This window comes from Carassius auratus, unplaced genomic scaffold (genome assembly GCF_003368295.1).
Source record: "Carassius auratus strain Wakin unplaced genomic scaffold, ASM336829v1 scaf_tig00214714_1_2670353, whole genome shotgun sequence".
NCBI lineage: Eukaryota > Metazoa > Chordata > Actinopteri > Cypriniformes > Cyprinidae > Carassius > Carassius auratus.
In genome coordinates, this window is record NW_020527778.1 from 1,462,270 (window position 1) to 1,594,415 (window position 132,146).

A 132,146-nucleotide genomic window follows, 5' to 3' on the forward strand; every position below is an offset into this window, starting at 1 on the left:
TCACTAATGGGATCTCACCTTAAAGGGATTATTTATCTGAAAAGTCATTATTTACTCGCCCTCAATTTGTTACAAACCTGTGTGAGTCTCTTCTTTTCAAAAACAGATATTCAGAAGAATGCTGGTAACCAAACATTTGCTGCTAGCCATTGAGTTTCAAAGCGTTATTTTCCATTTTATAGACGTCAGTGTCTACCGGCAGCTGTCTGGTTACCAACATTTTTCAAAAAAATCATCTTTTGTAATCAAAAGAAGAAAGAAACCATTACAGGTTTGGAACAAATTGAGGGGGGAGTAAATAATGACAGATTTTTACATTTTTGTTTCTACCTTTTTCAATCTCAAGCAGCAAAATGAGCGGTTCTGTACAGCTATGAATGGGCTGAAATTAATTTATTAATATCTGTTCTCAAAACAGCTGTTACAGAGCCCTGAAGCCAAAGGTAAAAGAGTGAGTCTAGAAGAAAACGGCTCCACAAAAGAAGTAAAAAAAAAAAAATAATAAGTGCAATAAACAGTTTTATTGACATCATTGGTGGTCTTCTGTTATTTACTTTTCCTGTCTTGCATTTCATACAGTGTAGTGATTTACACTGCAGTTTTTGTTTACCATGAGTGCTTTGCCAAGTAGGTAAGAAAAAAAAACGTTTAATTCCAGCTTAATGGAAGAGAAAATACTCAATTTTTTATGTTTAATTGTCTTGTTGTTTTATTTGTTTATGTAAAGCAATTTGAGATGTAACATTCAATGGCGCTTTAGCAAATAAAGATTATTTTAAATCTGAAAAACCTGCATTCTCGCCTGCACATGTAGACTTTTATTTTGAAAATCGACAGTGTCGTGTTTCAGGAAGTTAAGACGCTTTATCTTTTTTTTTTTTTCTCAAGCAACCAACACGTCTTTTTGTTTTATTTGAGAGTTAAACAAACGTGCAGATATGGCTGTTGACTGGCTTGGTTATGGTTATGCAGCTCTAATAACGATAGGAGGGATTGTTGGTTATGTTAAAGCAGGTAAAGATCTCATGCAAACAACAAACAAACAGCTATGTTTAGTATTCTGGTTTAGTTTTTGAGTAACCAGTGTATGCTAAACACGTTTGAAATATTTCAGTTTAAATTCAAAAGAATGAAAATATAATTTTCTTTAGAATATTTTAACCGTCTAGATGTAGCGAGGGTGCAACTTTAATGTTTTTATTAAAATTTAAATTAAACGGCAATGCACTCAGAAGCTCATATTTTTTTGTCAACTCACCTTTACCTGAACTTTACCGGAACTTCCTAATATGGCCAGATGTCTCATGTTCCCGCTTCCGGTTGCAGGTAGTTTTATCTCTCTGGTTGCTGGACTGATGTTTGGCATTGCAGCATTTGTTGGTGCTTATCAAATGTCAAAGAATGACAAGGATATCTGGGTTTCACTGGGTAAGTTATACTGTTTCTGTTTCTAGAAGTATTATACACACACACACACACACAATTTGTTAAAATGAATAAGGATTATATGACATTAATGGGATTTGATTGTATATTTGAAGGCACCTCTGGATCTCTGACTGCTCTAATGGGAGTGAGATTTTTGAGTTCATGGAAGATTATGCCGGCTGGACTCATGGCTGGAGCGAGGCAAGGATATTTGATTTTAACTGTTTGTTATTCATTTTATATATTATGTATGATTTTTTATTCATTCCAAAATTTTAATTAAAAAAAGACTTCCCAGATATCCATAATAAGACAAAAAATACAATATTGACATATGCTTTCTAGATATAATTGACATTAACATGGATAAATGCGTAGTTTTGTTTGATGGATTATGTTTTGCTCTTTGTCTGTGCAGTTTGTTGATGTTCCTGAGGATTGGTGTGAAAGTGTTACAGAACTCCCAAAAGAAGAAACGATGACCCCATTCAGAAACTGTACTTGAAGCTGTATGAAGAAGACAACTAAATTCAGTTCAGGGTCATATGGAAGAGCTTACAGATTACTGTGGATGAACAAATTAAAGCAAATAAAATGTATTACTATATTGAGATTCAAATAGTTGTTGATTTATGCAGGCTACATTTACACATACAGATCATGTTCACATTCCCCTCCGTCTTGGATCATTTGTAATTCCTCAAAAATATTTAGTAATATCAAGTACAGATCTGTAACTCTCTTATCTGAATGTTTTATAACAAAAGACATCAATACAGCATACTGTTAGTCACAGACTCTATTTACTTCGACCTATAGAGGGCCCCAAAATCTTGAAAAAACCCCCCCAGTATTTTTAGATCACGCAAAAGGCTGTTTTTTTTAAAGCATATAAAGATCAATCTATAATATTTGACACGTTTTTAATAAAACATATTAAAACCATCGTCATTATTGCAACCATCGTCATTATTGCCAAATTGGCGATTAAAAATGTCACAATACAATGTAAAAATTATTGTTTAAACAACTAGTACATTTAACTTTATTAATTAACAGTCTTTTACTTAAACAAATTTTAAATCAATGTGTTCCTTCTCGTTTGTTTGTCAGTAGTCCTATCTGGGAAATTTACTTGTTATGTCTTAGTGAAAATTATTTCTCCATAAAATAATTATTTATTTTTTTCATTGAAGAATGATTAAATTTAAAATACCTTCTGTTACACTTTCATCTATTTACCCTCATTAGTAAGTCACTTTGGATAAAAGCTACTGCTAAATGATTAAATATATTTTTTCTTTACAGTTATGAAAATGCTACTGTAGATGCATACTGAAAACGGTTTTGAAACATTTAAACACAGAAATAGCTCAATTTCACTAAAAATAACAAATAAACGACAAGTAACATTTATTAAAAGGTGGCATATTTAAGTAGAGAGGCTGTAGTAGTATTATTTTCTTAACGAGAATGAGGTTTTCTATTCTTTTTTCTTCATTTTTATTATTACGTGTAATAGACAATGAAACGTGTCACTTATTACAGTCACACTGTTAGAGATTCACTTTTGTTATTGTACTGTTCCACACTCGGAATACATCAGTGCGCTCATTAAATGTCCCATTAGTGACTCTGTAGGGTCTCTGAGGTATAAGCCAGTCTCCGTGCTCAAATAGTCTAGACTACGATCCATCTAGAAGCCCAAATCACCCGATACATCAAGAGAAACGCCCCTAGATGACCCCATGTGTGTCCACTGGTTTTGTGTGGTTGGGCTTTTGGTGTCTTTACGGTAAGGTGGACCCGCGCTGTCAGCATAGACAGATGTCAGGTGATCACTGACTAGTGCGCGTAGGTTGGACTGTAAGAAAACACAAAATGACATTTTGTAAATACAAGAGCATCATTTTGGGATTATGCATGGCTGGGAAATGCACTGTGTGCTATCAGCTCATGTGATGATGCGCTAAATCACTGGGAATAGAGCGTTTGTTGTGTGTTTATGCTCAAACATCAGCAGTGAGCGCCTGGCCACATCATGGGGCTGTGTTACAGTCTGCGTCCCCGCTTGTTTGGGGACCTCAGTGGATCCATTTCCAACGCCAACTCGGAGTCAGATCACCAGCCTCCGGATCCCGGGATGATGATGTTGCCCTCGTGCGTCCGGGGCTCCAGGCAGCGCGACGAGGACTCTGGGGGGAATAGAGCTAAGACATCATCCACCTCCCCTTTACACGCAGGGGACTCCGGCAAGATCCCGACCGGGGAGCTCCGGCGTGGAGACGCGGACAGAGCGCTCATCCAGAACGGAGGAGGAGGAAAGAGGAGGCTGCAGCTGCTCCAGACTCCCAGCAGCGTCCAGAAACACAAGAACTGGGACAAACTGGTGGTGGTTGAGGAGAAGGAGGCCGAGAAAGAGGCCAAGAAAGTCAGTAAGAACATTGACAGGGCCTTGAAGGAACTCAAACGGGAATACAAACAGACGCATCGGCTGCTGCTCTTAGGTGGGTGATGCTGCCCTTCCTACTGTATGATGGCTTTTTTCTTATTATTATCATAGAAGTATTATTGAAAATTTGTTGTGACTGACGTTATATAGCTGTTCTCAAATGTATGCTAGCATATACTTGAAAGGTGAATATTTATATATTCTCAGTAACGTTACATTCATAACGCATCATAGCTACTCCACATTAGAGATTAATCAATTATTATTTTAATGATTACATTTTTGCATGTACCTATATGTTTGTATTTATTTCTGCTTTCGACACATAACTAAATAATCATTAGACTACAAGAAAAACATTATGAATTATGGATATTTGCATATCAGTAGAATATAATAATACTTTTCTTTTGACAAAATAAATTATGATAGAGTGGAAGAGTATCCAAACAATGAGATTTAAGTAGTAAAACTGAATGTGTGAAAATATAAAGTCAAATTTACAATTTAAAACATAGTGCACATTATGAATATTTGATTAGTATTTTAGTATTATTATTATTTATTCGATGTGCATTTCCCTTTTGTTTAAGTGCATTGCATTAAAAGTTTTATAGGTAAATAGGCCTATGATAACGTATAATAATTAGGGATGTGACAAGATCTCGTGCCACTAACCTGATGATATCCTTACAAAACATTTTACAGTGTTTACATTAGAGCTTAACAATTAATAATTTAAAGATCTCGATCTCAATTCAAACACCCACATGATCTTGTTCCTGAAAATGACAACTATCATGACTTTCACATGGCAAGTGTAAGTGCAGTTCCCATGTTAATGCATCATTCACGCTGCTGCTGATCCAGAAAGAGCAACAGTCAAACACATGATTATTTCTTTGTTACAGATATTTAAGCAACAAGTACCGGGATAAAACTTTACAGTTTGGGTATAAACACCTGAATCGTTCACTGAAAGACGTCTTTATGAATTGGGACATGAAAAGAATTAAGCAATGAACATTTTGTCGGAACCACTAGTAAATTAGGTTATTTTGTTTAGTTTTCTAATACCTTTTTTTCAGAATCGTTTTTCATTATTGAGGATTTCTTTAAAAATGTCAAAAAACTCTTGTCTCGTTCTCTTGAACCCAGTCTCATCTCCTGGGATAAGTTTCTCATCACACCCCTAATAATAATCATGGTTACAATTATTTATTACAAAATATAAAAGATATAATGCATTGTTACATATGGAATGATATTGCGGACTTTATTCAAAAGGAATTGCAAATTGTATTTGCAATTGCGTTTTCAATTTGTGGACGCATAAAATGTGACATAATCCAAACGCAAATGCAAATCGCGCATTACCGTTTTCATTTTTGTTTAAGCAAACGCACAGTGTCTGCCAAATTTAAAATGGAAATGCAAAGTCCGTTTGCAATTGTGTTTCCCATATCTTACGACCTATGAGCCTGTCATATTTAAATAGCAATATTAATTACCACATTGCCTTTGCACTCCCAATGTGGAAATTGCGCCCTTATTGCGTGGAAATTGCGTGTTTGCAATTTGCAATTCCTTTTGAATAAAGTCCGCAATATCATTCCATAGTTACATGTCTTTCATTACAAGGCATTAAGAATACTTCTATAATAATACGTCCATATGTTCAGGCTTCAAGAAAAATTATTTTAGCATGCAATATTTTATGTCTTTTTAATTTAGGTTATCTGTTTATACATATTATTTGCAGTCTTGGGCCATTTAAAAAAAATATATATATATGTGTGTGTGTGTGTGTGTGTGTGTGTGTGTGTGTGTGTCTATATATATATATATATATATATATATATATATATATATATATATATATATATATATACAAATATGTGTATATGTATGTGTGTGTGTGTGTGTGTGTGTAAAATAAATGTTAAAAAGTATATTATTCTCTTTCCATAGACAATGAATGGATCTGGTGATGATGTAAGTGAGTGACATATCAGAAAATAAAACTGAGCTCATATAGTTTTTCAGCCAGGACATGATGCTTTGATAAGATACTAAGTCATAGTAAAAGAGTCTATTACTTTGACCCCTGGGACACTGAGATCTCACGCAAACATTCTGATAGTTTTTCAGTTTAATGCTGGAAACCAGCTAGACATCCTACTGAACTACACACTTGCACATTTGATTTTAAATAACACTTTACAGAAAATTACTGAATAGTATCAAATTAAATATGAGGACCAAATCTGACTCTGTACAGCTGTTTTAAATGCTGTAAAGCATTTTCCTTTATCTAAAGCAGTTTTCCAGATATGTCTTTAGTACTGGACTGTAAAGTGTGGTATGTTGCTAAGTGATGTCTCTGTGCTGATTGTATACTGAAATAATTTGTGTGGATACCTGTTTCCAAAGGCATGAGTCATTAAGACTAAAGGTATTAGACTTCCTGTCATTTGATTTCATTCATTTATTGTCCTTTGCTACTGATAACATGATGAACTGCTGACTTCTTAATCCACACTGGGAATTTAAAATTTTTACGTAATCTTTTATGCTTTTATGCTGGTAAATCAAAATGCACTTGATATAAAGAAAGTCAGAGGCCTTGTTAAAGGAATGGTTTACCCCAAAATATATGAACATTTGCTGAAAAATAATTTACTTTTCGGCCAACCAAGATGTAGATGAGTTTGCTTCTTCATGGAAATAGATTTGGAGAAATTTGCATCCCATGCTCACCAATGGATGCTCTGCAGTGAATGGGTGCCGTCAGGATGAGAGCCCAAACAGCTGATAAGCACATCACAATAATCCACAAGTAATCCGCACCTCTCCAGTCCATCAGTTAACATCCTGTGAAGCAGAAAAAAACTGTGTGTTGATAAGAAATAAATGCATCAAGACGTTTTAATTTTAAACCATTGCTTCTGGTGAAAATACCAGTCCATAATCCATAATAATGCTTTCTCCAGTGAGCAAGTCCATCCCCTGTGGTCCTCTCGCATCAAAAAAGTTCACCCACTTATTTGTTTAGAATTGTTTTAGAGCAGTACTTGATCTGTGCATATTTCTCTCCTGATTCAGACCATAACTTTTTTCACTTGAGAAAGCAATATTATGGATAGAAGACTTGGACACATCTTTTCGCTTCACAAGATGTTAACTGATGGACTGGAGTGGTGTGGATTACTTGTGTATTATTGTGATGGTTTTATCAGCTGTTTGGATTTTCATTCTGACGGCACCCATTCACTGCTGAGGATCCGTAGGAGGATACATGTTCATCTAATTTTGGGTGAACTGTTCCTCTAGTCTGATATATCAAATTCAGTATCCAGCAGTGGTTTTGGAGCTATGGTTTCCTGGCACATGACTCAGTTGAACTGTCCGGAGACAAACACAGAGTGGCATTTCAGACATTATTTTTCTACATTAATTTATTTTCTTGTATTAATCTAAGGATGTCTGGTTTTACTTCAGTGTTATGAAACTGAAATTACATAAAGGCAGATTAAGCAACCTTGGCTGCAGATGTTGTCGGTTTTTAGAAATTGATAATATAATTATAAAGAGAGAGAAGTCATCCAAGATGTGGCTTATGAATTAACTTTAATTGAGGATCTTGCCGAGTTATCTTGAAGCTTTATGGTGCAGTTATTTTTAGTTCAGGAGAATGACACATCCTTGGGAATGTCTTTGTACAAGTTGTACTGTAACTACTTAAATATGTGGCATATCAAGTAGTAGATAACACAGACCTAAAGTGAATATAATTTTCTTTTAATAGAGATAACAAGTATTTTTGCCCATGGGCTATAATTAAAATAACATGACTTGTAGCTTATATTTAATGAAAGCGCAAAAATAGCCTATTTTAACTTACATATATTAAAATATAGCACGTTTTGTCTGTTGTAATGGATGCTTCACCTATGAATAGCCAAAAGAAGACAACCGTTTGTTTAGCTCCTTCTATAAGTGTTGAATAGTTTGATTATGGTTGTACCATGAAGGGAATCCTTTCAGGGAAAAACAAGAGGATGTCATGCTTTCACACAAGTTGGTATTTCTCCTTTCTGTAGCATTGCAATGTGAATTGTATGTGGTCTGTAAACTGAACTTTGTCACCCTGTTAATAGGTTTTATCATTTACTGAATGTGTACTTTGGCTCTAGCGTGGCTCTAACTGCATATGGCTAGCTAATTGCAATGATAGCATTATGCAATATGGTCTGTTGTTTTTTGAAAGATTTGAGCTTTAGGCCAGAAACATGCATGTAGATTTTGTGTTGGATTAAATATGTGCATCAACACTTTTGCCAAAAACTCTTCCATCTATTTTAGTTCAGGGAAACAAATTGGTATAGTTTTGCAATACTTCTAGATTATGAGAGGAGTTTGATTAAAATTGGTTTAATGAAAAAAAAAAAGGTGAGCACAACTATCACACATAAATTATTATGAGATATTATAGAATTTCTACAGAGTGGGTTCTGTATGAACAATACTTTACATGATGATTCTGCAATGTTTAAATATTGTCATCTTATTTAGTCAATTTCCTAACCTAAAGGGCCTAAAGTTTTTTTTTTTTGCCTACATTTATATAATTTTGCACATTTGCATAAATATATTGTTATATTAATTTAAAACAACACTACATTTCTAAATATTAACGTCATTTAAAATACTTAAACCACAAATGATTTTTCTATACTGTCATACCCATTTGAGCCACTAGGAGACATTTTCTTATATATTTTGACCTTGCATACAGTATCTCAATGCAAGAGTTGATGTGCTTGGAAAAATGCTTTTACATTTTTCTTCATAATTTGAAACCATGTTAAAATGTATATGCAAGGATGGTGCATATTTCATGGTTTACCAAAGTTATTAAAGGGACAGTTCACCCAAAAATGAAAATTCTGTCATTCTTTACTCACCCTCATTTCGTTCCAAACCTGTATGAATTGCTTTCTTATGTTGAACGTAAAGAAGATATTTTGAAGATTGCTGTTAATCAAACAGTTCCCATAGTAGGAAAATAAATATTATGGAAGTCAATGGGAACAACCATCTGTTTGATTACCAGCAATCTTCAAAATATCTTATTTTATGTTTAACATAAGAAAGCAACTCATACATGTTTTGAACAAAATGAGGGTGAGTAAATAATGACAGAATTTCATTTTTGGGTGAACTATCCCTTTAAAGGTTTAACAAAACACCCGTCAGTTTACATGAATTTAAAAGCTATTTATAGACGTTTTATGAGAAGTGAAAGTCATGTGTTCTTAAGTATAAAATAGGAGAACTTTAGTATGCTAAATAGTGTGCTAAAATAGTCGGTATAATAACAGAACAAAGCTCCCAGTCAGTAGTCAGGTCGGCTGGATTTAGAGGGACAACTTTCAGTTTGTCAGGCTGAGAGACCTTAAACCATTTAAGACCTGCAAAACCAGCTTAGACCGGTTTAAGATGTTTTTTTCCCCTCAGTATAAACCTGACAGACTTTTAGACCTAGTCATTCAGCTGATACAATGTCACATTCGCTACACTTTACAGTGTAACATTCTTTTCCTCAAGTTGTTACGTCGAAACGTTCGATCTCGTCCGTCAGCGCTACTTTGTAACAGTTTTCCTGGTTCTTAACGGCCATTGCCAGGTGTGACCGACAGAGGCAGTGCTGAGTTACAGACTACAGCAGAGATACAGGCAGAGAATATCACACAGAAAAATACAGAGAGGGCGAGAGAACAGAAGAGAAGGGAAGAGCGCCTGGCAGGGGCTCACAGAGACCCCCAGATCCAGACGCAAGTTCTTATCCCACCTTACTGACCGAAATGTGATCGGTTTCATCAATCCCATCGCCTGAATGACGCCCGGGCTGCTTGAGACGTTGTAGCAGGGAGGAGAAACAAAACCCTTTCCCCCTGTCTATTGTGGATAATTTTCTCTCTTTGGAATCGGAATTGGATTGATCGTTCATAAGATCAGCGCGCAGATTGGCTTCGAGGGAGTAAGATGGGGTGTTTGGGGGGCAGTAAAACCGAAGACCAGCGCATCGACGAGAAAACACAGCGAGAGGCCAACAAGAAAATAGAGAAACAGTTGCAAAAAGAGCGACAGGCTTATAAAGCCACACATCGACTGTTGTTGTTGGGTAAGAGGAGACTCGAGGCGTTATTTCCGACATACGAGGTTGTTTTCAAACGCACCGTGTTTGACAGCTCAGTCTGGCATGTCGGATTGTACATATGAAGAACACACACCATGCTATCTGAAGTACTATCTGGGAGACTTTGCATGTTTTCACACGGCTGTGTTTGCTTCCTAGGTGCTGGGGAATCGGGGAAAAGCACTATCGTGAAGCAGATGAGAATTCTTCACGTCAACGGGTTTAATGCGGAGTGAGTATCTGTTTACTGTACTGATGTCACATATGTGCATGTGAGGGCTGGGCCCTGTCTTCAGCCTCGGCATGGCGAAGGAAACCCTCATACATGCTGAAGCAGATTGTGATGTAGCACTACATGCTATCAGCTAGTGCTTCACTGCAACATCACCGTTATGTGCTCATACAGATTCTGTACGCAAGTAAAGCATGAGTGAGAAGTGCGTAAGATCACAGAGTCACAGACTGAATGTTCAGCAGGCCTCTCAAAGTTTTTGCATCCTGATATAACACATCTAGATATTCTGTGCAACTGTGTCTAGCTCCAAACTACTTTTATGTTGATAACAGAGCACCGTAAAAGTAGTTCATATGACTCGTGCATTACATTTTTCAAGTCTTCTGAAGTCATATGATAGGTTTGTGCCAGGAAGAGGCTGACATTCAAATCGTTAGTTACTTAAGGCCTTTCCGTTCACTCTAGCTCTCAAATTTCATTCTCGGTTTCATGACACGTCAAGTTTTGGCTTTGGCGAGGCTTGGAATATGGTTCGCAAATTATATAGTTTGTGTCATTTTGAGAGCTTGACAGTTGTGGTCGTTTTGAGCTGTCACTGTGTGGAAGAGAGCTGAGTGAAGATTCTCTGAAATATCTCATTTTGTGTTCCACAGAAGAAAAAAAAAATTGGAATGACATGAGGGTGATTAAATAGGCCTAATGGCAAAAATGATATACATACCAGTAGTAGGAAATTTGAAATTCTGTCTTGCAGTTTATTTATTTTATAAAATATTTTCTGTCTTTTAATCAGTTTTAAATGTTTTCACATACAGGGAAAAGAAACAGAAAATTCAAGACATTCGCAAAAACGTGAAGGACGCCATCGTGGTGAGTGAGCCGCTCTCATTCCTGATTTAGTTTCTACAAGTTGTTTTCTAGATCTAATCTCGGTCTCATGGCTCATAACTCTTTGGTTTTTACTTCTAGACCATAGTGTCTGCAATGAGCACTTTAATACCACCCGTCCCGCTCGCCAATCCAGAGGACCAGTTTAGGATCGACTATATCAAAAGCATAGCGCCGCTCTCTGACTTTGATTACACACAGGTAAGGAACCTCGTTTTCAGAATTTACCCAAGATGCTTTGAATGACATTTGAATCTGTGTAAGCGTTTTTGAACCGCTTACCGAGAAGTTTTTATATGAGTCTTTTGATTTCTGAAAATACCAATTGTTGCAGGATCTTTTGAAATCATGTACTTGAGGAGAAGTACCTGCTACTAACTGAAAGTTTGAGTATGTTACTGATGAAAGTTACTTTGTGGGAATGCAGATACTGACTGCTTTGTTGTTGTTTGACTGCAGTTTAATGGGTGGTAGATTTTACAATTTTTTACAGTGAGAATAAAAATTAGTCTTCTATGGAGTTCTAGCATTTCTAGCAAACACCTAAAATATAAAAGACATTACAGACATGCTTGATTATTCTGTAGATGTGTTTTCATTTTTAGTGTTTAGTGTATATTTATACATTTTTGACAGTAGTTAAAATATTGTAATTATATAAAAAAGTAGTTAAATACTGTATTTTTTTACATTTTGCTTATTGTAATATGTTTAGCATGTTGGTATATGATATCTTATGTTCTGTTTGTACTTTTTCATATATTGTTGTTGCATCTGTGGTTTGCCAGCACATTAGGTTATGTTAAATTATAGGTTTTTGTGGGATATTTTGGGTTTGTGTAGTATTTAATCTCCAGATTGACTAATCCAGGAGACCTTGACTAATCCACGGACAGAGAAGGTTTTCACATTAAATTAATTTGTATCAATTGCTTTAGTTGTCAGTTGACTGAGTGTAATTCAGGACAAAGATACAAATATGTGACCTGGTTTCTTTTACACCAAAAATCATTAGGATATTAAGTAAAGATCATGTTCCACGAAGGTATTTTGTACATTTCTTACCGTAAATGTGTAACAACAAAATTTTTGATTAGTAATATGCATTGCTAAGAATTAATTTAGACAACTTTAAAGGTGATTTTTTTTTGCATTTTTCAAAAAGTTGTATCTCTGCCAAATATTGTCTGATCTTAATAAACCATACATCAATGGAAAGATTATTTATTCATCTGTCAGGTGATTTAAAAAATCTCAATTTATGACTGGTTTTGTGGTCCAGGGTCACATATAGTTGCATTTTAAAGAGAATGAAACTTGTAATTTAGACATTTTGTGTTTCTTAAAGTAGCTCCTCAGGTTGACATAGGCTCACTGAAACTGATATTTGTGCCAGTCACTAGAAGACACTGAAGTCATGGATAAATTGTCACTGTCCTTTTCTCAGCTTTGCTTGTTTCAGAGTATCAAGTGAAAACTTTGGAATTGGGTTGTCCAGGGGAATTTTCAGTGGAATAAGTAGAATTCCATCCGATCTGGCGGAATCAAACTGAAACTGACACTAATTCTAAACTGTAGAAGTTCTCCGTCGTGCTGATTCTGTTTGTTTCTACTGTGCTTACATTTTGTTTGGTTGGCATTAAACCGTGTGCAGCGGGGTCACTTATGTTATTATTATTTTGTTGTGGTATTCTAGCACATTTAAGGTCTTTTTGGAAAATTTGGACAGTGATATGGCAGATGTCTTGACTTTTGGTTGCACAAATGTTGGCTCTGTGTTTTCAGACTATTTTCAGACGGTGTGGTTTCCGCTGAAATGGAGATCTGTAATTAGACAGTTTTAGACCACAGATCTTCTTTCAGCTCCTGGATTTCTCTTTAATTAATTAATGGCAGATCTTTTCTCACACATGAATTCATCAATTTGAGAATGTTGGTACGGTTGGATTGTAAATACTGGAAAATCAAGAACGTTCACTTCTTATTTAGTGAGTAATTTGTGGTTTACTCTTAGGTTCAACAGGTGATAGATGAAATAATGATTGCTGACATGTATTATTGGTTGATCTTAAAGGAATATTTCACCCAACAATAACAATTTGTATTTAAAATGTATTCACCTCTCAGGCCATCCAGGATGTAGATGAAGTTGTTTCTTTATCACTTAGCATTACATCACTTGCTGACCAATGGATCCTCTGCAGTGAATGGGTGCCGTCAGAATGAGAGTCCAAACTGATGGACTGGAGTGATGTGGATTGATTGTGGATTATCTGTGATGTTTTTATCAGCTGTTTGGACTCTCATTCTGACGGCACCCATTCTGACGCCACAGAGGATTCATTGATGATCCAGTGATGTAATGCTACATTTCTGAAGAAACAAGCTCATCCGTAAAAGTGACAGCTTTGTACCTTTTTTTCTAAAATAGCAGTTCAGGAAATAGATTGCATTTTTTAAATGATATTTGGCTTTAACTTTTGAGAAGTCATTGACTGTAAATGTTAATAAAGCTAATAAAAAGGTATATTTAAGTAAATTATGTAAAGTTGCAAACAAGTGGAAAAAGAGACTTGCATGATGAGATGTGCTCGGAGCAGCGACGGGCCGGTGTGATTCGTCAGTCCGTTTCAAGAACAGCCTAAAGGCTTTTAACCAAAACACATTTTCTGAATGTAGCTGCAATTATCTAGTGGTATCAGTTCAAGAAATATATTTTAAATGAAGAAAAGAGGCAATAGTTCTAAAAATGATTGCTAGTGCTATTAAAATTCAGTCACTTTGGCATGCAAGTGCTCTACATTTGTGAGAAATTGTTGTTTTAAAGATGTTTGTATTCTCCACAGGAGTTTTTCGATCATGCGAAGAAGCTCTGGGATGATGAAGGCGTTAAGGCATGTTATGAGCGCTCCAACGAATATCAACTAATCGACTGTGCGCATTAGTAAGTATAAGTTTGATTGGACTTTACCTGGTATCTGTGTCATGATGGCGACTTTTGGTTTGGTTTTGTGAACTGCCATTATTCGAATTGTATCAGGTTTTTTAAGAGTTGCTTCTTGCTTGAGTTGCAGCTACCAAAAAAAAAAATAATTTAAGAATTAAACAAAAGCGTATTGTATTCCCCTGCTGATAGTTATTAAAATAGGTTGCATAATTGTTTGCACTGTTTAGTGGTTCTGTTTATTTGTATGGTGGTCAGTCATTTGAGTTTACTGATGTTTCCAACAGAATAGCTTAACTGTGCAGCTGTTATAGTGTGAATCTATGTTCAGTGAACACAGCTGGACCTGCATGGGCATGTATATTTTTAATGTTTTTTTACATAAGTCTCTTGTGCTCATCAAGGCTGCATTCTTTGATCAAAAAAAAGAGTAAATGCAGCGATACTTGTGAAATATTATTACTATGAAAAATAACTAGTCTCTGTTTTAATATATTTTAAGAGTGTATATTTTTCCTGTGATGCACAGCTGTATTTTCTGCATCATTACTCCAGTGTCACATGATCCTTCAGAATTCATTCAAATTTGCTGATCTGCCGTTCAAGAAACATTTATTATTTTCAAATTTCAAAAGAACAGCATTTCTTTGAAATATAAATCTTTTGTAACATTACTGTCAGTTTTTATTCATTTAATGCATCCTTGTTGAATAAAAGATGTACTAAAAATATACTAACCTCAAATTTTTGAACAGGTGCTTATTGTGCCACTGATTTGGATTAGTTACCCATCAACCGTCTAGTTGATTAGTAAGGCAAACTAGTTTTTAAAAAGAACTTGGTTTGAAGTCACTGCGCTTTAGATGTTAGATGCATCTGTAAATCAGGGTCAGGTAAACCTGAAACCAGTTCAGGCAACTAAACAACTAGTCTGTTTTGGAAATATGTAGTTTTGCACATCCTTTGAAGGAACGTGTCTGATCAGGCTCAGATGAACTGGAAACCAGCCGGTTTATTCAGCGCTTCCTTAAGACATTCAGGCAACCCACTAAAAACAGGTTAAATATATATAGAAGGTTCTTTGCATCTGGAGATTGTAGGTACACAAACAGTCAGTTGTCGTCCACTGGTGGCTTTTTTAGACCAGTGCTGGCGTTTCTCCTGTGTAACAGTGGCCATGTGTCAGGTATGAAAGCAGGAGGAGGATGGTCAGGTCATGGGAGTTGGTCAGCCGCTTGGTAAGACACAGATAGCATCACCAGCTAGTGCAGTGCCTGACAAATAATGGCGACTGTTGTCTCTCAGTCAGAAACGGCCCGGAGATACTCCGAGGATCATACAGACACCCGGCTGCTCTCAATACAGGCTTGTTCTTTGTGGAAGACTTTTACAATACTGAGAATTCCTCTGTTATACAATTTCAAATCCGTGTCTGCTCAAATGTGTTTGCTGTGATCCAGGAGTGGATGGTATTTGAGAAAGTTTTCAGATAAATCTACTTGCATTCAGGTTCTTTATTTTTTTGAAATTTATAGTTAGTGGTGTTCGATCTCCCACACAAGATTTTGTGCTAGGGCTGCACAATTAACTGGAATTTGAAACCGAAATTGCAATATGACTTAAAAGGGTTAAAGGTTATGATACTTAAGAATCTCAGAGATGATTTGCTGGAAATAGTGTTCCACGTACTCCATCTTTACATCTGCTCTGAGTTTAAGTTGCTTTAATGTGCACTGGGGAACACAACACATGCCTCTTCACTATTTATAAGCTCTTATCAACAAAAGAGAAGCTTTAATGGCTTCCTGTCCTTTCCCATCAAAATAAGTATTAGTTCAACTGTTGAAAAAAAAAAAACTTAAGACACAAATATTAGTATTGTAATAAATGTTCGAATAAATTTACAATTTTTATTATTATTGCATACAGTTGCATTTAAACAGCGAAATCAGGCATCAAAACATAACATAAAAAAGATGGGAAACTGTTTATTTGTTTTATTTTATGAAAACATTCCTCATAATTGATATACAGTACACTTGGTTAAAAAAAATATTAAATGATTCACTACTGAGACTAAAAATATATATATATATATATATATATATATATATATATATATATATATATATATATATATATATATATATACACACACACACAGATATGTATAATTGTCAAAATTATTTTACAAAGGATTTTTTATTGTTTGTAAATTACATTTCGTAACTCAACCAGGAAGTAACTCTTCATAAGTGTCATAAAACTTTTATATTGTAGCTATTTATAATACCTTCAATACTCTACTTCTGTGCAGTATGTGATCAAGGGGCAAGGAACTCGACCGGAAGTTGAAGTCGGGTGGGGGCTGCCATCTTTTAGCAGAACTTCACTTGCGTTAGCATTCCCATTGACTCCCATTCATTTTGGCGTCACTTTGACAGCGAATAACTTTACATCTGAGGCGTTTAAAGACTCTGTTTGTCCATTATGTATTTCTAAAGATACACGACAATGTATAAAGGGCTCCATTACCTTCTATGTTACATTATGGCCCCGTATAAACAGTTTTTGTAAAAAATAGGCTAACGATTGCGTCATAACCACTCGGCTCTCTGTCGCATTACCGTACAGACAGGTGGAGAAGCTCGCAGGCAATTAACTTAACATGGCGTACTGGCGTTACATTTTAAAATACTATACAAAATAATTAATCAGAATACTTACTCCTGCTCACTCACAACAAAGAACTCCCCGCTCAAGCTCGCCGTCTCCGCAAGATTAACGATGGCAGTTTGCACGCACAGCTACTAGAAGATTTACATCTGTCAGACAGGTTGCTGACGTCGTCAAGCTTCGTTTGAGTCTGCGCGTCAGAAACGGAAGTGCTAAAAAACGCTAAAACTGGGCTTCATTTGTCTCAATTGAGTTCCAATGGGGTCGCTGTGTCCATTTCTTTTACTGTCTATGTATGTGATGTGAGGGTTTGATCGAGCGACTGCCCTTTGACCTGTGAGATCATTACACGATTGCGTGATCTGTCTGGGCTCGTTTCTGTTACCTATTCCATGCCTGTTATGGGCCTCAAAGAAAACGGATTACATATTAATGTCACACAATTACGTGTTTGTACGGAAGTGGGTCGGTGAGCCCGAGACCGTGCTGTTGTGATAGAGGACACTTCTACAGAAACAGTGAAAACAGCAGTCCGAGTGAGAGACCGAGAGAGAGAGAGAGAGAGAGAGATCCCAGTTGTGTGTGGCGCTGGTTCTGCAGGCCCGGCTGTATGGAGGTTGTGGTTGGGCTGTCTGTCCCCCTCCTCCCTCCGCCAGCGCTTATGTAAAGGAACAGCACAGCCGGGGCAAGCAGGAGCTATTAATAGCACAGACTGCAGCGCACTCACTGGTGGAGGGCGTCACGTGTGTGTGCGCGCGCTGCCGAATCAAAGGGAGTATCCCGGCAATGCGCGTAAACAAAGGAAGGTCAGAAAGAGAAGGTGAGGCGCAGAAAGGGCCTGTGTGTGTGTGTGGTTATACATATCAGAACTCAGAAGAGCTTGAAGTGAAAAAACATTCACAGATATACAGTGGTGCGCTCGCTCTCTCTTCCTTCCTCTCGCTCTTCTTTTTTCTTACATAGATACACAAACAAACACGCACACGTGCAGTTGATAAAAATAGCAACAGATTATGAATTACATTTTTAGCATTTCGGGTTTCTGTTTTGTGAGTTTGCCAGCATTTCGCTAAAAATAGCACCGCACAACCGCTCAAACCTCCGAAAACCAAAAGTGATTATTAAACCATCATGGCATCATATTAAATACAGCTTTTTAATATGATTTACAACAGACAGATGTCTTGTGGCGAGTATGTAACTTCAATGTAAAGTATTTTTCAAAGTTGTAAATAAAACAAAGAAATACCTTTAAGTATAACTTATTGAAGTATGTTTTACAAGAAATACCTTGTACTTAGGCCTTTCATCTTAGAATTTCACATTTAATTGAGTGTTGCTTGTTTATTCTTTGTAATTATTTATGTAATTTACTAGCAATTTATGTTCGAAAATTATTTCTATGCATAATTCTGTATTGAGGTTAAGGTTTACAATAAGGTTTATTATTATTATTATTATTAATATGTATTTTTTTCCCCTCTTGTCTCACTGATTATTTTAGCAACTCTCTTTTTTTTTTAAAGGAATATTCCCCCCCCCCCCCCCCCCCGGGGTCTAATTTACAGAATAATTATTCAAGCAACATTTTTATTTTGTGATAATATATTTTTAAAAGTTTTTTGCTGAAAAACAATGAAAATATGTGACTCATTTTCAATTAATTCAAACTAAGGACAACATTAATTAACACTACAAAGAATATAAAACTAATTATCATTTGCATTCTTAAATTATATTTTAATTTGCATGTATGCATTTGACACATGCAAAACTTTGCTTTTTATTTTTTAGGTCGTGCATTTTCATGATCATGCATTGCTAGCACCTACAGGAATTTATGCCTTTCATTTATAGTTTGGGCTTTCCATTTAAAGTGCAATTAAATCTTTGCAACAAGTGAAAAGCAATACTCTGATATATGTACGTATGCATGCATGAGCATTAAACTGAAACCTGATCCTGGGCCTAAGCGAGACCCTGTGATCAGTACTGTCAAATTTGATTTTTTTAGTTTCATTTCATGCCTGCAAACCCAGATGCAGGGATTTTCACAGCTCAGACTCAAAAATGCAGAGTGTGTGGGTGTATGCAGAATGAGTTGCATTAAAGTTAAAGCAAACATCAAGATTTTTTTTTTAAGATTTACAAGTCCAAACCTAATGCAGACTAGAAAATTGAAAATGTCTTAGACAAAATTCAAAAGTTTTTCCATTCTTGTCAGACTCTGTCCTCTGTCAACATTTTCAACATTGCACTCAATAGGGCATGTGAAACATGTTCAAACATTCCCATATTGTTCCGTGTGTGAACTGGATTTACTGGTTTTGGAATGACTCCAGGGACAACTTCCCTGCTTTCTGGTCTAGAATTTAACTCGTGTTCCTAAACAGCGAACAAAGCACCCACTGAGCACAATCTGGGCATGATTATCTTATCTTATCTTATATCTCATCTGTGGTACTGAACATTCTCCAGACTCGGAAAAACCAGGATGATAAATCGGATTAACAGCGTGAGAGATGTTATTTTCAGCATAAGAGCAACCAAGGGAGATGAAATAAAAACATGTAAATAAACACACACAAATTAAAAGAACTATTGTAAATTGGATAATTGATAATAATTTCTGAAATCTGATTGGTTAAGCCAGTATATTATTGTGTAAAAACTTTTACAATATATGTGACCCTGGACTCTGGAGCACAAATCCAGTCTTGTAGGGGTCAAAATTTATCGATTTTTCTTTTATGCCAAAAATCATTAGGATTTTAAGTAAAGATCATGTTCCATGAAGATAATTTCTACTGTAAATGTATCCAAAACCTTATTTATGATTAGTAATATGCATTGCTAAGAATTCATTTGGACAACCTCAAAGGCAATTTTCTCTATATTGAGTTTTTTATTTTTTAGCACCCTCAGATTCCAGATTTTCAAATAGTTGTATTTCAACCAAATATTGTCTGATGCGTATAAACCATACATCAATGTAAATGTTATTATGACTGGTTTTGTGGTCCAGGGTCACATGTATGCTATATAAAATTACTATATAATATATAACAAATTTTATACTTTTGTTTAAACAAATAAAAAGGGTTTCAGTTTAGCTTTACTGTGATGAAGTTCAATGTATCTTGATTAGTTCTTAGTCATGGAATGTTTTAGTTGCCGTGCCGTTTTTGTTCTGTCTAAATCAACCAGTGGAATTTGTTTGGATTGTTCTTCTTCAACCTTTGTGTCAACACTGATCCTATACGTACAACATTTAATACTTTTAATACTACATTTAAAACGGCACAAGACGGAGGTGGGGGCTTGCTGCACACATCTTGTCAATACTGTACGTATTCTTGATGACAGATAGACAGCCTGTCACACAAACACCTCCTCAGCCGCCCGATGCTGGTAAAGAGCTATTTATATACTCCTGAGATGTATAGCCAGTGTTTTTGAGTGCTCTGCTCACATTGAGAGAAAGGTAGTTTTGGTTGTTCTCAGAGAGATCACTGTATTGTAGTTCGTTAGGGAGGTTTAATACAGCCGAGACATCTAGAGGGCAACATTGGAAATGCATTAACATGCTCAGTGAAATGTAGGTATAGTATGTAGAGATGCATCAGTTTTATGAATGCTTTATGAATCGGCTCATGCCAAAGATGTGTTTGATACAGAAGAAGGCCTAGGGGTGTAAGAAATTATCGATACACGTGAGTATCGCGGTATTTTGTTTGGCGATACTGTATCGATTCTCAGAAATGTAATATCGATATATATATAAATCATACAAGATTCATGGCAATTGTTAAGTTTCAAATTTCCTGACCACTAGAAGACAGTCTTCATCTCTGTACAAATCCTGAGTGACAGGAAATACTAGTATTGCTATTAGAGCACGCCACTAATATTAGCGTTAAAGTTGTTCGCTGCTAGTAATGGAGGGTGAAAGATTTTTTTTACAAAGCTGAAGTGTGCCGTCATTTTGTGATAACGTCCACTGTTGCACTGATGCCACCCGAGGCTGCAGTTTCTCTCATTTTAGGGGCGTTTTATGGAGTGGTTGCGTCGCGGTTTTCATTTAGTTTGACGTTTGACATTCATTAGACATTTGTCTTGTTTTTGGCCAATTAAACTCTTTGTGGCTGTTATGTTTTGAGCCCAAACTAACTCAGATAGTCATAAATCTATGCCCCTTACGTTGCACAAGTCTTAATTTCTATGGGGAAAAAATTAAACAATTAACCATTTAAATTAATTAAACAATTGAACTACGTGACATAGTAATATAAAACCATTAGTAAAATGTTCAGAAAAACATCCCTGTTATTGCACAGAGTTCCATTTTTTGAATTACCGTTTTATAATAATTGTACAACTTTTAATGTATGTAATAATATAGATCCTTTAAATGACAACACCATTTGATCTAAAGATATCAAACCAACTGTAAAATATACAGAATATCATTCAGTATAATGCACTGTTTTATATACTGTACCCAATTAAATTAATTAAACTGACACCGTTTGAGATAAAGCTATCAAACCAACTGTATTATATTATATAATGCACAAGGCTTGGTTTTTCAGATTATGCTTTTATTGTTTGTATATTGTTTTATTTTATTAAAGGATCCTGCAAGCACTTTAATTTATCCCCCTTTACTGATACTGCACAAAAAGTTGTTTAATAACATTGAATGTTACAGGGACTGATTATTACAAATGCAGATCCCACTGAGTTCTGGTTAAACAATTTTAATGTATTTATTAATGCTAAGATTTGCATATGGTGGCATTTTTAATGACAGCTTTCCTTACAATATATACTATTCCTAAAATAAGAAATATCCCAATATAGCGCCTTGCTTACAGTATCGCAGTGTATCGGAATATATCGTATTGCAACCCATGTATCGTGATACATATCATATCGCCAGATTCTTGGCCATACACAGCCCTAAGCATCTGCAGCTGACAAGCAGGAGTTGTTGTCATTCAGTGTGTTTATTATGAGTGAGATCGAGTGCTGGATTTTGTGCTTTGTAATGTTTTGCTGACTGGTTGTTATCAGTTTTTAAATACAACGATGTTCAAATGAAGACAGTGAGTTCGCAGACAGTGTTCTTGTTCCCAGTCTGTTGTTTTTTACTCCATGCATCGCTGTCTGTTCTAATGAAACCACAAAACAAAATGTGAAGAAATGGGTCTCTGCTCCTGATATAAAATATACAATGTTCTGTAAGGTCAGATTAGAACCTGGACTCATCGCTCCTCACCACATAAAAAAAATAAATAAAGTATAGAAAACATTGACCCAAAATTTGATTTAAGATAATATAATCAGGTTCATTTGAAATCAATAATTGGAATGTATTATTTAATGTCAAGAATGTAATATATTGATTTATTTTAAATATATTTTTAAATTAACTCTCTTATGTGCACCGAAGATTTAAAAAGTGATATTGTGAAATATTATTGAAATTTAAAATAATATAAAATATTTTAAAATAATATTATTTTAAATTATAATTTATTGTTTATTTACTCTTTTAATCAATTTTAACATTTAATTTATTCCTGTGATCAAAGCTGTATTTTCAGCATCATTCCTCCAGTCTTCAGTGTCACGTGATCTTCAGAAATCATTTTAATGTGCTGATTTGCTGCTAAATTAAAACTTAAAAAAAAAAAATATAATTTTATTATTAATGCTGAAAACAGTTATGCCGTGATACATTTCCACGATTCTTTGATGAACGGAAAGTTCAGAACAACAGCATTTCTTTGAAATCTAAATCTTTTGTAACATTATAAATGTCTTTACTGTCACTTTTGGTCAGTTTAATGCATCCTTGATGAATAAAAGTATTCTTTCATATATATTATGACTTGACTTCAATGTGTTAGAAAGTAATGTCCTGATCATTAATTCATAATCATACTATGTTATACTTCACATCTGAAAGAAATGCTTCGATATCACATATCAATTAAAAGCAAGAGATCTCCACCTAAACCTAGTTTCCCTTTATTATTTAATCTTTTTTCTGGGGGTAAATGTCGTTACAGATTGTCACAAGCTTGTGGGATGAGTCTATATTAGTCTCTGTTAGTGCTGATAGCACTAATATCACATGATTGTCACAGAGTGTTGGGCTCATATTCTGCCTTTCTGCAGGGAAGTAAGAGAAAGACATGGGCTTGTTATCTAACATACTTGCTGTAGGGATGCTTTCAGGGGTTCTTTCAGGTTCTGTGAATATATCTGATACAGCAACAGGTATCTAGACCTTCAAAAGAGCATTGTTGGAATAAGAGCGGTGGCTGTTTATTGATAGTTGTTGCCATTTTTAATAAAAAAGTCTGATATGATGAAAGTAAAAGTCACATTTGAGAGACAATGAAGCAGATTTGAAGGTGCTTTTTAGTTTAAGATTCTTGGTGTTTGTATGTTGTGTTTGGGGTCACAAAGATATTATTTTATTTATTTATTTTATTAGTTTATTGTCTGTGTGTGTGTGAAAGAAATGCAGTAAGGATGCATTCAATTGATCAAAGTTGTCAGTAAATATAAAATAAGATATTTAAAATAATTGTGAAATGTATAAGGTTTCTAAAAAAAGAAAAAGTAAATTATAAAAAAAGAGAGATTGTATATTGACATTTTATATTATATTTGCTTTTTCTTCATGCTCTTCTTCATTTTTGTCTTTACAGCTTTCTTGACCGGATTGATGCAGTGAGACAAAGCGACTATACTCCAACAGACCAGGTACTGTTTCAGCTTTCTCTAGATGAGAGACTGCATGCGTTGAGACGTTTATTTTCATAAACTGTTTTCCTCTTACACACTTTCACTCAATCGTTCTTCTTTCAGGACTTGCTTCGCTGCAGAGTGTTAACATCAGGGATTTTTGAGACACGATTTCAAGTTGACAAAGTCAACTTTCAGTGAGTCCTGTATTTACTGCAGTTGTGTTTCTGTTTGTAATGTCTTCACATGTCCACTAGAGGGACACATTTCACATCTTTCTACAGCCTCATGTCTCTGTTCTTCTCTTTCAGTATGTTTGATGTGGGAGGTCAGAGAGACGAAAGGAAAAAATGGATTCAGTGTTTTAATGGTAAACTGAGTTGAATGTTAAACACGTTTTGATGTGTGACCTTTAACAATCTCATCTCCTACTTAAAAGTGATAAATTAGTGTTATCATTTACTCAGCCTCATGTCATTCCAAACCTGTATGAGTTTCTTCTGCTGAACACAAAAGAAGATATTTCGAAGAATGTGAGTAACTCAACAGTTACCGGTAGCCATAGACTTCAATTGTATTTTTTTCCATACTGTGGAAGTCAGAGGTTACCGTCAACTGTTTGGCTACAAACATTCTTCAGAATATCTTCGTTTGTGAAGAAGAAAGAAACAACATTAGGATGAATAGATTTTAAGTAACATATCAGAAAATAAGAAGACACACTGATTCCACCAATGTGGTGCTGATTTGCAGACGTCACAGCGATCATCTTTGTGGTAGCGAGCAGCAGCTATAACATGGTCTTAAGGGAAGACAACAACACAAACAGGCTACGGGAAGCACTTGCTCTTTTTCGCAGTATCTGGAACAACAGGTAATGCCTTTATTTTCTTCTTCCTAGCATATTACTTGTTTTTGAGTGTAAGCACAAGCTTTACTGATCCCTGTCTCTGTCGGGTCTTTATTTCTTCTTTTCACAGATGGTTGCGGACGATTTCTGTCATATTGTTTCTAAACAAACAAGACATGCTGGCAGAGAAAGTATTAGCTGGGAAATCCAAAATTGAAGATTATTTCCCTGAATATGCTTCATACACCTTGCCTGATAAAGGTTAGGCTTTTCACCCAGACACACACCAATAAAGTCCCAGTAGTACTCAAATAGTGTAGTCCTAAAGTTTTAGTAGTTAGTTGATGAAAAGATGACTTGTGCAGTGTATCTGTGTGAGTTATTGAGTTGAACCGGAGATTCAGATTGGTCAAAACCAAGATCATGTAGTTTTGTGAACTGGATTCATGTGCAGGTCAGTGTATGTTAATCTGTCGAGCTTGTGCTCTCTTTCAGTAACTCCTGAAACCGGTGAAGACCCCAAAGTGACAAGAGCCAAGTATTTCATTCGGGACGAGTTTTTGGTAAGTATTGTCTTTTTGAAACACACAGATTAAACACAGGGTTTAGGTCGCTTCATTTAGTTGTGATTTTTCCTTCTTTCTTATAAGATGATGGAGGAAAACCCTGTTGAGTGGTAATTTGTAGACTAGCTATTGACCAATAATTGATTTTGCCAACATTTTTGACCAATATTTACTTTAAATAAGTAAACCAATATTTAGCGCCATACTGTGCCTCTCTAAACAATTCATATTTACCATGTGCTCATTTTTCAGCATTAAAGGGATAGTCTTATGGCGTTATTTCCCTGTCAAATATCTAGAGCGCATTATTGTAGCACGAAAGTACATTAATATAATGCGCGAGCACGAATCTCTCTCCTCGCTCGTGGAATATAATGTGAGGAGCGCGAATCTCGCTCGAGGAGAGAGATTTGCGCTCGCACATTATATTAATGTACTTTCACGCTACAATAATGCGCTCTTGACATTTGACAGGGAAATAATGCCATATAGTCTTTAATTAATCACCTTCATGTCGTTCCAAACCCGTAAGACCTTCGTTCATCTTCAGAACACATATTAAGATATTTTTGATGAAATCCGAGAGCTTTCTGACCCTGCATAGACAGCAAGGGAACTACTATGTTCAAAGGTCCAGGAAAACACACATATATACATATATATCTATGTGTGTGTGTGTTAAAACATCAGAGTTAAATTGTTCAATATTATTTAGGATTTATCAATCACAATTTTAACTCTAGTCACTGTATATGTTTTGTTTTAAGTAAAATCAGCCAAAACTGATAAAGAATGTGTGCTGTGGCGTTATTTCATGTACCTTTAAAAAAAAACCTCTACACTCAATTCAGACTTTGAAGATGGCAGAATATTGGCTGCATAGACACTGTCATTTAAACCTTGTTTAGCCTTAAAAAAGAATCTGGAAAAAGAAGATATTTGTTTCTTAAATGAATTTTACCTACAAAAAGTATGTGATTAATCATCAAAAAATGGTTGTAATCATTTGAAATCCCTTCTGAATTCTTTTCCCAGAGGATCAGTACAGAAAGCGGAGACGGCCGTCACTACTGTTACCCCCATTTCACATGTGCAGTGGACACGGAAAACATCCGCCGGGTCTTCAATGACTGCAGAGACATCATCCAGAGAATGCACCTGCGGCAGTACGAACTCTTGTGATCGCACTTTGACTCTTTATGAACGTGTCTCCAAACTCCCCCTGCCCTCACGAGGCCAAAACCGCAGACGAATACTACTGACGTTTGGCGCACCACCCTTCGGTTTTTAGATGTTTTATTTTAACTCATGATTCGGGGACGTAGAGGCTCGCTGGGTTCCCCTCCCCCCCACTCGTTTTTATTTGGATTGCCTTTATTTTTGCCATTCCATGAAGCCTCTGGCTACCTCCTTATTTTTTATTCAAATAAAAAAATGATTTCATCTTGTATATATGTATACGTGCTGGCGCCTGCCAGATTATGAAGATCACATCACCTTGTGACCTCCAGGAATCCTAGTCTCACACCTCGAACCTTGATCTTCTGGCCTACAGGGCTCTCTGCTGCTCTTTTTTTTTCCGAACACTGAAGATCGCCTGTGGACAGGAGCGGGGATGGGGAGGCGGGCCGGGGGTTGTCGAACACTGGGAAAGCGAAGTGAATTAATGCACTTTTCCATCAGGTTTTGACTGACGTTTTTCTTTACAAAGATGGACACACAATGTAGCATCACATCATGAATTTCTGTCCCAATTAAGGCTGTGGACAGATCAGAGGATGGTGGGAGTGACCACGCCCTTTTTACGTGAAAGAGGCGGAGCCTTTGAAATGAGGAGGAGGGGCTCTGTGAAGAGGTGAGGAGGAGGAGGAGGGGCTACAGGAACATTGCTGAAGACTCGGTTTGGTTTTGGGAACATGATGGCGAAACATCTGCGAAAAGAAACGCCCCATTTTTTAACTTGTACAGACTGTGCAAGGGTGAATTTTTTTTTTTTTTGCTTTCCTGTACAGACTATAAAATGTTATATTATTTTATACAACTTTATTGAAAGAGAGTAAAAAAATCTACTTGTAGATCTTTGTGCCTTGATTATGGCTGTACCTGTAAATGAAGCTGATACATTTGTTTTTGACTGCGCTGTACAGCTTGATGTCACCCCCGTCAGCAGAAGGGACTGTGGATGGGGACCTACTCTGTAGAGTTTAGTTTCTTTTTTCGGTTATTTGTTTGTTTTTCTGCTTTGTTTATAGAAAAAGAGAAAAAGTTCTTTATATAAAAAAAAAAATATAGGAAAGAAAAATCTTAACCTGTATACATTATGCAAATCGACCCCCTTACCTGCGGTTATGATCAGACGAAACAGCACCATGCCTTTCTTCTTGTTTTCATTTTCCATTTAATTTCAATTCTCAGCTTTAAAAACAGAAAGAGAGAAAAAGAAAGTTGAAGTGTCCAAAATCACAACCTGGTGTTGTTTTCAGAGACTCTTTTGGATATGAAGTATGTCTGAGAAAGATATTCACGTTTGTGTCTGTGAGTGCGTGCGTGTTCACGTACAGGAGACAAACATTGAGCCACAGACGCATGACATTGTTGTTGTGTGTGCGCGCGCGCGTGTGTGAGAGTGTGTGTGCAAGAGTGCATTGTGTGCACTCTTTTATAAATGTGCGTACATGTAAATTTATAGGTCTATATAAATATATATGTACAATTCTACATGTTTAATTATGTGTGTGTTGGTGTATACATACATTCGTATGTATACAGTGAAGATGTGTACTTACACACATAGGTAAGCATGTCTAGAGTGAAATGAATAAATGAGAGTGCAATATTGAAAGCAACTGTACGTGTCCAACGATTTTCGCCATACACCATACAGACTGAAAGTTGTTTTTTATTATCATTTCTTTACTTGTCAATGTTATGTGATATCAGTTTATAATTGGACAGAAGTTTGATTTATAATACACACATCCAAATATACTCTTATTTTGTAAAGCAGAACTTTTTTTTATTTATATTTATTCAAGTTTTCTTTTATCTGCTGAACACCCTTGGCAGTCCTAATTTATTTTGCTTTTACCAAAACATTTCAAACCATGTGATCCACCAAAACAATACAAATTATGTTACACATGCAAATTTTGGTTGACACAAAATTTGTATTTGTATTTAAAGTTCAAACACATATATATATTAGTATTACTCCAGTAAATCGCAAAACTTTTTAAATCTGTAAATACTATGTGCTTAAAGTCATGTTGCACAAGAAATACTTTTTAAAATAAATCTTCTAAAGTCATTAAATAGATTTTGTGTTATGGTTCTTAAGTCTTAAAATCTCCCACAACTATTGCTTTGTCAGTCTACAAATCCCTATACATTCACATTGCAACACTTCTTCACACTTCTAGTCTTCAGTGCAGGATGACATATTCAAGATTTCAGATACCTCAACTTAGACCTCAAATTCAACGACCCACAGTGCATTACACCAAAGAACAGCACATGCAATCAACTTGAAAAACAGTTAAATATATGTATTGCTGAGGTACATTAATTCCAAACAGCATATAAATTACATTCAGATAAAATCATATTTTTTGAGTCATAATTTGGATTTCTTGACACACAAACACCCTGTTATTTCTTAGGACAGAGATTCTCAGAAGATCCAACCCTAATCAAACACACCTGAACAAGCTAATCAAGGTCTTCAGGATTACTAGAAAGTTAAAGAAAATTGTGATCAAGGTTGGAGCTAAAAGTGGACCTCGAGGGCCAGAGAGGAGAACCTCTGCTTTAGACCAAGGGAATAAATAGACCAAAGGCATCCAAACCTGTTCCCGAAGGGCCACTGTCCTACAGAGTTTACATACAACACTATTTAAACACATCAGAACCAGCTAATTAAGGTCTTCAGACTTACTAGGAACTTCAAGAAAACTGTGTTGGAGCTGGTTGAAGATAAACTCTGAAGGACGATGGTTCTCCAGGACCAGGATTCATGTTGTGTCAGACTTGGCACAGCTACACATAAGCTCACAGGAACTCAAGTAATTAGAAAGTCTTCATTAGGTACTGCGGGATATAAAGGAGTTTGTGAATCATTTGCCTCAACATGGAATGATCTGCTTGTTAGCAGAAGCTTTACGATTGAATTACACTCCCAGATTGCAAGATTTTACAGAAGTGTTCCCATTTAAGACTAGGCCTAGTTGTATGTCCTGATTTTGCATGCTGGAAAAGAGCATCGGGGAATCTATCCTGAGTGGTTTCATCCCGATTACTGATTTTCAAATGGCTTCTTCTTGCTGATCTGAAGAGTGACCTGTCCGGTGGGTGTGTAGTTGCGGGTTTGTGTGGAAACCTGTGTTTTGAAGCTCTGCAGACCTCCCTCCTTTTCTCTCTGGAGCACGGAGCAGTACGTCGACTGGACTTCAAGCTTTGCAAAGCTACTGGTATGGTGTGAATAGTTGGATGAAGGTTCTCCCGTCACATGAATAGGTATAATCTTCTCTCGCCTTGCCTGCGAGCTGACACCCACCGATAAACCTGGACTAAACATGCTGGAAATGTGTTCCTTGAAGGAGCCAAATAATCCCTTGCGAGGTTTTGCCGGTGGCACCGGACGTACCACGTTCAGCACAATGGGTTTGCCAATAACAGACTCGTTAATTTCTCTCTGCAACACCGAGATCTCACTTGGCTTCTCGACGGAGATGTGATGGTCTGTACCGCTGCCGAACGTTTCACCTGCCTGAGGGACGTAGTCCTCAAGATCTTCAAGAGTAAGGACTCGATTCCCGTCAGTCAGCATTTTGCAATCTCGAGCATCAAGTTCGTCGTCTTCAGGCTCCACGATAATAGTTTCTTCATCATCTTCATCAGAGACACACGGGTCACTCATTTCGAATGTTGTCATATTGTCGATCCCTGAAGGTACTTCGAACACGTTCTGTGCAGTTTCCTCTTCATGTGTATCAGAAGAAGCTTGCAGAGCCATTGCGGCACCCATTGCCTCTTCTACTAACTTGTTGTTGGAGTTATTAGTGTTTGGATTGCCAGGTGGTGAGAACTTGCTGGGGGAGATGCCTCTTCTTCTTGGAAGCTTGGGTGATTTGTTCACTTTATACTCGATTGTCTCCTCAACTTCAACCCATCTTGGGTTCCTGGCCGTGGCACCCTCCTGCTCTGGAACGTACAGCGTCGGTACAGTCTTCCTGGCCAGGGTTCGTCTCTGTCTGGGCGGTTCGGGTGTGGACGTCTCGGAGCAGTGAGCTCCCCTGGGCGATGGACGCGGGGATGGGTGTCGTTTCGTACGGGTGTTCTTCATCACTGTGGTGATCGTCTCCTCACTAGAAGAGGAAAAGCCCATTAAAAGCACATCAGCTTCAGGATGGTAAGATTTTTATAGTGTTTCTGAAAGAAGTCTTTTGTGTTCACCAAGGCTGCATTTATTTGATCAAAAATACAGTAAAAACAATAATACTGAGAAACATTAGTGTTAATTTATTTTACTATTTAATGTATTCGTATAATAAAAGTAAAAATTATTCCAGTCTTCAGTGTCACATGATCCTTTAGAAAGCATTCTTCTATGCTGATTTGCTTAAGTATTTCATCATTATTTTTAGGATTCTGTGATGAATAGAACATTTCAAAACAACAGCATTTAATTAAAATATTGTGTAACAATGTGTGACTTACTGACACTTTTGATCAATATAATGTGTCCTTATTGAATAAAATTATTTATTAACTTTTGAACAGTAGTGTATTTAATTTGTGCTTCTATGTGTGTGTGCACGAGACTTACATAATTATGGTTTTCTTCGGCATTTTTGTCTCTTGTTCTGTTACTAGTTGGGGAAAAAAATAACAATAAAAGTTGTAAATCATCTTTTAAAAACATACAATTTATTTTCAGTTATCAACTTAATTCATCACGTCAATGAATTTGAGGTACAAACATGAAGCTGAAATAAAAGAAATCTCATTTCTAAATTCTTAAATAAGTGAATTTGTGTATGTATATATATATATATATTTCTGCACCTGATAATTTCTTTAACCAACTCTCATAGTGTATTGTAGACCCTTTTCTAAAACCAATACATATTGTCTCAGGATGTGAACCTTTTTTTTTTTTTTTAATCTGTTTTGAGTTTTCAAGAACAGATGGGGATGTTTTATTTTTTATTTGATGGCATATGTGTGTCTCTCTTACCTTCTATACTGATGGCCTGATCTGCTCTACGTTCTCGCGCCATTGCCACAGCAGGAGTGATCAGCTGCGTGGCACACCTGGCACTGCCCAGACGGTTCGACAGCTGCAAATCAATAATACAAGGCTTATTTCCTCAGGGTTGGAGTAAAGTAAGAACTGAAAGGACTAAATAAAGAATCCCCATACCTCACACTCATAGTGTCCAAGATCTCGTTCTCCAGGGTTCTTGATAACTAGAACCAACACCCCACTGCGCGCTTCACTGTATGTCTGAAACTTCTCCTGGTCTGTCAGCAGTTTACCATCCTTAAACCATCTGTCCAGGGAAATGGCATAGTTTAATACTAGCTCGAGTCATTTTGTCAGTGAAACCGAGAACACAAGAAAGCGGTGTTGGGTTTTTGGACGTTATTTATGGAACGACTTGATTTGAATATTATTATATGAATCAATCAGATATTCTGGGTCATTTTGACTCAATATTTAAACATGGAAATAACGTAAATGAAGTAACTACCTTATCTTGGGACTTGGTGCGCTCTGGATGGTGCAGGTGAACTGAGCATCTTCTCCTGGATAAAGTGTGGCATTCCGGATCTTATTCACAAAACGTGGAGGTACTGCAAAAGGAATAAAACTTAAACTTAACAGTATTAAAAGTATCAAACATCAGTCTATTCTAACTATGTAAACTTTAAGAAATTTAATTATATTAAAATGTTTAAATTAGTTCTTATTAAATGAAATAATTCACAATGGAGTGAAACCAGCTTTACTAGGTTGGAAACATGAATTTGCTCATGTCCATCACTCACCCTGCACAGTGATTTTGCCTAGTGTGCTGGCGTTGCCCGCAGAGCTGGTGGCAAAGCACATGTATTGTCCCGAGTCGTCTGCCGTCATGTTGTCCAAAATGAGTGTGCAAGAGCCGTCTGGGTCCTCAATGATGATGTGGTGAGGATCTGCTTCCACGGCATGTCCGTCTGTTTGTGAATCAGATGGATGAATTACTTAACTTCTAAGAAGTCATAAAGGGCGGAAACACCCAAGATTTGATTCTTTACCTTTGTACCAGGTGACCTGTGGTTTGGGGGCACCAGTCACCTTGCAGGCGAGCTTTACGGTCTGTCCGAGCTCCGCTGTGTAGTCTGTCAAAACTGAGTCAAAATCTGGAGAGCCTGTAATAACAAATATGCTAAATATTAGGACTAGGGCGTGTTTTTTATTGTAGTATAAGATAATAGGACAGATAGGTGTTTTCTCTTTTTGCCACTTGCTTGCAGGGATGATATATTTTTGAATGCTAAAATGCATAAACAAAAATCTGTTTTTGGCTAAACACCTGAAATAAGGTCTAGTGTTTTATTCTACAACATAAAACGTCAAACTGAACCGGTAAACTCATCTACTCAGCAGTCCGCTTTTACAGCTTCATCGTGTTTATACTTATTGCAATCGATTCGAACTCAAACTTTTCAACATGCAGATTTTAAATAAAGTTTAAAGAGTTGTTAGAAGCTTAGTGTTGTTGGTGTGATGTTAGCATAACTGTAGTTTTTTTTACATTTGGCGACTTTATTAGGCTTCAAAATGTTAAAAAGATTATCAAAGCATGTACGAATCAAAAACTTTCACTTAAGCTTATTTTCTGTAGCTAATAATCCAAAAAGCCAATGACAAAATCTTTTGGGGTTTTTGTGGCAGGAAGCAGGCTAACTTCCGAGTTGTGAGCAATGTGTATATCAATGTTGGCGACTTACTCCAGGCTGGCATGCTGTAGCGCAGCTGGAGGTCACGGAGGTCACGGAGCCAGGAGTTCTTGATGATAACAGTCCGTGCCTGCAATGTGTATTTTCTCACAGAGTCCTCGCGCTCATGCCAGATCTCAAACACTCTCTCGTCACCCTCAACGGTCTCGTTCACATCAATGTTTGTGAGCTAAAGACAAAAAATAAACATGCATTATATTTTTATAAACAATAACGATAAGTGAAATTATGCGGCAGAACCAGTGATCCATGTCAACATATTTGGACAGTAAAAACACTGTGTTAAATATGTGCATCACTTAATTTCTGTATTTTAAAAGCTTCTGCAAAGCTCCAACCTTCATCATATTCTTGAACACATATGCCTGAGTGTCTGTATTAGTGTCTCTCTTCTGTTTGCAGATGACCACATGGTTTTTGAAGAGGAAGACGTGGCGGTGGTGACCTCTGGAAGATGTTCGAATTCCAGGAGCTCCTTCCCAAACAATAAAAGGCCCCTGTAGAAGAATCCAGAACCTCATTTTACACTTTGATTTGAAAAGTTTTTACATTTACTACAAGTAGGTGAAACATGCAAGAACACTTAAATCACAAAGCAATTATCCAGTACCTTAAATGGCGACATTTGAGTTTAGGGACTGTACCTGTCTTATAGGTTCTCCCAGCGCCTCCAGATTGGCGGGGTAGCTCTCTATGAGAGATACATGGTGTGTGTTTTCTGAGCGCTGGGAGAGGGACGACACCATGGCATAGGCTTGCTCCAACAAACAGCAGTTCTGACCGTTCCTCGCTTTATTCCGGATCAATTCCTACAGTAAGATCACAGGAAATATGGAAATGTGTTGGTCACTATCAAATATTAGTGAAGAGTTATATCACATAATGCATAACACGATTTCTATATATAAATATTTAGCATTTTGAAAGTGGAGATTGCCAGAATTAGTATTATTGTATTTAAGTATTTTTTTACCTTCAGTAAAGCCCTGTACTTCTGAATTCTCTCTGGTGGTCTCTGAAGGTAAGCATTGATGCTTAGCACTGGACCTTCTGAGGGGTCAACATTTGCCAACTCTGAGGCTGTATAATCCTAATGAAAATACATAAAAATACATAAATCATGCATCACTTTTTTTACAGACAAAGGAAAAAAAGTCACAAAGATTAAAAGTCACAATTTTTATGCCCCAGAAATCCATCACTATACTGTCAATAATTTGTAAACCCACCTTGAAATACTGGTGCACTTCTTTCTCACTGATGGCTGACTCGGCTTGCAGTTGTCCAATGAAGTACTGCAGATATTTCTCAAACCCTTCAGAGTTTCTCAGGAAATGCATGGCAATGTCATCATCTGTGTCACAATCTTGCAGGCCAGGTAGCAAAGAGCTGGAAAACAGGCACCTTCATTACGCATCTCCCTGTTTTCACATCTGTATGCCAAGACTAGCATATAAATGAAAACAATTCTTAAAAATAAAAATTATAGATACAAATTTATAGACTTAACCATCATATTTGACTGTCTGAACTCTGTACCTGCTGTGGAAGGATTTCAAATCATTGATATTACGGAAGATGGTTTCCTTCTGGCTGGTGATTTCAGGTGGTGTGCTCTGCTCCTCCACATGCTTCAGATGGTGTGAAGTGAAGAACTCCATCTGCTTCAGAAACTCAGTTTCTGTGTTGATCAGCTCTTGGACAAGTTGACTAGATACATATGAAGCCGGGGTAGAATTACTAAAGTGGATATGATATAAACTGCACCCTGAACTGTAGTTAATGTGTCCAAATTTACCAGAGTTTCTTCTTGTACTCCGTCTCTGAGACTTCTTCTCTGGAGGTCTCTGGGAGGTCTGCTACATCTGCAGACAGCTACAACACAACCATTCCATCATTAGTATGCATTTTAACCCTAATGTCAAATTTTAAAATCAATATTTCACCACTAGGTGACTAGTTATCATTTTGAAGTAACTTAATCTGACCTTCAGTCTTTTGTCGAGGTATGCAGGCGAGACCCATCCCTGGCGAGATGGGTGGGATTTTGTGGGCTTGGTGCGGACCAGCCATTTAAGTGGATGGGCAGAGTCCAGAACCTCCACATACTGGCCCTCCTTCAGAGCGATGGCATCTTTACTGACCCCCATGGGGTTGTAGTCAGCGGTCACCACGTAGATTTCAAACATCTGCACAGATGCATTGAGATAACAGAGCATTTGGAAAATGTGACTTGTCATGTTCACGCTCTGCTTTCAAATATTCTGTGAACTGAATATTAACCAGATACTTAACTCAAATAAAACATAATATGAACTACAGAATTATGATACCAACATTACACATCCATTTTTACTTCCTCTTTTTCAATAAATGGTAATGCTTCTAAATTCTTATGTGAACCGAATAGCAACAGATCTGACACAGTTATGTTAGTTATAATAATAATAATACAATTCGTTTGTTGATGACACTGAGAGTGTGTTATTTGTAATACCTCTCCCCTGGCATCTCCTTCATCAGACTCAGATGATGAGTCTGCGATCAGAGATGGAGGGCGTGATCGGCCATGATGTGGAGATGGGGATGGGGTTTTTGATTCATCATCGTCATCATCAGCTCCTGGGACACGCAATGAAGCTAGATGCAGACAGAGACAAAAGGATAGAGGAAGAAAGAGATATTGTGTCGAACAATTATGGTCACAACATGTTTAAGTATCATGTTTGACACAGGATGGGTTTCAGTGTCACATTTTCATAGAACTACAACACATTTGCTCAGATTATGATCATGAAAAAACCAGCAGACACATATTTTGAATGCAGTCTGAAAATATAAATCTGGACATGAAATTTGAATAATAAATAGAAATCGCAAGGTACCCCACATTTTATATTGTAAGCAAACATTTCAGAGTAAAAAAAAAAAGAAAAAAAAAGAACACTGTACACATCTTTAACATGTACTTTTGTGTGATATATTTATATATATATATATATATATATATATATATATATATATATATATATATATATATATATATATATAGATTGTATTTCTTTATAAATATACATATTCGACATATGCTAGTCGATGCGAATCGTCTACTCCCGTTTAAGCAACTGCGTAGATTTAATCTCGCGACAACAAATGCTTGCCGCTGTGAAATTTAAATTTTACCGCCTTTATTTAAAAGAAACCGCGACCTGACAGAACTTGCGGTTATTAAGGCTACGGTAACCTCTGTACTGAAACTCTCTCAAAAACGACCATTTACACAATTGTCAGACAGCCCAAAGAGATTATATGGATATGGAAATCATCTCTCCCAAATGGATGCTGAGCATGATTTATGAGGGAAATACGATGACCTAAAGAGAAGGTAAGCAGCAATAATCGCTTTTTATTTAGCCTACGATTCAAGTGTGTAAGCATTTTCGCTTCCAGTAAGCGTAAATTGCTTTATTTGGTTAATTACCTGTAGAATGTGATTGTGTCACAAGCTATTACAATGTTTGGTCGAGACAGGCTGGCGGGGATCCATGGTAATTTCATATTAACACGATATAAAGAATTAGGGCGGTTTGAACACTTTGGGATCCACTGGATTTAAAATACTGTTTCTAAATAAGTGGTAACAGAATTGTGTTTTATTCTACAAACAAAGTTTTCTCAGTCATTCATTCATCCATTGATCATAAGAATATTTTACCATAATATTCACCAGGCAAACTCTTTCCATTGCTTTTGTAGAAAAAGAAATTAATGCAAATAACATCAGTGACAAAAAATAAATAAATAATAAAACATTTGGACAATCACCTGAGCTCAACATGTAACATTCATTAATATCAGATTTTTTAATAATCTATGACTAAAATACTGTACTGTATCATGTTTTCCTACGATTTAATGTGCACTATATCATGCTTGTTTTAAAATAAAATTGTGCCCACACAAACACTAATGTAATGCTCATGCAACTCAATAAGTCTAAATGAATGTCAGTGAGCCCATTCATCAATTTTCTTAGTGTATAATGAAACAGAGACACCTTGAAAGTAAAAAAAAAATAAGAGTCTGCTTCCACTGAATTTAAGAATGTCCAGTTTTTTATAATTGTGACAAATTGCTCTGATTTTAAAGAACTGTGACTTTATTACTACTACTAGCCAATACTTGCAGCATTTTTAACACTACTGAAGAGCTTAAATTCATTCCTTTTTAAAAAAAATGTTGAGAGCCAAAGAAACAGACAAGCAAAGTGATTAACAACAGCATAGCCTCGTGGAGAAAAAAGGTTCTGGTATGTTAAACTGGAGGTTCTGCGTATACATACTGGTTACTTTAGGCCAAGATTTCATCCACTGGAGCACTTGATGGTCTGTAAGCTGTCTTAACAAATCAATGTTTCAATGAGAAAGTGAGTGAATAGAGGGATGAGAGGATGGATGGATAGTTTGATGGACAGACAAAAGAATGTAGCCAGTGAGCTGTGTATTAACTGAGAGATTCAGAGAAATTATTTTTTTTAATAAAAGGGAGGCTCAGGATAACACACAGAATGTGTTCATTAAAAATTTCCAGAGTATAATTATTTAAAACAGTGAATTTGCAACAGGTGTACTCCATTTCAGTACCCAGTACATCCCGAGACATAAATTCAAAGCATTTGAGCACATGCTAAACTCAAACAGTGCACACCGATTTCAGTGAATATTAGGATGCATCTGTAAAGACTACAGTAGCAAGATAAATAGTTATTAATAGTGCAAAATGACATATATTAACAGTATTATTGACAAAAGTTTTTTCTCTTACCTTGAGTAATCCTGGCAGATACCATTTCAGTGATTTGGGTTGTGAGTTTTTGTAAGAATTCATCAGTACCCACTTCTCCCATGGAAGGTAGTTTGATCTCTCCTGAAATGTGATCATAGTAATTACTTTGTATTTTGTTGCAGATTATTGGACAAATATTTGATGGCAGTCACTCTGACCTAATCTGACATTGCATTGATAGTAAACAAAAGTAGTAAAAAAAAAACAAAAAAAAAACAGAAAATCAATATCAAATATTCACCTTTGCCCTGTTCCTCTGGTGGGCTGATAGTAATTCCCAGAACCCTGGAGAAAATAAAAAAACATCTTAATCGCTAAAATGTTAACATTTTTAAATGTTTAGATTAATAAAATTATCTAAATTGACAGCTGAATGCTTTTATATTTAAACTTACTCTGGAGCCACTTTCTTTTGCTCTGGTGCTGTTGGACAGAAAAGCAAGCATGATAAAAGGGTACTCATATCAGCCATAATCTTGGTATAAAAAAATGATATTAAAATAAGTCACGATTCTGACATTACTAGTGTTAATAACTGAACCATGAGTTTCTGACCTGTCTCCACGTCCAGTCGGGCTGTGTTGACTGACTGTCCAGCGAGGTTGGTGGCAATGCAAGTGTACATACCGCCATGTTTTTTTCCCACTTCCATGAGGATGAGACTATGTTGACGGCCAGAGCTGGCCACCTTGTAACCTGGTGTGTCTGCTTTGATCCAAAGAACATCCTTATCTGACACTTCCTTTAACCAGTTTACAGATGGGGTTGGGGAGCCTGTGGAAACAGTACCTTGGCTAATATATCTCATCTTTTGTAATGTGCAGCTGAACCAATGTTACGCTTAATGCTTTGGTCTATTTCTCAAAATTGCATTTTAAGTCATTTTTCTTGGTATTTTACTTATTGTGGTAACACACCATACCTTCCACTTTGACTGACAGCGTTATACTTGCTCCCTGTTTCACCTTCTTGTTGCTGAATCTCTCTAGGAAGCGTGGTGGCACAAGTGGCACCTTTGAATCTATTTGTGGAAAAAAAGTGGCGAAGCAAATAAAATGCATGCATAATCTTTCATATCAATACTTAATTTCAAAATGCTTTTGCATTTTACATCATGTGGAACAAGGATTCATATTCACATGTGCTGTATGCAAGATGTTTACCTCTCATTCGTCTCTGTACAGGTGCTGGGCGCTCTCCAGGAGCTAATTAGTGAAAGTAAACAAAGAAACAAACATGAAGAATTTATGTAGCAAATTTAATTTGGAAAACAGTTTTACTGTAATTTTGTGATTAATAATTTCTAATTGCAAAGACCCAATGCAGGTGACATATAGAGTTTAAATATAAAAGGAACATTTACCTTGTACATTCAATCTTGCTGAAGAGTAGGCAGAGCCAGCTATATTGCTAATATATGCTGAGTATTCTCCGGTGTCCTCACGCTTAACATCCAAAATCTCAAGACTGTGTTGATCGCGTTTGGTCGACAATACAATTCTGCTGGAGCCTTGGAGTGGGGTGCCGTCTTTGAACCAGTAAACCCTTGGTGTTGGAAATCCTGCAGAAAGGCATTGAACATGAAACTGTATTTTCCACCCATATTACTTCTGCAAATGCAACAGCTAAAAAAATTACAGTAGTCTTGGATACAAAACAATGTGAATATTTATTAGGAATATAAACATGTTCATGAAAAGGATTTAGGACATTAACGCCATTATGGTTAGAGCGACTAGAATCTATTAAAAGTAGAATCTGAAATGAGACAGAATTTGCATCCATGGGAAAAACAGCTGACCTTTGACCCTGACACTCATTTTGGCAATGGGTGCTCCAGGACTGAGGAATAAATCATGTAACTCATCCAAAATCTGAGGAAGCTGCTCGTCCTCTGCCACTGACTCAAAAGCCTCTGTGTCCCTGTGCTCCGAGCTAAAAGAGCAACCCAAACACAAGAAGAAGTCCATTTAAAACTAGCATGAAATTTAAATCAGAGGTTTGTTCTGGACAGGATTTGAGGAAAATCTATTTTATCCCTTTAGTACTGATATAAAACATCATAAAGATCATTTAAAATTAAATGGTTGAATCTTACCTAGACACATAACCTTTAGCACTGACATAGGAAGACGTCTCTGTGGCATCAGCTGCTGTGTCATAGTCTGAACTGCAAGACACTTTAAAGATACACAAGACTGAATCAATAACCAAACAACATGAGTTTTCAAATCTTTAAGAATAGTATAAATTAAAACAACAAAAATTCAAACAACAAATCAACAAAAATGCAGTAAACAGATGAAATTAGCTCTAATTAGTTCTGCATAACAAAATACATATAAATATTAATAGCATTCATCTTAAGCATGAATGTAGGTCTAGAGCATTTTTAGTCCATCTAGAGACAAACGACAACAATGAAAACACATGCAGTCACATTCTTACACTTCACAGATGCACCAGTAAAAGAAAGTGCCATCTTTGTTAAAATGTTTTAATCTGGGATGACATTTTGTTTTCTTGTCTACATTTGTGAGTTTTTGGTTTTGATTAACACTTTCTTTTAACAGTGTACTCACTGTCCACCCTCAGCTCAGCCTTGCTGGAGGCGATGGCACTGTCATTTTCAGCCATGCATCGGTACACGCCCATGTCTGTGGGCAGCACAGCTGTGATGATCAGCTGGTGATGGCCTTCCTGGTCTTCGTTGATCATGTAATGGTCATTTTCCTCCAACATCTTTCCATCCTTGAACCATCTCACAGTGGGAGGGGGGTTGCCGACAATTACACAGTCAAAACTGACTGGAAACCCATCAGGAACATCTTGGCTACGGAGCTCCGTCAGGATGATGGGGGCCGCTGGGAGGTTGGTAGGTGATTAAGATAACAGGAAAGAGCAAACAAAACCGAAAAGAACAGAACATAGCAATACTTGAGCAGAAATGCTGAACCAGGCAAAAACATGACATGCCATCACTTCCAAAACAAGCAAGTCGCAACATTTTTTGTGTAACATTTCAAAAGTGCCTCCCTATAATGACAAACAATCCAACACTGAATCATGCAACTTTATAAAGAAACAAATCGGAGCAAAAACATTTATAGTAAAACCACATGGAAGAAGTGTCATACCAGGGGCTCCTGTCATGAAAGCAGGCATTGGTTGGTCCTGAGTTGGGGTTTTGGAGCCATCTTGGGAGAGACCCATCTTTGTGATACGCAACTCTACCTTAGCACCTGCTGCTGCAATGATGGCCGTTTCGATGGGAACTCCTTGATAAGTAAACATTTCCTGGAAGCGCTGGGAAGCTACTTGAGCTTCTGCACGGTTATCAAAGCGGATGTAGATATACTGATCATCCTCCCTATAAGTCTGTAGAGCTGGTGGCGGTAAATCTCCTTCATCCGCACTAACAAAAGATTCCTCTTCCACATCTGGAGGGAGGTGAGTACGTAGAAGTCGCCTTAATCGTTTACTCGCTTGGCGTAAAGTCTCATCCATCTCACTCCCTGAGGAGCTCTCAGCTTCACTATCTGCACTGTAGCCCAGAGTGAGGGGGCGTCGCCCAGAAGATTCCCGCAGTGTCCCTACAGTGACTTTTCCACTATGGGTGGAAACACCAAACTTATTGGTTACTTCACAAGTATATACACCAGTGTCTTTGGTTGTGGCAGCAGTCACTACCAGAGAGCAGGTGCCATCATTATAGATGTCAATGTGATGGTGCTTGCCATCTGTTAAGGGTTCACCATCTTTCAGCCAGCGAACCTTATCTGGCTTACCCTCCACAATGCACTCGAGATGAATTGTCCCATTGGGCTCCTTAGACTGATCCTTAAATACTTCTTTGAAGACTGGTCTCATGTCCTTCCTGGCTTTATAACCTTTGAAGGCTGCCTGAATCTTGACAGCAGCCTCTAGCAACTCATCCCCTTTCGGAGCTTCCATGAGGGGCTCTACAGATGTCTTTGTAACAGATTGCTCAGTCATCTGGAAGTGCTCATACAGTTTCGTGGAGGCAGTAGTCTCAGTCACAGAGGACTTGCTGCTTTTCTTAAGGTAAGACATCAAGCTAGTTGTCCCACTGAGAGATTCCTCATCAGAACTTGTATAGAGATTAGGCTCTGCTGTGATCTTGGGAGGTGGCTCAACAGGTCTCACTTCCTTTTCCTTTTTTACTTTTCCTTCTTTGCTCTGGGCCTTTTCCTTTCCATCTTCTTCTGGCAACTCTGAAATTGAATCTAATGTGGGCTCTCGACTCATTCTCCTCTTCTTGGCCACTGCATCCCATAGAGCATGTAAATCTCCCTCGGAAGCAGCCTCAGGGGGCAATTTGGGCTGGCTGCCCTCATCCTGAGAAAGTGTTGTGTCATCTCCTGTAATCAGGTAGCCATCATTAATCAGTCTCACCCATGGTGAAAGTTTTATGTCGGAAAAAAGTTTATATTAAATATATCAACAATTTGCCTCTGCAACAGCAATTTGACTGTAATAAAGACGGGGGTAAATTGTGAATAATACGAAAGAGTAAATGTAGATTAACACCAAAATAATAAAGAGAAATAAAGCTAAGTAAAAACAGCTTGAAATGTTAAATTCACTTCTGCACATGAAAAGAAAAGACACTGAAATATAATTTAATGGTTTTAGTAGGGGTGTTCCGATCACGATCGGCCGATCGTTATGCGCATCTCGTCAGTAAAGCCGGTTTTCTAATCAGCGGTTAATTCCATCAGGTGCGTGATTTCACATAGAGCAGCTGTTACTACACAGAGCCGTTGTTAATAGAGAAGATGCGCAAATCACGTTAATTTTCAGTTAACAACGGCTCTGTGTAGTAACAGTTGCTCTATGTGAAATCACGCACCTGATGGAATTAACCGCTGATTAGAAACCGGCTTTACTGACGAGATGCGCATTAACGATCGGCCGATCGTGATCGGAGCACCCCTAGGTTTTAGTAACATTTACAAATAGTTAGTACTTGTTGGCGATAACACTATTTTGACATACAGTAACTTAATCTTATTGACATGTACATGACAGTAACTTGAAGAAGTTGCAAAGAGACAGGAAAAAGATATATGGATACTGTAATCTCGTAACAAAGAAAATCATAAAGTAGGAAAGTTCCAAACACTTTGACCAAGACACACAAATAAACAACACTAGTAAGTTAGATGTGAGGTTAAGCGATGTAAAGTACCTTCGAGGTTAAGGTTGATTGAAGTCTTTGCCTCTTCTGAGGCTACACAAGAATAGACACCCTGGTCTGTAGACTGGAAATCCTTTATGAGCAAAACTTGGCTCTTTCCTTCTGCTACCATTTGGTACTTGACTCCAAACTCTATCTCTCTGTTGTCCTTGAACCATGTGACTGATTTGGTCTCTGTAGAAAGCTCACACTCTAAACGAACCATCTTTCCTTTTTGGATCTTAGAGCTGCTTAACATTTTGGTCATGGTCACTGGTGCATCTGAAGACCAAAAGTCCATTCAAAGAACAGTTGAAGAAATGCAGCAAGAATTCAACAAGAACAAATACAAAATACACTTGTTTAGAGTATAGTTTTTAGTGTTCTACTACTACTATAGCAGGGCAGAGTTCTTCACTCCTGGCCCTAGAGAGCCACTTTCCTTCAGTTCTAGTTCTAGTTATGATCAAGATTGTTGGGCTTGATTTAAAGTTATTGCTAGGTGTTGTTGGAACATGATTGAAACTAACTGCAAGAAAGTAGCTCTCCAGGACCAGGAGTGATGAACGCTGATCTTGGGCAGACTGCTGATAGCAAGCCTTCTATATGGACTCTATGGAGGCAGTTTGTCTTCACCCACAATTTACTCTATAAGGTTGCTTTCAGTAAGTTAGTTATTTCTGCAAGTAACCACTTACCAAGTGTCACGGTTTGAGGCAGCTGTACAGGCTCTCCAATACCAGCACGGTTAATGGCTGCCACTCTGAACCTGTAACCTGCCCCCGGTATGAGGTTTTCAACCAGAAATTCAGTGTTGCACACTGGTTCTGTGTGGCAGGGCAGCCAGAGGATACTGTCAACTAGACGCATTTCCAAACGGTATCCAATGATTGGGCTTCCTCCATCACTGAGGGGTGTGAACCAAGACAAGGTGACGAATGTTGGGCCTTTACTAACCAACTCTGGGTCTTCAGGGGGATCAGGCACAGCTATAAATATCCAGATAAAATGAAAAAAAAAAAAAATCTCAGACAATAAGCATAATAGCAGAAATTATAATTAATGAGACACAAATGAGGACACTTACATATTGTGATGAGTTTGGCCATCGATAAGGCATTCCGAGCTGCAAATGTGATTTCCTGTGTGAGCTGAGCCTGGGCTTTCTTCAAAATTAGGCTGTAGGAAGAGCCACTGGCTTTCATGGCCCATTGGTCATTACATTGAAGCTCAACACCATTTGCATACCAAGTCACTTCAGTCTCAGGCACAGCTTCATTCAATACACAAGTGAACTCAACTTGCTCTCCTGCAATGGCGGTCTTATCTTCCAAAGGCTTGACCACCTCCAGTTGCCAAGCTGTACAGAAAAAAATCCACAACTACATTTACATTTTATATTTAATGTATCATTAAAATGCAGTATGAAATTATAACAAAATAGTAAATAAATAAAGCTATACAATTTAAAGTAGAAAATGAACTGCATCTTTATTCAAAATATAGTCATGACCTATAAATCTAGAGCTGTCATTTTCTTTGATAAAATATGACATAACACTTTCATCTAAATGTAATGCTAATACATCAGAAATGATGTACCTTTGACAGACAGAAGAGCAGTAGTTGATGAAGCACCAGCTTGGAATGTAACCCTTGTGTTTTCACAGGGATGCAAGTCCTTTAAAAGCAGAAGATGGCGTCTGCCACTCTCAAAGGAAACAATCTCCACTTTTGCAGACTCCTTCACAGGCTTGCCATCAATTAACCACCGGCAGTCTTTGGTTTCAGGACGAGACAAGGAGCATTCAAAAAGTGCCTCCCCACCATTAATGGTCTCCACATTACTCAGTTCTTGGAGAATATCAATTGGTTTAGCTGCAAGAGAGAGAGAATACCTGAAAAAAACGCTGGCTTTATACACGCTAAGTCACTGTAGTACACAATGACTTTCACTGACCTTGAGTACAAAACAGTTCTTAAACTTAAAACAGTAACTGATTCAAACACAATCACACTCAATTACCAATTATTCCAGCATTTCACTAACATATAGCATCCAGCATTGAGTAGCATAGAAGCAAAGGTAGGTGTGATAAAAAGCACATGATGGTTATGATGCATAGCCACATGATGCATAGCCAGCAAGATGATGAAGATGTTGTGAAAAACAGCAATTTTTGGCTCAAGTAAAAAAAAGAAAAAAAAAAAAAACGAATCCCAGTATCCTACAAAAACTCTTTGTGGTAAACCATAACTTGTGCAACCTATTCCTTTATGTTTCTCAAACTCTTTGCAAGTCTTATACTGAGTCTTTGTGTATGAATTACACATAGATTCTCTTTGTCTACAGGTGTGCTCACCTTGCACCCTGAGATGTGCCACAACAAAGGTTCCTTCTGCCTCACAGGAGTACATCCCCCCAATCCTGGGGCTCCACACAGCTAATGTACAACCGCACAACAGTCCAGTCCTGTTCAACTATCACCCTGCGACCGTCTGCTTGCACAGGTATGCTGTTTCGCTTCCATACAGCTTTGACTGGCCGGGAGTACTGACAGATAAACTCTGCAGGCTGGTTTTCTGCTACACGTTGGTCCTCCATGGCACTGACCACCTCCACATTAGGATCTAATGAGGATTGGTGGTTGGGATAAGTAATATAAGACCCCAATGCAATTGGAAGTAGAGTTCTTCACCTCAAGCCTCTGTCTGGTTTTGGGTAATTTGTAATTTTTTTGTAATTTTAAACTAAAATATGAGTGCTTTATTCAGTTTAAAACAGCAGGCTTTAATACTTCACAATCTAAGTCAGTGAGCTGTAGCTTCTGCTTTTTTTTCACTTAAAGGTACTGAAGTGTACATGTAAGTGTAAAATCTTTTGCTTCTCTACTCCAAACTGACCAAAGTCATGGTCAAAATAAGGCCAATTTATATATATATATATATATATATATATATATATATATATATATATATATATATATATATATATAAATAAAAGTACATGCAGCACAAACGAACAGTGGAGTCAGTGCATGCAAGACCATTATTGTTTGTTCTTTGAATTTTGGGGCAAAAGGTTGCTTGTATAATTTCACTTAGATGCTTTAGTGCATTCACTAGGGATTCAGTTTTACATACTGTATACATCTATACCTCAGCCCAAAATCAGTTTTCTAATTTAAAAATTAGTATGCCAACTTTGTAAGTAATTTGCAAGCCGTGATATTGCAGCCAAATCTACTGTTTGAGGTTAGAAATGGACACATGGACTACATGCATCCATGAATTTTCATTAAAAATGATTATTATTATTTTTTGTTAACACATTTTAATGTATACTTTAGTCGAACAATAAAGGATCTAACAAAAAGACTAAATTCTAGGCATGGGTAACCCACTTAACCGAAGGATTCTCCAGGGTAGTCTGTGCAAAGACACTTTGGATTAAGAATATAATTAATATGGATAAGTAATTCAGTAATGTTAGTCTATAGCATGTCTGCAGCATGTATTAAAGAAGACAAACAGTACTCAAATACTTCAAGGACAGATTAAAACACAATTCTAGGTCTATGATCGAACTATTACTGTTATAAAAATTAAAAAAAGCTCAAGGCCACCCAAATGCTTCACAGAATTAATAAAAGACTTTTAGATTTCGAAAATTCATGGACACAACACTAGTCCCGTGCTATTCATAATTTTCAGTTTTTAGATCTCTGTACTGCCAAGCAGCCCTGCATTTGGTACCTTTCACTAACAGCTTGGCGGAAGACGTCAGACCACCTGTTTTGAACAGGACTGTACCCGAATAATTGGGAGAAAGGTTCCTTAGAGTGAGAGTGTAGACATGGTCTTCACCCACACTTATTTCACTGAAGGTACTGTTCTCCAAACGAGTGCCATTTAGCCACCACTGAACTCTGCCTTTGGCACGGCGAGAGAGCTGGCAGGAGAAAATTGCCTGTTCGCCCACATACACATCTATATTCTTTATACCCGATACTATGAGAACCTCAGCCTCTGCAGAGACCAGACACAGAATCCCTTAGATCACCAGCGTCTAAAAATACTCATATATTGAGGATGCGTTAAAAACATAATGTGAAACTTATGACGACATACTGGCATAATTCAAAAAGCTACAGATTTGAAATAACCTTCAACCAGTTTGCTCTACTTCAGAAAGTTTTATAACTTAAATACAGACCGCAAACCATTTAAGATTGTTATTTGATACCTTGCACAGTGAGTGATGCTGTGGTTAACTGGGCTCCAGCATCACAAGTGTAGTAGCCATTGTCCTCTGGTTCCAGATTATGGACATGGAGCTCCAGCACACAACCTTCCTGTTTCATCTCAAATTTCTTACTGGGTTGGAGCACCACTCCACCCTTTCTCCACTCTATACTTTTAACCGGCTTAGAGAGTTCACAAAGCAAGGTGATACTATCTCCCTCTATTGCATTCTGGTTCTCTAACTCCTTCCGGAAGTATGCAGGTTGACCTGATGAAGGGTAAGAAAAGAAGTTCAAAGAAAGTAAATGTGAAATTTTAAACGTCTGCGGATAGCTATGAGGGAATCAAAATCTTCTTTGTTCCACAAGAGAGGCAGTTATAAAGAAAAGAAAACCAGAATGGGTCTTCCTGAAACCCATATGCATTCACTTTATCTTCAGGCATGTTGATAAAATTAAAACAAAAAAGTCACAGGCCTACAAACCAGTTTACCTTTAACAGTAAGGGTGGCGCAGCTTTCTGCATCTTTGGTTTTGCATGTATACAGCCCTGCATCTCCTTCCTCCACCCTAAGGATGCGAAGCTGATGGACAGCTCTATCCTTGTAGAGCAGATAGCGTCCACCTGCCTTTATCATCACTTCATCTTTGTACCAGGTAACAGAGGCCTCAGGGTCAGAGGTCATGCAGGACAGTGTGACTGTTTGACCCTCTTTGGCAGTTAAGTCCAGAGGCTTCTCTAAGAATATGACTATGGACAGGAGAAACCCAAACCCAAGTGATGTCACATCATAATGTCTGCCTGAAGACTCTGAAAATTAGACACTTGAACATATACTGTGATACATTAAAGAGCTTTACTGATTGAGGAAATCCTGTTTAAACAATTATGGGCAGGAATTAGAAAGACTATTTCTGAACCAAAAATGTATGAAAACTTTATGAAATCTCCTTTTGGTGTGTAGCTATAGAATGGCCAAAGCAAATGGAAAAGCACCTAGGAAGTCTTTTGTTATAATTGCGCAAAATGAGTGCAGCTACTACCTAATGACTTAGATTGCTTGCCAACAATGAGTGCTGTTAGCCATAATGTGTCTTTTACCTTTGGGTTTCTCCTGCACCAACAAGTAGGCGATGCTCTTCTGAGGGCCAACCACAAACGCTACATCACCTGAATCATCGGGTGTGACCATTTTCAGCACTAGGCTGTGTTCCCTCCCTCTGCAGCTGATTTGATTTAAGTCATTGTTTTGAAGGTGGTTGGAGCCGAGCCACCATTCAACATTCGTAACCCCTGTATGGGATACCTCACACTGGAAGATAGCATCCTCGCCCGTTATCACAGTCACATCCTTTAATTCTCTTGTGATTTTTACACATTCTGGGAATGGATGGAAGGAACGTGATGAAAAGGGACTATTGAGGATCTTCCGAAAAGTCAAAGAGGTAAATATCCAACTACTGACTATCTACTAAAAGTGACTTAGATTGTAAGAGGATGTATTAATCCTACAAACATTATAGTTTATTATTAAAAACTTGGGATTTTGTTGTGACATTCCAGTTAAATCCCAAAAAGGAGGAGAACATCTTAGTTCTTAGTTCACTGATGTTTGATTTACATACTACTTGGGGTCATGCCTTAGAGACAATATAAAAGGTAAAATCTACTCCATGTTATTCATGATTGAAATGCTAATACTATTAAGTACTCTTGCTTCTGCAGGGGAACAGTGTAAAATGGAGTCCATCTTTAAAGAAGAATCAAGAATTACCTTTGACGGTCAATGTAGCTTTGCTTTGTTTGTCTCCCACTTCACATATGTACTCGCCACCATCGTCCACTGATAGCTTATAGATTTCTAAAGTTTGGAATGTGCCATTCTTCTTTATGGAATACTTCTTTCCATCAGATAGGACCTGAGTGTCCTTCTTCCAGGTCACACTGGCATCAGGGATTGAAGTTTCACAACATAATGAAGCACTGCCTCCCTCTGTGACTTCCTGGCTTGTTAACTCCTTCACAAACGATAGCACAGGGATTGCTGGCGAAAAAAAGTGATACACAGAACACATTCTAAGATATGTGCAACACCCCAAACCTGCATACTGAAGATCATAAGATGGTAATACATTTTTTTCGTAGTTTCTAAACAAAGCCAGGGTCAGGGACAAGATAAGCCTAACCTAACCTTGGAATGCTTGATTCAGAAACTATTAAACTTTTTGAAGCACTTCTACTATAGATAAAATTAATTAAAATTAAAATTAAAAGGAAGGAAGAATAGTCAACCTTCTAAATGTAATATCCGATCATTATACTACCAAACAATGGTCAAGATAAGACAAATATTTGACAAGTGAAGATTGAACAGATAACATACATGCATGAAATATAGATAAAGTGGCTGGTCACCAGACTTTTTTTTTTTTTTTTTGCAATATGATGCATTAAATGACCCACTTGTGAAATAAAAGAACGTGTGAAATAAAACTACTATTTAGAAAATCCAAATAATTCTTTAGTTTTACCTTTAACTGTGAGACAAGCAAAAGAAGTGTGTGCACCAACATGGAAGGACACCGTGCCCGAGTCTTTCTGTGTGACACTTCTTAGTGTAAGTGTGTGCCTTTTGCCTTCCATTCGGATTTCATTCCTCTCATTGTTCTGTAGTGGAACATCTTGCAGCGTCCACTGAACAATGAGTGCATTATCATGAGAGACAAGGCATTCGAAATGAACGTCCTCGCCTTCATTGACTATGCAGCTCTTCAAGCCAGTTAAGATTATGATATCAGGTTCTGAAAGCAAAATCAGGTTTCATTTTATCATAAGTACTCAACAAGTCAAAACATGAATACATTTCCAAAATATCATATAAAATCCGTAATAATCTAAATCTTTTCAATTAAATTTACAAGTCATGACTAAAATAGCTATCCTTTATATAAAAATAAAAGCTGAACTGCTAAGGGAAAAGTGTAGGCTATAATGTTATGAATATTGCAAAAAAAAACTAAACTTAATTAATCTAGTTAAATGAAATGGGAGTTCATTTGAGAAAGGTTGTGCAAGTTGTAAAGAAACTGAATGTGCAAAACCACGTGCAGAGAGAAGGTGGTACAAGCATATAAGAAAGGATGGATGGCATAGTACTTAGGATGGTATGGAGTAGATGCGAGAGCATCAAAAGAGAATGATCAGGTAAAGTTAGGAGGGATGAGGACTTTTACAAGGTGATTCATACCCTTTACAGCAAGTTTGGCAGATGTCCGATCATGTTCTGTTTCACAGCAGTAGTCTCCAGCATCTCCTCCTTGCAGCTTGTAAATGATAAGCTCAGCAACAGCCCCATCTTGCTTCAGCTGATATTTTTTGCTTGCTTCTATTACACTCTTGTCTTTCCTCCAGATGACTTTGGCTCCAGCTTTGTCAAGTTCACATCGAAAAACTGCATTTTCCCCAGCTACACTCTCCAAATTTTTCAGAGATGATTTGAAAAGAACTGGCAGTGCTGCAAAAGGTGAGTTAACAAGTGTTTCAAGGTCATCATGAAGAAACGGCTTCAAATGATACAGGAAATAAAGACGGTTCAATCCAAGCCTACCCTTAACTTCCAGATATGCAAAGCTTTGGCGTTCTCCAGTGTCACAGATATAGTCACCTGAGTCCTCAGGTTCAAGGTCATGTATGATCAGTTGGGCATGGTTTCCATCTTGCTTGAATTCATATTTAGCACAGGGGTATAGGCCAATTTCCCCCCTGCGCCACTCAACTAGAATGTCTGCTTTGGAGAGTTCACACTGGAAGCTGATGGTCTCTCCCTCAACAGCTGTCTGGTTCTTCAGTGCTTGTGTGAAGATGACTGGAAGTGCTGCCAATGTAAAGAGTGGTATAAGATGCAAGAGATTAATTCTGTAGAGTAACAAGTAACAAGTAAAACCCTAAGCCAACAGTTCAAACAAACACCAACAGCAACACCAACAGCATACATTTAAATTTCTTTTTTTAGCTTTATCTTCATCTTCATAATAAGCTGTGGAAGCATTCATACTGCACAAACATGGGTAGTGACAATGCAGTTCAAAGATGGATTAGAATGCTGGAAGAATTCATGAAGCAGTTGGTCCTCTCCTACCATTAACCTTGACATTGGCTGTAGTAATGCTGTCTCCGCAATCACAAGCATAGTCTCCAGCATCTTCAGGTTTAACATCAGTGATCTTCATCTCGACAGTACAGCCAACTTGTTTGATGAGGTACTTTCCTCCAGAACTGATCACCTGTGTTCCTTTCCTCCAAACCACAGGAACGCCAGGTTTTGAAAGTTCACATCGCAAAGTAACACTGTCCCCTTCCTGAATCTCTTGGTTCTGTAGCTCACGTTTGAAGACCACTGGTAATGCTGAGGAATCAAGCAAAGTTGTTGAACCAGGAACAGGATCTTGTGAGATTAAGTTTACACTTTGCATCAAAAATATTCTTTCCACTGATAGATGCAAAACATTCTTCTACAATGGTTTACCTTATATTTTGACCACCTTCTAAGATGTTTAAAAAAAAACAACCACCATGATGTAAATGGGAACGCTATAAACTAGACAAACAACTTAGTACATTAGAATAGCCAAATACACAGCACTTTACACTGCCATACATTAAATGAAGACATTATTAATGGACAGCTGTTTAAATCAGAAAACAAGAAGTTTCTTCATTGTTGAAGACGGCTCAAATAAAAGGAGAGTCCTACCATTGACTTTGATGTTAGCAGTGGTGATGTTGTCTCCACAATCACAAACATAATCTCCAGCGTCTTCAGGTTTGACATCAGAGATCTTCAGCTCAACCTTAGAGCCAACTTGTTTGATGAGGTACTTTCCTCCAGAATTAATCACCTGTGTCCCTTTCCTCCAAACCACAGGAACTCCAGGTTTGGAGAGCTCACAATGGAAGATGATACTTTCTCCTTCAATAGCTGTCTGGTTTTTCAGCTCTTGTGTGAAGGTGGCTGGAAGAGCTGCCAATTCAAAAGTGGTATGAGATTCCAGAGATTTAGTTCTATACATACATATACAATACAAATGCAATGGTCCAAACAATGGTTACAATTAAATCCTTTTTTTGGCCTTAACTTCATATTAAATCAGGGAATCATTTGCACTTTACAACCAAGAAATGCATCTGACAATGCATTTCAAAGATTGATTAGAATGATGGAAAAATTCATGTAACAGTTGGTCTTCTCCTACCATTAACTTTGACATTGGCAGTAGTAATGCTGTCTCCGCAATCACAAACATAGGCCCCAGCATCTTCAGGTTTGACATCAGTGATCTTCAGCTCAACGGTAGAGTTAATTTGCTTGATGATGTACTTTCCTCCAGAACTGATCACCTGTGTTCCTTTCTTCCAAACCACAGGAACGCCAGGTTTTGAGAGTTCACATCGCAAAGTAACACTGTCCCCTTCCTGAATCTCTTGGTTCTGTAGCTCACGTTTGAAGACCACTGGTAATGCTGTGGAATCAGGCAAAGTTGTTGAACCAGGAACAGGATCTTGTGAGATTAAGTTTACACTTTACATTAAAAATATTCTTTCAACTGATAGATGTAGAACTTCTACAACTTATATTTTGACCACCTTCTAAGATTTTTAACCAAAACAACCACCATCATGTAAATAGGAAAGCTATAAAATAGATAAACAACTTAGTACATTAGAATAGCCAAATACACAGCACTCTACACTACCATACATTAAATGAAGACATTATTAATGGACAGCTGTTTAGATCAGAAAGCAGGAAGTTTCTTTACTGTTGAAGATGGCTCAAATAAAAGATAAACCCTACAGTACCATTGACTTTGATGTCAGCAGTGGTGATGTTGTCTCCACAATCACAAACATAATCTCCAGCGTCTTCAGGTTTAACATCAGTGATCTTCAGGTCAACCGTAGAGCCAACTTGTTTGATGAGGTACTTTCCTCCAGAATTAATCACTTGAGTCCCTTTCCTCCAAACTACTGGAACTCCAGGTTTGGAGAGCTCACATCGCAAAGTAACACTTTCCCCTTCCTGAATCTCTTGGTTCTGTAGCTCACGTTTGAAGACCACTGGTAATGCTGAGGAATCAGGCAAAGTTGTTGAACCAGGAACAGGATCTTGTGAGATTAAGTTTACACTTTGCATCAAAAATATTCTTTCCACTGATAGATGCAAAACATTCTTCTACAATGGTTTAACTTATATTTTGACCACCTTCTAAGATGTTTAAAAAAAACAACCACCATGATGTAAATGGGAACGCTATAAACTAGATAAACAACTTAGTACATTAGAATAGCCAAATACACAGCACTCTACACTACCATACATTAAATGAAGACATTATTAATGGACAGCTGTTTAGATCAGAAAGCAGGAAGTTTCTTTACTGTTGAAGATGGCTCAAATAAAAGATAAACCCTACAGTACCATTGACTTTGATGTCAGCAGTGGTGATGTTGTCTCCACAATCACAAACATAATCTCCAGCGTCTTCAGGTTTAACATCAGTGATCTTCAGGTCAACCGTAGAGCCAACTTGTTTGATGAGGTACTTTCCTCCAGAATTAATCACTTGAGTCCCTTTCCTCCAAACTACTGGAACTCCAGGTTTGGAGAGCTCACATCGCAAAGTAACACTTTCCCCTTCCTGAATCTCTTGGTTCTGTAGCTCACGTTTGAAGACCACTGGTAATGCTGAGGAATCAGGCAAAGTTGTTGAACCAGGAACAGGATCTTGTGAGATTAAGTTTACACTTTGCATCAAAAATATTCTTTCCACTGATAGATGCAAAACATTCTTCTACAATGGTTTAACTTATATTTTGACCACCTTCTAAGATGTTTAAAAAAAACAACCACCATGATGTAAATGGGAACGCTATAAACTAGATAAACAACTTAGTACATTAGAATAGCCAAATACACAGCACTATGCACTACCCTACATTAAATGAAGACATTATTAATGGACAGCTGTTTAAATCAGAAAACAAGAAGTTTCTTCATTGTTGAAGACGGCTCAAATAAAAGGAGAGTCCTACCATTGACTTTGATGTTAGCAGTGGTGATGTTGTCTCCACAATCACAAACATAATCTCCAGCGTCTTCAGGTTTAACATCAGAGATCTTCAGCTCAACCTTAGAGCCAACTTGTTTGATGAGGTACTTTCCTCCAGAATTAATCACCTGTGTCCCTTTCCTCCAAACCACAGGAACTCCATGTTTGGAGAGCTCACAATGGAAGATGATACTTTCTCCTTCAATAGCTGTCTGGTTTTTCAGCTCTTGTGTGAAGGTGGCTGGAAGAGCTGCCAATTCAAAAGTGGTATGAGATTCCAGAGATTTAGTTCTATACATACATATACAATACAAATGCAATGGTCCAAACAATGGTTACAATTAAATCCTTTTTTTGGCCTTAACTTCATATTAAATCAGGGAATCATTTGCACTTTACAACCAAGAAATGCATCTGACAATGCATTTCAAAGATTGATTAGAATGATGGAAAAATTCATGTAACAGTTGGTCTTCTCCTACCGTTAACTTTGACATTGGCAGTAGTAATGCTGTCTCCGCAATCACAAACATAGGCCCCAGCATCTTCAGGTTTGACATCAGTGATCTTCAGCTCAACGGTAGAGTTAATTTGCTTGATGATGTACTTTCCTCCAGAACTGATCACCTGTGTTCCTTTCTTCCAAACCACAGAAACGCCAGGTTTTGAGAGTTCACATCGCAAAGTAACACTGTCCCCTTCCTGAATCTCTTGGTTCTGTAGCTCACGTTTGAAGACCACTGGTAATGCTGTGGAATCAGGCAAAGTTGTTGAACCAGGAACAGGATCTTGTGAGATTAAGTTTACACTTTGCATCAAAAATATTCTTTCCACTGATAGATGCAAAACATTCTTCTACAATGGTTTAACTTATATTTTGACCACCTTCTAAGATGTTTAAAAAAAAAACAACCACCATGATGTAAATGGGAACGCTATAAACTAGACAAACAACTTAGTACATTAGAATAGCCAAATACACAGCACTATGCACTACCCTACATTAAATGAAGACATTATTAATGGACAGCTGTTTAAATCAGAAAACAAGAAGTTTCTTCATTGTTGAAGACGGCTCAAATAAAAGGAGAGTCCTACCATTGACTCTGATGTTAGCAGTGGTGATGTTATCTCCACAATCACAAACATAATCTCCAGCGTCTTCAGGTTTGACATCAGAGATCTTCAGCTCAACCTTAGAGCCAACTTGTTTGATGAGGTACTTTCCTCCAGAATTAATCACCTGTGTCCCTTTCCTCCAAACCACAGGAACTCCAGGTTTGGAGAGCTCACAATGGAAGATGATACTTTCTCCTTCAATAGCTGTCTGGTTTTTCAGCTCTTGTGTGAAGGTGGCTGGAAGAGCTGCCAATTCAAAAGTGGTATGAGATTCCAGAGATTTAGTTCTATACATACATATACAATACAAATGCAATGGTCCAAACAATGGTTACAATTAAATCCTTTGTTTGGCCTTAACTTCATATTAAATCAGGGAATCATTTGCACTTTACAACCAAGAAATGCATCTGACAATGCATTTCAAAGATTGATTAGAATGATGGAAAAATTCATGAAACGGTTGGTCTTCTCCTACCATTAACTTTGACATTGGCAGTTGTCATGCTGTCTCCGCAATCACAAACATAGGCCCCAGCATCTTCGGGTTTAACATCAATGATCTTCAGCTCAACCGTAGAGCCAACTTGTTTGATGAGGCACTTTCCTCCAGAAAGGATCACCTGTGTTCCTTTCCTCCAAACCACAGGAACTCCAGGCTTTGAGAGTTCACATCGCAGAGTAACACTGCCACCTTCATCACACGCTTGGTTTAGCAGTACTTCCGTAAACTGAATTGGGTGAGCTGTTGAGGTAGGCACTTATTGAGTATTCTATTTGTCAAGTCAATTTGTATTACAGACTATTCTATTCTACAGACTTGTATTACAGAGTATTCTGTAATAACAGAATGTTTACAGGCAAAACATATAAGCTTTATAATATTCCTTTCTAAATATTAAACCTAAATAAAAAAAGTTAAGCAATACACTATCAAACTACTTATGTATGTTGTTATATAAGAACCACCTAAAGACAACTAAAGAGAAACACTCCTCAGGTTCACATGGTCATTTAAAGCAGTCCAGTTGGTATGTTTAAAAAAAAAAATCAACATCAAGACATCAAGAAATCTGCAGAGCAGAGTGAATAGTTCCTGACCGAAAAATTGCAGAAAAATCAAAGCAAGAGGACACAACTAATGATCCCAAAGCAGCTTCTTTAACTAAACCAAGTACACTAATATATCATGCGAGACAAACTAATCTCTTCCGTACAACCATCATCAACCCCTGCGCTCTTCACCTCTGACTCTGCAAGTACAATGTGGGAAACAGAAATCACTCCAACTAGAGTCAGCCATTTAAAATACGTATTCACCACGTATGGCACTGACAAGCAATGGTGCAGATTAAGTTGGCCATTGATTTTCAAGTGAAAGAATATAAGTTAAAAAATCAGATTATCAACATGTGCTTCACTTATACTTATACCAATACTTTTTTAAGACATTAAAAATGAGCAGCTATTTTGAAAACTGCCAAAAAAAAAGGATGCTTAAAGAGAATATCCAAAGGATTTTTGATGCATGGGTGAGAAGTTTAAATTAATCAACAAAATAAAGACATACCACAACAAAGAGAGCACAAAAACACTACAGTAATGCAAAAGCGAATTTGTGGCCATGCTGTTCCATTCAAAATAATACATTACTGAACATTTTGACTGGGATTTACATTTCCATTGGCGCATAAACGTGCTTCATGACAGGCAGGAAAAAGACATCAGTTTCATACCACTGAGCTCTGCCTGTTTCTCTTTCTTCTGCTTCTGGAAGTCTGATTCAAGGGCAGCAGAAGGACGGAGGAACTTTAGAGCTGTGATAAAAGACACATTCATGTAAAATACAACCCTTGGCCAAAACAGTAAGGATCTTAAAACACAAAAAGCAACTCCTGTGTCAGCCATGTTGGACAATAGAGGCATATACAGAACAAGCAGACCTCCTATATTAAAATGTATTTTACAGAAGCATTCATGCATGTTGACTATACGAAAGCCCCCAAAGCCTGACTGATTTCGCACTGACAGATAGCATGGCCAACAAGAAATCAAGCTGCTGACTAAGAAAACAAAGCACGGACAGTCATTCCGCACATTCGCTCCGTACCATCAATTGATGGCCCCTGCTCAGTAGTCTGCTTTTGAAATCCTGGTTGGTATGAGGGTGTTTGGGCCTTCAGAACTGTGACAAAGAACATTTTGCAGATGGAATCACAGACAATGAAATCTCAAAGAAGATATGTCCAAAGCTTGAAGCACATGCAAGTTCTTTGTCAAGTAGTGTAATATGTGTCGAGTTACTCTACTTTGAACCGAGACTCAAGTAAGACTAGCGCTGAAGCCTTAAACCCTTATCTGTGTTCCTCATAAGAACCACACTAAACTGAAGAGGCTGCAAGCTGGAAGAAACCGAAAGACATCAATAAAGAAAAGTTTAAGACAGTTGCCAAAAAGATGTCTGACAGACTGAAATTACAGCACAGCAGGCAGAGCCACAGCAAGACACAACAAATTATCTAAAAGTTATATTTAACCATATACAGAATTATCTTAACTTCTTCAGTTTTTTCTTCTCATCTGCAATGTCATCTGCAAGAGTTAAGTTTGTGCTACACACTTGAAACGAACAGTAACATTTAGTTCATTACTGTAGCATTTAAGTGGAATCTTAAAAAATGCTAAACAACAATATTCATTAAAACCAAACAAGCAATAACATTAAATTGTGTAACATTGTTTTTTGAAAACAGTTACTTGTTAGAATAGTGCAGCTTGGGTGGGGAGTAATTAATGGTTAAAAAATCCCAGAAGAATAAGAATGATTCATACCCTTTATCTTCATATTGGCAGTGGTTGCCTTGTCTCCACATACACATGTGTAGTCTCCTTCATCTTCAGGTTTGAGATCTGTAATCTTCAGCTCCACCTTTGAGGCAGTCTGTCTGATGACGTACTTTCCTTCAGATCGGATAACATGGCTTCCTTTTTTCCACTGCACAGGGACACCAGGTTTGGAAAGCTCGCAGGACAGAGTAGCACTGCCTCCTTCATCACACTCCAGGTTTTGCAGCTCATGTTTGAAGACCACTGGTAGTGCTGAGGAACCGTGAAAAGATGTTGGAACCATGTTACACAAACGATTCGGGACAACATCCAAGAACTGGATTGAACAGAAGTCTTTCCAGTCTTCTAGTCTAGTTTTAAAGTCACCAATCAAGCAATTTTTTTCAAAAACAAAGCCATTGGTGTAATAATAAAAAATCCTGATCAGTGAGCACAGAGATGGTAGGATGGTGTTGCATGTAATACCCTACATTTAATCACAAATAAAAAAAGATGTAATTCCTACCATTGACTGTAATGGTAGATGAGGTCTTGTTAAACCCACAATCACAACTATAGACTCCAGCATCTTCAGGTTTGACATCAGTGATCTTCAGCTCAAAAACAGAACCAACTTGCTTGATTTGGTATTTGTCTCCAGAATGGATCACTTGTGTTCCTTTCCTCCAAACCACAGGCACTCCTGGTTTGGAGAGCTCACACTGAAGAGTAACACTGTCTGCCTCTTGACACTCCTGGTTTTGTAGTTCTCGTTTGAAGATCAATGCTAAGAAGCAATTGATGTTTAAACAGGTTGTTAGTGTAATGCAGTTTGCAAAAAATGTAATATCACAACATGAAGAAACATTCAAAAACCTCCCGAAGAAAACAAGAGACATAAGACTGACAAAAATCACAAAAACAGTGAACATCAAGTTAATTAAATGTCAGTAATGAACAATATTGCACAAATTATAGCGATCATAAATAAGGTCTACTCTGTCCCAAAATGTGTACAGTAAAGTAGATATACTGTATACAACACCCCATCAGTTATATTCAGTTCTAAACTGCTACCTGTTTTCGGCTTGTGTAACTTAGAGAACTTCTATGTCGAGATCACAAGAAAATATTAAGTCGTGATAATAAGAAAACTACTTTTTTCATGTCAAGATCAAGAAAAAATATTAAGTCATGATAATGAGAAAACTTTTATGTCGAGGTCACAAGAAAATTAAGTATTGGTCAAGAGAAAAAAATACAAATAATTTTTTTTTTTATAATAATCATCCATGGCCACTTAGGAATTCTGTAGTAAAAAGTGAACATGAGAAAAGAAATCAGACTGAATTATTTTCATACCCTTGATCTTAATGTTTGCTGTAGTCTTTTTGTCCCCACACAAACATGTATATTGTCCAGCATCTTCATTTCTGAAGTCAGCAATTTTCAACTCAACACTAGCCCCATCTTGTTTGATGAGGTACTTTTCACCAGAATGGAGAACCTGCATTCCTTTCTTCCAAACAACAGGAACTCCAGGCTTTGAGAGTTCACAGTGAAGAGTAACGCTGTCTCCTTCGTCACACTCTTGGCTTTGTAGCTCATGTCTGAAGACCACCGGTAATGCTGAAGAGCAATTGTGTGATGACATACATATAAGGTGTATAAAAATTTGTAACGAATTTGTACAGTTTCATGACTACACATGCATTGACATTTTAGTCTATCGCTTAATCTGAGTACTAAAATATATTTAAAGTAAGCAAATATAATTATAGTCTAAATCAATGAATGGGTGCATGTAAATTAATAAGCTTTTATCCATACCACTGACAACAACATTTGCTGTTGTTTTTTCATTTCCACAATCACAGGAATATTCTCCACTGTCCTCAGGCACTAAGTCTGAAATCTGTAGCTCACACATGGTGTCCCTCTGCGTTATCTGATATCTTCCCCCATGTTTCAGATTTTCGGTTCCCTTTTTCCATAGCACTTGGCAGCCAGGTTTTGAGAGCTCACAGGAAAGTAAGACTTTCCCACCTTCAGTAACCTGTTGGTTCTTCATCTGCCCCTTAAACCTAGCTGGTACCACTGGAGAATGGACAAGCATCATAAAATGTAATTTCTTCTTCGTAGTTTTAGCATCCAAAAGACAGGATAGAAGATCAATAGGATGAGATGATGAAGGTATGACATGGAAGCTAGGATAAGCCGATGTCTGTTTTTTTGCATCATAATGTAATTAGGCTTGTAATGTATAATACAATTATTGGTCGCCAACATTTTCTATAATCACAGAAATATTAAAACAAAGACAGAAACAATTCCAACACATCCATTGCACCAAGACTACATGAATACATACCTATACATACAAAGTCCAGACAAGACTGAACCTTACAAACCAAGACAAAACACAAAAGTGCAAGTGCCATTTCTGAAATTTGACAATATGACAGACTGCTTAAAGACATCACCTGGAAATCACACGACAGCTTCTTTATAAAAACTAGCTGATATGTCCAATAAAACCTGAATTATATTCCAGACTACTAAAACAAGCATTCTAATGGTACATTATCTCCACAGTACAAAGTGTGGACCCAAATAAATTAATGAAATGCTCCATCATTTCAGTTGTTAAACTATTCCAGCATTTCTGGAAATAAAAGACTTTTTAACCACATTTTCACCAAACTAAGTTGCTAGAAATCTAAATGACATGTAGAGTACCAACATAATTGTAAAAGTACAATATACAGTAGATGTACCAAATCTCTGAACTGAGGCGATCGTCTGCTGACACAGCAATGCATGAGACTATCAGCAAAATGCCTGGCAGTAGCATTGCTGCACAGGAACCAAAAGTGAAATGACAAATGCAGAAATACAACACATAAGGTGAATCAAATGTAAAACTATAAGACCACGGAGACATAAAAAACACTACATCAAAGCCTTAAAGCCTTAAAGTGTATCCATCTAAGAATATAAGATTCTCTGGCTTCAAGTTATTCCTTTCTAAATAAGATAATCATTGAAATAAACAGAAAGAAAGAAGGAGAGATTTCTGAGTTAAGTGGAAAGCCAGGTTCTTACCTTTTACTGTCAAGTTGGCTGTACTCTTCGCAGAGCCAGTGTCACAGGTGTATACATCACTGTCACTCTTCTCCAGATCCTTCACTTTGAGGATGAGGACAGTTCCCTTTTGCGTAAGCTCATACCTTCCTCCAGCCCTGATCTCCTTTGTTCCTTTCAGCCAGGTGACTTTAGAGGCAGGTTGGGCTGTCTCACATTCAAAGGAGACGGCACTCTTCTCTTCTGCAGTGGCATCCTTTAGGTCACAAATGAATTTGTTGGGCAGTTCTACAGAGGGGATGAAATATTAAAGTCAATATAGGCCTATCTCATCTTTAGGGTGTGGGATTTCCCCTGTTGTGTGTTTAAACAAAGGATGACAGAATCTAAAACCGTAAGTTTTTAAAACCTTGCCTTTGATCTCCAGTTTAGCCTTGGAGGTTGGACCACCGGTGACCTCACAGCTGTATTCTCCAGAGTCTTTTTCAGTGACGTTGCGGACTGTCAGCTTTACAAGCGTCTGCTCCTGACTGATTTCATATTTCTGGCTTTTTCTGATAGACTTGCCATCCTTTGACCACTTCACTTCGAGTCCAGATTGAGAAAGCTCACAGGAGAATGTGGCATCTTCACCAATTCTGGCACTGACACCCTGAAGCTCTTTAGATATGGCAGGAGCTTCACCTAGCTCCCGAAAAATAAGATACACCTTGATAAAGCAAAACCGTATTTGTGTAAAACATATAATTCAATCCATTTCTCATTGCATATCCTGCTTACCCTCAACAGTAAGTGTTGCCTTTGAGCTCAAATCCTTGAGCGTGAAGACCACCTCACCAGAATCAGAAGCTGAGACGGCTTTGATTGTTAAGGTATACTTGCGCCCTTTGCTGCTTATTTGGAAACGGCCTCCATCAGTGACAGGTTGACCTTTTAGGCTCCAGGTGCACTTCTCTGAGCTCTCTCGGGACAAGATACACTCAAATGTGCAGTTTTCACCTGCTTTGGCCTCTACTGACTTAAAACGCTTGGTGATCCCGATGTGGATATCTGGGGTCAACAGCAAAGACATTATTGAAAAACACTAACAACTTCATCTGTTTTCATAAAAACATAAAGGATAAAACTACAACAAAAAGACACTACAGTGTCATTGTAGCACAACAGTATTACATAAGTAGTGTGTTGTCATACCTCTAACAGTGACCGTGGACTTGGAGAGGTCTGTGCCAAGATCACAGCTGTACTCCCCGGCGTCAGCTTGCATGACATCATGGATAGTAAGTCCCAAGGTCTTACCATCATGGAGGAGCTCATACTTTTTGCCTGCCGACAGGACTGTACCATCTTTGCGCCACACAGGGGCCACTCTGGGCTTTGAGACTTCACACTTAAGGGTAACTGTACCCTTCTCCTCTGCAACTACATCATCCAGCAACTTCAGGAAGATGGCTTTTTTCTCTGGATGTCAATAAATTAAAAAGTGCATTAAGCCAAAACCTTAATCCATCACATTGAAAGCATTTCTGTGAATCTGCGTGATTTGGACATCATCACACAACCCCACCTTTGACCTTTAGGCAGACTGTTTCTTTCACATCCCTGATGCTAAATGACACCTTTCCACCATCCTGAGGTGCTAGGTTCTTGAGGGTGAGCGTATGGGTCTTATCCACATGGGTGATGGCATTGACCTCATTGCTGAAGAGTGGCTTGTCATTGAGTGTCCACTGGACCTCTTCATCAGCATAGTTAACCTCACATGTGAACACAGCATCACCATCTTCATCCACCTCCACATCTGTCAGATGTTTGGTGATCTGGATTTTACGTACTATGTATGTCAGAAAAATAAACATCAAAAAGCGTGATCAGAGTGATGTTTATTTTACCAGCAGCACCTATATATTGAGTCCTTGGCGTAGTCAAGGCAAATTTCTCATAAGCAGCTATAACCCTAATGGGGTGGATTTTTTTACCTTCTACTTTGAGAATGGCTTTGCTCTCACAGACCCCGACCTGACAACGATACTCTCCAGAGTCCTCTGCACTCAAACTTTGTATGATCAGCTGCACATTAGCGTCCTTTTGCTTCATGTTGTATTTGCTAGAAGCCTCCAAAGCAGTTTGACCCTTAAACCACCGTACTTCTTTTGGTGGGGCAGAGAACTTGCAGCATAGTGTGGTGGAAGTCTTCTCCTTGGCTGAAACATCTTTGAGAGGCTCCAGGACTTCAATGGGACGCTCTGTGGGGGATATGAAAAAACACAAAAGTCCACAACACTACAACAAACATTGCATTTCATTTGTAGTGAACATAAACAGAGCAAAATACACCTTTTTAGAGTTTTCCAAAGCACTTTTGCAGTTTCTGTTGGAACTTAATCATGCATCATTATCAAAAACCATTTAATTGGAATTATTAAATACAGATTAGATTTCTTTTGGAGTATCTATTTTGCAAATCTTGGTTAAACCAAGCTTCTAACCTTTCACTTTGAGCTCGGCTGTTGATTTACTCTTTCCGGCGGTGAACTCTACCAGTCCTGACATGGAGGTCTTAGTCTTTTTAAAAGTGATGCGGTGCATGGTTCCTTCTTTCTCCATCTCGATGTCGGTACTCTCCTTCAGCTGTTCCCCATTTAGCATCCACTTCACTGGCTTGACTGTCTCCACGCTGACTTCCACCTCAAAGTGGGCAGCAAATGGCTCGGTCACCTCCAAAGAACTCAGTTCCCGTACTATGCTGATAGCCTGCTCTGAAGATTGTGATGAGACAGTATAGTGATGTGTCAAGAATCGGCTACATGAAAAATGTTTATGTAGTACAATTCTTTAAAAACACTTTATACAGGAATACACACATATTAATGAAGCTTCATGGAAATAAACAAAATGCATGGAAGGAAAATGTACATAACAGCACTTTAAATTGGAAGCAAGCATAAATTTGTCCCTCTTAGATAAATGCGGTACAATATTATGGTTAAAATCACATAACATGCTCATTCTTGTCTGTTGCACATCAATCAAAAACTGATCTTTTAACTGTTTATATACCCTTTTTACAGTCAGTTTCAAAAGCATTGTAGTTTGTAATGTATGATTGTGTTTTATGAATTCTGTTGTGATTTCAACCTTAAATGTTATTTTAGTCTTTAAATCATAATTGAAATTTTTCACCCTCTACTAGTAGCTGACATGACATGTATGTATCCTCATCATCAGAATCCATGTCAATGACAGTAAGCTTCCTATAGATGTCCTCACTTGTGATCTTGTGCTTCTTGCTAGATTTGATCTCTGACTTATACCATGTGACTTTAGCGTTGGCCCTTGACACCTGACACTCTAAGTATGCATGGTGTTTGTACATGGCGATTTTGTCTCTCAGTTTCTTCACAAATCTGACAGGAAATTCTGTAATGATTATAAGGGAGCTTAGGGAATCTACAGATTTGTATGCAACTGCAGAAATGCTCTACAGCCCAGCCCATTAGTCTTAACCCTAAATGCAAAATGCATGTAGATACGACAGACATGACAACAAACCTTTAACCTTCAGTTTAGCAGCTGAAGAGGACTTCTCAGCTGTGAACTTGATTTCACCTGCATCCTCAGTCTTTACAGATTTGAAGAGCAGAATGTATGTTCTTCCTAAAACAGAGAGTGTTAAAGGAGTTTGAGAGAAATTAATCTGTACCTTTTGGAGATTAATTGTTTATTTGCATTTTGTGAACACAGAAATAAAAAGGAACTGATTGTTGGGGACTGCCATACTGTGCTGCATGTTTGTCAGTATATAATTTCTACAAGCACACCTAAGCTTTCAAGAAGAAAGCAATCAAAGTCCATTCTTTTCAGCTCACCCTCCTGCCTCATCTTTATGTTGTCTCCGGCTTTGAGTTTGGCATCTCCTTTGTGCCACTGAGCCTCAACCTCATCGTGGGAGACCTCACAGACAAACGTTGCACTCTCCTTCTCTGTCACCTCCACGTCCTGCAGCGGCTTCACTATTTTAATATCTCTCGCTGCAAGAATTCAAATACAAATATTTATTCAATTGACACTACAAAATGCTTGAGTTCAGCAGTGAATAAATGTCTCACTCAGAAGTCGTTCATCTTTACCATGAACAGTGAGCTTGGCTGAAGTATTGTCATCTGTTGTTCTACATATATACTGGCCCTGGTCTTCATATGCACACTTATGGATGATGAGGGTGCGCTTATTGGCCTGGGAATGGATGCCAAATTTCTTTCCTGGCTTCAGTTCTTCATCATTCTGATGGGGAAATAATGACACAATTGCATCTTTTTTCCAAGTCATTTTGTGTTTCAGCCATATGTGACTACACAATTTTATTTTTTTTATTCCAAATCAAATACTAATACCTTAAACCACTTGACATCAGCATTTGCTCTTGACACCTCGCATTCAAAAATGATTTTCTCCTTTTCAGGAGAACTGATATCCCGTAAAGGTTTGAGGATCTTTGCAGCAGGCTCTGTGCACACAACGCCAATAATTAGGTTTGCATTTGTTATACTGTATGTACATTTTAACATTGGTGGTTGTTACTGCTCATTAGTTTTACGAAAACCTTACTTAACTTGCAGTTAGCATAAATGGGATTATATTGTGGACATTCATTTAGTTTGTCTGATGGAATATACTTTAAAATGTTGATTATACAGCTTTTAATGTTACTAAACTTGAAAAAACACTTTTTTATGATCTTATGCTAAACATATTACTGGATCTTTTTAATTGAGGATTAAATTTAAAGACCCCCAGTATATACACATTTACCTGTAACGATTAGTTTGCCAGAAGTATGGACATCTCCAGCCTGGAAAGTTATAGTTCCAGCATCACTTATCTTCAGCTGGGACATAGTCAAGCAGTGCTTGTTGCCCACTACAGTAATGATGGTATTGGGTCCTGCCTTTAGTTTCTTTCCATCTTTGCTCCAGGAACCTTCTACATCAGCCTTGCTCAGTTCCACCTCCATAGTGATGGTCTCTTTCTCTTGAACTTTGATCTCTTTTATGCCTTTTACGATTTGAATCTTCTTAACTAAATGGTAGGAAAAAAAACATGGAAATCCAACCATACTTTTATTTTATAATTTCCTGTATATTTTGATTATAAAATATTCTGATCGAAAGAGTAACTCTGTAATATAATGTAACATAATGAAAGAATCCATACTCTCTACTGTCAGTTTGGCCTGGGTCTTGTCATCTAGGGTTTCACATGAGTATTGTCCTCTGTCAGCATACGCCACACTCTTGAGGACCAAAGCCTGTTTGGCACCATCCACATGGATCTCCATATTTTCTCCTTGCTGTAGTACCACACCATTCTTCATCCACTTCACATCGGTTGAGGGTTTACTCAGCTCCACTTCTAAGCGAACTGTGTCCTGCTCAGTCACAGTCACATCTGAAAGCTTCTTCTTAAAGGTGACAGGAAACTCTGCAAATTACGGATAGATTAGTATTGAGAAACAGGTAGTCTGTATGCTTCCTGCTGATATGTTGCATTACGCATAAGAGCTGTATTTGTCACTTACGTTGTACTTGGAGTGTGGCTTTGCAGACTTTCCCTTCGGCATCGATACTGATCTCTCCTGCATCCCCCTGAGTGACAGCTGTGATGATGAGGGAATGACTGCTCCCTCCATGAGCAATCTTAAATTTGGGACCAGCTATAATAGGAATGTCATTACGCAGCCATCTGACACTCACATCAGCTGGTGTGATGGAGCATTTAAAGATAGCATCTTTGCCTTCATTTGCAACAACATCGTTCAGCCTGGTAGTGAACCTCACCAGTCGTGGGGCTGTGGGAAATTAGATTGAAAAGCTGAGAGAAATAATAATGAAGGACATCTATCACTTAAAACAAGCTTAATAAGTTAATTTTGATGAGAATTGATGACTTTCAGACATAGACACTGATGGTTCGTACCTTTGGTAGTGACTTTGGTGGTGGTCTTGTCATCTTTACATTCACAGCTGTACTCCCCTTCATCCTCCTGAGCCACAGCGGAGACAGTCAAGATGCAGTTGGTGCCATCGGTGCGGATGCTGAATCTTCCACCGGGTTTGATTTCTTTGCCGTTATGCTTCCAGACGACATTAACAGTGGCTTTGTTGAGAGTGCAGGAAAGTGTCATGGTGCTTTCTAGTACTGCAGACACTGGCTGCAAAGGCACCACAAACTTTAAAGGTGCATCTGCAGGGCACAGATGAGGGAAAAATGAAATTACGCTTTGTCTGTGGTCAATTAGATTTATTATTTCAATAAGTGCAATTATATCCAACAAAATTTTACTTTGAAAACTCTAGATGTAAAAAGCATTTATTAAATTGAAAAAAATACATATATATTTGCAAGAAAAAAAATATCAAAACTGCCATTAAACTGTTTAAATGAACACATTTGACCTTAAGAAATGAACACCTTAAACAATCTGTAATTTTTCTTCCTTGGAAATTGCAAATTAGCATTTACCTTTGACTTGAACCTTGAACTCCACTTTGTCATCAGCCGTCTGACAAGTGTAGGTGGCGCTGTCTTTAGATTCAGAGGACTTAACGATGAGGACACGTGAGCGACCTTCCTGTTTCATCTCATACTTTGATCCGTCTTTCAGTTCTATTCCATCCCTGAACCACTGAACACTACAATTCTCCGACATTACCTCGGTTTTTAAAACAACCTTTTCTGTTGACTCAACCATCACAGTTTCTTTTGTCACAGATGTCTTCTGGAATTTGGTAGAAACATCTGAAGAAGAAATAAGAAATAATCACTTAATGGTGACCATGTCCTGGAGGAAGACAAGTATGTGGATTCATGGAAGTCCACTAATGTGCTAGAAAATCTTACCTTTCATCTGAATCTTGAAGAGAAGTTTCTCATTTCCAACTGCACATGTATATTCTCCAGCATCTTTCTTTTCCACATTCTCCAGCACTAGCTGACGGATCTTGCCCTTTGACTCCATGTGGACGGTCTTACTGGAGCTCAACTGCTTGCCATCCTTGAACCATTTCACCTCAGTCTTCAGGTCAGAAACTTCACAGCTCAGTGTGGCTTTCTGGGACGCTGAGACCTTCAATTCCTTCTGATAAGAGTCCTTGTTGGTAAATGCAGCTTTAAGCTCTAATAAGAAGAGAGTTTACTTAATTCAGTTTCCCTATTTACAGAGAAAGTCAACACTAGATTTGCAATTACATTGACTATGACAAGGGACAATAAATATTTCTATAGTAGCTTTTAAATAACCCAAAGACGACCAAAATGAACAGTCCAAAATGGTTTCCATACCTGCAACCTGAATCTTAAATGGCAGCTTTTCATTCCCAACTTCACAGGTATATTCTCGAGCATCCTTTGTCTCCACATTTTCCAGCAGCAGCTGACGGATCTTGCCCTTTGACTCCATGTGGACGGTCTTACTGGAGCTCAACTGCTTGCCATCTTTAAACCATTTCACTTCAGTCGTGGGGTCAGAAACCTCACAGCTCAGTGTGGCTTTTTGGGAAGCAGCTACTTTCACTTCCTTCTGATAGGAGTCTTTGTTGGTGAAGGCAGCTTGAATATCTAGTTGGGTGGGCATGTTGGAACATGGATCCAATATTAGAAAACACTAAATATTTTATTTTAAGTAATAGACATCAAATATTGGAAAGACTAAATAGTTGAGAAATCCAAAAATCATAGCATGCATATTAAGCAAACAAATCCAAATCTCACTGTAGACTATTACTTTTTCAGTAGCATTGAAATAAGCAACAAATTGCTTTTTAGTTGTTAAATGACCTTTTTTTTAAACAGAAAAATTATACATTACTAAATCTACAAGCACAAGTTAATTGTATCTTACTCAATGGTCTCTTCCACCAAGGACAAACTTTTTCTAAATGTAAAATTAGCTTTTGTCGAGCTTCACTGACTGACTGTTATTTTGATTTCTTTAATAAAGAAGAAAAATTAAATAGAAACAGAGCCAAGAGACAAACACAGGGATGTTCCCATACCTGTCACCTGAATTTTAAAGGCAAGTTTCTCATTCCCAACTGCACAGGTATATTCTCCAGCATCCTTCTTCTCCACATTCTCCAGCACCAGCTGACGACTCTTGTCCTTTGACTCCATGTGGACGGTCTTACTGGAAATCAACTGCTTGCCATCCTTGAACCATTTCACCTCAGTCTTAAAGTCAGTAACTTCGCAGGTCAGTGTGGTCTTCTGGGAAGCTGCTACTTTAACTTCCTTCTGATAGGAGTCCTTGTTGGTAAAAGCAGCTTGAATGTCTGGTTGGGCAATGGACAATACCAGAAAACAGTATGCTTTGAGTAAATATATCACACAAGATTATATACAACAGATACTGCAAAGACTGGATGCTTGAGAAATTAGAAAATCAAAGTAAACAGCAAATCGCTCCACAAAAAAGCTAATTACACTGCAGATTGGAACTTGTTTTTGGTTCTGTACCACTGAGATGGGCAACCAATTCTTCTACTTGTCTTTGTACCATTTCTTGAAGACACATTAAAAAAAATTTGGACCAGAAACAATGCATACAGTATTGTTCAAAATAATAGCAGTACAATGTGACTAACCAGAATAATCAAGGTTTTTCGTATATTTTTTTATTGCTACGTGGCAAACAAGTTACCAGTAGGTTCAGTAGATTCTCAGAAAACAAATGAGACCCAGCATTCATGATATGCACGCTCTTAAGGCTGTGCAATTGGGCAATTAGTTGAATTAGTTGAAAGGGGTGTGTTCAAAAAAATAGCAGTGTGGCATTCAATCACTGAGGTCATCAATTTTGTGAAGAAACAGGTGTGAATCAGGTGGCCCCTATTTAAGGATGAAGCCAACACTTGTTGAACATGCATTTGAAAGCTGAGGAAAATGGGTCGTTCAAGACATTGTTCAGAAGAACAGCGTACTTTGATTAAAAAGTTGATTAGAGAGGGGAAAACCTATAAAGAGGTGCAAAAAATGATAGGCTGTTCAGCTAAAATGATCTCCAATGCCTTAAAATGGAGAGCAAAACCAGAGAGACGTGGAAGAAAACGGAAGACAACCATCAAAATGGATAGAAGAATAACCAGAATGGCAAAGGCTCAGCCAATGATCACCTCCAGGATGATCAAAGACAGTCTGGAGTTACCTGTAAGTACTGTGACAGTTAGAAGACGTCTGTGTGAAGCTAATCTATTTTCAAGAATCCCCCGCAAAGTCCCTCTGTTAAAAAAAAGGCATGTGCAGAAGAGGTTACAATTTGCCAAAGAACACATCAACTGGCCTAAAGAGAAATGGAGGAACATTTTGTGGACTGATGAGAGTAAAATTGTTCTTTTTGGGTCCAAGGGCCACAGGCAGTTTGTGAGACGACCCCCAAACTCTGAATTCAAGCCACAGTACACAGTGAAGACAGTGAAGCATGGAGGTGCAAGCATCATGATATGGGCATGTTTCTCCTACTATGGTGTTGGGCCTATTTATCGCATACCAGGGATCATGGATCAGTTTGCATATGTTAAAATACTTGAAGAGGTCATGTTGCCCTATGCTGAAGAGGACATGCCCTTGAAATGGTTGTTTCAACAAGACAATGACCCAAAACACACTAGTAAACGGGCAAAGTCTTGGTTCCAAACCAACAAAATTAATGTTATGGAGTGGCCAGCCCAATCTCCAGACCTTAATCCAATTGAGAACTTGTGGGGTGATATCAAAAATGCTGTTTCTGAAGCAAAACCAAGAAATGTGAATGAATTGTGGAATGTTGTTAAAGAATCATGGAGTGGAATAACAGCTGAGAGGTGCCACAAGTTGGTTGACTCCATGCCACACAGATGTCAAGCAGTTTTAAAAAACTGTGGTCATACAACTAAATATTAGTTTAGTGATTCACAGGATTGCTAAATCCCAGAAAAAAAAAAATGTTTGTACAAAATAGTTTTGAGTTTGTACAGTCAAAGGTAGACACTGCTATTTTTTTGAACACACCCCTTTCAACTAATTGCCCAATTGCACAGCCTTAAGAGCGTGCATATCATGAATGCTGGGTCTTGTTTGTTTTCTGACAATCTACTGAACCTACTGGTAACTTGTTTGCCACGTAGCAATAAAAAATATACTAAAAACCTTGATTATTCTGGTTAGTCACATTGTACTGCTATTATTTTGAACAATACTGTATATCAAACTCTTTGTTTAACCCAACAGACAAACACATACCTGTCACTTGAATTTTAAAGGCAAGTTTCTCATTCCCAACTTCACAGGTATATTCTCCAGCATCCTTCCTCTCCACATTCTCCAGCACTAGCTGACGACTCTTGCCCTTTGACTCCATGTGGACGGTCTTACTGGAAATCAACTGCTTGCCATCCTTGAACCATTTCACCTCAGTCTTGATGTCAGAAACTTCACAGCTCAGTGTGGCCTTCTGAGACGCTGAGACCTTCACTTCCTTCTGATAAGAGTCCTTGTTGGAGAAAGCGGCTTGAATGTCTGGTACAGAAATCAAGATTTAGGAATATTGTCTTTGAAACTGCATGTAGTTTTATGTAAACTTTGCTTCACTCATGTTTGATTTAGTCACTGGTACCTTAAAAAAAACAAGCCAAAACTCTACCATGGTCTTCTTACCTTCCACCCAAATCTTAAAGACCAGCTTTTCACTTCCAACTGCACAGGTATATTCTCCAGCATCCTTCTTCTGCACATTCTCCAGCACCAGCTGACGACTCTTGCCTTTTGACTCCATCTGGACTGTCTTACTGGAAATTAACTGCTTACCATCCTTGAACCATTTCACCTCAGTCTTGGGGTCAGAAACCTCACAGCTCAGTGTGGCCTTCTGGGAGGCTGGTACTCTGAGCTCCTTCTGGTAAGAGTCCTTGTTGGAGAAGGCAGCTTGAATGTCTGGTACAGAAATCAAGATTTAGGAATACAGTAACAGGAACTGCATTTAGTTTTATATAAACATTGGTTTGGACATGGTTGATTGAATCACTGGGACACTGGCATGTCGTTCTTACCTTCCACCCAAATCTTAAAGGCCAGTTTCTCATCTCCAACTGCACAGGTATATTCTCCAGCATCCTTCTTTTCCACATTCTCCAGCACTAGCTGACGACTCTTGCCCTTTGACTCCATGTGGACAGTCTTACTGGAGCTCAACTGCTTGCCATCCTTGAACCATTTCACCTCAGTCTTCAGGTCAGAAACTTCACAGCTCAGTGTGGCTTTCTGGGACGCTGAGACCTTCACTTCCTTCTGATAAGAGTCCTTGTTGGAGAAGGCAGCTTGAATGTCTGGTGCAGAAATCAAGATTTAGGAATATTTTCTCAGAAACTGCATTTAGTTTTATGTAAACTTTGCTTCACTCATGTTTGATTGAGTCACTGGAACCTTAAAAAAAAACAAAAAAACAAGCCAAAACACTGCCATGGTGTTCTTACCTTCCACCCGAATCTTAAAGACCAGCTTTTCATCTCCAACTGCACAGGTATATTCTCCAGCATCCTTCTTTTCCACATTCTCCAGCACCAGCTGACGACTCTTGCCCTTTGACTCCATGTGGACGGTCTTACTGGAAATCAACTGCTTGCCGTCCTTGAACCATTTCACCTCAGTCTTGATGTCAGAAACTTCACAGCTCAGTGTGGCTTTTTGGGACGCTGAGACCTTCACTTCCTTCTGATAAGAGTCCTTGTTGGTGAAAGCAGCACGAGTTTCTAGTAAGGACATTCATTGTTTTAGTGAAACATCAAAAAGGATGCCGTTCAGGACTGCAACAAAACATCAAACTACTCCAAATGGACAAAAACACTCTAGCTTAATAATACGTTTTTTGTGCTAATTTCAACAACCTCGGGAAGCAATTGTTTCCTGGAGACTAATCTGGAAATGTCTATATTTAAGTTTATAATGATACATTTTAATTTCACATATTAAATTATTTATTACATGTAGGAACATTCACTGTTTCAAATAACCATAACGTTATGACATTAATTAGGTATTGTGGCATGTCTGATTATCCTGCTTATTTAAATTTTTAGTTTCAAACTAATTAGCACATAGTCTTACCTTTTATCTTGACCAGGAATGTCATTTTGTCCTCTGCCGTCTCACACGAGTAGTGTCCTTCATCGCTCTGCTTGGCACCCCTGATGACCAGCTTCCTTTGTGTCCCCTGAGATATAAAAGTTGTCCTCTTGTCCTCCGTTATTTCTATCTGTTCTTTCTTCCACACAACAGCAGTTTCAGGAGAAGCAACATCACAGCTCAACACCACGTCACCCACCAGAGCAGCATTCTCCTGGGGCTGAGCCCTTGGCTTGTTAAGAAACTTCGCTGGCTCTTCTGTTAGGGGAAAATGGAAGATTAGATGCCACATCCCTTTGTGATTTTGACATTATTAGGAATAGGAAATACATTATAAAACACACATTAAACATAGAGTGAGAAACGGTGACATCCACTGTCTACTTGTATATAATGTGTCACATAAATGTGACAACCCAAACTCTCCTGGTTTACATTTATTTAGTAAGAACTTAACAGTCAGGAATATATACATTTTAATGTTGTTTACACATAAAAAAATACTCATCACATCCCAAACTATACTGAATATGATACCTGAAAGTGCATGAGCCATGCATGAGTGCAAAGCAGATCTGTTACCTGACAAACACACTCTAACACTTCCTGTTGAGAAGCCAAAGCCCAGCTGCTCCTAGCTGTCAACACTGACTGCTTACACCATTTATCCACTGACTCTGAACTTTCTGTGCTGGTATATGAAGCAATCACTACTCAGCACTGATTTTAATTAAACAGCATGCACCACTGTGTATTTCTCTACTATTATTTGGCAAGATGTGTTCCTCATTAGAAATACAATTTAAAGTTGTTTCATTTTCATGTATATAAATTAACTCAGTACATAATGGCTTAAAATATAAATGCAGAGGCTATAAAAACATAAGACAACTGAAGGTCAGTAACTGAAGAGCAAAATGGCTTGTTTCACCTTTTAGGGCAAGTTGGACAGACATTTTATCGCCTTCACACATGCATTCATAGATGCCCACGTCTTCACGGTCAACATTGTGGACTGTCAGTATGCGTTTGCGCTCCACACTTGTGGATTCATATTTTTTACCCATTCTCAGCTCCTTCCCATTCTTCAGCCATACAACCTAAAGCACAGACAGTACATGTAGTTAACTTTCAAAAAAACTAAAAAACGACATCCCATCATGCCCACACATTTATCAGATGTGGAATTAGATATTAGCTATGTCCCTTTTGTATGGGCAATGAATCTTAAAGTTGGTTGAACAAGAAAGGAGAAAGTATAACACACTTAAAATATTTAATGCTTTTTTTTTTTTTACTTAATACACTTTTTTGGGGGGGGGCAGGATTGACAAAAAAGTGCATGTTGTCACCTGGACACTTGAGTCAGACACCTCTGTGTACATCTGAGCAGAGGAGTGCAAGCTGAAAGTAAACACCTCCGCCTGAGAATATTTACTGGTGAAATGTGCAGCTGCGGCTAGAGAAGATAAATAAAAAATATCAGAAACATTGCTGAAGTTATTCTACTTAAGTTTTCAGAAACTTTTCCTTTCTCACCTTTTACACAAAGCGTGGCAACACTGTGAGATCCACCACCCACAAACTTGACCTGTGCTCCATTCAGTTCCATGGACACCTCCCTGATGAGCAGCGTGTGTGTGGTCTTTGAGCGTGTGATCAGATACTCAGATCCACTGCGAATCAATCTGTCATTTATTGTCCAGGAGCCGGAACATACGGCTGAGAGCTCCACAGTGAAAGTTGCTTCTTCGCCTACATGTGCCCTGCAGTTAACCAGGCCTGCCTTCACTGACGCTGTGGGCTCTGATCAAATACATTTCAATACATTTAATGGAATACACTGATTTAAAACAGTCTATATAAGTTGAAATATGAGGAATGCAAAAACACAGTGAAAAACAACAACATCAACAAAAAAACTATTTCTTTCTCACCAAGGTAAAACGTTCCAGAAACCTCCAAATAGGCACTCTGACCAAAATCATTGACTGCTGAGATGCGGAACTGATAGCTTGCCTCTTCTGGAATTTCACTGATGGTGTATTCAGTGCTAAACACAGTTGTACTAGTGACTTTAATCCAAGTTTGGGCTCCCACCTTCCTGCGCTCAATGATGTAGCCGGTGATGGGTACAGGCCGTTCACTGTCTGGTGGAGACCAGCACAGTGTGATCGATGAATCTGTCTTGTTCCGCACCACTGGCTCAACTGGGGCATCTGGGGGATGTTTCCTTGGGGCTGAGATCAAAGTTATAATATTGTTAATCAGGTTAAAGAAATCTCTCCATATGTCAAAAGCAATTGTGTTGATTGTTGAAACATCAAAGAAATGCACAAGTACAGTCACCACAAAGTAGCTGTGGTGTCATTCGATTTGGTAAATACAGTATGAAATATGCAAATTGTAAGAACATTGGAAACCGCTTGTAAAATCTTGTGTAATGGATGTGGTTTGATTTAAAAATGCATTCACCTGTGACGGAGAAGCGGGTGGATGTCTTGCAGTCATGGGCGATGAAGGCCACTTCACCCGAGTCTTCCGCAGTACATTCCCGAATGGTCAGTGTGTACTGTCTGTTAATACGGGCAATAATAATTCGGGAGTCCTCTTTCAGCCTCTCCCCATTCCTGGTCCAGTATGCATCATCTACTGGTTTCTCCAGTTCCACACAGAAGATGACCGTATCGCTAACTGGCACCACTGTCTTCCTCGGCAGCTTTTTAGTGATGTTGCCTGAAAGTGCAGAGAAAAATCACATGAAGAATATCTTTTGTGTTGCACCAGGTTAAAATAATTCATCATTCTAGCCAACCATATTGGAATGGCTTCCTTTCAGAGCTTTTACCCAGCACTGTAAGTTCGGCCACAGTGCGGCTGCCTTCCTTCATCTCACAGATGTAGACAGCATCATCATTGGTGGTGACATGGTGAATAGTGAGGCGGCGCAGAGTGCCCTCCACATCCATGCGGTACTTGGTACTTTCCTCCAGATGGGTCTCCTCCATAAACCAGCTGGCCTTTGTGTTCGGCATTGGCACCTCACACAGCAACGTTGCTGTTTCCTTTTCCTTCACCTCAACATCCTGCAGCTTCTTTTTGAATGGAATCTTTGGCTCTGGCAAGGACACATGTTAGTGAACATACAGAAGACATACTGTATACAGTAATATATTTTTAGCATGATCTGTCAGTTTTCATGTTGATTAGGTCTCCAGCAAGGCAAATGATAAATGATAAATAAACAGGATGGTTTCACATATAGTAATCCTAAGCCAGTTCAGTTAAAGAGAAGGTTCACCCAAAATTGAAAATTTGATGTATATCTGCTTACCCCCAGGACATCCAAGATGTAAATGACTTTGTATCTTCAGTAGAACACAAACTGAGATTTTTAACTGAAACCGCTGCAGTCTGTCAACCTTATAATGTAAGTAGATGGGAATCACGGCTAAAACATAAAAAAAAAAACATTGCCCCTGCGGCTTGTATTTATTTATTATTTATTTCTTATATTGTTTTTTTTTTACCTCTAATTCACTCAATGTGCAAACTGTTCACACTCTCTTAAGTGTGTCCTCCTGAGCGCATTCTCAAGCATTCTTCTTCTTCTTGCTTTACTGCAGATGCTTAATCAGTGGTAAAAAACTATATAAATAGTGTTCAGTTTCTTGCACAGACCGATTGTTTTTTGTCTTTACACATCATTGTATAGACACAAGCTGCAGGGTTTAATTTGGTTTTATTTAGGGTTTTTTTAATGATTCTTTGATGTATTAGCCATGATTCCCATCCTCTTACATTATAAGACTGACAGACTGCAATGGTTTCAGTTAAAAATCTCAGTTTGTGTTCTACTGAAGAAAAAGAAGTCACCTACATCTTGGATGCCCTGGGGGTAAGCAGATAAACAACAAATGTTACTTTTTGGGTGAAATACAGTATTCCTTTAAAGTTAACCAGAAGGGAAACAAGCTGCAAGTGACTTTTGTGGTGTTCACAATATAAGCAGGCTTAAAAGTGCACCACAAAAGGACCAGTTTGTTTGTGGATCATTTTGTGACAGACTTTTATATATATGTTTACTAAAAACAGCCTTAAATGTCATGAACTTCACACTCCTAATCCCTTTAAATGGACACCACTGCACTTTGCACTGCAATGGTGGACTGGTAGTCAGCTAAGTTTCTGTGACCTTTCTCTTAGGTGCCTGTGTCATTAGAGTCGAGAATAAGACACAGGAACAAGGTAGCAAAACATTATTGCTACACTTCAGGCTAAAATTAGAACTCTGTATAAATACAGAATGTATACAACTGTGAAGATCATTATTTTAAATAATGTATGCTTAGTTAACAGTTAATTAGGATATACAGTAGACTAATGCTGCAAACTCTGAAGACGTCACTTGGAAAGTCACCCACATAACGGTGTCAGAAGTAATTCTGCAGCTAGCTTTCACAACAACTGTGAACTAATCATCACTAGCAGAAAATAGTTGTAATGCTACACCCTCTTTGAAATCTTGCAAGCACTTTGCTAAGCACAGACAGAGCTGGAAGGCAAAGATGACTGTCATTAGTTGATAAAATTGTAATTTAAAGGTCGGTGATTTATTAGGGCCAACCGTATTTTAACATGGTCATTATTGTGCTGAGATACGTTTTAGACTTATTTCCCAGTCTCAATTAAATTATGATATTCTCTGACTGATACATGACTTTGTAAACCACTGAACTTGTGTAGTTTCATGAGGATTTCACAAATGGGGGTTTTATATCTGGGCACTTTTGTTGACTGGTTGGCTTATCATTTGGAAAAGACCAAGTGTAAAGCAGCAATCCAAGACATAGCAATCCAAAAACTCCAATCACCTCAGGAGGAGACATACACAAGACATGAATAAGCTAAGTATAAATAGATCTGGTTGTTCAAGTCATTCAAAGTGTATGTAAATGTACAAGCACCAAACATTAACTGGGGTTAAAGTAAACATTAAAATGTAAAGCATTAAAAATGTTCTGCCCCACACTAGTAATAATATCTGCTGTGAACTGTGTGCACATACTCATTCTGACAGCAGATGGATCAATTAGGATGAATAAAGTGGCCAAGAGTAAATACATGCAGACATTATTCTTACCTTTGACAATCACTAGCACAGCGCTATAGGTTTGTCCAGCCAAGTTGGATGCATTGCAGGTGTACAGGCCATTATCACTTTGTTTGCAGTAGAGCACCTTGAGGATGAAATTCTCAGCCTGGTCCTCATACATCACATGTCTGCGGCCCTCACTGATGTTCGCCCCATCCTTCCTCCAGATGATCTGAGGTTTGGGATGGCCTGTGACGAAACAGCTGAGCTTTGCATGTTTACCCTCAGTCAGCATACAGGTGCGGGTGAACACACCTTTGGGCAACATGCTGGTTAAGGCCGAAACCCTCTGCTTCTGATCATGGGCGAGTCCCAAGCTTCCAAGTTCCTCTGTGACCATGGAAGATGAGGCTGTATGCGTGGTTGAGGAACTTTCCACGGTGCGGTATAAGGAGATGTCCTTCCGCATATCTTCTTTCCGCTTCTGCATGTGTGAGAGGAGGGATGTGCTCTTGTCTGCATTCAGGAGATGAGTATCTTGAAGGTCGACCGCTAGCGCAGCAGCGGCCTGAGCACGGCCAATGGAGTTCTGTGCACGGCAGGTGTAGGTACCACTGTCCAAGCTCCTGACACTCTGGATCCTCAAGGAGCTGGAGTCATTTTCTGAGATGATCTTGATGCGGTTGGTCTCACCCAGGTAGCGACCATCCTTTTCCCAGTCAAAGTTGGTTGCTGGATGGGCTGCCACCTGACAATAGAAGGTAACATCATCCCCTAGACCCACACGGGTGGAGACAGGCTTTACTGTAAACACTGGGGCCCGATCCGTAACAGTTTCCGGCAGTCCCACCTTCAGGGTCACAGCTGCATATGCCTCTCCAACATTGTTCTTGGCACGACACATGTACTGACCGCTGTCTTCTAGAGTTAGATCATAGATAGTAAGTCGGTAAACATCCCCATCTTCTACTTTTTTGAAGCGTCCACCTGCAGAAAGAAGCATCTTGTCTTTCTCCCAGGTGACTACAGGAACAGGGTTTCCCACAATAGTGCAGCTGAGGGAGGCATCTCGTCCCACGCACAACGAGAAGGCTTTGGGTCGAGTTAGGAAGCGTGGAGCCCCGCCAAATAAATTCTGATCCATTCTTGCTTTCTGTAGAGATGAAACAACACACTTTAATAAAATGTAAAGTTGTGGTCAATACATAGAGGAGAAACATGACATTTTATAAAAGTTTTACATATTTGCACCCTATCACCATTAAATCTTGCAACTAATCTCAAGGAAGTTTCTGAAAAGCTGCTTTTCAGATTAGCATACTGTAAATCATTTTGAATAAATTGGGTCTGCTAATGACAAATAACCATTTCAACAAGATCCTTAAATAGACATTTTGAGAAATGTGAGATGCCTACTTTTAGAGATGCCCACTCAAGCCTCTCCAGTATCCCACCACAAATTTGCGATGATGCTACTTGGTTGAAAGAGTCAAGTGTATAAACAAAGCATTAAAACAAATCTGCCTTATTTGAGAATTCATAATTTTCTATGTATCTATCAGATGGCACTACTCAAGCTGAAATTATATATTGTAATGACGCCACTCAAATAAGATAAAAAAAAAAAAAAATATATATATATATATATATATATATATATATATATATATATATATATATATATAATATATGGATTTTTTTTCTTTCTAGAGCAGGACAAGCCATTTTTATTTTTGGTCCATTTTCCCAAAAAGAGAATGACTGTGAATGTAAAGGGAATACAAGTTATTGTCATTGTTGTGGGTTATGACATCAGAGCAAATGGACCTGGACAAGAAGAACATTGTCCACTTTTGACAGAAGTTTACACAGAATGAACCATGTAAAAGAACCTCAGAAGCCCTGTATCTAGAAACAATAATCATATTGACCTATACATCTTTATGAAATGAAGAGGTCATCAGCTTGCATCCACTATTTCCAACAGAACAGTGGCTGATCTAGTGAAATCCCACCACAGAAAGTATAGCAAAGTTAAAGGGATGTTGGTGTTTGCAAAGCAAGACATTTGCAATCTCTGACACCTCACTACCCTGAGCTGCCTGTCCCAAAAATAACCTCAGCTGTCGGGCTCCGTCTGCACTATGTCCATTTGTAGAAGAGATCTGACCTGTTGTGTGATATGCATGCTTTTGTCAATGGCATTTTTTTCCTTTTTTTTCTAAACTTACAAATTTCGTTTCAAAGAGCAACAGACGTTTTCGCCTGAGTGGATCTCTCCTTGCAAAAAAAAATAAATAAAAAAAATAAAGTATTTTTCATAATTAAAAAGAACTCATTGTTTAAATTTAAAATGAACAACAAAATAATAAAGAAACGTAATCAATACAGCCATGTTGAATTTGCGGCATGTATCTAATAAAATAACATCGACATTTTGAAAAAGAGAGAGAAAAGTCTTCCCTCAGATATTAAAAGTTTCACCATTTCAATATTTTATAACGATAAAAAAAATAGCCTCTTACCCTTTTCCCGTCAAGCTACTTGAATATAAACGGTGCAGGTGTTCATAAATATCCGATGTTGGCATGTGAATATATCCTCGAGGAAACAGGTAAATTCCGTGAACTGTGGCGGGGAAGGACAGTGTTTTATCCCCGGTGTCTTTGCTTTCCGTGTGACGCTTCGGTATCGGTCCAACCTCCCGATGAAAATAGATCCGTCACTTACCGGAGCAAATGTCAGACTGAGGTGAAGTGACTCTTATTGTTGAACAGCCACCTCAACCTGTATGGCATTGGTAAACCGTTTTAACAGTTCCTCCAATTTAAGCTGTTGAAGTTTCTTCAGAGCCATTGTTTTATTTTTCTTAATGCAGTAACAAATGGTACATTATTGTTATTACATTCTATGGGCTCAAGGTATCACTATTGTAGTAAATTGCTACTTCTGACGAATGCAATACTCAAAAGCATGATTTTAAATTAGCATACGATGCATTAAGCATAAGTATGACAAATTAAGCTATTAGGCCTATTATTATTAATAGGCTACGTTTTATTAAGAAATATTACGTTTATATATATATATATATATATATATACACACACACACACATAAATACATATATATATATCAATATACATATATATATCTATATACATATATCTATATACACATATATATACATATATAAAACATACTGTAACCTATGCAGTTAATACAGTGTTTCATTATACTAACTGATATTCCTCAAGGTTTGTTGCATTTTACCTAAAGGACTGAAATTCTTTTCCTTTAGGAGCTTTATAATCCTGCTTTGAGCAGTTGGTTTAAAAAACAACAACAATATTTTAATGCTTATTTATCTGAATTAATTTGACTAAAATGAATGTCCCTCACAAACCCTTGATATGGTTTAGTTATTCCTCCACTGATTGTCTAATATTTTCCCGAATGATACCGGGTCTTTCCCGTTATCTGTTCCAGCGTGCCTGTTGATTGACAGCAGCAGACCGGCCAGGCTCACATTTAAAACTGCCTGAAACTCAAGCAGTGGGATCAGTCGAACTCTTTGGTGGAAGGGATCATTCTGAGCTCAGTTCTATGCTGCTTTACTTGCAAATGTGCCACTTTCACAATCCTGTCTGGTTTTAATGCAAGAAAACTGCTTGTACTGCCATGCTTAAAATATAAATGTCTGGTTATGCAGATTATCCATGATTTCTGTTTAAACTCGACCTACTCTAAGTGTTCCCTGCATGATGACAGATAAACTGATAACTCATTGAGATGCATACAGTTCACTGTGGCCAGAGGTAGTATGCATGCCATATATTTACAGAATACTATAAATACAAAAAGCAGAACAGGTCAAGTTGTTTCTAAACATATAAAGTGAGAAAGTTTGGCAATTGTAACTTGGAACTATATATACTTAACTCTAGCAATGAGATATAGTGGGATGCAGAGCAGGAATTTATTTATTTTCTTCCCATCTACTGTATTTTCTCCAGAAGTTCCATGCCTTTCCTTATAGATGTGATAAATACTTTTGTCTTCTTTTTCTCAAATACATTCAAAATAATGCATTTGAGAAAATTATTACAGTATGTATTAGGAATAGAGAGTCATTTTAACTCTGAGCATAGTTATACTTAAAAATATTTAGCTCTGTGGCCCTCTACTGGTCAGGGAGAGAAATTACAAGAAATAAAATGTTCCCCTCCAGAATAATATATACAGTATATAGCATATATATTAATAATTAAATACATGAATAGTTTAATATCAGTCATGTAATAACATACTTAATAGTTATAAAATATATATTTGAAATATATTCTATGGCCACTTTATCTGAAATGATTCTTGAAACGTCCTTCATTACAAAAAATGTTTTTTGTAAATCCATTTTACAAGAAACAACCAATAAAGGTAGAACAGTACTTGCATAACAAAAAACCTTATATACTGCTATATGAAAAGTAAGTTGAGACGAACAGTAGTAAAAAAAAAAAACTCATACTGCATTAGTTTATCAGGAACCTCAGCAGACTGTACACTGTCAAGAAAACAAGATTTCTCTAGAGTCTCAAGCATGAATGCCCCCATAACCACAAAACGGACCAATATGTTCTTTTTCTAATGGGTAAGTTTGAAGGTTCACGCCTCTTTGAGTTCGGTGAGCTCCCATTGGCCACCTCCACACAGTCGCAGCATAATGTCATGATACTGTTTAAGGGAGCACAAATAAAGAATTCTAAGTACAGGCCACACAAACGTTTACAGTAATGTCTGCCATGCTGTGTTAGTGAATGTGTAAAGGTCATAGGTCATCACCTTTTCCAGAGTGCTACGGTGACCCAGACTGATGAGGGTCATTCCCAGCTGTTTACAGGCCTCATAGAGCTGACCCTCGGCCTCCTCCGTCAGAGCGCTAGTGGCTTCGTCCAGTACTGAAACAAACTGCATGTCTTACTCATGACACAGGACATGAACTCGATCATCTAAAACTACAGTAAGTCTGATGAGACCATGCAGGAACTGACCTGCGTATTTGGGCTGCAGGTAAAACAATCTAGCAAAACAAAGCCTCTGCATTTCTCCTGGCGATAAAACATCATCCCTGTGAAAAAACGAGGGGATTTCATTCTTATGTTCTTAAAACGTACACATTTTTTTATATCCAAGATATTGACACTCATTATTCACCAATTCCAGTCTACTTTTGTATCCAGTCCTCCAATTCTGGTCAGTAGATTCGACTAACATACAAAATACACAAAGAAATGCAGCTTACAAAACAGATTTAAAAAAACAGGAAAATATAAAGAGGAAAGCGTATTGAACTCAAAACATCCCCAGTCACTATATATTAAAATCAATAATATACACTACAGTATCAGTTAAGTCTTACCAAACCAACAAGTTCCAGGTATTTTAGTATTCGTTCATCATCTATAGAGCCTAAAAGAAGAATTTCTATTGGTTAAAAGTGCGAAATGTCATCATAATCTATATGTTTTCAAGATCTTGACTAGTTGCATTGCCAAAAAAATTCAAGTTTATTGTAATAACACATTTCATACACAGTTGTAATTCAAAAATACTTTATATTTGAGCTATATTAATCTATTATTTAAATATGCATATCAATTAGGTTCATCTGTACCTGAGGAAGGATATACATCCTTTAATGGATAGATAACCTAAAAGAAAAAGCCAATAAATTAATGTATATTAAATACTGTTTTTTCCGGACTATTAGGCGCACTTTTTTCATAGTTTGGCTGGTCCTGCGACTTATAGTCAGGTGCGACTTATTTATAAAAATTAATTTGACATGCCAAGAGAAATGAACTAAGAGAAAACATTACCGTCTCCAGCCGCCAGAGGGCGCTCTATGCTGCTCATTGCTCCTGTAGTCTACACTGAAGACATAGAGCGCCCTCTCGTGGCTGGAGACGGTAATGTTTTCTCTTGGTTCTAAATAAATGCAACTTTTGTTAAATGCAACAAACTTTTGTTTGTTGTTAATATTGTTCAAAATATTAAACACTAGATTATTATATTATTTAATCGTTACAACAAATGGTTTTCTCTTCTCTCACCTGCTCTCTGAGAGTGCCATCAGTAAGATATGGTTTCTGTGGGAGGAAAAGCACACCCCTCGGTCCAAAACATGTGGTCATCTCCACAGAACCTGAGCAACAGAAAAACAGTATGATTCAACAATTCGGATTCCCAACATCTGTATCTGCTCCTTTTATCTTCTGGGATCTCTGTCATGTACCACTGCATGGTTCCCACAGGCCGTTGAGGATCCTGAGCAGGGAGGTCTTCCCCGTCCCCGTGTTTCCCACCACAAGCATGTGTGTCCCTTGACTGATCTTTAGGGTCAGGTCCTTCACCAGCAGCTCCACTGACACGGGTGATTTATAGGAGAGACCGTCCAGCACAAACGCTGTGTCTCCTGGGACACTCTGAAGCTCCCGGTCGCTGATAGAGAATTATTATTATTGCTACAAATATCACCTACATAAATAAACTACAATAGCATATCCTAAAATAACACTATTGTGCATTCAGGACACTCTTTTAGATCTGTATTAGATCTTGAGTTCCAGTTCTTTTTCCCAATATCCTAAATGACTTTGAATTAGTTTTAAATCACCTGTAAGGTTCATCCTTTGAAAGTGGATCGTACTGATCCTGGTCACACTGTTTCTTGGCAATATCTGCCATCACTTCCCGCAGTTCTCCGATTCTGGAAACCAAAAGAAAGAGAAGGCAGACTATTTTTTAGAATATCACTGATGCACCATAAAATATGTTACCCTGGACCATGTCTTAAGTGTAAATTTTTTGGAATTGAGATTAAAACATCATATAAAAAATATCTTTCCATTGATGTGAGGTTTATTAGGATCGGACAGTATTTGGCTGAGATACAACTATTTGAAAATCTGGAATCTGAGGATGCAAAAAAAAATCAAAACACTGAGAAAATCGCATTTGAAGTTGTCCAAATTAAATTCTTAGCAATGCATATTACTAATCAAAAATAAAGTGTTGATATATTTACGGTAGGAAATGTACAAAATATCTTCATGGAACATGATTTTAACTTGATATCCTAATCCGATCATTTTGACCCATAAAAGGTTTTTTTTTTGGCTATTGCTAAAAATATACCCCAGCGACTTAAGACTGGTTTGGTGCTCCAGGGTCACATATGTGCTTTTAAGCAGTCTTAGGGCATCTCACCGGTGTGTGTATCCAGCGACGTCAGACACTGTGGTTGAGAGATCTATCAGCTGCGTGAAGCAGTTTATCAGATAGATGCAGACAAAAGCATTCTGAAAGAGACATGTGATTAACATCTTATTGTGTATAACAGAGACTCACACTTGTGTTTGTCTTAAAACCTAAGTGAAGTGACTGACCTTACTGACAAGAGCACTCAGTTCTCCAGGCGTCAGGCCGTCGTAATCTCCAGCAAAGATGGGGATGGCGATCACTATATAGCTGAGGATACTGCCCAGGTAGTCAAAGGTGTTTACCCCAACTGAAATAAAAAGAACAAAACAGAGGGACTTTATTATTTCATACTAAGCTTGATAAAGCAGCTTAATGCCTGCAAAATGACACATTTAAAGTCAACTCACAAAGTTAAAGTCACCATGAAATCAAAATCGACAATTCTTATTTATGAAAAACTGCAGTGTTTTTTTCTTCTTCTCATTTGAGACACTGTTTCACTCAGATATGAGTCATAATAGAGAAGAAAAGACCATCTCAGCTTGTTCTCATGCCAACTTTAGCTGCACAAATTAAACTTTTTCTTCTGCCACTGTATATTTTCAGTGACAGTAGTGAGAAATACTGCAAATTTGTATTTTTATATATACAATCTTCTGAATGGTATTTTAATTCAGGAGTCCTTACTGTAAAGCCAGAGCTCTTTGTTCATCAAGCTTCTCTGAGTGGATAAGAGCATCTGCAGCCTTCTGTCGGTCCGCATGTGTTCCACTTGACCTGCCCTGAACAAAAACAACAAATGTGACCCAGGACCACAAAACAAATTAGTCATGGCTAGAAACCTGTGTGCATGGCATCTACTTTGTATTTTTATAAAGTAAACATTAAATATAAAAAATAAGAAAAAAACAGTCATGAGGTCAGTTTTTTGAAATTGAGACTTATATAATCTGAAAGCTTTCCATTGATGTATAGTTTGTTAGGATTGGACAACATTTGGCTGAGATGCAACTATTTGAAAATCTGGAATCTGAGGGTGCAAAAAAAAATAAAAATCTAAATTCGGAGAAAATCATCTGTAAAGTAGTCTAAATATAGTTCTTAGCAATGCATATTACTAATCAAAAATTACGTTTTGATATATTTACAGTAAGAAATGTATAAAATATCTTCATGGAACATGATCTTAACTTAATATCCTAATGATTTTTGGCATGTAAGAAAAATCAATAATTTTGACCCATACAATGTTTTTTTTTGGCTATTGCTACAAACATACCCCAGAGACTTAAGACTGCTTTTGTGAGCTCCAGGGTCACAAATTATCTCCTGGTTTGTGTTTAGATAAAAACTAAAATCTAAAAATGCATACTAACCTGTAGAAAGCGGCCGATTCTGCGTTCACTCTAATTTGCATGTGTTTAAACCTGAAAGGACGAGGAAAGCAGAATTGAACTGCTAGAGCTGCATTCATAGAATTAAATCTGATAATCTGATAAATAAAATCTGATAGCAACAGCAGCCATTTACATGTGACGTTTGCTTCAGCATCTTTCTTATTTTGTATTTTGTATAGGTCTACCTAAAATCTCCCTCCAACTTTTCTTGCTCAACCAGCATGGACACGATGGGTCCAATCAAGATCTTGTTGACGATGGTTCCAGCCACAAAGTAGCCGAAGATGCTTACAAATCCAATCCAGCCGGCACTGCGGCACCAAAAAGATAAGAAAAACTCAAATAAGATAAGTTAACCTACCAAATCTTTCAGTGCAAAACACAAAAATATTTCACTGGCATTATTTGCATAGAATGAAGTAGTATGTTTAGATTCTGCGATTACGAACACAGCATCTCTCTGACCTGTTGAAGCACTGATAGGTGTAGTAGGTCACAGTGAATGGTGAAATGAGAAGTCGACTTGCCATAGTGCTTATCTGTTTACATAACCTCTCTACGTCTTGACTGATGCGCTGGTCTCTGGATGTGAAACAAACACAAAACAAAAATCATTAACAGGGCTGATTTAATGAAGTCATCTTAAGTAATGCAATGCAACTACATTATTGAATGTTGTGTGAATACATTACGGGTTGTCGATGTCTTTACACAGTACATTGAGTGTGTAGTAAACACGTCCCTTGAAGTATGTGCTATGGAGTTCTTCAGTCAATGACTTTCTCCAGCTGACATAAAGCAGACTGGAGATGTACTGGTCCAGACTCTTCAGCTGAGGAACAGATTTATTGTGTAATAGTGATTTATGATCAGCATTTAGCTGACGCATTTATCCAAAGTTATGTTGCTGATCAATTTAACCCATTTCAATTTGACCAAACTCACCGTTGAATTAATCAGAATGAGCATAACCGCAAACAGCACCAGATTTTTGAACTTCCCATAGTTCTTCTCAGACAGAACCTCGTAGAACTGACTCGGAATGAGACCCACTTGATAAATCACCAGCTGAACTGAAACATTCGAAAAACATGGAACCGACATAGATACAAGCTGTCATAACTCAGTCCCGATGGTAAAAGTTGAATACCTGAAAGCGCGACTCCAAGAAGCGTCATGAACATCCGGACACTCTGGTTGGACCAGGATGGGAAAAGGATCTTCAGGATTCTGCAGAATCTTTGGACAAACCTCCAGTCTAACTTTGGTCTTGAGGAAAAACACATCCACACATCCTTAGTAACAACAATTAGTGACAGTAGTTCAACAGTTCAGTTAAAATATAGGGTTCAGACTGTCAACAAGACACAGAAAATAACAGCTGCATATATAAGTTATGAATATTCTGTTAAAATGATTTCGTATGGATCTGTCAGTTCAGGACTTACCTTTTCTCACTGCTGTTCTTCTTCATGTGTGGCATGCTGAACGTGTATCAAGAGACCTTCTGACTGGCAAATCTAACTTTGCTTATTTCAAGCTTTTAGATAGTTTATTGGATGGGCTTTGGGTTCAAAGTCTAAGACAGCATATGACAGCGTCATAGACATTGTGTAGTTAAATCTCACAAACACTGATCATAAAGAAAGAGACCTGACGTTTAGTTGTACTGTAATTTATTGGAGATCAAACCTCTCGCGATTCATGCTAATTATTATTATTTTTTTTGTGCCGCATTAACGAAAAATTAAACAAATGAGACGTTACATTATTTCTACATTACTTTCCTATCATGTGCAGGGTCACGTGGACACAGAAGTTTCTTCGTCTCTGTTTGTTTGGAAGCGCATGCGCGATCTGGTGCTCTGCTGCCTCCTGCTGTACAGGAAAGTTTATGGCAGGATTGACTGAATTTATCCACTGAATAAAATATTACTGTACTCATAAATCCCATTGGCAACAAACAAAGCTCTATAAGTTAAAACATGAATGTTTACAGAACTAAACATTTATAAAAATGTGTTCATTCTTGTTTATCTTAATTTATATATGCATTATAGCCCATCATTATAATGCATTAATCTATATCATTTTTCAATGTTTGTATGAATTGGTATATGTAGAAAAGAAAGTTGAAACATTAAACAAGATTAATTAATCTTAAAAAATGTTTTTTGCATTGTTAGTTCATATTACTGTAGTTAGTGTTGACTTTATTAGCATAAATAACATATATATATATATATATATATATATATATATATATATATATATATATAGCACACATTGTTAAAATAAGGTAAAGGTAGAATACATAAATATTAAACCATTGTTTTTTAGCTAACTGATATTGTAATTATAATTACATTACAATGTACAAAAAAGTATTTTTGTTAATTTATTTATTCTTTCACTCATTTAATTTAGTTGATTTGCTGACATTATATTGTGTATTATTTTTTGAATGATTATTATTTTAATCAATTGAATTAGATGTAAAATACAGGCATTTTCAGCAGTGATCTCAGACTTTAGGACTCTTTGTATAATAACAGGATGCTATCACAAAAACTTAAATGGTTACCAAACCTGGTTTCTGGCTACTTAATATATTTAAAAAGAAAGAACTGATTTACAGATGGCAAGTACCTTTAAAAGAAGAAATACCTTCAAATACCAATTTGGTATTTGGCAAATACCTTCAGTCTGCCAAAGTCATGTACATTGTCTTCTGATTACATGATGCACAAAAATATACAGCATGCATGCTTAAGTAACACTCAAGATGTCGTATGTGCACTTAAATGACTTTTATCAGACCTGTTTAATGTAAATGTGTTTCAATATGTAAATGAAACACATTAATACACACTGTAGAGAACAGAGAAATGGGTCAGTTGTTGTAATACTGCATACAACAATTATCGATCCAGAAATTCAGTTTTATTTTCATAGACTAAAATTAAAGTACATAACAGGATTTGAGAATAAATCCTATGAGCACAAAAATGTTCCACTGCAAGCGATTATTTACAACAATGAAAAACATTCCCTTTTCTCATCAAAAGGGCCGACAAACACCAGTGCAACAAATTCGCATCTCAGAGAAACCAGTTAGGGCAAAAGCTCAATTTAAAATGTCTGATTCTTATAATGGGAAATTTTATGAAATAAAGCAGCCTGATCCTAAAAATAGGCACTGTGAGATATGAAGAGATATTAACATAAACCAAAATGTACCCACAGTAAAACACAATAAGCTTTCCACGTCACGCCATGCATATATATCACATGGCTAAATAAATAATATACTGATTGGTCAATCAATAAATCATAACTTGTGTTTTCCTGAAATGTTTTATTTTTATAATTGACTTTTTTTTTTCCCCTCTCATCTGTACAAATAACAATGTGCCACTCATGTATGGTGACAACATCTAACAAGCAGATGTGGTGTGATATATACAGGTATTAAATCGCTGATATCTACTCTACAGTGTACACAGAATCAGAGTTTTGCTTGTAAAAACAACATGGATATTCCTCTGTCAACCCACTTCAACACTGTCTTTGATCGGCGGTTTCCACAAAATACAAAGTACGTATGAAATCGATAAGAAAAAAGATACGTGTTGTGTCAAAGCATTTATGATAAAATATGATTGAATGTGAGCAGCTGAATGTCAACACACGTGAGCATCAAATACATAGAGTTTATGATTATATCAGTTTAAAACTGTTAGGTATGAAAGAAACAAAGTGCTCTTGTCAGACCAGTAAAAAAATAATAATCTGTACACCTCATCACCTCCTGTTCGGCGTTCCACAGGGAGAGTCTCTTCATTTATTTGATTCGTTTGGTACATGACTTTCCATCCCGGCAGGTTTTTCCTCTTTTCAGCCTCTTTTCAGGAGTTATTTTGCATTCTATATAGTTATTTGTTAAATGGTAAACAGGCCGGCAGTATGACTGTGGCACAGGAAGGTCCAGCTAAAGGTTCAGCCACTTCTCCTTCCATCTCTATCCATGTGCCTTTCTCTGGGCTGTAACAAATAGTGGATGACTTATACGCCCCCTGCAAGAGACATTTAACAAGTTATTCACACAATATTTCATTCAGTACTTCAGAATGCTTCTTCATGCATTAAATGTATGTATGTATATCAACCTGGTCAAAATGTCCTATTGGATACTCAATATTTATCAGAGCTCTGATATGTTTTTTTTTTTTTTTGCTACTGGAGTGTTTAAAAACCTGAAAGATTTTAGTTGATGGTGAAGTGTGTCATTTCTGCATTACTATCATTATCAGAATTGCAAATACAGTGGTTGTTTCCGAACAGGTTTCCTGAAGCTTTCTGCCATTGGTCAGTCAAACAGTTAGTCCCAACCCCAACATCCCATCATTGGTCGAGCCCATTTTGCAATTTTGAGTGGTTGAATAGTTTAAACAAACAGAACTATGTTTTGATAACAATTTTTTGGGGGAAATAAACCTGCAAATTAGATACAGTTAAGTCTACATATTAAACAGAGATACTTTAATGACAAAAATGACACACGTCTATATAAATTATATAAATTACTTTTGATTATATGTAAGGGCATTGTGTGTGTATATATATATATATATAAACAAAAATTAAATTAAAAAATTTAAATGTATGCATTTAGCAGACGCTTTTATCCAAAGCGACTTACAGTGCATTAAGGCTATCAATTTTTACCTATCATTTATTATTTATTTCAATTCATTTATTTACCTATTATTTATTTTATATATATATTTATATATATTTACACATTCATATTGTTTTGGCTGGTCATGATAAATACACACAAATTTGAAAATATGTTTTAACGAAAATATTAATAAATGATAAATAAGTAAATAATAATAGACTAAAATAATAATAAAATGGATTAATTTCATTTTAAGTTTTAGTAATGTTAATACATGTTTTTTCCATAAAACAAAAAATGTACATGTAAATTTTTTTATATAAAATAATAAAAAATGGATAAAATGTAATCTATCTATCTTTCTATCTATCTCATTTAAGTGTAATATGTGTTTACCATGCTCCAGCTGTAGCCTCCCACCAAGTAAATACTGTCATCAAGAACAGCACACCCAGGCCCGCTGCGTCCCTCTAAGATGGGCGTTTGCAGGATGCTCCACTGATCTGCTTTAGGGTCGTAGCATTCAACCAGCATCACATCCAGATGAGAGAATCCTACAAACAGAGAAAGAGATCAGGCGTATATGCCAAGCTCTTACTCTGCAGACGTGTAAAAGTGAATCTAATTACTAAAAGAAACTGTATTGATTTCTGTTGCATACACAGTACAGTATGTGCCTCCACCGCTGCTGAGATTTGGGTTACAGCTATAGAAATTACCCTTTAAGTGGTTTCCCCCAATAGCGTAGAGGCGGTCGTTCATGCCTGCGAGAGCGTGTATGGCTCGCTTGGTGTTCATGTCCTGTTTCCGAGCCCACACGTCCATCACAGGGTCGTAGCAGTACAGCCAAGACACGTATTCACCGTTGTGAACGCCACCTGAAGCATCACAAACACAAGGACACAAAATTACAAAAAGAGATTTACAAAAAAAATCACGTCAACACGGAATTAAAACTGACGGTTAATAACCAAAAATTGCTTGTAAATCTTGCATATGTCCTATTATCACCAAATCTTAGATTCAATGTTTTTTAATTAGCAATTATTGATTATAGACCTCATTGATCTGAGTTAATGCACCTCTGTTTTTGAGTGGAAAAAGCATTCATTCAAAAGCTGGGGTGCATTATTTTAGATCAATGAAGTCTGCGATCAAAAATAGATTAAAAAAATAAATAAATCTGTGCTAACTGAAAGAAAACAGGTTGATAAAAAGATTGAATCCAACATTTGCCAATGACATAGCATGGTGTGCCAATCATTTTTGATCAAAATGAAGTGTTTAAAATATCTCTAACAAATAAAAAGGAACTGTGTTGGTAATAGTAAGTGGATATTTTAATTCAAACACTTGTAGACTTCATCGCTGTGTGGCAAGTGTTAGTAACGTCTCAGACACTGATTCATTCACTGTTTGGGTGAGGAGGTGTATCGTCAAACCTGAGATGTATATTTTCCCATTGTGCACGGCGCCTGCGTGCGCAGCCAGCGGCTGTGGAAGAGACGAAACGTAATTCCATTCGTTTGTTTCAAGGTTAAAGGCTTCAACGCTAGACAGATAACCTGTCTCATTCCTTCCCCCAACAACATACAAGTGCTTATCCAGGCAGCACGCGAAGAAACTCGCTCTCCTGAAACAAAGACAAGATGAAAAGATCGTCTCTTAAAAGCAGTCAGCGTAGAGACTGTGTACAGCAAATACCCCCGTCGCAGCCAAGAGCGAACAATTCATCACAAAGGCTTAAGAAATAATCATAGCTATTTTATAAAGAGCTTTTATTATTTGATGAATAATAAGTCTTTTCAGAAGCATCATACCTCTCCTGCATGGGCGGTAGTTGTATCCAGCTATTGAATCTGGGATCATACCGACTTACAAAATTAGTGCTGTGTTTGCCTGTGAGGATGATACAGATATTAGTATGAATTATCAGGAGATCAATACGTGTGACAACTTTAAGTTGCTGTATTCAGCTAGTCACACTCATTCATGTTTTACCATTAGGGTTCCACTGGTCTTCTCCGCCCAATAAAAGCAGGAAGTTCTCCACCTCCACCACACAGTGATGGGCGCTGTTATATGGCATTACTACAACACAGAGACAAAACTGAGGAGTCAGAATAAATACTAAAAGAGAGATACATTAGCCAAGCCAATGCAATTTGACTATTCGAGATAAGCAGCATCCAAAAATCAACATTTACTGTAAAAATGGTGCTCATTTACAGTTTGCCCATCATTTAATACTGTATCAAATATGTAAAGAGTAATAACCAATGCTGCAATCCAAATATCATTTTAATATATTATTATTTTGCCAAATATTATTCTATTTTTGTTTGTGATTTTTACACACGTTTTAGTATTGACTGCATTTGGCAAGTTTAACAATTCAATGCTGTTAACCAAATTATATATATATTTATATTATATTTATTCAGCTTTTAAATGTATAAATCTCAGTCGAAAAATTGACACTTAAGACTGGTTTTTGTGGTCCAGGGTCACAAATATAAACACAAATATATATGTTTTTTACACATTTATGAAATGTATCACATTAATTACATGTATATATTATATTAATGTGATCAATTTACATCTGATGTGTATTTAATATTAATTCTTAGAAATCACGCAAGTTGCAAAAATTGCAATATCATAAAATGAAACAAAAACACTGCATACAATATATAACTCCAGATGTTGACAGTCAATATTTTATGCAAAAAAAAAAAAAATTTAAAAAAAGGGAAGCCTCATTTAACAGCATTGTTCACAATGTTCAGAATAAAATGCCGTCACAACAATCAGTCATAACCAATTTCCTCATATTAACAGTTCCAGTTTGTGGTAGATCTGTGATAAACAAGCTGCTTTCCAGCAGTAGTCTTCCCTTTCCCCAGCTCCCACAAAAGAGACCGTAGTTGAAATAGAGAGAAATAGTCGCGAGGTGACAGTCATAATGAACATGATGATGTTCACTCCATAAATCTTCGTCCGGTGCCTGTGCAGCGTAAATCAGTCGTACGCTAAGAGCCACCTGTCTGCCTCGATCATTCATTTCCACTGTCACATCTCCGCTGCCTGATGGATCACAGTTGCTGTAAAAATAGACAGCCTTGAATCACGCTGTTTTTTTCCGATTGGCCTCTTCTACTGCATTCTCTCTGGAGTCTGATGCACCGAGGCCTTTCCATTGAGAACGGATCCGGACTGAATCGCACATCTCCATCCCACGAGGGGAACCTCCCGACTGACTCCCTGCACACAAACCTGACTGACACAGATCTTACTGTCAGTGAGTCAGGTGTCTGGAGCCATGCAAGGCTTTTGTGGCCTGCTGACATTTACTGCTGCAGACACATGAGCCAACAGGCTTTGTTATTGATCTTACAGCCTGATCTACACAGGTGGAGATGCAGCATATCGCTAAACTGACTGATAAGAAACCTGCACACTGAAGATAGATGAAGATATATGATATTGACTTTTAAAGGCACAAATCTCCTGAAATTCAGTTCACTAGGACTTTTAACACAGAAAAAAATAAATCCAAAACCATAGAATTTTTGTAAACACTTTATGTAATATGTTAACATTAGGTAACTGCATTAATGTGAACTTATACTTCTTTATTAATATTAGTTTATGTTTATTTCAACATTTTCTAATACATGATTAGAATCCAAAGTTGTATCTGTTAGTATTTAATGGACTTGAGCTAACATGAATCAACAATGAAGAGTTTTATTAATTATCAATATGGATAACACCAACTTGCAAATTGTTAGTTAATGCTCTAATTAATGTTAACTAAGGGGACCTTATCATAAAGTTTTTTTGTGACCATTAAGACTATTTTACACTGATTGAAAAAAGAAATAAATAAATAAAAATGAAATAAATTATATATATATATATATATATATATATATATATATATATATATAGGGTAAATTAAGGTAAATTTGAAATGTTGTGTGTGAATTCATAGCAGGGTTATTTTAGTTAACCAAATTAAAACCATTTTGATTTTTTTTTTCCTTTTTTACTAAAAAAAATAAAATAAAATTATATATATATTAGTTTTTCAGCTGAAATAAAATCTTGCGATTTGATGGAAAAGTGCTTCATTGTGATGAAAATAATAAATCTTAATAGACTTTATGCAGTTCAAGAAAAAAATCTTAATTTGTTTTCTTCGTATAAATATGTTTAAAATGAAACATGCATCTAAAAAAGGGAATAAAAAAATAGCCTAAAGGGGCACAATGTAATATATGGAATAATCAACTTATTTAAACTGATTACAAATAATAGTAACTGTTTTTTTTTTTTTTATCTTCTGGTTTTGATCATAGCACACTGTGTGCACTAGGTGGCAGTCTCATCACAGAGCAGAAAGCCATGGAAGCAGAGAGGTGCAGCCAGTCATGAGAACCATCCTAAATAGTGCTGATGAAGGTTTTAATCAGTCGCCGTTCCCCCCCTTTTGGGTTTCGGCTCATTGCAAAGTTATGATTGAATGTTAATAACCTGCACACCCCAAACGACATCAAGGGGCTGCTGGTGTGTTCACAGGATGATTTTGCAGTTTGGTCGCTCCGCCTGGCCATGGGCCATTTAAGACTCAACGTCTGAGGCAGAAATAAAGGACATTACACTATGACCTTATGAGTGTAAGTTATATAGATCCAGATGTAATTCATTAATGAATGTTATGTGCTGCCAGACGCTTATAAGCAGGTTTCGGAGCATAAGGTGTCTTTGTAGGTCTCACACCACAGCAGTGCAGTGATTGGATGACTGAACGCAATTTTAGTCATAAAACAAAATGACTACACGTCCCTTTATGTCCTTGTTTTGCCTCTGTAAGGAACAGACACAATAGAATCATTTTAATTAAATCATGATACATTGTGTCTTGGCTAGTTGCTACACTACTGCTCAAAAATTTGGAATAATTAAGATGTATTTTTATAATGTTTTTCGAAGAAGTCTCTTATGCTCACCAAGGCTATATTTATTTGGTCAGAAATTTAGTAAAAACATTAATATTGTTAAATATGATTACAATTTAAAATTGTATTCTATTTGAATATATGTCAAAAAAAAAATTTGTTTCTTGTGAAGCAAAGCTGAATTTTCAGCATACACTAAAGTCTTCAAGTGTTTCACCACAGTGTTCCGATTTTTTTTATTTATAAATAATTCTAATATGTTGATTTACTGCTCAATTATGAATTATCACTGGTGCTCAAGCATCACAACTGTTTTCAATATTGATAAAATAAAATATTTTAAAGCAGCAAATCAGCTTATTAGAATGATTTTTGAAGAATTAACTCATTTTGAGTTATTGCATGCTATATTGAGCTATATATATACTTAATTTAGGATTATACTCCATTTATACGATTTTTAAATAGTGCTATGATACCGGACTTTCAAAAAGTTTCTCTGCATATCCTTAGAACTAACTCCAAGCATTTTGAGTGAGGAGGCTCTTGCTATACCACAAGAAACCTGGAGCTTGTCATATACACATAACACATTTACAGAAAGTGACTGATTCTGTACTAATTTAAAAAGTTTATTTGTACAATAGCATGCTGTTTAAACCATAAACAGCTAGCTCTGAGGCTAACAGTTAGCTGCAGGAATCCCAAGCCAGTGGCTTTACTTTAGACTCTGATATATTGCTGTACATCAACTGATTATTTGTTTCGAGGAAAACATGCATAGGAAAGAAAAATCACCAAGGAGATCTCTTTATCGCCTCGATTGTATCTCACAGACAGCAGTGAAATTACAAGTAGAGCAAATGAGATCTGTCTCCAGCTTCTCAGATGCTTCACCTGAGAAATCTCCTCTATAGTTTCACAAGAGATCTTAACAATGTCTCCAACTGCGCTCAGTTTTGCTAAGACATCAAAGCCTGCGTTCAGTCTGAGTTGGAGCAAAATTAATATCCGAAAGGAATTGGTCACCTAAAAATGAAAATTCTGTCATTATTTACTGTCCCTCACGTCTTGTATGAATTTCTGGAACACAAAAGAAGATATTTTTATCTTCACGTTGTGAACCAAACGACACTGGACCTTCATTGTATAGACAAAAAAAGCAACCAATATATATTTTTTTACACACAGAAGAAAGACATACTGTACGGTTTTGGACTGACATGATTAAATTATTACACAATTTTCATTTTTGGGTGGAGTATCACTTTAATTTTTGGCACAAATTACATGTGCAAATGGACACTTTTGCATTTGTCTCCTGATCAGAAGACAGAAATCTGAGCATTGGCTCTTTCGTGTCTTTTCTTATGGTTTTAGGAGAAACATACTTATTAGGATCTCCATTCCAAGTCTTCTGAGCAATTAAAGAACAACGTCTGAGGGTTCAAATGACAGATTCCATTCCAAGATTACACTACTATGACATCATTATTTTATTGTTATGATGTCAGTCCTCAAGGTTCCAACACATTTGATCCCCATCATTGTCATTTAAATCCTTCTGAGAATTCTGATTCTAATTTGTCAAGCCAAAACACTCGCCAAGACAAATGCACTTACGAGAACGTTTGCCCTAATAAAGCAATTCAATAAGTATACGTGTCATCTTCTGATGATGAATCTTCCCGAGATCATTAGATTAAAATTAATCTTGCCGGCATGCTTATGCAAAAAGACAGAGGCAAAAACACACACACAAGCGAATCCAGGCGTTACAGCTCCACAATAGTGTGAAGGCAGTCACGCTCTGATTAAAAAGTTACATTAAAAGTGATAGTGATACATCATTACCTCCTGCATCTCAGGAAGCTCTCGCTGGATTCGGCTCTGCGATGGAGCACGACCCAGTCAGGGTTCTTCCTGTGGAAGAGAATAGACCACGCTAGCAAGGCACTCACTTGTAAGGATCTTCCATGTCTTCTTTTCGTCATCGTAGTACTGGACCAGATTACTGGGGAGGCGGTCGGGACCCGGGGGCAGGCCTCCAACCAACAGGAGCATCCGTTTGTTTGAACGTATCCTGTGTCACAGAGGGAAACAGATTCATTAACAATTCTGTCATTAGCCGTTATTAGTGCAGAGCAATTCCATATTGAATGAGATGCCACGACAAGGTAAACGCTTGTACAAACACAAGGAGGGAGACAGCAAACCGAGCAGAGAACATGGGAGAATATTAATGCTGAACAGCTCTATCATCACTCTCAAATGAACGGAAAAAAGAGAAATGACTTCATTTTTAAGTTATAGAATTAATTAGCCTACACTAATGCAGGATGTATTTTATTTAGGTCTAGTTACTAGTGATAACTCTTTGCTGGGAGTCTCATTTTAAATTAACAAATGCACAAATACATAATGTATCTTTTGCATCCGGCCACATTTCATGTTTATTAATAGCTATTTGCTTTAAATATTATCTGTAAAGACCACAAACTGTTATACCTGGAATATTGATAAAAACCAACCATGTTAAGGTCTTGACAGCCTCATTTCTTCCTAAATGTGCTCTTATCCTATCGGCCAAAGTTGTGCATGTGACTGCTGTCAACAACGAAATGCTTTTGAACATCTTGGCTGAATATGCATCCGTCCATTCAGACAATCGATAATTGAAATAAACAAATCAACTAATATCAAATCAATAGTATGGTCAGGTTAGAGACCTTGGGGTTAGCCTGTGCAACTGATATCTTTGAATGAATAAGTGCGTTAAAATCTGGGTGTTCAATATTTATAAACCCTTCAGCTCTGTAAGACTGAGGATGGGAAATAAATGGACAACTCCAGGCTTGTACAATCAAACTACACAGTCTTCAACACTAGTATCATAAATAAGGACGCACCAATAGAGTCATTCGCTGATTCCATCTCATTCAAGTTTGTGGATGATGCTCTGCAAATGATATTAACACCGGCAAAACAGAACAGGTGAAGAGAGATGATGAACAATGATGTGACAAGTGATTGCCAAATAATAATTTATCAGTCTGATTCTATTAGCAAATGCATATGCAAACATATCAAGCCTTTTTGATGTTCATAACATCTTAATTCCTGAGTCCAAAATTCCAAAAAGAGACTATTAAAATAAGAGCATCTCATTGCAAACGATCTCTCTCTCATATTCTCCAACAACTGATTCCAGTTTATTCCACGGTCACCTATTCCTGCTAATTATCCCATCTGCAGACTGCAATAATGCCTGCAGTATGCAAGCTTGCAACAGTGCTGAAATTAATCAACCTTGAAACAGCACTATGAGGAACAGAATGAGGATCTCAAAGATAAGGCAAAGTGTGGAAACTGTGTGAACAAATATGGATCAGATACCACAACAAAAGATTGCTAATCTAATCTGTTTCACTTAACAAGTTAACTACACAGCACGAAAGAATGTATGAGATCTTTACCAGCAAGACTGATCTGTTTACTGACACCTGTCAAGCCTGTCATGATCATGTGCAGAGTATTGTGCAGTGCTTTATATTTGCACACTCATCATGTCTCACATAAACCACGTAAAGGATGAAAACAAACTCAACTTTTGTTCTGTTTGAAATTTCCTCAAATTGGTTCTACCCCCCCCCCCAAAAAAAACGGTTAAAATACAAGTACTTAATATTTGATATTTGTCTTTCATGTGTATCTAACATTTCCATGCACACAACCCCTTGGTTAAATTTATGTATAAAAGAATGGATTACACACTAAGCTCTACCGAAAACATATAGAAATATGTTAAGATGATGAAGAAGATCCTACCTGCTGGCTGTGGTTTGTCTGCTGTGCTGTCTGAAGGGCATCAGGTGGTAGTTCATGGCATCCAGGAGCAATTTCTGGCACACCGGGTCGCTCCTCATAAAGTCTACCGACTGCACCCTCTCCACCAGCTCCGGGGCAGGGATGAGGGCGAAACGCAGGCGCTTCATCAGGTCGGGAGCGTAGTGCATCCTGGTCTCCCTGTCGTGCTCCAACCACAGCACGGACATCTGAAAGAGCGCCAGCTCCGACTCCACGGGCGGAGGGAGGGCGTCCAGCATGGCGCACATCTCCTCAAAGTTCAAGAGGAGAACGTCCTCCACCAGGTACTTGTTGGCGAGCTTCTTGGTCTCATCCAGCCCGTGCAGAGCTGCGATCTTGCAGATCTGCTTGTAGTTTTGGACCGAGATCTGGTCGTTGAGGAACTGCACGCTGAGTTTGGTGATCTGGGGGATGTTGAGGATCTTGCTGACGGAGAGCACCTCCTCCACCGTGTCCAGGGAGAGGGTAACGTTGGCCGTGTAGAGGTACTCCAGCACCAGTCGTAGACCGATGGAGGAGCAGCCCTGCAGCACCAGGTTGTTGATGTTCGAGCGCGGGCTGGGCAGGAGCTTGTCGTCGGGCGAGGAGGACGGGGTGCCGCTGCTGCCTTGGTCCTTCGCTTCCAGCCCGTCTTCTCTGCTCAGCATGTGCGTGGAGAACAGGGACCTGAAGTACTGCGAGCAGGACGCCAGCACGGCTTTGTGGCAGTGGAACTGCTGTCCCTGCGCCGTGAGAGTCACATCGCAGAAGAGCTGCTTCCTCCACAGCAGGTTGAGACCGTGCAGCAGAGAGTCGCTGTGAGTCGGGTCAAACGTGGAGGTTCGGTCACCCGATCTGGACATGACTTCGGGGCTGCTGCACACCTCCTGCGAGTAAACAATGCCATTGGTGCACTACACTGCATGGAAATGCATCATCCGGTTTTATAAAAGCATATGCATTCTGAAGGTATCTCATGCATGCATGTGTGCAAGTTGTATTTGTGCATGCATATATACGGTGTATATATCGTGCGTGCATGCCAATGAATTAAGTGTGCAGATGCATTTACCAACCACACGCATCCTTGCATACCCATCGATATATCTCATGCATGCGTTCGTGAGCACGTCAAATCCAATGGTCGCTGCGGGCTGAAACAAACTACGCTGGGTTGCTGGAAAGCAAAGCCCACGATCTAGCCTACAAACTGGCCACTATCTGTTAGCCGGCCACGCAAACACCCCCCGCCCCCCCACAAGACATAAATGCATGCACACATTCCCCCCGATATGCGATACAAAAGCAATTAGTTTGTCTCCCGCAACATCAGCATCATCACCACCATAGATGTGCGGTTGCGCATCGCTTTGGTCGGCAACAACACAATGCAATCGCTCCGTTCAACAACACGCGCGGTGTTTCTCGCCCAATCTGAGGCAGAACAGCAGAAGAAACGGCAACTTTCAGCCCGTGGCACATTTACGCACAGTGCGCACCCGTGCCGAATACTAGTAGTAGGTATCCAAAACTTACCTGACTTAAAGAAAAGTAAAGCTGCGGCTCCTTCAGTGCACTTTCTTTGTTCAGTCCTGTTGGAAAAGTCTATGATCGATGGATCAGAATCCTAACCATTGATCCCCGTTCATTCAAGCTCATTGATCATTTATGTTTCCTCTGAATTAACAAGAAGTAGTAGTGTGTGTGAGTGTGAGAGGAGCTGTGTGCTTTCTGCAAGAGAAGAAGAAGAAGAAGAAATATACGTGTGACAAATTATGCTACCAAGAAACAACACATCATTATCCTTGGGCCTGGGGCTCAGTGAGTCGTAACGAGAGTAATAGGAAATCCACGGTCGGGGAGAGAAACGGACGCGCATGGCCGGTGGAGAGAGACCGCGCAGGGGTATGGATGCTGGAGAGACTCACAATATTATGGCTCAAGGCTATTGTAAAAACTGTCGAGCGTAAATGACTGCGATTTCAAACATCTATGGCAAAAGAGGAGAGGAGAAAAGGCGAGTCTTTCCTCTTTTCTCTCTGCGTTATGGAGAGAACCGTCAAGTTTTAGTGCGCATTGCTAATTAGTCAATTTCTCTGTTCCTTCACAGCCCGACGCCTCTGCTGCTGAGCTGAAACTGCTAATTTCTGGGACCAGCCTTTTTTTTGGGCTCTGAACGGGGGATGGATGAATGGCTTGTCTCGCACAAATGACAAAAAGCCCCCCTCTGCCTTAATCTCCATCGCCAAAATAACCCCATCCTTTTCTCCTTTTGCTTAGTCCTTCAAAAGAATGAACAAGGGACTTTGGGCAAACTTGTCTTGTGGTCTTGAGTGAGCATCATGGACATGACATCAAATGCAAACGAATGTATGTCTTAAAATGTGGATGATGGTATTGCTGAATTATTTTATATGTTGTTTAATAAGCCAAATAAACTTCTTCAGCTCTTCGTTGATTTAAACAGCTTTTTAAACAATAGTACTTGACAAGTACAGTATAAATGTATGTAATAAGTCTAAGTTTTCTAATGCATTTCTTACACTGGTAAGGAAAAAATCTCAAATGAATACCCTGACATGCAGCTTTCAATGCATATTCGTAGGAAACTACTGAAAATGCTTCCATTGTAGCTGAAACACTTGGTCACTGAGCATTAAAATGCATGTTTTTACACTAAAACAATTACTTTTGAATACATTATTTTATTCAGCTTACACCATCTTCTAATGTTCATCCGAGTGTCTTGGTCAAACAACTGGCTATCGTAGGAGGTAAAACCAAATCTTCATATTGTAATATAAAATAGTTGTATTAGATCTGGAAAACAGCTTCAAGCTTACAAAGCCATTAAAAGAAAAGGTTTAGGATAAAGCATATGAATTTTTTCCTCTTTTTTGTTTTTGACATCATAAATGGCTAGATATAGCACTTCCTGTACTCCTATTGAAAGTTTTACTGATGATGCATTACTCATATGTCCTCATGCGTTCTCTGATAGTTCTCCTCATACACCGTGCTATTCAGTGTAGAGAACATCTTAGTAGTTAATAGAGGAATAAAAGAAGATGTATGAGAGAAATACATAAAAAACTTCATGGAGAAATTCATAAAAAAGTAGACTGCTGAGGTGCTACCTGTTCTCCACTAACCATACTGTATAAACAAAAATGCATCAGATTAAAGTATTTTGGACAATTTTATATACATTTTTAAATTGCATGCATTTTATTTGTATTGTTAACCAGACATTCAGACCTAAACGCTGTGCAGTTGTTCAATTTCCAATTTGTTCACTTTTAAGTTGGTGGATTCTTGATCTATAAATCTGTACAGGACATTGCTTCTGGTTGCACAGCACTGGTAATGTCTTATTGCATCAGCTGCCAGTTGGCCCAGATGTACACTATATTATTGCAGCTTTGCATTACATCCATTCCTGTAGAAAACATACCTCAATATTTTATGCAGCTCAACTGTCATCATGTGACAGCTTGTGGTGTTATGGCATGAAATAAAACCATTGCATTACTCTTAAAAAGAATGGAATACGATGGAACAGTACCATTTGATGGTATGCCTAATATTAAGGTGTGAGCCTTTGTGATCAGAGATTGCACATTGGTCCATTCCAGAACATATTATGGGCTAAAAAAAAAAAAAAAAAAAAAAAAAAACAAGTAAAAAAAAATATATGTATAGTCATGCAGCATTGCGATGTATATGCCCAATTAGTCAAACATATGTACCGTTTGTTAGTAGGTAAGTTTAACATTTCTAAATCTTCATATTATAACATAGTTTCTTGACATGCAAGACAGATTTATAATGGTACATTGCCATCTGGAAAACAGCATCAAGCTCACAAAGCCATTAAAAGAAAAGGTTTGAGAAAAAGCATATGGATCAAGTGAAGGATTCTTTTCTTTTGTTTTGTTGTTTATGCTTTTGAGACCATAAATGGCTAGATGTAGCACTTCCTGTGCTGCTAATGAAAGTTTTACTGCTGATATGTACTCATGCATTCTCTGCTACATCTCCTCACACTATATGATGCAGTGCAAGAAATAATTCAATTAACTGTTCACAACATCAACAAATATAATCAGATTTATATGTGGCCTGGTTGCTTACTGAAAGAACTGTGTCACTAATGTGTCCTTAAGCAAGGTATCTACCTCCGATTGCTCTACGAGGGTTGTACCTTGCACAAAAGTACCGTAAGGCAGTCTAGCATTGGCTAAATGATAAAAAACTTCACACAGACAGTGTCAGTTAACTTTATCCTGCATCTGCAGTGTTAGCCAGTGTTATTTTAGTATCCCTGATATACTATGATATAGTTTTATTAATATTTTAAATACATTTTTATATTTTTATTTAAAATAATTTTGTTGTGTGTTTCAGTACATTTTTTATTTATTATACACTGTAAGAAAAAAAATTGTTGGGAAAATGGAAAAGGACATTATCTGTTAAATTTATGGACATTTCCTTTTTACCCTAAAGCACAACACAATGCAATGCGTAATTCAAAATACAGGTGAAACCCCTGTGGAAAAGTAAATACAGAAAATAACTAAAAATGCATAAAAATAGGCCACAATGTATACTGTATTGATATGAAGAAATATTGTGAATTGATTTTTATTTTACAGGTGCTTTACCTGTATTTTGAATTTTGCACTGCATTACGTTGTGTTTTAGAGTTAACGGAAATGTCTATAAAAATAATGGATAATGTCATGGCAGAAATTTGCCAGTACATTTGACGTTTTTTTTATTTTATTTTTATAATTCATACATTTTGTCCTAATTTTACTGACTCTTCTTGGAGTATACATGCTAAATAAACCAACCAAACTAAATAAACTATATATACAATACAAATATATATAGTTTAGACAAATCCCACTTGATTTGTCACCAGGAAATCAGAAGTCTGATTACTTAGAAAACAGTAACGCCATTGCTCAATAAATGCATGATTTGAGGGATCACAAATGTTGCAGGATGAGTTACTTGGTCGTGGTTCATAAAAAACAACAACAAAAAAAATAAAATAGAGACTTGCAGCATTCAGACAATCAGTCTGCATATTGGAAGTGTATTTGGTGGAAAGTAGGATAGGGTTAATGAAGTAAAAATTTACAATGGAACAAAGATCTGCCCTTTGGTTTCACCCGGATGCAATTTTACGAATACTATTTTAGTAACGGATTATTTGCAGTACCTGGGATTACAATGACAGTTTTCCTCACTCCTCCTCAGTGAAGAGTCTGCGCTCGTGACTTGAAGAGGCTCAACTGATATGACATCAGCTAATTCTCTGTTGACTTGTTATACAGGCTGAGAAGGCCGTCTCTGAGTCTTTAAGCTCTGGACTGCTACTGGGCTCTCCGGGGGCCGCGGACTTTAGATGGAGGGGCACTCCGCTTGTGCCACGTTATGGAGGGCTGTTGAGTGCGAACCTCGTCACGTTACAAGCGGAATCTGTGGACTAATTAAACCCTCAGAGACCACAAAACACAGACCAGATTTACAACTCTCTTCACAACTGTTAAACCAACTCCTATTTATCGCTCAAATTACAGACACTGCACCCATGAGTGGACCGCAGGCCACATGTCAGTGCAACTGGATTTTATCTCACATTTAGGATGGAGGTGCATGTATATGTGATGTTCATGATATGGCTCTCAGAGTTTGACTAGTTGTTCGGCAGAGATGGTTGAAAAGCGTTTAATTTAAGGGCAAAATATGTATTGAAAATTGCATTAAAAGCCTTTGAAATTCAAATTAAATTCCTGAATTTAAATTCAGGCAACAAACAGAATGCAGATTTGCGATTTGAATAAAAGAGAATAGAATTAAAACAATTTGGAATTCGACAGACAGACAAATAGATAGATAGATAGATAGATAGATAGATAGATAGATAGATAGATAGATAGATAGATAGATAGATAGATAGATAGATAGATAGATAGATAGATAGATAGATAGATAGATAGATAGATAGATAGATAGATAGATAGAACATAAGGTTGCAAGTCACGATGCATTTGTTGTTTTGTTGTAAGTGCATTTTAATGCATTTCATTAATGTATCTGCCAGACAGTCTTACCCAAAGCAAAATACAGATATAACATGATCAGTATGTGCTTCCTGGGAACTGAACCCATGACCTTGGTGTTGCTAGTTGAGCAGTAAGAACATGATTTGGTCAAAATTACTTAAATGTTAAAATCATAACAGCATCAAGGCATGACTTCAAATGCTCACTTAATGCATAAACAACTGTATATTTTCCACGTGCCATCAGCGAAATTAATGCCCTCGCTGCAAACATGCATCGTTAACACAAAGAGAAAGCTAATCTAAAACAAGCTATCTAATGAAACGAGGCTGAATGGGACCAGGCGAAGGCAAAGTTTGAGGTTGAAGCTCTTCCAGGCATATTTCCTCTGCCTGGCTGCAGAGGAGAGAGTATGCTAAGATAGAAAGTATTATTTTCCTAAATGGAAGGTGTCAGATGGTCACGCCGAGGTGATCGGCTGTTCGAGATCACTGCTTCCCATCTGCAATTTGTGACGTGTGAAAGATTCAGCCCAAATGTGCTCACAAACTGGAAATCCACAGCACTTTTTCTTATCGGTGCCAAGCAAGATAACCAGCTGCTTTACAGATCAGGGAACATATCATATTAATATCTTGGAGTGTTGTGATATCATCTTGTTTGTAGAAACATTTTTGTTAACTAAGTGTGGTGGGACGGCAGTCTCTGAAAGTGGCTTTATTTTATAATTTTTTTTTTTATTAAATCTAATTTTCACACAAAGTATGTGAAAGCCCTGCATATTAGGCCACTGGCTGGAACAGGAATTATTTTGTTGAAGAAAATTGGAACGCTGCAAATTTATTTACTACAGCTTTTGCATTTGGTTATCAATACTAGATGATGAAGAGGTAAGCTAGTGTGGAATTAGATGTCTTTATTGTTAAAATGACCCTATAAATATTTGTAACTGCAATGCAAAGGTCAAAGTAACCCCATTCATGGTTTTAATGGTAACAGATAGTGAAGACACGATGAAACCACAGATTATATGACACCAAATAAATTCAAGTTTATCTTGTTAGCGTACAGTAGTACTGGGAGCAGTGCTTATGAGGTCTTAATAAATTAACTGTGTTCTTGTATCTAATGTTGTTTTTTTCTTCTCTATGGTGAGGTGCTTAGCTTTTTCAAATGTTATCATGAGAGTGCATCATTTTTTTAAAGCAATGTTAAATTATCTGAAAATGTCCCATTTAACCTGCATACAGACTTCACATACTTTACATAAATTATTATTTAGGGTTATTTTATAAAAAAAAAAAAATTGTGATCATTGCCTAAACAAAAACCACTTATTACAAAACTTTATTATTTTTAATGGATTGTTTATCACATACACACACACAGAAATTAATAAAAAATAAATATATATTTTTTTATATTTATTTATTTAAAATTGAATGTTTAAAATAAATAAATAAAATACATACAAATATAATTATATGTAATAGATTTAATAAAATATAGTAGATAATAATGTTAATAAATATAATAACTTTAATAAAAAAAAAAAAAACTGTTTTAGGCAGGGTTAATAGATTTAACTTACGTTAAAACCAAAACCATAAAAAAAACATTAGTTGAAATAAAAATAAACATTAAAATAATAACAATAAAAAAACGTTAGCATAAAAAAACCTTACAAAAAACATTCTTTCAGCTAGTTGCCAATTGTCATTTTGTTTTAAGTTAAAAATAACAACAACAACAACAATCTAAAACGTATAAAACCATTACAGATATAATAATAATAATAATGACAAAAGCACATAACAAATTTACTAAAACTTTCACAAAAATGAAAATAACATAAGTTAGATGAATAAAATGAAATTCAAATATTTAATAAATAAAAAAAATAAAAAATAAAAAACTAATGTCTTGTTAATGGATATTTTGGTATGTAAGTGATACTTAAATATACTGCTTCATCACAGATCAAGGTATAACTGCTAATGTACAGTGTATATTCTGTAACTCTCAGCAATGTTATGAGATAGTTGTATAATTTGAGGAACATACTGAGACTGCGGCCCACAGGGGTGTTGATTAGGTGTGGAAGTTGGGCGCATTGTGTCTCAATCACATATGGGGTTCTAACGGGCGCCTCCCGGACCAGGTGGGCCCTGGTGTTTAGAGACCTGCAGACAATCACTCATGACAAAGAAAACAGCAGAAGAAGAGAGAGAGTGAGCAGGAGGGAGCGATCAGGGTACTGGTGTGTACCTTAGGGAGCAGCTGGGCAGCTAGGACAGAGGCATGATGGGATACTGGAGGAATACTGGCATGTGTGTGTTTGCATATGTGTGTGTGCCGCTAGCGGGTAGCCACCCTCAGGGTTGGCAGCGGCGAAGGAGCCGTGTGCGCTGGAGCAGCCGTGGACGCAGTGGCGCGATCACCTGGGGAAGGTAAAGCCAGCGGAGCAGAGCTGATGCTTATTTCCGGGGAGAACTGGGAGATTTTATTTGCTAAAGTGGCGCCCAAACACTCACAGCCTCAAAAATATATAGCTAAAGAAATAGAACAAAGAAAACCACATGGGAACTGGTCAGTATGAAAAGAATCAGAATCAGGATTTTTAGTTGCCTTTGAAACATAAGCCAAACTCATTTCTGAATAACTAGTTAAGTGGTAAAAATAACAAAATATTCCTTAAAACTGTATTTTTTATTTTAAGCAATTTTAGTGTTAGATTGTAATTAAGCACACAAATCAGCACGTTAGAATGATTCCTGAAGGATCATGTGACACTGACGACTCAGAAATAAATTACATTTTAAAATATATTAAAACAGAAAAGTTTAAATTGTAATAATATTTCACAATATGACTGTTTTAAGTGTATTTCTGAACACAAATCTTCCTTACACTACCTTTATTATTTCAAAAGTAGCATCATGCCCTTCTCTTTCTAATCTTACACCAACATTCGAGTCATGAAAACAGACGTGAAGTCTTTAATTTCTCTCCGCTCTTTTTGTTCTGACGCCAGCGGTTCCCCCTTGGAAATGTGCTTTGTGTCTAATATGGTCAGCGCCACACAATTACTCCCTCCAGTGAAAAGTGAAACAAACGCAGGGCATGCAGAGCGTTTTGCATTATCTGCGCTCCTTGGATAGTCTAACAATAATAACTGTAAGACAACGTCAAGCCGAGGCTGCCAAGCTCATAGCACACATTAGAACTTTAGAAATGAAGTTTGGGGTGAAATGGAGGGCTAAAAACAGGAATTCTGCTATGCATTTATGCATTTTCTGATAATATTGACACATATATATGTGTATATACATGCACAGGGGAGAGTAAGATGGGAAACCCTAAACACTTTTTATTCTGCACCACCAAAACATTTCTTTTGTGACATTCTCACCTGAATTTGGATGATTTTAAGCTGTAACCATGACACATGAATGATGTAATGAAAATACTTTTTATGTTATTTTATTCTGTATGTTTTAGTGCATGTGTATTATTAATGGTATTATAAATAAACACATTTACCTTTCTCACAGAAAGCTATCGAAACGACTTCGGCAGTTTTGGAACACAATGCACGAGAAAGCAAGGAATAAAAGTTACTTCTGTGTTTATAACGTAACTTCATGCATCCTTCCAAACAAAATCCGATTCATCACATGCATACATTACATATAAGCGTCACATGTTACTGAGAAAGCACTATGTTAGGCCCAAAGCTAGCCATCATGCCTTCGCAGTATGCATTTACTGTCACGGTGCAAGTATTAATAAAGAGATTTTGTGAAACGTAACTAGTGTTTAATTGCCGTCAGGGTGGTTTGACTGAATCCGTCCTTCAGCATCTGCATTGCTGAGCTTCTCTCCCCCTCTTTTTCTTCATCTCCGTCTCATATCTTCCCCCTACTGCACCCATTGAATTGGCACCAAACCCTTCAAGATGTCCCCAGCAGGCTCTTGCTTCGCTGGCCGCGTAGTAGACTGTTTGGTTTCCTTTAAACAGCTGTAATTTGTATTTCCAATCACTGTGCTGATTTCTGCTCATTATATTGCTGTTTCACACCGGTAAGTGAGCAAAAGTTTGGATTGATTGACTCTAATTAACTAAAAAACGTTCCGAGCCAGGGGTTTATTACCATGCTAGCTAGCCACAAATGTCAGAGACTTTCACAAATTATTATCCTGTTAAGATGAATGTGTGGGGAGGCAGGGAAGTGTGGAGACAAAGAGAACATATATTATTTTCATGACGAATTTGTTTATCGCTCGAGTTTTTTTTTCTTCTTCACATTTTCAGGTGTCTTATTTTCCAATTAAATACACACAGACTCAGCATCTGTACACATTTCAAGGGTTGTCATCACCTTGTGTTTCAGCATGAAGCCTGCAGGAGTACATGCATGTGTGTCTTATAGTTATGATGTCTTTGTTATTGAATCGGCCATAAGAATATTATAAATTTGATGCTACTAGTCAAGCCTTAAAAGTGTGTACCAAATTAACACCTTTCCCAACTTTCTTAATGCCAATGCCTGACTTATAGTTGCCTCTTAATATTATAGAAAATAATTTAAGAATATTACACATGATATCTTTAAATGTGACCTCAAATCCAATCACAATGTGTATATAACCCTTACATTTGTCTTCATCTCAGCATATGAAAGCTAGTAAAGTGAGTGTACAATACAGCATCTGTGTATGCGTATGTGTAATAGAGTCGTCTGGCGGTTTCTAACCCTCTGTAAGGTTTGATGCATGTTTCTGTTGAAATTAATGGCAGTGGTGTTTCCCGGCCTGGTGTCATTTGTTTCACAGGATTGATTGGAGGCTGAAAGAGCAGACAAATGTGTTTGGGAAGTGTTCTAATTTAAAATATGGCTGCCTGACCTGAAAGAGAAAGCGAAGAGACAATTCATCCTTCAAAAACACATGACCTGGGTGTCCGAGGCGCCAACAAAGTTTGGTGCGTGAACAACTGTGTAGAAATATATTCTTAATATACAGTCATGTGTTGCTATATGTTATACCGGGATTTCATATGGCTGCTCTGATAAAGCTAGACACAAGCAAAAATCATTATATATGATTAGAATTAGAATAATTAGAAGCCCACTCTGTTTGAATAGTCCAAATGTTTTAACACACACACACACACACACACACATGTTTTTATATGTGGTTTATGGGGACTCTCCATAGGCGTAATGGTTTTTATTCTGTACAAACTGTATTTTCTATTGCCCTACCCCAACCCTACACCTAAACCTAACCCTCACAGGAAAATTTATGCATTTTTGGATTTTCAAAAAAGCTCATACTGAATGAAATATAAGCCTTTTGAATTACGGGGACACTGAAAATGTCCTTATAAATCACCTCTTCATTGTAATACCTGTATCATACCCATGTCATTATAGAAATGTGTGTCTTCGTTAACCACATAAACAAGCTCACACACACACACACACACACACACACACACACACACACACACACATACATACACACATTTGATAATAATAAATATATTATTATTATTATTGTGACAAATCAAAATAATACTACAAATAAAATCATTTTTGTCTTACTTTTTAAAATATGTTTTAAATATATTTTTATTTAGTACTAATACAAATTTGTACAATATATTATTAAACATCAGTTTTCTAAGCATCTTCAAACTAATTATTATATTATTTGTTAAACAACTGTTATTTGTTTAATATTATTCCAAATATTACTAAAATGCATGATTGTATATTATTATTATTTTTTAATAATTATATATTTTTTAACACTTGCATTTTTATCAGACTGTTTAACGATTGTTGTTAAAACTAATTTCAAATGAATCATTATCATTAAAATGAATATTTCGTCATCATTTACTTACCCTCATGTCATTCCAAACATGTATGAATTCCTTTCCTTTCATTCCTGTAACCTGTAGATTCTGGTCCATTCAACAAAGAAATGATTTTGTTTTGCACAGTAATATAAAGTTCAACTGGTGTGTGTTTACAGGTGGACTCATATACTGGCTCATTCAAATCACATTATAAAGCCAGAGCTTTTTGTTGTTTAATATCCTCTACAGTACTGCCACCATTATACTGTGTTAGTGTTAGTGCTAGTTAGTGAGTTCTGTTCTGCTGATCACAGGAAGTATGAATCCAGCTGCTTCCTACTATTATCCACTGCAAATGCAAAAGAGCAGGAAACACTTCCACTCTTTGGCAGTCTCAAAGGTGCCAAAGGATCTCTTTCACTGAGTTTCAAGAGAAGTAGTATGTCTCTCAGTCATCCATTAAGTTCTTTGTCTGCATTCTCTGTTAAAAAAAGGTTTTATTGCTGTCTTGGGAGTATGTATGCTTCTGGGCCCATCCATTCATGTCAAATTAATCTATAACACTATTTCCACATCTACATAATCTACCAAAAATGTCACAGGTATACACACTTAAAACTGAAGTTTACTTGCAGCATCTTAAATTATTATTAAGTTTGATTATTGATTCTAATTGATTTTTTAATACGTTTAAGGATGTTTAAATTGACACTAGGGATGTTATTTTTAATAAAATTAAAACCATAAAAATTACAGGAATTTAAATAAACATTAAATTAAATAAAATAAATGATAAAACACAAAAATAAACTTTTTTTTGTTTACTTTTTCTCCATTTCTCATTTTTGATAAGTTAAAGTCTCTTGGAATGCAGGACGATGCGTTACTATTGTTTAGTCGTAAGGCCCGTTCACACCAAGAACGATAACTATAAAGATAACTATAAAGATAACAATATTAGCGTCCACACCAGCGAACTATATTGTCTGTGTATTCTAAGCGGACGCGCGTCTGCTGCTTTAAATTCCCGAGCTCATTACAGCAGGATTGATTCTGATTGGATGGCAATGTTTTAATCAATCATCAGAAAAAAAAAATCATTCTGAAAGTGATTCCAACGATATATTTTCTCTGTGTCTTTATCGTTATAGTTGTGGTGTGGACTCCGCTATTCTTTAATATTGAGAACGATTTTTAGAAATATCTTTATCGCTATCTTAATAGTTACCGTGCTTGGTGTGAACGGGCCTTTAGAGTAGACACTTAAATGACTGCAGAGAGCAAACTTTGAGGCAAAGATGATTCGCGAAACAGCAATGTCATGGCTACCAGGAAAATATTTTAAGATGACTGGAGCCAGTACACACCTTTGTTTGACACCAGCAATGACTTCAGAGGGCTCTGACTCAATGCCATCAGAGATGACTCTGGCCAACAAACTATCATGAAGCTCATGTAAAACTGACAAAACGGGGAGGGCAACTAAACTTTCCCAGCACATCCCACACAGCTCTTTATTCACTGTGTCAAAGGCCTTTGTTAGATCTATACAAGTACAGATCCTCATACTGCTCTCTACATTGTTCTTTTCAGCAGTCTGGCAACAAAGATCATGTCTAGAGTACCATGGTTGCACCTGAAGCCACAATGAGATTCTGGAAGAATAAAATCCACCACATTTTAGACAAGACGGCTAAGCATTACACGAGCAAGTACTTTACCAGCAGAAGAAAGAAGTGAGTCCTGCAGTCAGCTTTGTCTCTTTTATATATTGTGATGACGTTAATATCCTTCCACTGCTGTGGTACTTTGCCAGAAGTCCAAGCACTGGTAATAAAATGGAGCAAGCTAATGCAAAAGACGAGGAACTCTAAGCTTAAGGATTTCAGCACGGATGCCGTCAGGGCTGGCAGCCTTATTATTTTGTAGTCCTTTACAGCTTTGGATACCTCATGAAAAGATGGACAGCAATCGAGCATACAGTCTGGGGTCGAAGCTGCAGAAGTTTGTCAAGTAGACAACGGTCAACAGGGTGATGCAGATGAGCAATTCTCTCAGGACATCATTGTGATCCTTATACAAAGTTGAGCAATTCTTAGACCTTACTTGGTACACAGCATGATTAGTTAGACCGCAGACTACCTTAGTGGCAGCATAGAATTTGTGCATTTCATTTAAATAGCAAATTGTTGGATTTCTCTTGCACTCTCTACCCTGGCACAGATTGGTGACGAGTGGAGTAATCTTTAGCCTCCTGGTTAGTGCACTGGCCTCCCATACCAGATGACCTGGGCTTGACTCTTACCCGGAACAAGAATGAGATGGGGTTGTTAGGAACGGAGGGGTTACATTGGTGCCATGACCCAGATAGGAGTGGGGATAAAAGGGGTGAGTGTAACGGAGGCCAGCTGGTAGGTGCTGTGCAGTCTTTAGCCTCCTTGTTAGTGTGCCTGCCTCCCATGCCGGGTGACCCGGGTTCGAGTCCCACTTAGTACAAGAATGAGGTGGGGCGGGTAGGACCAGGGGGGGTTCATGTTGATTCACTACGGAGTTTCATCCATACATTTTTACAGCATTTAACTGTTGTTTATGTTAACATAATTGTTTTAAATGTAGTAAATGTTGAAATTAACATTAATTTGATTAATAAATGCATGTATTTTTCATTGTTAGTCATTTTTAACATAGTAACCTAGTAACAACAAATAAGACCATATTTTAAAATTTAACCCAACAACCTAACAGATAATCGCAATTATACCAAATCTTCCATCAAGAATGCCACTTTCTGATGTCTTTACTTGACTATAATAGTTTTGGTCAATTGTAACTCACATTTCATTTATAATTTTGTTATTTGACATCTCACCAGACAAGACACAACAAGGCACTAGTGTAAAATAAATAAATAACAAAAAAATCTAAAAGGCGCATATACCAAAACATCAAAATGAGAACTCATTTTTGTAAATGAAACCTATTTGTCGATAGAGCACATCAGTCTTGTGAAGCGGGGTAAATTAGAAGGCTTGCATTTCCGTGGGGTTGTGCAGAATGCCAGTGGGTAGCGTTCACACAACATCCCTCTGTGCATACTATTTACCCCTGGATTGCTTCAGGCTAATGTCTCAATAATTTTCCCTCCTTTTTTTTTTTTTCGCAGGTCCTTCCCACAAAGGACTTGACTAATGATCCATGGACAAAATGAAGCATTCAAATTTATTCATTAATCATTCATCTCCAGCTCATTGAAAATGCTAAACTTCCACAAAATTAAGATTGAATATTGAAAAGTGATTGAGGGAGACAGCTCTCTGAGGAGACGGGAAAAGAGAGGATAAATAAGCAAGAAAGGAGGAAAAAAATGACAAAGGACGCCGAGAGAGAGGCGGTCGAGACAAACCCGACCCTGGTTAGGGTTACGCAGGTATACTATCCGCTAGTTAAGGTCAGAGGGGTTTAAGTAGGTGTAATTAGATCCAAGAATCTAGAGGAGCGTAGAATTTCTGTCAACACAGCCCCCTAATTATTCTCTTTTCCAATTAATGGTGACATAGATTAATTATCTGATGAGGCAAAGCCAATTGCAATCATTCACCCCGCTAAAATTAGATCATTCCTGACAGTAGCATGAAAGTCACCTGCTTCATTGTTATGGATTGGGCCGTGAGCGTCGGACAGGGGAGAGAGTGAAGCATGCTGGGGGTTTAAGTAAGTTGTCTGGCGCAGGTGAGTGTCCAATTTCTCCGCTATCTGAACTGTAGGCATCTTCCTGCTCCATCCGTCGGTATCTGCTACAGGTCTGTTGGATTGTGTTTGACAACTCCTCCTGTTTAAATAGGCAAGCAAAGGGAATCAATGAATGCAGTCCCTGCTTTAAAGGCCAGTATAGCTGGTCACTAGTATATGTTGTGTTAACTAACCAGCTTGACTTTCTTGGTGGCGCTAGTGCTAGTCTTAGCATGTCCATTCAATTTCAAGCCCATTTTAATATATATACACAATATAAAAAATATTCAGGGGTCAGTATGATTTTTTTCGGAGATAATCCAATGTGTTTATTTAGCAAGTACACATTAAATATCTTCAAAATGTTTCAAAGGATTTATAAATATTTCAAACTTTCCATTAATTAAATAATCCCAAAATATTTTTTCATTGTTTCCACAAAAATATTATGCAGCACAAATGTTTTCTGCATTGGTAATAATAAGAAATGCTTCTTGAGCAGCAAATCAGCATATTAGAGTAAAACTTTTTCACTTATAGTGAATTTCAAAATTATTTACGAAGAAAGGCAGGTAATGCATTGACTTTTTGAATTAGATTTACTTGTAATAATGTAATAATGTTATAGTTTAAAACTTTGTATTATTGTAGTACTGTTATATATATATATATATATATATATATATATATATATATATATATATATATATATATATATATATATATATATATATATATATATAGAATGATTTCTGAAGGATCATGTGACACTGAAGACTGGAGTAATGATGCTGAAAATTCAGCTTTGCATCACAGGAATAAATTAAGTATATTAAAATATAAAATGTTTTTTTATATTGTAAAAATATTTCAGAATTTTACTGTTTTTTTATCAAATTTGGGAATTTTAGTGAGCATAAGAGACTTCTTTCAAAAACATAAAAAAAAATGTTTTGAACAGAAAACTTTTGAACAGCACTGCATATAATGTCTTGATAAAATATAATTGAAAAATATATAATCCTTCATTTTGTTTCATCAGAATACTCACTGGAGATGATGATTTTTGTATTTAATCAGTTCAGTTGCAGCATTTACTGTACTATTCAAACTTTGTCCCATTCCCTTACTCCTACGAAAGAGCGACACTGACATTTGAGACACTTTTATTTCAAAAGACATAAGATTGAGAAAGACAACACAAAGGAATGGGAAAGACGGTGTGTGCCACACTCCTGCGCATGGGTTCAGTGCGTGCCTGTTTTAAAAAACCTCAGCAACCAGTTTTTCTATTAAACTGCCTTGCACTGTCAACCAGCTTGGGAACTGAACTGGCCTAGCCATGCAGAAATTTTCTGACTAACAATTATATCAGAAACAAGATCTTGGATTACGGTCCCATGAGAGCAGCGCAGTGGGCGTTCGCTCCAATTATTACTGGCCATTCACAACTCTCCACCCTGCTCTCTGTTGTTACCAATTGTCAATTATGCTATCCCTGGTGTAAACTTGCATAACCCGGAACTGAGTGCCCAATCTTGCAGCGGCGTTTAAAGATGACAGGCTTGCACGCTTTCTCTATTTCGTTTTACTCTCCCCCCATCTCTATACTTCAGTAGATCTGCTTGGAAGCAGTCATTTGTTTCTCAGGAAGACATAGGGACAAATCAGTGGAACTAGTTTTTGCAATCCACAACCTTGAGGTTCCTCATGAATAGATGGGTGGACAACTTTTGCTAGTGGTATCTTAGGAGAAAAAATGTTCGGACAGGATCTGCATAGATGAAAATCTTTGCACACAGAATATTTGTGATGGGTTAAGATGGTTAAAAGGGCCATGAAATGGAAACTGTACACATGTAAGAGGTTACTCTACAATAAAAACATCCCCGTGAAATGAAATGCCAGGATTTGATTTGGCAAAAATCTGTTCAACAATAAATGTAGACAAACTACACTGCCATAAACTGCATATCCTCCCAAAAGCTCAGACTATTAGAAATGTAAAGTTAAAGTTTATTTTTAATGACATGCCTGAGCGATCAAACAATAATGTTTTGATGCAAAAAAATAATTAAAAAACTAATATCATATGCTAAACTCAAGAAACATAATATAAAGATCTGAAAATTCATTTCATTTTTAAAGTAGGGTGAAATCAGGTAAATTAGGACTCTTTTGCCATTGAGATGAATGGGAAAAATGGCCTATTATCCTAAATTATCCATATCTTCTTACTCCAAATATGTGTAAATAAATAAACTGTATCAAGAATGAATTTAATTGAATAATTAAGAAAGGTGAATAATCTTAAAAAGAAAGAAGATAACTTCAGCGACTTGTTGGGGTAAAAAAGTGTCCATTTTCAACCATGCAAAAACAAAGCCCTGTTATTGTTTGTGTTGTGATAACCATTGAGTTATTATGAGTAAGAGTTATTTTTCCTCTCACACGGCCCGGGACAACATTCCCGGATGTCCCCCGGACAACAAACATGAATAAACTAGTGATCTGAAGTGTTATTGAAATCTTGGCACGCAATGAAAACATTATTAGAAAACTTATATGACCAGGAAATAGCTTTCTGATTACCAAGATGGCTGCCAAATAGACTGAATAGCTTTAAAAAAAAAAGGTTGTGTGCAATGCAGAAAGAGAATCTTCAATCAGAGATGGAGACAGAGATGTTACTTTGGAAAATGTAACCCTCTTTTACAACTTTTCTCTTTAGTAATCCCTTTCTTTGCTGAAATATTTGCTAGACTTCTGTCATAGAAAAATCATAATATCATGAGGGGCCCCTGACCCTCTCTCTCTTGTCTTTACAACCCCCATGTCCCATATGCCAGTGGCTGTCTGGCCATTGACAAAGACAATAAGACAATAAGAAACAGTAACAAACTAGATTTTCTAATACCACAGGTTTATTTATTTCCAAGCCATTAACATCTAAGTTTAGCAACTACACGACTCTGGTAGTTTTGGGTCATCAGTGCTTTATTGCTATACTATATATAGTATAGATTTTCCTATGTAAAGATTCCTCTACACAATGCCAGTCTGTGTCTGGGGGAGGAGATCAACGCAGAGCTGTGACAAAGTTTAGAGTAAGGCTGCTCCTTTTGTCCTTCACACTCGGAGGAGCTTGAAGAACTCCTCGTCTTCATGCTCCATTCACCAGCCTGACTTCCAGAGCTGGCCTCCCCTGACTGAGCCGCAAACACACCGCCGTTCACCTAATTATAAGCACGCATAGCACACCTTCCACTGAGACCAAATGCCTTTTGTGTTAGAGCATCCAAACATTACGGCTGCATTATTCCGGTATACAAAATCATGTTAAATACAATGCTAATTTTAATCATTATTTAAATGGGGGGTACAATGCTGTTTCATGCATTCAGAGTTGTTTACACAGAGTTGGATTCTCATGTTAAGCATGGACAAAGTAAAAAAAAAAAACAATTAGAAGTATTTCTGTGCCAAAAATCGTAGAAAAAATTGAGTTTTTTTTCCGATCGTGGCTCTTCATGACGTAGACAAGGGTGGAACTCCTTATATGGGCATTTCTCCCGGAAAAACATGCCTCACGTGCATCAACCGAATCGAAAGCGAGATTGCGCCCATCATCAATGCTCTTCACGCGTAGCCAGACCTTCAGACTGGAGGTCTGGAATTCATGGCAGCTTTCATTGGCCAAGGCTTCCCATGAGGCAATTTGATTGACATGTCAAACAACCAATCACAGTTCATTTCGTTCGTCGTCACGTTTCAAGGCTTGGAAATACAATAACAGACCAGTGTGTAAAACTGCCGTGAACTTTATATATTTTACATACTTTTGAAAATCCAGCGTTTAGTTGATCCTGATAAGTGCTCTCTGTCACAGTTGTAAACGCGGCGTGAGGGTGTTTAGCACCACGGTATCTTTGTTTCTAGGCTGAACGTTAAAGAACGCGACACACACCGATGACGACTTCCACACTCCTGAAGTTTTTCCACTTTTGTGTGCCATATGCATCAGACATTTAGCCAACGGTCCGTGGGTGTGACGTCTCAGGCTTACTAGGGAAGAGGGTCTCCAAAGAAGTGTGTACCTGTTGGTAAGGGAAAAATAACTTTGTTCAGCTTCCTAAAGAACCCAACGTTATGTATACAGTGTATACAGTGGATACATACATGGATTTGCACAATGTTTGATACAGAAAGTTGTAGCGTTCCCAGCTGTAAAAGATCCTGTACCTGATTCAGAACTGCAGACGGTAAGTGAAAGGGCATCAAATGTCTGATTTGTTGGCATTTGGCGAATCGTCACTCAAGAGCTCGGCTTTTTCCGGAGAGAATCATAAAGCTGTATAATTCTTATATAAATATGATAAAACTAAAGACTTTTTGGAGATATGAAGGATGCAGTACTCAAGATTTAGACTGGGTGAAACTGTTTGTATTATGCCCCCTTTAACTATAATTTTAATGAAATTTGTGCATGCATTAGACACTTGCACAATTTTTTGCTGGTCTACATCATTTTTAAGATGTCCTAAATGAACATACCATTAATACAGACTAAATAGTTGTTTGTGATGTGACAGTATATGAATGCAATTTTATTTCTTAATGCTGTATTATAATGTTCCCATTTTTTTGAGGCATTAACCAACATAGATACTGATATTTAGAGAGTGGGGAGGGTGATATAATGGCCAGATGTCCGTGATGTGAGCTAAATGAGATGTACACATATAATCGCCAAAATTAAACAAAGATTTTAACACAATATTTACGTGATATTTATTGCAAACATTTGATATTTCAAATCCTACTTCAACCCTAATGACATCCTTACTTTCGTGGAACACAAACGGAGATGTTTTTTAAAATGTTCACACTGTTCTCGCTCCCACATAATGAAAGTAGATGGTGGCCATCTGCTGTCAAGTTCCACAAAAGCATCATAAAAGTAGTCCATGTGCACAGTATTTCATATCTGAAGTTGTTGAATAGCTTTGTATGAGTCACAGACTGAAATGTAAGTCATTATTCACTGAAAGTGCACTTGACAGCCATGGTCACTGTTCACTTTCAACTTATGGCCCTCTCTGCCCGTGTTTCATGGAAAGGGTGAGTAAATGATAACCAAATTTTCATTTTTGGGTGAAATGTTCCTTAAAGGTTAACCATCTTATCCTCAACAAGCATTAACCCGAGTGGGACCCATTGAAGTGCGATACTTACAAATAGTGCTATGAGTGTGTGTGTGTGTGTTTTTGTGGGGGGTATAAAACAGCCCATACCTGGAGGGCTTTCATTTTCTGGTTGTTCTGGTTGGAGAGGGTCTGGAAGCGGGCCAGCTCTGCCTTGCTGTAGACGCTGCGGTGTTTGAAGTATTTTAGCATGGCTTTGTGCATCCTCTTCTGCAACAAAGAAAGCTGGGGAAGAAAGAAAGAAAGAGAGAGAGAGAGAAAAAGAGAAAGAGAGGGGGAATTGGTAAGGCAGGAGAGGAAATTAATGGCAGTGTTCAAGAAGAATGATGGAGGGGAATAGAGAAAGCAGTCAATAGCCCATTCTGCAGTACACAGGGCTGACAGGAATTTCACAGTCTCTTGCTCTCCCTGCCCACTCATGTGCACTGGGCGGAAACCAGTCACATCTGGCTGCCAGGATGGGGGGTTAATTTTCTCTAAATGCTTCAGCGGTTTTGTTCTAGCTCAGGCAAACTCGGTGACTGCAAAGCTGATGAGTAAAATATTTCGACTTCACTCACTTTAACTTTATACCAATCCCCTCCAGACATATTTTACACATACACAAAAAGTCATGAACCCCCTGCCGCAACCAGAAATTATTCCGAAAAAAAATGAGAGAGTGTGTGTGTGTGAGAGAGAGATTAAAGAAGAAAGAAAGAAAGAAAGAAAGAAAGCATGCTGCTCTCTTTATTATTTGTGCAGTTTTCCAGAAAAAAAGGGGTTTCAATTCAGAGGGATGTCGTCCCTTGTTTCGCCCCATCTCTTCTCTCTTCCTTTAAGCTTATCATTGCTTGGCAATGTGTTCTTCGGAGCATGAAAAAACTAAAGCGAATTAGCTCAGCCTTTAACTGAACGAGTACAAAAAATGTCCTTTATAGAGCTCTGTCAAAACCTGTACCATCATGCTACAAGTAACAATATTCTGTAAGATATTGTAATACAAAATAACATCAAAAAGACGCCACGCAAAGTGGTGCAAGATACTCTTCTCATCCATGCTTTCTGTTGTTTGTACACTATCTGTACTCGTATAACAATTCAACTTGAGATGTTTACAATGCAATTTCTGTTAGGACTTCAGGGTTACCTTTTGTTTACAAGCACTAAAGTGTTTCTGAAAGTTTACTGTAGGTGGTCCATGGGTCCATGAACATTTAACCACTGCAAGGGGGCGCTCTAGCTCTCTCATTCAGACTAAACAGGCAAAATGTCACTATATATGATAACTAGTATTATATATAAAAGTGACCTGTTGAAGGACTTAGTTGCAGTGTCCATTAAAGCAGTAAAACTAGATATATAGTTGGAGCTACAGTCAACTTATAAAAGTGCAAAACAGAAGACTGTCAGCTAAACAATAGGACACCACATAAAACCACATAAATAATTAATCACCATCTGTCACTAGCAAACTAATGCAGATAATTACTCATTTTATAGTATTTTTTATAGCTGTAAAAAAAAAATTGGATCAGAAAAAAAAAAAAAAAAAAAAAAAATATATATATATATATATATATATATATATATATATATATATATATATATTTATTTATTTTATTTTTTCTGAGTCAATTTTTTTACAGCTATAAAAATACTATAAAATGAGTGCTTTGAAACACCATCTGAATATATTTCTCATGATAAATATGGTATCACAGTTTCATACATGTGGAGCATGGGAATGTGATAAAAATACATTCTGTTCAAACAATTAATAGACATATAATCTGCATGGCATACCTTTCAAAAATGGTAAGCCGTCATAAGAATCCATATTAAACTGAGCACAGCTTGGCCTGCACGTCCTTATAGATATGTATGAACTTTAAGAAGAGCTTGTGGTAAACCGCTAAGAGATGCGACTACATTTGCTCTGAAGGAGAGAAAGCCGTACCAGTCTGAAAATAAACAACAAACTGTAAAAAGGCTGAATACTGAGTAAAAGAAAATCAGGCTTTGATCATGAGCGTGGAGAATCCCGTCCACAGGATTTGCCTTTTGCATGCATTTCTCACTTGATAACATTCATGTAGTTAGATGAGGAGTTGTACGAGTATTAGTCTTTTGGGGAACAAACAATGTGTCTTGCTCTTCAGTAGAGTTTTACCATCAGCGCTAGAATAACAAATCATATTAAAATGATCTACAGCTCCAAAAAATACTATTTACTTAAAGTGACAGATTACGTCTAGATCAGTATAACTAGTAATAATCTCCAGCAACAACAATGGTACTTTAACAATAACGATCTGTGGACTAATGTCACAAAGACACAAAGCTTTAAAGCTGAAGTGTGCATTTTTTTTCTCTGATCCCAGCTTAATATGCAGACAACTGTAAGTAAGCCATTTATGTGATTGTCACAAAAAAAGTATAAACACTGTTGCTCTGTGGTGTTATCGATATTTTGCTTTAAGTAGTATTTTGAATTAGTTTTTAGAACAAATCTTATTCCAATGAACAAAATCTCCAAGGAGTTTTGTTTTAAGACTGAACGAGACTCCCTGAATGAACTAAAGTTGAGTTTGCATTTAAGAAACGAACTGAACAAATAATTCTCTTTAAGCTTTTTTTATTAAAAATAATTATTAGTAGGAAAAAAAATTCCAAAATACACTCTTTCTAGAGTGATCCTCATAGAGTAATTATGTTTTTACTCTGTGTTGTTTAATGAATCAGTTCAGTAAATGATTCACTGAGTCATTCATAACGTAAAATGATGTACACTTTGATGGCACCTACAGCATAATAATGTAACTTACAAAAAGAACAAACTAAACAAATCATTGAATGAACAAAGATGATGAAGAGATTAAAAAAATAATTTCTAAAAAACAATAAAATATTAATTCAAACAGCGTAGAATCAGCATAAATCTGTTTATTTGTAAAAAAAAAAAAAAAAAAAAACATGGTTAAAATACAGCTAGCTGTGGAACATGCAATATCCAATTAGATACATAAATAAAACATATGAGATTGAAACACAGTGGATCGATTCATGCTAAATATATAAACCTGGTTAGTGTGTATTTAAAACATTCACTTTTTTTTGTACTATTACAGAAATCTTACCTGTTCCTTAACTTCTCCATTTATGTATGACTGACAAATATGCATCAAATTAAGTTTATAAATTTTTTAGTTAGGTTAAATCTTAATATGTTATATGCAAATCAAATACATTAATCTTAATCTAAATACTTTTTGAGTGCACTAATTTCTGTTAGTGCATCCCAACCCAACAATCATATATGTTCCTATATGTTCCAAGTTACCTGTTTGACAGTTTTCCAGTCATTATTTTTTACAATTCCTTTATGTGGCATAGAAACGAAGCACTTCAAAAGCGCACTGATATAGTGTTGTTTGTAAATGACTGATGCACTGCAGTCCATAGGTACACACTGCACTTGCACACTGCAGCTTTGATGAATACCAGCATAACCACCCATCCTTTAGTGATGGACGTACGTGTCATATTAGCATTTTCCCAAACGTTCCTGAGATGCTGGTTCCTGTGAGCGTTTGCATCTGCTATGTGCCTGTTTCCACTCGCTGCCATGTGAGATGGAATAAACACACATGCATGCAAGAGCAACGCTGTCTTGAAGCTTATCTCATCGTGATTAGATTACTGCAGTGGCCTCCTAGCTGACTGCCCAACTAAAACCAACCACCTATGACAGGCTGCGTGGAGCACGCGAGTGTACAGTAGTCCGTGCAAACCTCTCTCTCATCATTATTTTGCATGCCTGCTGTCTATCTCTGATGACAAAGATAGACAACCACATCATTCACACATGCAGAAAATAGCCTTGATGTATACACACATCCAGAAGGAGCTGCAGAGAAAGAAATGTGTTTGTGGTAATGAGAGTCACCTGCTTGTGATCCTGGATGTAGGCCTCTGATCTGTTTCTTTTGTCAAAAACATAAACGTACTCTCTGTCCTCTTGAGCTAACTTCAGATTGTCCTGTAGATTACCCTGGAACAGATTTGCACAGGATTTTCTCCATCAGCTTCTGAGAGACTCTAACATGTATAACGAACCATTAAAAACTAAAAGAAAGACTTAAACCTTTGCAGCTGAAGAATGAACAGTGAGTCCTAATTAAAGGAAGAGTTAACCCAACAATTGAAAAAAGCACATTTGTGACTTCCCAAAACGTTATGGCTTTCAAATGATTTCAAGGAGAGGTTTCGAAAAAGCAGTTTTCCATGCACTGACAATAAATTGGGACTAAAGCTTCGATAAAGAACACAAAAGCTGATTGAATGACTTGTGCACTATTTTTCAACTGTTCTGAAGCCATACGATCGTTTTTTGTACAAGGAACAGACCGAAATGTAAGTTATTCACTGATAATCTTGCCCTCCAGTGGACTGTTAACCTCTGTGACCAGATCATTGAGTCAGTGAATTGAACTTGGATTAGTCCGATACATGAACAAATCAATCAGCTTTCAACAAACTTTTATTTCAGTTTTTCTTCTTCTAAATTTTATGAAATGAGATTTATGAGATTTTTCAACACCATTTTTTCCCAGTGTACTTCTATGGTAGTTTTGCATCATTTGAACCTGCACATTGATTTCCCATTTGCTTTTGACAGACCTTTTATCCAAAGTGACTACTTCAATCATTTTATCAATATGTACAATCCCTGGGAATCAAACCCACAACCTTGCATTTTCATTTCACATTTCACTTCAGGACCAGTTGGTTGAAAGTACTTTAAAAAATGGCTCACAAAAGTAAAGTTACAGTAAAAAAAAAAAAAAAGCATTTAAATTAGGTTTTATTTTTAGTTTTCATTTATTTTAATATTTATTATAATATTAGCAATTTTATTGCGCTTTTATCTCTTTTACCAGTCTTAATTTTTTAATAATTCATTTTAATTTCATTTAAAAAAAAAATAATTTAGTAATTTAAGGGCTTCAACTTAATGCAACTCAAGGCAACATTTATTTATGTATATTTATGTAAGCTTTTCATCTAATATTTTAATTTTATTTTAGCTTTATTTCAATGATTAAATATTTTAAATAGTTAAAATTTTAGTTAACGATAACAACTCTGCTCAAAAGACACTTATTCTGATATTTTGTGCATGCAATGCAGTAACTTTCAAGCATTTTTCAGTGTTGTTTAAAGGAATACTCACTTACCCCCATGTCCTCATATTTTTGGAGCCACTGCATGTAATTGTATCTACATCGTTTGCATTTCTTTTTGCATTTTGCTTGTTTTACACTAAAACGAATCCTCTTCGAACGCAGTAACTCTAGTAATCATACAGCACTTGAAGTATGTAAACAAATTACGATAAATAACTGTCTGATTTGCTTGTCTCCACAATCTCCACAACCCTGTGTCAGCATCAAGACACGTGGAGTGAGAGCTATAGAAAGAAAGATGGAGAGAGAAAGAGAAGAACGTTTTCTGCTCTACCTGAGAATAAGGAATAATGAAGTGTGTCTGGGCAGTAAAACGACCCAGCGCTAAACTGATGAGTTTAACCCAGCACCGAGAGTGGCAGTAAACATGACAAATGCCGGCTATTGATTTAAAGCTTAATTACTGCATGCAGTGCTGACAAAAACCCGTCTGATGCACCTCTGAAATGTAAATGGGACAAATTACACTTCATTGGCCATAAGAAACTGATGGTGTCTGCACTTTGCATCCTACTGCTTTTCTACTCACTGAGCGTCTGACTTCATCAAGTAAACAAGCTGCATGAGAATATGATGAGGGGAGAGAAAAAAACCCAATTCAGCTTGTGAGGAATTCACAGTGGAGTGTGTCCATAAGTGCAAGTAACATTTAACGCATCTCGACTGACCGTGTAAGGAAATGCACAACTGTTTAAAATGGTTACAAATGGCATGAAGTTCAAATCCGTGCTGTAAGTCAACACAAAAAACCCTGTTTACCTTCTTTATTCACATTCCTGGTCTTACTGAGATCAATTAATTTGGCGCTAAACTTTCCAAAGGATTTTTTCCTCCTCTAATATGTAATAATTTGTTGCTCCACACTGCCCTTTTTTTCACTGAATATGCTGTATGTTACACTATGAAAAGCTTGTAAACATATTTGTAAGCACAAATTTGGCACTGACCTCAATGCAGACAGCAATGCAAAGCTCATGGCACTGAATACACATGCTGACGAAACTGATGCTTTTGATAAAAGCGATCTTAAAAGTTCAAATCTTACGATTTTAAGGGGGTACATGTTGTCCAAGAAAGATGATACAATTGCAAATTTATTCTAAATAAAATCTAGATGTGAAAATAATGAAGATAAATGTATTCATTTGAATGAATCCATTAAAGAAAATGTGACAAATTCGGTTTTCTTTTTCTTAAACTATTTCCTGTTTGTTCTTAAAGTGTGTCCCTCTCATCTATAACACATGAAGCTGTGTTCGTCATCCGGTGTTGTGCGTCACTTTCTATATTTCCTATGTTTATTACCATCTCATGTCTGTGACGTCTCAACGATGCGCCACTCTGACACAGTCTCTCTTTGTTGGAATGTTAAAAGTCGAAACATTTCTGTTGGGTGATGAATCTTTGTGCTGCTTTATTGTTTCCTGTGAGAAGTCTAAAGAGACTCTCTGCTCCAATGCCCTGCAGCAAGTTAATGGCAGACTGGCTCTATGAGGGAGGACTTTTAATTCGGCTCCTGTCTCGCACCAACAACTTGTTTTGAGTTTGCTGCTTCTGCGCGCATGGCGGATTAAGCCCCATTGCCTTTTCTTGTTTTGAACTAATGCATTCTTGATCACCGTTTAATGAAACTATATACCACATGGCGATTTCACATTAGATAAGCCATGTGAGACTTTCATCAGGCGCCGGGCTCTGACTGAGGCCATAATCCCGAAACTCAACTCCCCCAATAAATAGCTTTTCCCTCCGAAAATGAAGTGATAATACGTGGGTTTCATGCAAAACATAACATATTATCTCTGACGGAAAATTATAAGAGCTTTCATCAAATTATTAGAGGAAATGTTAGTAGAGGTGTGATCCTGAGTGTCGGATATTACAGAGCAAAGGTGGAATGGGATTTGCTTTACTTGAAACATTAGGGATTTCATTTGTGGATATCAGAAGACACAAAAACAGGAAATATTAATGTACTGACAGTGTTTTAAAACATAAACCCTTGTTTGTATTGCGGGAAACTTTGCAAGTTCAAAACACAAGTGACACAATCTCATAGGGGGACATTTAGTCCAATAAAAACATTTCAATTGCAAATTTATTTATAAATGAAATCCAGATTGGACTAATGAAAGTAAATTCAATTGTACTCTTTATATGGCCGAATTTAATCTTTAAAGCCGAAAAAGTATAAAATATAAGTGAAACATTCATGTTTCTCAGTCTTTATAGAACAGAATGAAATCATTTTAATGTAAAACAAATGTAATGGTGTAAAATTAATATTGAAATAATCTCACTTATCTAATAATAAACAATAATATATATATATTAGTGCTGCCAAACGATTAATCATCCAAAATAAAAGTTTTTGTTTACATAATACATGTGTGTGTACTGTATATAGTTCTAATGTATATATAAAGACACACACATACATCATATATTTTGAAAATAGCTACATGTATTCATATATTAATATATTTAAAATATAAACATATTTTTCTTAAATATATACATGGATGTGTGTGTGTTTATGTATACATAATAAATATACACAGTACACACACATGTATTTGGTAAACAAAAACTTTTATTTTGGATGATTAATCGTTTGACAGCACTATTATATATATATATTATTGTTTATTATTAGATAAGTGAGATTATTTCAATATTAATTATAAACCATTACATTTGTTTTGCATTAAAATGATTTCATTCTGTTCTATAAAGACTGATCGTCAGAGAAACATTAATCATTTAACAGCACTAAATACACACACACACACACACACACACAAACACACACAAACACACGCACACACACACACACACACAAATTATGAATAGCAAAAATTCAACAGCCTTTGAAACTCAAAGTATTTGTAAATATTTGTACATCTCTAAAGTTTTTCATATACATAAAACAGTTTGCATTTTTGATGTTATTAATACATTAATATTGTACTTTAATAATTTACAAATCTATAACAACATTTTATGTGCATATATCTGTAAATTTGATTACAATAAAGCTGCTGTTAACACAACCAGCTAACATTAGATAATACTGGACAAAAGGTTTTTAGTTACATGTTTTGTTCTGGGTGTCTTGAAATGTATTATTTAGTATCACTGGGTATTTCATAAAAATGACACGGTGCATCATCATACAAATGAAATTCTAAGATCATTTCAGCTTGAATTGTGATTTATAGCACATCAAATCCCTGAAACTATCAAATGCACCCGCGCTCGTTCGGCTTCAGCTGATCTGGTTTCTGATATGTAAAGAAAACATTTGTTAACCTGGATTATAATTATCTAAATAGCAAAGCTAATCTAGGATCAAAATAAATGTAAATATTAATCTTAACCTCTGTGTCCTTCATGACAGCCCGGCATTGAGTGAATCTGTGCGTGATGAGACTTCCTCTGTTCACAGGAAGCTCTATCCCTGTGCACATCACCCATCACTACTGTCGCTGTCCAATGTTTGAACACCATAGTGTTTGACAAACCCCTGAAACAGACAACTTATAGATCACGATGCAGTGATGCCATAGAAGAACCATTTTCGGTTGAATTTGTTTCTTAAAGCTGCAGTAGGTAACTTTTGTAAAAATATATTTTTTGCATATTTGTAAAACCTGTCATTATGTCCTGACAGTAGAATATGAGACAGATAATCTGTGAAAAAATCAAGTTCCTCTGGCTCCTCCCAGTGTCCTATTGCCATTTGCAGAAACTCCATCGCTCCCGGTAAAAAACAACCAATCAGAGCTGTGGTCCGTAACTTTGTTTGTGTTCAAAATGTAGAAAAATTTATATAATAAGCGAGTACACCTTGAATCCATTTTCCAAACCGTGTTTTTAGCTTGTCCTGAATCACTAGGGTGCACCTATAATAAGTGTTTATATTCGGACTATTTTAGATTGTTTCGGGGGTACCGCGGCGGAGTAACCCAGTACCTTTGTGATTCTTCATAGACATAAACAGAGAAAAGTAGATCCGGCTACAATGTTCTTCCGCAAGACGCAAGCAGTTCTGTTTATTAACCGCAAGAGCGTCAAAAGTTCCCTACTGCCGCTTTAATTTGAAGAACATTTTAATAGTCTTGAAGAACCTTTTTCACTACATAGAACCTTTTGGAAGTGGACAAGCTTTCAATGAAGTTCAAATGTTCTTCATGAAACCATCAATGCCAATAAAGAACCTTTATTTGTATGAGTGTTTATCTTAAAATTCTACCTTTTCAACGCAAACACCTCATGCAGGTGTGGAATATCATGAGGGTGAGTAAATGATGATTTTGTATGTTCATTCAATAACCTTGCTAATAAACTCATCTTTAGATCAGAATGGGGCAGGTGTCCTCTTACCCTGTTCTTCAGCTCCTCTAGAAAGGTTTGGCTCATCTTTGGTGTCTGAGTGTACAGCAGACACCTGGTCAAACTCGGCTCAAACTGATCTTCAAGCAGGACATGCTCACGATCCTTCAGGAGCTTTCTCACAGCCACAACAACATCATAAAACACAGTCCATCCCACGAGATCCACACCACGATGTACAGCAGCCCACTCACAAAGAAATGCTTGCACAGCATTCAGCTAATTTCACAACTGGATATGAAAACGCTCTGAATACAGTATGTGACATCTTGACAACTGATTACACAAGATGTGCCAAATCAAAGATTAATTACTGCAATAGTTATTTACACGACATTAAACAAGCTGCAGTTTGTTTACAGCAATATCAGGGAAACAATAAGGTATTTCCAGCAGCTTTATTTACCTATTAACTTATGAAACAAGATATATATATATACACACACACACTGTATAAAACTGCATCTTTTAAAATTTGCATATCTTCGGGTCTACACTGTTCATGGTAATATACATACTTCTCCATATTTGAATATTCACCTTTTTAAAGTAACGTGTCATCCACTTCCAGTTATTTTAGCTGTATAAAATTAGCTGTCTATTATGCTGCTTTATATTGCACAAGTTTAAGTTCCTTCCTATAGCAACTAAGTCTCAGAAGTCTCACACATTCACAGAAAATAGCTCACATACGTGTTGCAAAATAAGGTGGATAATGCCTTTTTTGCATGCTCTATCACTGGTGTAGTTCATGCTGCGGTGCTGCTTCACAGCATTTTAATTTCAGAAGCAACGCCACAC

General features: G+C 37.3%; 5 protein-coding genes across 32 annotated transcripts; 2 read left to right on the forward strand and 3 right to left on the reverse strand.

Annotated features, from left to right (window-relative positions):
- The first annotated feature begins 856 nt into the window (after positions 1 to 856).
- Positions 857 to 2,035, forward strand: tmem14cb (transmembrane protein 14Cb). Its single transcript, XM_026258523.1, has 4 exons — positions 857 to 1,014; positions 1,327 to 1,428; positions 1,542 to 1,629; positions 1,847 to 2,035. Exons 1-4 carry the CDS (start codon positions 939 to 941, stop codon positions 1,908 to 1,910), a joined length of 330 nt encoding a protein of 109 aa, XP_026114308.1. The 5' UTR covers positions 857 to 938; the 3' UTR covers positions 1,911 to 2,035.
- A 1,206-nt stretch (positions 2,036 to 3,241) lies between these two features.
- On the forward strand, positions 3,242 to 27,845 carry gnal2 (guanine nucleotide binding protein (G protein), alpha activating activity polypeptide, olfactory type 2). 3 transcript variants are annotated; one of them, XM_026258489.1, is made up of 12 exons: positions 3,242 to 3,935; positions 10,242 to 10,314; positions 11,133 to 11,187; positions 11,287 to 11,406; positions 14,052 to 14,149; positions 23,551 to 23,605; positions 23,711 to 23,784; positions 23,899 to 23,957; positions 24,341 to 24,461; positions 24,568 to 24,698; positions 24,933 to 25,000; positions 26,039 to 27,845. In XM_026258489.1, the coding sequence occupies exons 1-12, from the start codon at positions 3,470 to 3,472 to the stop codon at positions 26,183 to 26,185; spliced, it is 1,467 nt and encodes a 488-aa protein (XP_026114274.1). In that variant the 5' UTR covers positions 3,242 to 3,469; the 3' UTR covers positions 26,186 to 27,845. The 3 variants fall into 3 exon arrangements, with proteins under 3 accessions (XP_026114274.1, XP_026114275.1, XP_026114276.1); XM_026258490.1 differs by lacking the exon at positions 3,242 to 3,935 and adding an exon at positions 9,524 to 10,067; XM_026258491.1 differs by lacking the exons at positions 3,242 to 3,935; positions 10,242 to 10,314; positions 11,133 to 11,187; positions 11,287 to 11,406; positions 14,052 to 14,149 and adding an exon at positions 17,359 to 17,645.
- Positions 27,731 to 81,424, reverse strand: obscnb (obscurin, cytoskeletal calmodulin and titin-interacting RhoGEF b). 23 transcript variants are annotated; one of them, XM_026258428.1, is made up of 86 exons: positions 81,209 to 81,424; positions 78,732 to 79,836; positions 76,437 to 76,706; positions 76,064 to 76,324; positions 75,526 to 75,828; positions 75,128 to 75,394; positions 74,941 to 75,047; positions 74,520 to 74,688; positions 73,571 to 73,846; positions 72,940 to 73,215; positions 72,517 to 72,792; positions 72,125 to 72,400; positions 71,711 to 71,986; positions 69,490 to 69,765; positions 68,777 to 69,052; positions 68,336 to 68,611; positions 67,958 to 68,233; positions 67,412 to 67,678; positions 67,014 to 67,283; positions 66,650 to 66,916; positions 66,248 to 66,514; positions 65,830 to 65,942; positions 65,566 to 65,719; positions 65,305 to 65,466; positions 64,988 to 65,092; positions 63,925 to 64,194; positions 63,415 to 63,681; positions 63,003 to 63,269; positions 62,630 to 62,896; positions 62,216 to 62,485; positions 61,850 to 62,119; positions 61,457 to 61,723; positions 60,182 to 60,448; positions 59,714 to 59,980; positions 58,878 to 59,138; positions 58,358 to 58,624; positions 57,636 to 57,710; positions 57,262 to 57,342; positions 56,004 to 56,270; positions 55,505 to 55,771; positions 54,889 to 55,155; positions 54,390 to 54,656; positions 53,776 to 54,042; positions 53,157 to 53,423; positions 52,550 to 52,816; positions 52,051 to 52,317; positions 51,436 to 51,702; positions 50,905 to 51,171; positions 50,545 to 50,811; positions 49,829 to 50,098; positions 49,072 to 49,341; positions 48,399 to 48,677; positions 47,790 to 48,047; positions 47,299 to 47,565; positions 46,809 to 47,081; positions 44,655 to 44,930; positions 44,140 to 44,412; positions 43,751 to 44,041; positions 43,065 to 43,334; positions 40,990 to 42,234; positions 40,435 to 40,716; positions 39,951 to 40,032; positions 39,654 to 39,787; positions 39,216 to 39,413; positions 39,016 to 39,057; positions 38,775 to 38,873; positions 38,408 to 38,626; positions 38,248 to 38,275; positions 38,094 to 38,137; positions 37,832 to 37,933; positions 35,505 to 35,647; positions 34,996 to 35,196; positions 34,806 to 34,882; positions 34,547 to 34,717; positions 34,237 to 34,396; positions 33,981 to 34,097; positions 33,652 to 33,816; positions 33,346 to 33,504; positions 32,999 to 33,176; positions 32,303 to 32,416; positions 32,054 to 32,221; positions 31,756 to 31,858; positions 31,425 to 31,554; positions 31,239 to 31,341; positions 30,828 to 30,870; positions 27,731 to 30,366 (listed from the first exon to the last, which is right to left on the reverse strand). In XM_026258428.1, exons 2-86 carry the CDS (start codon positions 79,825 to 79,827, stop codon positions 29,295 to 29,297), a joined length of 20,901 nt encoding a protein of 6,966 aa, XP_026114213.1. In that variant the 5' UTR covers positions 79,828 to 79,836; positions 81,209 to 81,424; the 3' UTR covers positions 27,731 to 29,294. The 23 variants fall into 23 exon arrangements, with proteins under 23 accessions (XP_026114213.1, XP_026114217.1, XP_026114214.1 ...); XM_026258432.1 differs by lacking the exon at positions 72,517 to 72,792 and having other exon boundaries at positions 29,295 to 30,366; XM_026258429.1 differs by lacking the exon at positions 57,262 to 57,342 and having other exon boundaries at positions 29,295 to 30,366.
- Positions 81,425 to 83,065: 1,641 nt separating this feature from the next.
- abcd4 (ATP-binding cassette, sub-family D (ALD), member 4) lies at positions 83,066 to 89,174 on the reverse strand. 2 transcript variants are annotated; one of them, XM_026258478.1, is made up of 19 exons: positions 88,792 to 89,174; positions 88,494 to 88,612; positions 88,289 to 88,416; positions 88,036 to 88,175; positions 87,809 to 87,925; positions 87,529 to 87,654; positions 87,323 to 87,373; positions 86,634 to 86,728; positions 86,132 to 86,253; positions 85,953 to 86,044; positions 85,360 to 85,452; positions 84,979 to 85,184; positions 84,797 to 84,888; positions 84,358 to 84,394; positions 84,103 to 84,152; positions 83,898 to 83,950; positions 83,735 to 83,811; positions 83,526 to 83,641; positions 83,066 to 83,417 (listed from the first exon to the last, which is right to left on the reverse strand). In XM_026258478.1, exons 1-19 carry the CDS (start codon positions 88,824 to 88,826, stop codon positions 83,349 to 83,351), a joined length of 1,818 nt encoding a protein of 605 aa, XP_026114263.1. In that variant the 5' UTR covers positions 88,827 to 89,174; the 3' UTR covers positions 83,066 to 83,348. The 2 variants fall into 2 exon arrangements, with proteins under 2 accessions (XP_026114263.1, XP_026114264.1); XM_026258479.1 differs by lacking the exons at positions 88,289 to 88,416; positions 88,494 to 88,612; positions 88,792 to 89,174 and having other exon boundaries at positions 88,031 to 88,172.
- Positions 89,175 to 90,704: 1,530 nt separating this feature from the next.
- klhl14 (kelch-like family member 14) lies at positions 90,705 to 103,270 on the reverse strand. 3 transcript variants are annotated; one of them, XM_026258548.1, is made up of 9 exons: positions 102,377 to 103,270; positions 100,823 to 101,727; positions 98,956 to 99,077; positions 94,029 to 94,118; positions 93,848 to 93,926; positions 93,470 to 93,660; positions 92,747 to 92,905; positions 92,424 to 92,581; positions 90,705 to 91,419 (listed from the first exon to the last, which is right to left on the reverse strand). In XM_026258548.1, the coding sequence occupies exons 2-9, from the start codon at positions 101,701 to 101,703 to the stop codon at positions 91,279 to 91,281; spliced, it is 1,821 nt and encodes a 606-aa protein (XP_026114333.1). In that variant the 5' UTR covers positions 101,704 to 101,727; positions 102,377 to 103,270; the 3' UTR covers positions 90,705 to 91,278. The 3 variants fall into 3 exon arrangements, with proteins under 3 accessions (XP_026114333.1, XP_026114332.1, XP_026114331.1); XM_026258547.1 differs by lacking the exon at positions 102,377 to 103,270 and adding an exon at positions 101,913 to 102,355; XM_026258546.1 differs by lacking the exon at positions 102,377 to 103,270 and adding an exon at positions 101,917 to 102,354.
- Positions 103,271 to 132,146: the final 28,876 nt, after the last annotated feature.

Bases quoted from the DNA above. Each gene is read 5' to 3' on its own strand.
- gnal2 (XM_026258489.1), top strand. From the start codon at position 3,470: ATGGGGCTGTGTTACAGTCTGCGTCCCCGCTTGTTTGGGGACCTCAGT. The intron at 23,958-24,340 runs GTAAACTGAGTT...GCTGATTTGCAG, and splicing joins ATGGATTCAGTGTTTTAATG to ACGTCACAGCGATCATCTTT. The intron at 25,001-26,038 runs GTAAGTATTGTC...TTCTTTTCCCAG, and splicing joins TCATTCGGGACGAGTTTTTG to AGGATCAGTACAGAAAGCGG.
- abcd4 (XM_026258478.1), bottom strand. From the start codon at position 88,826: ATGCCACACATGAAGAAGAACAGCAGTGAGAAAAG. The intron at 87,655-87,808 runs GTCAGAGAGATG...TTGGTGCCGCAG, and splicing joins ACCTATCAGTGCTTCAACAG to TGCCGGCTGGATTGGATTTG. The intron at 84,153-84,357 runs GTACAGATGAAC...TTCTTCTTTTAG, and splicing joins GGATGTATATCCTTCCTCAG to GCTCTATAGATGATGAACGA.
- obscnb (XM_026258428.1), bottom strand. From the start codon at position 79,827: ATGGATCAGAATTTATTTGGCGGGGCTCCACGCTTCCTAACTCGACCC. The intron at 63,682-63,924 runs GTTAGAAGCTTG...TATCCCCCACAG, and splicing joins AGCCGAGCTCAAAGTGAAAG to AGCGTCCCATTGAAGTCCTG. The intron at 31,555-31,755 runs GTAGTTACTTCA...TTCCCTGGACAG, and splicing joins GCACCAAGTCCCAAGATAAG to ATGGTTTAAGGATGGTAAAC.
- tmem14cb (XM_026258523.1), top strand. From the start codon at position 939: ATGGCTGTTGACTGGCTTGGTTATGGTTATGCAGCTCTAATAACGATA. The intron at 1,015-1,326 runs GTAAAGATCTCA...TTCCGGTTGCAG, and splicing joins TGTTGGTTATGTTAAAGCAG to GTAGTTTTATCTCTCTGGTT. The intron at 1,429-1,541 runs GTAAGTTATACT...GTATATTTGAAG, and splicing joins GGATATCTGGGTTTCACTGG to GCACCTCTGGATCTCTGACT.
- klhl14 (XM_026258546.1), bottom strand. From the start codon at position 101,952: ATGAGATATATCGATGGGTATGCAAGGATGCGTGTG. The intron at 101,728-101,916 runs GTTGGTAAATGC...GTTTACTCGCAG, and splicing joins GGTATGCAAGGATGCGTGTG to GAGGTGTGCAGCAGCCCCGA. The intron at 94,119-98,955 runs GTGAGTGCCTTG...TCTGTGTTGTAG, and splicing joins GACATGGAAGATCCTTACAA to TAATGCCATATAACAGCGCC.